General features: G+C 48.3%; 1 protein-coding gene across 1 annotated transcript; it reads right to left on the bottom strand.

Moving 5' to 3' along the window:
• Nucleotides 1-8737: 8737 nt before the first annotated feature.
• LOC142486419 (zinc finger protein 92 homolog) lies at nt 8738-56652 on the bottom strand. Its single transcript, XM_075585007.1, has 7 exons — nt 55593-56652; nt 48895-48958; nt 40917-40980; nt 32979-33042; nt 25469-25532; nt 15580-15706; nt 8738-9393 (listed from the first exon to the last, which is right to left on the bottom strand). Exons 5-7 carry the CDS (start codon nt 25472-25474, stop codon nt 9191-9193), a joined length of 336 nt encoding a protein of 111 aa, XP_075441122.1. The 5' UTR covers nt 25475-25532; nt 32979-33042; nt 40917-40980; nt 48895-48958; nt 55593-56652; the 3' UTR covers nt 8738-9190.
• Nucleotides 56653-125823: the final 69171 nt, after the last annotated feature.

The raw sequence follows: 125823 nt of genomic DNA, 5'->3' as shown, positions 1-125823 counted from the left end.
TTCACAATAGTGGTTATTATTATATTTTGGGTTTGTTTCAGCGCTATTGTCATTGTTTTCATCAAAGTTCCATTTATGACAACCCTCTGTTGTCTGTCCATTAACCAGTTTTCAATCCAGGTGCATATATTATTACTGAGTCCAATTTTCTTTATTTTGTACACCAACCCCTTGTGTGAAACCGTATCAAAAGCCTTTGCAAAATCTAAGTAGACCACATCAACTGCATTACCCTGGTCTAAATTCCTACTTACCTCCTCAAAGAAACAAATACGGTTAGTTTGGCAAGATCTATCCTTCATAAATCCATGCTGACTATTACTAATAATTTTGTTTTCCATTAGGTATTCCTGAATATTATCTCGTATTAAACCTTCAAGTAGTTTCCCTACTATTGAAGTCAGGCTTACAGGTCTGTAATTCCCCGGGTGTGATCTAGCTCCCTTTTTAAATATAGGCACCACATCTGCTTTACGCCAATCTTGTAATACTGAGCCTGTGGAAATGGAGTCCTTGAATATTAAATATATGGGTTTTGCTATTACTGAGCTTAACTCCTTGAGAACTCTTGGATGTATGCCATCGGGGCCAGGTGCCTTATTTACTTTAATTTTTTCAAGTCGCTTATGAACTTCTTCCTTAGTTAACCAATTGGTCATAAATATGGAGGTTGTGGCTTCCTCCTGTGGCGCTACTATTGAACTTGATTCTTCCCTGGTAAACACAGAGGCAAAAAATTTGTTTAATACCTCTGCTTTTTCCTTATCTCCAATATTCTGCCTACCCATCTCACACTGAAAGGGTCCTATATTTTCTTTTCTCATTTTTTTTGTTATTAAGGTACTTAAAGAACTTTTTAGGGTTGACCTTACTTTCTATTGCAATCCTTTTTTCCTTATCCATTTTTGCTAATTTAATTGCCCTTTTGCAATTTTTGTTACATTACTTATAATTCTGATACGATGTCTCTGTCCCTTCTGACTTAAAGAATCTAAACGCCTTCCTCTTCTTGTCCATTTCCTCCCCTACCTGTTTATTTAGCCACATTGGTTTTGACTTATTTCTTTTATACTTTTTACCCATGGGTATACACTGATTAGTGTGCTTTTCTAACAATGTTTTAAAGACTGCCCATTTATCTTCTACATTTTTTCCTGAAAAAACATCATCCCATTGTATTACTACTAGATTAGACCTCAAGTTTATTAAAATCTGCCTTTCTAAAGTTTAACGTCTTTGTTGAACCCAAGTAATCTGTTTTTTGATCATTAATTTCAAATGAGACCATGTTATGATCACTGTTACCCAAATGTTCCAGGACTTGAATATTTGTTATTACTTCTACATTGTTTGATATGACCAAATCCACAACTGCCCCTCTCCTGGTTGGTTCCTCAATAATTTGGGTCATATAATTATCTTTAAGCATCCCCAAAAACCTGTTTCCTTTTGTTGTAACGCTAATCTCATTGCCCCAGTCTATGTCTGGATAATTAAAATCCCCCATTATGCAAACATGACCCAGTTTTGATGCCTTCTCCATTTGCAAAAGTATTTTAGCTTCCTCAATCTCACAGATATTTGGTGGTTTATAGCATATTCCCACAAACATTTTCATTATACTTTTATCTCCACTGCTAATTTCTATCCACAAGGTCTCTACATTTTCATCATTCCCTTCATAGACATCATCCCTTATAATAGGTTTTAGATCTGGTTTAACATATAGACATACTCCCCCTCCCCTTCTATTTGTTCGATCCTTCCGAAAATGAGAATACCCCTTTAAATTAACTGTCCAGTCATGAGTTTCATCCCATCATGTTTCAGTAATGCCTATGATATCATACTGCTCCCTTGTAGCTATTAATTAAAGCTCCCCCATTTTATCTGTCAGGCTTCTTGCATTAGCAAGCATGCATTTAAGTTTTTTTTCAGCCTGTGCTATTATCTTATCTGCTCCTTCCTTTCTGCTCCAACTTGGTTTAGTCTTTAGAAGTTTTCTAGTATTATCTCTATTTACTATGGGTATCTCACTGCTTGTCAAACTTGCACTTACCCCCATTCTACCTCCATACCACCTTGTATCCTCATCTATTCCATTTAGACAATATTATTGTTTTTGAAATGGTAGGTAACATCTCAAAAAAGGGGAGATGGCAGGACAATAGATACTCTAATGGTTGGATTTGAGTACACACAGTCACACCCACGGGTATCCAAGAATAAAAAGTGTACATTCAACAAAGATAAAAACATGATCATAAGTAATAATAATCACATAAATGCAATATAAATAACATAACAAATTGCAACAACATGAAAACAAAAAGGAAAGAGAAAAGAAATAAGAAAGAAAAGATTAAAATGGGGGAATAAAAAATAAAAAATATAAAAAAAAATGAAAAATGTATGATTCACATACAGCACCAGGTATTCCCAGGCAGTCTCCCATCCCAGTACACCCTGCTTAGCTTCCGAGATCAGACAGGATCGGGCACTTTGTCCATCCAACATTCATCTTTAAACCTACTTTTCATCCATATCATTCAAGGGGCAATTTCATTTACATTTTTAACAAATTAGTTGAAAGGGATTTCAATGAACTTGGTCAATCTAAGGTAATGTCAGTGAACCATACAAATAATCTTACTGTTCAAGAAAAACATACTCTGAAGTCATTACAGTTAGATTTGAATACAGTTGTACGGGAGGCAGATAAAGGTAGGGGAATAATTCTTCAAAATAGGGTAGACTACTGTTTGGAGACGACAAGACTATTGTCGGATCATACATCCTATTGTAAATTAATTGAGGATCCAACAATACAATATCAATCAAATTTAACAAGTATGCTCCAAAATGCATACAAGAATAATGTTCTTACTAAACACGAGTTTGATTTTCTGTGTTGTGCGGCTCCCACTATCCCTATTATGTATCACTTACCCAAAATTCACAAATCACTTACTAATCCACCGGACGTCCTATTATTTCGGGGATTAATTCACTTACTGCTAATCTTTCATCTTGCGTTGATTCATTTTTACAACCACTTGTACCTTCTTTACCATCACATTTACTTGATACCATCTCTCTTGTCACTATTCTCACAGATTTTGTTTGGAAGGACACTTATTGTTTAGCCACTCTTGATGTTCAAGCACTTTACACATCCATTCCACATAGTGGGGGTTTAGAGGCTATAGATTACTTCTTAGCACTACATGGCACCTTACCCCTTTCTCAACGTTGTTTTATTCACGATTCAATAGAATTTATATTAAAATACAATTATTTTTTGTTTGAACACGAGTTTTACTTACAACTATGTGGCACGGCTATGGGGACACGATTTGCACCTTCTTTTGCCAATTTGTATATGGGATGGTGGGAGTCGCTATACTGTACATATGGGGTGTCGAGGTATCTCCGCCGCAATTAGTTATGTGGCGGAGATACATCGACAATGTGTTCGTTGTCTGGGATGGCGATAACGATTCTTTTGATCAATTTGTATCACAATTAAATACCAATAATTTTAATCTCACCTTTACTAGTGAAATAAATAAATCCAATATTATATTTTTAGATTTGGAGATTTATGTTGCTGAAAACCAACTTTTGTCCAAAACCCACTTCAAAACTACTAATGTTTATTCATTTTTATACCTCACAAGTGGACATGAAAGGAGAAGTATTAATAATATCCCTTTCAGCCAATTTTTACGTATCTGACGAAATTGTGCAGATGTGGAAGCATTTAAAGAACAATCCCTAATCCTTTTTGACCGCTTTCATCAAAAGGGTTATGATGATATGTTGATTTCTAGTGCCTATAATAAAGCATTGAACATTGATAGGAAAAGAAGAAAATTTAAAACATCTTACCGTAATTTTCTTTTCCTGGAACCATGGCAGTGGGCACCTTTGGGTTAATCCCTCCTCACTCTAGGTAGGACAGGAAATTGACTTTTGCAGGTAGGCCATAAAGGCCCCTCCCTCTACCTGCACCTTAGTCTTTTTCCTGTCCTCACAGCTAGGAGTAGGATTTGTTATTTTCTAAGGGACTCACATAACTGCACCTTGTGCAGCGATCCAGGGATCTCAGCCTCTCTGCCCTGAAGCTCCGATCGACGCGTACTTTTGATGTGGATCCCTTTCTTGCGTGTAATAGGGTCTGGATTGTCTTGTCCGAACAACCTTTCAGCCTCAATGTTTCCCGCTCAATCGCCATGCCGTCAAGGCCCATTGTTTGGCGTTCGGATGACATATTGGCCCCTGTCACATCAGTCCTTTGCGATCTGGCATGTGCCATGGTGTATCCACTGCCATATTTACCAAGTGTGTGAACCAAGGCCTTCTTGGCCAGAATGGTGCCACCAATATCACTTCCGCTTGGTCTTCCCTGATTTTCCTGATTGTTTTCGGAATTAGGGGAATTGGGGGGAACAGGTATGCCAACTTGAAATCCCATTTGAAGCTGAGCGTATCTGTGCTTTTTGCGCTTGGATGAAACCGCCATGCACAGTAGTTCTTTACCTTGCGGTTCTGGTGTGTCGCCATGAGATCTATGTTTGGCTGACCCCATCGCTCTACCAGCTCTTGAAACACCTGTGGGTCTAATTCCCATTCTCCTGGGTGTATAATGTTGCGAAAGTCTGCTGTGACATTTTCGAGTCCTGGGATGTGTACGGCTGTAATTTCTGATAAGTGGCCCTCTGCCCAAGAGAGGATTTCTGCTGTGAGATTCATCAGCTTTTTGCTCCTGGTTTCCCCTTGTTTGGCTACAGTATATACTTTACAACCGACCGGTTGTCTGACTGTATCTTTATATTGCCATCTTTTATTTGGTCTTGGAAAGCTTCCAGGTCCCTTTGTACTGCTTTTAGTTCCAGAAGATTTGATGGAAGATGCTTTTCCTGGTTTGCCAGGTTCCTTGCGGGTATCTTCCCACCACTTTAATTCCTCTTTTGTGTGTGGGTGTAACAAGATTCTTTGTCTTGTATTTTTGTGGTTCCCGTTCCATTGTTGTAAAAAATTGTTTTGTAACGGTCTCATATGGAGCGCTGCCCATTTTATGACGCGAGTGTTCAAGCAAATTTTCCTAGAAGCTTCATGCATTCTTCTGCTGAAGTTCTGGTTGCTTTCCTGAGGTTCCTCGCTTGCAGTGCTATGCCTTGCCTTCTTGTGTCTGGCAACCTCACCTCTCCTTCTGCCGTGTCGAATTCCACCCCCAAAAACTTTAGCAGTTGAGTGGGTATTAGGTGACTCTTGTCTCTGTTTATTAACCAACCGTGTTGTTCCAAGAAGGTTATGACCTTCTCCTGGTCTTGTTCTAGTTTCTCCTGACTTTTTTATTTTACCAAGATGTCGTCCAGGTATGGGTATATTTCTACCCCTCTTTCTCTCATTTCTGCCACTAATGTGGCTAGAACTTTTGTAAATGTCCTTAGAGAGGTCGCCACACCGAATGGCAGTGCTGTGTACTGATAATGATGTTGGTTCACTGTGAACCTTAGGAATCTTTGGTGTCCCCTTGATATGGGCACATGTACACTACCGACACGCTTTATTACTCTGCGGCCAGATCCGCAAGCCGGGAGATTTCCCGGCTTGCTAGTGGCCGCCCCTCGGCGTGCCGCGCGTCATAGACGCGCGGTCACGCGTCTTCGGGAGCGTGCGCCCCCTGCACGCGCGTCCAGGGGCTCCCCGAGGGAGCCCTGGTGTCCCGCGATCGCGGGACAGCGGCAGGGGGTTCCGGGGGACCCGGCGGACCCGGCAGCGGTAGGGAGAGCGCCCCGATCGGAGGGCGCTCTTCCGCTGCTTCGGCGCGCGCCCGTCACTCTCGGGCGCGCGCCAGGCTACTGCTGCGGCCAAGAACGGGCAAATGCTCGAATAAACTTGGCCGCAGCAGTAGATAAGCATCCCTTAAGTCTATCAATACCATCCAGTCTCCTGGTTGTACCTCCTGAATGATCAGGTTCAAAGATACCATCTTGAATTTTCTTATTTTCAAGAAAGAATTTACCTTTCTTAGGTCTAGGATTGCTCTGTAATCTCCTGAAGGCTTTTGTACTATATTCTGGAATAAATTCCACCTCCTCTGTCTTTCCGAGGTACCTTCGTTATTACTTCTGCTTGTAGTAACTTTTTTAAAACTGAATTCATTTGCCTTCTTTTTGCCTTGGACTGTACACTTGTTGTTAGGCATATATTTCTTCTTGGCATTTCTTTGAACTCTATACTGTACCCCCGACGAATGGTTTCCAATACCCATTTGTCCTGTATTGTTTGGGACCATGTTGCAGAAAACTGCGTCAGTCTTCCTCCTACTGGCAACTACTGGGCCTTTGACCTTCATGTGAATTTGTTCTTGGCAAATGATCCTCTTCCTCTGGCGCCTCGAAAAAGCCGGTTCTGACTGCCTCTTCATGCTGTTTGCCTTGAAAACGATCTGCCAGGTCTATATGTTTTTGCCTCCTTGTACTGATTTCTATTAGACTGCTGGAAACCGAATCTTCTGTTCCTGTTTTCCTGGGGCAAAAAACTACTCTTACCTCCTGATGCTTTCGTTATTATCGCATCCAGCTTGTTGCCAAACAGGAATTCTCCTTCAAACGGTAATCCGCATAAGCTATTCTTTGATTCTGCGTCCGCCATCCATTACCTGAGCCATAACGCCCTTCTTGCTGATACAGCTAAGGCCATAGATTTAGCTGCTAATCTGACCGCATCCAAAAAGCCTCCGCTATGTAGTCTGTCGCCCATTTTACTTCAGACAGCGCCTTTAGGACAGAACTTCTTTTTACACCCTTGTCTAGTGCCTCCTCTATGTTGGCAATCCAGACACGCATAGCCCTTGCTGCCGATGTAGTTGCTATGGCTGGCTTACAGGCTGTTCCCGCTGTGACGTATGCCTTTTTTAATACGTAATCCATTTTCCTATCCATAGTGTCCTTCAAGGTTGCAGATTCTTCTATTGGGATCGTGGTCTTTCTTACTACTCTGGATATAGCTGACATCCCAAGATTTGACCTCTTCCTGTGGAAACGGATACATTTTCCCAAATCTTTTAGGTGTAAATACTTTGGTGTCTGGCCGCGCCAGTTCTGATTGAATAAGGTCCTTGATAACCTGATGTATAGGAAAAACTCTACTTTTTTTCTGTCTTGACCCAAACAGTTTATCTTTCCTGTGGGTCAATTGTTCAGTATCTTGCAATTCTAAAGCCTGTCTCGTGGCTTTGATAAGCGGGTCCACCATTTCTACATCAAATTCAGATTCATCCTCCTGAATATCTTGATCTGATTAATCCAATTCACCTTCTGACACCTGAAAACATTCTATGTTTGATTCATCAGATGAAAAACTTTTTCTCTTATCCAAACTGGTTTGAGATCTTGACCTTTTCTGTGCAGGGTTAACTGCCTGTTGAACAGCAGCATCCACACTCTGCTTAACTGCCTCCTTCATTAGTACAAGGAAGGTGCTCATCTGCTCAATAGAATCCCCCGCTGCTGCCTTAAGACAATCTTCACACAGCTTCTTTCCTATCAGAGCTGGATTCTGCAGGGATTCCCCAGTACCCTTTGAAGATTCTGCATCCGGAAGGGTAACCACCGAGCTATTTTAATAAAAACAAAATAAATACTAAATATACACCCTAATGTATATAGATCCTCTCTTTCCCATGTAGTACTAAAACTAAGGACTCACATAGTCTTTGGGAACTGAACCTTTAGGAGTCTCCATCTTAGATTCCATATCCAGCACTTAACTTGTCCCTGCTGAGCGTTCCATGCTGCAGTTTTCTTACACACACACACACACACACACACACACACACACACACACACACACACACACGTGTCCGTCGCTCCTATGATGTCACCACAGTGCTCGTGCACGGCTTGCGTGTCTGTGTACGCACCCGCCGGCCGGAACGTGACACGCGCGCGCCTGTGCGGTCGCGTGCACTGTTCCCTCTACCGCAGCGTTCCAGGCGCTAGTGCGGTCAATCTGAGCCTTTCGGCTCACAGCTGCGGCTGCTCCCCCCCCCCCCTTGTACCGGGGTCCTGGGGTTCTTCTACCGCAGCGTTCCAGGCGCTAGTGCCGTCAGTCTGAGCCTTCACACGGCTCGCAGATGCTCCCCCCCTCCCGCGTGTATGAGGTTCCTGGGGATTCCCCCGACTCCTGGGGGTCTCTGTCGTGCCACCCTCAGGGGCGCGTCGATCGGAGCTTCAGGGCAGAGAGGCTGAGATCCCTGGATCGCTGCACAAGGTGCAGTTATGTGAGTCCCTTAGAAAATAACAAATCCTACTCCTAGCTGTGAGGACAGGAAAAAGACTAAGGTGCAGGTAGAGGGAGGGGCCTTTATGGCCTACCTGCAAAAGTCAATTTCCTGTCCTACCTAGAGTGAGGAGGGATTAACCCAAAGGTGCTCACTGCCAGGGTGACCAGGAAAAATTAATTACACATAAAACCAAAAAACAAAGGAATTCAGTTGCTACTTTGACTAGAAACCCAGATTTATTAAATCAAGTATTAGAGGATGAATCCAGTCCTGCTCATTCACCAACCAATGTTCAAATTACCAGGGATATTCAGAAACAAAATCAGAAAAAAGAAGCACCATATTTTGTTACAAAATTTAATAGTTCTCATAACAAAATAAAATACATTTTAAACAAACATTGGCATATCTTATGTATGGACCCAATATTGTCTAAATTTCTGGCAAGTAAACCCCCTATTGTTTTCACAAAATCAAACAATTTAAAAACTTTATTGGCTCCTAGTCTTCTAAAAGGTACAACATCCAATAAGAAAAAAGATCTAAGAGATGTGTTAGGTATTAAAGGGAATTACAGGTGTAATAAATGTAAAATTGTTCAAAAATGTTGACGCAGAATTGTTTTACAGTAAATCACATATGACAGATCATCAGTATGAGATCAATACCTAGGAAACACAGAAGAATTCTGCTGCCAGTGCTCAAGGGCCAACAAGCGTACAGTAGAATATCTTATTCTTACAGTAGGTCATGATGACACACGTCTGCAGCATATAAATGACACTCTAATCAAGCGTATTAAGCGGACCCAGTGGAGCAGGCTGGGGGAAGGGGTAAGGTGAGGCGACACTAAGAGTCGCCGACCATCCAAAGAACAGCCAGGCTGACGCTAAGTCACCCATCATCCACTCTGCCAATGAAGATACCTGCTGTCACGCTGCTTGATCCGGTGTAACCGATGAGATGAGGGTGAACCACCGTTGAGTGAATGCCTGCAGAGATGTGTGTCCTGGGATCCACGTGCAACCAGCAATAGTAACCGGAACAGCCAAACGAAGAAGCGGTGCACTGAGGTAAGTATGGAACCACACGCAGCTCTAACAAAAAACGACTAATTTATTGAAAAAAAGGGAACAAACATCACGAAGCTAGGAACCTCTGACGCGTTTCATCCCGCAAGGGACTTTGTCAAAGAGTGGTGAACTATCTCATATACCTCTATATACCACCGGCTTGACTGTGATAGGTCAGTAATAAATTGGTTAAGGACGGCAACTCCTATATGCAGCTGCAAGTTAATTAATGAGATTGATGTTCCATCTATACAAGCATAGTGGTGTATAAAAGGGGGAGAGAGGGATAATAACATACAAGTGTATACATAATACATATAACAACAAATATTAATAAACAACTTATTGCAAAACTACTGAAAAATAGTATAAACAGTAGTAGCAAGAGATAATATGAAACCAACATTTAAGCAACATAGATGAAAACAAGGAATAGATTAAATCAAACAGATAAGAGACAGGTTAAAAAATATATAATAGATAATAAAGTCAATAAATAATAATAACTAAATTACAATAAACACTATTAAAAAATATATATTATAATCACTAATTATAGATAGATAATTATAATAATCATAAATATTAACCTGTCTATATCAACATATAGGGACATTTCACAGCACACCACAGAGGAGGCAGAGGTGTAGTTGTAGCTCCCCATCCGGACATGGAAGGCGAGACCCCCTACTACTATACACCACACTGCCCCCCTCCTTGCTTTTACTTCCCCACAGAAGCCTTTGGTTTCTGTTTTTATAGGTTTATTTTCATGTTTTTTATTAAAATTAGTTTTTTATCCTCCAGACCATAGTGTCTTTCATTTGTTGTTTAAACCCATCTTCAGCTTCAGCTACACCAGGAATAGAAGTGCAAAGAAACCGCTAGGAGTGTGTACTCACACTGGCCCGTGTGAGTAGTGTGTTATATATACACTTTGTATCTTTGTCCCCACCCCTCCATCACCATCTGCTACCAATTGGGTAATATCACTTAATGGGCAGAAACAAGATACCAAGATAGGAACACACTAACATTAGCCCGTGTGAGTGCTAGATTATACCATTTTATTTCAGTGGCTTACAAATACCCCATCCACCCCTCATTGAAGTCTCTATATACGTATGACTTAATCCTATCCTCTTTTTTTGTTTATATGAGAGGAAATCCCCCTGGAGCGGAACATTGAACCAACGAAGTAAGCAGAACATACAACAAGAAGAAGAACTCACACCGCGGGGAGAAAAGCATCATCGCAAGATCAACTGGATTCCCAAAGAAACCTTGAAGCGACTGAGCTTACACAAGGCCGTGTAAGTTATATATTATTATTTTTACCCTTCCACCCACACATACACATTTATGTATGTTCACCCCTTAAAATTGGACATCAGCCACCTGAGCCATTACGCTTGCTCAGGGTATAACCGCTACATTTTATTAAGTGTCAATTATTAGATCTATTACACTGCCTGTTTCCCACAACTGTGCTCCCCCATCCTTTTTGTATTCATTGCCTATAAGGGTCCTGGATAGATCCTGCCGGGGTTCCGAGTCACAGGAGGACATCATTTGAAAACCACTCTCAGGCAGTATCATACCCCCCTACTCTTACATTTCCGTATATCCGACAAGCTCCACAGAGATAGCCCCCGGGTATCTCTCCAAACAGGTTTTGATTGGAGGAAGATATTCTCCCACCAATGGAATTGAGCAAAGGTTAGGTATAGGGACCCCTGTCTATAAAGATGCGTGTAACCCTCATTCCCGTGTTGTTGTTGAATCCTGTGAAGATCTAATCCTGAGGAATAAACTGCTACCTGTGTGACCTGGTATTTCGTTCCTGTGATTTTTGTGTGTTTTTATCCCGTGTTATTCGTTTTACTGTGTGTGTTAGTCTAAAAAGAAATAAACTTACAGGTTTATTTTATCGCTGTCTTGCTACAAATCGGTTGCCAGTAACCTATTGACGAGGCGTTGGAAGGTAACTAGAAATTCATATAAGCCACTCGGAGTGATGGAAGCTGACTTGTACCGCGCCTCCTGGGTCAGTGGGATTTGCGAGTACCCCCTGGACAAATCCATGGTAGTCCGATACATTGCCCCCATGAGCTAATCTAGCAGCTCTGTCTGCCCTTCACAAAATCAGTTTGGTGTGGGTGTAATCACCTCAGGGAGAAGATGTTGAAGTCTATCTGCTAGAATTTTGGTTACTATTTTGTAGTCAAGATTGAGGAGGGAAATTGGTTAGTAAGAAGCCAGCTCTTACGAGTCTTTATATTTTTTTGGGATTCATTTGATTACCACTGAACCAAAACCCAGGGGGCTTTTTCCTAGTGACATTATTCAAATTATATACCTGTAACAGACATGCTCACCACAAACTGGGACAGGACCGCGGGTCTGAGGTGGGGATGTGTATACACCGACCTTAGACAACAAAGCCAGTTCTGGATTGCGCAGTTTGTAGTCAATCGTAGCCTGTTCAGGGTTGGAGAAAGCAGGGTAATCCATGGACAAGCCGGGGGAACAGTTGGAGACATCAGAGTAGTTGATATCCAGGCTGGGGTTCGGCAACTGGTAGGCTGGTGTAAAGCGCTTCAGCTTAGCAGCTGAATCGTGGGAATGGCCTCTGCCCGAGGAGCGGCCCATGATTAAGGTCTTTGTAAGGGGTGAATGCAGCAGCTCCCAGGAACAAGGCTAGACTAGCACTGGGGATCCAGCGCTTCAGTACAGGAACTAGGAACAAGACCTCTGCCTGGGGTGAATGCAGCAGGTCTCAGGAAAAAGGCAAGGCAGGAGTGGATGTGGAAACACAGTTACATCCAAGTGAATCTTGGTTTATGCTCAGCAATGAGGGAAAGGGAGAGCCCAGTATAAGAACGGCAGATAGCCAATCCCAATACAGGGGTGTGTGAGAATTTCTCCAATGCCAGAGCAGAGAGACAGAGCTGCAGTGATTGCAAGCACAGGTGATAGTGCTTGCAGATCCAAGGGGAGGGCTGTCTGAGAGCTCACCAACTCTGCAGGAGTGAGCTCCAGCCAAACCCAGGAACGGATTCCTTACAGTACCTCTACCAGGTGTGGTGTTATTTCTATGGTCAGATGTTTAAAATATTTTGACGAGTAACCCTTAGGTCCTGGAGCTTTAAGTGTTTTAAGCCTTGTAATAGCTCTAGAGACTTCCTCTGTGGTGATGGAGATGTTTAGAATATCTTTTGAGTTCTGACAGCTAATGGAGTCTTAGATCTCTCCAGAATTAATCCTGCCGATCTAGGTTAATGTTTAGATGATTATATAGGTCTGCGTAGAATTTATGCAAGATGTCTGCTTTTTTTTGTTACAAGTATGCCTAGTCCCAGTCTGGTCTCAAGGCCGCTATATGACAGGTGGAGCGATTGTGGTACTAAGTTAGCAAGCATCTTCCCGGCTTTATTCCCGTAACGCATAAATCTTGCATTTCAATAATTTTGATTCAGCAGTTCTCTCATGTAATAGTATATCAAGCGCACTTTTTTAACCAAATACACATTTATGTTATGAGGAGTCAGTGATTCTTTGACTTTGGAGTAAGTTTCAGTTAACTTGTAGTTACAATAGAGATATTTTCCATTGTTTTTTTTCTCTGGTAAGAGACGTACAATATTATGTCCCCTCTTTGGACTACTAAGCAGTTTCCCAAAACAATAAAAGGGTCCCCTATATGTTCTGCGTTATTGTCTTTGAATTGTGCCCATTTATTATGAACTGCTGCTCAAAAGCTGCCCTGAGCTTACAATTTGGAGGGGAACGACCATGTTCTCGGGACCATCGTATCAGGGTCCAACTGTATTTGGAGCCCTACTGGGGTGTGGTCTGATATACAGGCTTGTAAATCTTAGCTTTGGATAATTTCTGGAAAAGAGGGTCGAGACCAACAGGTAATCAATGTGTGACATAATTATGCGCACATGAAACAGAGGTATAATCCCTCTGCAATGGGTAGAGAAGTCTCCAGGATCTACAAGATTCAATTATTTTTTTAAGAAATGTAATATCTGAATGGCTTGCGATCTTATATTATGCCAATCTGGCAGTGACACGTTTAAGGGGCCAGTCCCTCCTAGAACCAAGGTGTACTAATAGCAGCGACCGGTTTAAGGTGTCCGTCTCTCCTTGGACCAAAGTGTAATAAGGGCAGTGACCCGTTTAAAGGGTCAGTCCCCTTGATACGATGATAAACATTGTGAATCGAGCCTTGGGAGAGGATACCAGAGGTAAAGCCAACCTGTATCCCCATTCCCTTTATCGGCTCAACAATATGGACAAGGTGGAATAAGGGTACACAAAACACTTGATTGACAAACATGTCCCCCCACTGAGAGGCTTTGAGGAAATTCAATTTGGAATTATTTTACAAAGGAACTGAAGCAGCCAAATATTTTCTTTTAGTTCAATTAGATAGTTTAAGGAAGCAAATTTGTTTTTAAAAGGCTTTACAAAAGAGTGTTTTTTGTCTGGCAGTGCGGGATTGTACACTGAACCTTTAGAGCGCCCGTATGATGGATCAGGTACTCCATGGGCACATATCCTCCATGCCAGCAAATTAATTAAAATATGTCAATCTCTTGGTTTAATGTATTCAGCAAAAAACATCTATTAATATTTTGGTCTTAGATTGGACTGCAGCTCTAGGAATTAAAGCAGCAAAACGTGAAAAATCCTATATATTTTTAAAATTATTATTTGAACTAAAACCAGTTCTGTAGTATTAGATAAACACTGACTACATTTTAAAAAAAACTTGTAATGCCATTTTTAATGATTTTATTGAATGTACTGATCATCCTTTGGTTGCTACAGCAACCATTTATTTTGTCATATCCACTTCCACTTTTGATTCAGGCTCTCACTGTAAGGATCCGCGCTGAGGGTACACCCGCTTCCAGCGCCTCCTTACCTTTGATCTGTGCCGCCCAGGCTCCCCGGCGGTGTCCCTCACTCCTTGCGGCCCCCTCCACGGCTGCCCCCGCACTTACGGTCGCACGCGTCACCCTTACGGGCGCGCGCAGACTCAGGCCTCCATTTGCTGGCGCCGGGCGCCTGACTCCGCCTCCTCTGACGCGGCACGCGCATCACGCGCTTCCCTGCCCTGTCAGGTCCGCCCCCCAGGCCCTTCTCCCCTATCTGATCCTTCCCCGGGCCGCTCCTCCGCTCCTCCCCTTGCTCTGACAGGTCCCAGCTTCCCAGGCACTTCTCCCCTATCAGGTCCTCCCTCGGGACGCTGCCCCGTCCCTCCCCTCACTCTGATAGGGGAGAAGTGTCTTGCAGGCTGGGGCCAATCAGGTCCTCCTTCGGGCTGCTCCTCTGTCCCCCTTTCCTCTGATAGGTCCCAGCCCCCTATTTAGTCTCCCTTCACCATTTCCTCCTTGCTCTGCATAGCTTCTGTACCTTGGTGCTGTCTGCTGTTGCCTGGCCCCTTCTCACTTTCAGTTCCTGTTCCTGTCCCTGGATATTCTGCTGACCTCCCTGGATTTTGACCTTTGGCTTTGGACTTCGTTTACGCTGCTCTCTGGAACCCCTTGGATTTGGCTTTGGACTTTCTACCTTGCAGACTTCTATATCCCCTGGACACGGCTAACGGACAATCTACTACGCTGCTCTCTCCATCCCACGACCATTGGCTTACGGACTTTAACTTCCACCGCTGGAGTTGACAAGTACGGTACCTTATCTATTTTTTTACCTGGACCATCTACGCTACTTCCACACTCCGGCCGTGCCCCGTTTACTGTTAGGTGTGTGGTATTACTCCTTTCCACCTCAGTCCCGGGGTCTCGTCTGGCTTGTGGGCAGGCCGAGCGTTACACTCACCTTTTTGAGCTCTGCCCTTTGGCAATAAAGTATCATAATCAGATATGTTGCTTTGTTCTATAACAGCAAACTGTTTATTACTCTGAAATATCCAACAATAATGTGTTAAACTTCGCAATATGTTACATATCAGCAACAGCATTTCACAGACTGTAGCATAGTTAGAAGGCAGCCATTCAGTTAGGTACGCAATCATGATTTTACCAGATTTATAACAGGAGCACCAGTTTAGGCAAGAGTGCAGAATAATCCATCGTCACATACTTTACATATGAAATAAGAAAAATAAATAATAAAGGGTGTGTGGGGGGGGGGGGGGAAATGTAGTATTGCTGCTGTAAAGAAGTATTTGCTTACCCAGAGAGTTAAGGGTCTGGTAATTCTCCATCATCACGTCCCTATAAAGCAGCTTCTGCCCCTCTCCTAAATACCCCCACTCCGACTCCGAGAAGTACACAGCCACGTCATCAAACTTTATTGGTACCTAAAACACAGACAATTTCATAAATCGGGATACTCTTATTCCGGTTCAGAGATGTGTGTATATAAGACCAGGTCCCCAGTGGCCGCTGTGGTGTGCGCACCACACCACAGCCCTCTATGGAGCAGGCCCCAGTGGCCGTGTGTGTGTGGCATGCAAAGCGCGATGACACGTATGCTGGCAGGGAAGACAAGAATTTTGTTGTGCCGCAACGCGATCACGTGGACGGCAGGCAGGCAGCCAATGGAAGGGCAGATATGCCCCATCATCCCAGCACTCCCTAAAGACCGTGGCTTTTATCTGTGCAAACCCTTCACATATACCCCAACATTTTACTGCCTTCCTTACAGCCATGGTTTACCCCTCCCTATACTCTCACACAGACATCCTGTTGTCCTCCTGCATTGTTATACCCCTCCCTATAAAACCCGACATCCTGCTGCTCTCCTCAATGCATTGAATACCTCTCCCTATACACCCCAACATCCTGCTGTCCTCCTCAATACCATGGTACAATCCTCCTTATACATCCTACTGCTCTCCTCATTGCCTAGTTATACTATTCCCTATGCACCCCAAAATCCTCCTACCCTCTTCACTGCCATGCTAGACCCTACCCTATGCACTCTGACATCCTGCTGTCTCCTTACTGCATTTTTATAATCCTCCCTATACACCCAAAAATCATGCTGCCCTCCTCACTGCCATGCTATACCCCACCTTATACATCCCAGAATCCTGTTTAATGAGGGCTATAGCCTGGTAGTGAGGAGGGCAGCAGGATGTTGGGGTGCCTCACTGCCATGGTATAACCCTGCATAGACACCCCAACATTCTACTGCCCTACTCACTGACATTTTATTCCCATCCCTATACACCCCAACATCATGATCCCCTTTCCTCTGCCTTGTTATATCCCTCCCTATACACCCTGAAATCCTGCTGCCCTCCTCACCCTCCCCACACACTGCAACATCCTGCTGCCCTCCTCAATGCCCCCTCCCTATACATCCCAACATCATGCTGCTCTCCACTGCTTTGTTATACCCCTCCCTATACAACCCAACATCCTGATCCCCGTCCTCACTGCATTTTAAATCCCTCCCTATACAACCCAACCTGCTGATGCTTATTCACTGCATTGTTATTGAGACAGTACGTGGTAACCAGGCTCTCAAATAAAGGTTAAGCCCATTTTTTATAACCCCTGGCCACTATATATAGGGGTAAAAGAGAGTTAACTCTTGGGCCCAGTAACATTGTAACTTTCCAATGCATAACATAAAATATTTTTATTGCATGTGTTTATCTTTCCGGGCATGCCAGTGAGCAGGGATTGCTAGGGCATGAGTTTCAAGGCGGGGTTTGCAGAGGAATTCTTGTCAGAATGTGTCTACAGTGGTGGCCGCCTTTAACCTCCTGCGGCCGCCACCGCGGGATTTTTAAAAACGCGGGCAGATGCTGTGTTTTTTCGCTGTTTTCCGGCACCGCGGGCGCTTTCAATGTTAAGCCGCATTAGCGCTTGTCTGATGATGCGGCCGACGCGCGGAAAAGCCAGACACAAATTGAAAACATCCCCGCATTTTTACGGGTAAGTAGGAGGATAGGAGAGGCAGCAGCAGTAGGTAGTTGGGGTCCGGAATTGTCAGTTCCCCTAAAAATGTACCCGGGAATCATGGCCGATTTTCAGATACATGTAGGCACGATGTCCCAGCAATATCTCCCCTCGAAAACGCTTGCACGACTCACCGCTAGGGTTTCCTGCTTCAGCACAGCCCAGAAAGGTAAATGGGGCAAAGGGATGTAAAGTGTCCCTGTAACTATGAGGGGTCCCTATGTTAAGGGGTATACACAGTTACTGCTGAGGTAGCCCAGAACCTGTATTGGGTTTGTGGGTGCTCCAACCGTAGATAAGGTTGTGAGGGGACTCTCAGAGTCCAGTCATAGGCTGCGGTCCCAGTCAGCACTGTGGCAGGTGTGACCGGCAGGGGGGTTGGAGGGGGCGGCGCGTGCATAGCGCTAACCGCGATCAGCGGTCTTCCAGGGAGAGAGGGAGATTGTGACGGGAGGAGGCATGGTGGGAGTTTTGTGGGGGCGTGGCCATGACCTCACGCGGCTGGTACGCCCTCATTAAGTGAACCGCCGGCAGGGGCGTGGCCACGCCTCCGTCGCAAGTTCTAAACTCAATTTTATTGAGTTTAAAAAACCTTGCAGTACGGCACGGTGCACCTTCAGCGGGAAGGTGCGTACTGTGCCCAGCCCCATTGAGGGGCGGTGCTTATACGCACAGCGCGAGGTGTGCGCTGTAGCAGTTACTGGGACTGCAGCCTAAGGAGTGTGGGGAATAAAGGCTACATAATAAATACATCTTTCTATTCCTCATACCCAGGGGCTTAGGGATGTATTAAGGTATAGTTTATTGATACATTGTAATGTATTTTAATGAGCTGGGACTTTCGGAACTGATGTTCCAACAGACTGTCAGGGCTAACCCATAGGCGCCAGTAAGAATTCAAAGTAGCCAGAGATGCCAAAGGTTTGAAAGCCATTTGGGTAGCAGGGAAGGGCTCAAGTACCAGGTCCGGAGGACAATGGCACTCGTCCGGGCTGCCATTTCTTTTGCCAGACCTACTGTAGTGGAGCATAGGATATGATCGAAGAAGATACAAAAGAATTCTCCAGTAAGTTGCACTCTATGTTAGAATAGTAATGTATGTTTGGGACAACTATGGTCCTAGCAAATAGGATAAATTGCAATGGCCATCTATTGAGTAGGAATCAAAGAACCCAGTTAAAATAAAACAATAACATTTTAGTATTGTATTGTATGTCTTTATTTATATAGCGCCATTAATGTACATAGCGCTTCACAGTAGTAATACATGTGGTAATCAAATAAATAACAGAGCATGGGAATAAGTGCTTTAGACATAAAATTAACATTAAGGAAGAGGAGTCCCTGCCCCGAGGAGCTTACAGTCTAATTGGTAGGTAGGGAGAACGTACAGAGACCGTATGAGGGAGTTCTGGTAAGTGCGTCTGCAGGGGGCCAAACTTTGTGACCCATAGGCAGCGTGCTTGGGCTACTGGGTGAATGATCGTAGTTCCAAAAGTAATGTGGAAGGAGGTAGTAGGGCCAGGTTTGGGAGGAAGTACGAGGAGCTCTGTTTTAGCCATTGTGACATAGTCCAAAGATGTTAGGCAGCTTGCTGCCCCGTTTTAGGTCAGAAAGTGCAGGAATAGTTAAAAATGTTCCATTCCACAGCTTCACATTAACTCAGGCTGCTGGATGGAAAATCCAGACCACAGATTACAATGGGTCTAGTTCTCCCTCACCTGCTCTTCTAATCACTTGCACAGGTATTTAGAGCAGAGAGGTTTGCATTTCAGTCTCTCTCCTTAGAGCCTGAAGGCTGGGGGTGTCGCTGCTCCCCGGAATCCAGTTCGGGGTGGACGGCCCCTCCAAGTATCACAGTACCAGAGGATTTGCCTGGACACTTGGGACAGAGTTCCCACCACGAACAGATAAGACAAACAAATATGTATTGCTGTTTCTAAAAGACTATGCTGTATCTAGTGACCCTAAATGAGAGGGCATTGTTTTAAGCTGGGGAACCAGGTTAGTTGGCCCAGCAGCAGTTAGAGGTTGATTATGCTGTGTAGTTAGATCCCTGAAAGGGATAGGATTTTGTTTATATAATTTAGTTTCTTGTTACTTGAAATAACAGTGTGGGAAATACTATGACACTGATATAAGTGAACCGCTGAATGAAAATGTCTGAGTGCCTCTAACCTACACATGTTAAAGCTGCAGTACCTTACTTGGATGAAAATAAAGCAGGCAGAAGCCTGAGTTAAGCAACGTAATACTTTGCATGTTCCTGTTTGTTGTATAATTAACCCTAGAATACTGTGTTGGGAAGAACCCAGACAGACGTCAGCGCTACAAAAGAGGGGCGTTTGTCACACCATGTTGAGTTTAAAGCGGCGGAGGGCCATCCAGGATGATATAGCAGAGAGACATTCAGAAACTTTGGTTTGTACAGTAGGTGTAAGGTCAGGTGTTGAAAAGTATATTTGTGTGTCGTCAGCATAGAGGTGATAATTAAACCCAAAGATGTTATTAGGTCACCTAGAGAGAATGTGTACAGAGAAAAGAGAAGAGGTCCCAGGACAGAGCCCTGGGGTACCCCCACAGAGAGATCAATAGAGGAAAAGGAGGTGTTAGCAGAAGAGACACTGAAAGTACGATGGGAGAGGTAGGATGAGATCCAGGATAGAGCTTTGTTCCGAATACCAAGAGTATGGAGAATGTGAAGGAGAAGAGGGTGGTCCACGGTGTCAAATGCTGAAGGGAGGTCGAGTAATATGAGCAGAGTGTAATGACCTCTGTCTTTGGCAGCATGGAGGTCGTCAGTTATTTTAGTGAGGGCTGTTTCCGTGGAGTGAGCAGTGCGGAAGCCAGATTGTAGAGGGTCTAGGAGAGAATAGGTGTTGAGAAAATGGAGCAAGCGAGAGAATACACGACGTTCAAGGAGTTTAGAGGCAAAAGGCAGGAGGGAGACAGGTCGATAGTTAGAAAGACAGGTAGGGTCAAGCTTGCTGTTTTTGAATAATAGTATGACTGTTGAATGTTTGAAGGAGGATGGAAAGGTTCCAGAGCAGAGGGAGGAGTTAAAAATGTGTGTGAGCGTAGGGATTATAGTAGGAGCAAGAGGTTTTAGGAGATGGGAGGAAATGGGATCAAGAGGGCAAGTGGTAGAGGGAGAAGAGGCGATCAACAGCGACACATCCTCCTCTGAGACAGTGGAAAAAGAGTCAAGGAAGGAAGGAGGAGAGTTAGGAAGAGGTGTAGGATGGGAGGAAGAGACAGAGGGGATGTTCTGACGTATGGATTCTACCTTTTCCATAAAATAGTCAGCAAAGTCCTGAGCGGAGATGGAGGAAGGAGAGGCAGCTGAGGGTAGTTTGAGTAGAGTATCAAAGACAGAGAACAGTCGGCGTGGGTTAGACTTGTGCATGTTGATTAGTGAATAAAAGTAGGCTTGTTTAGCTTGCGAGAGGGCAGAGTTGAAACAGGATAGCATAAATTTGTAGTGAAGGAAGTCTGCGAGAGTATGAGATTTCCTCCAGAGGCGTTCAGAGGAACGAGTGGAGGAACGCAGCATGCGTGTGTGGGAATTTAGCCAGGGTCTAGGGTTAGAAGGGCGAGGGCGGCAGAGAGAAAGCTGGGCATGTAGATCAAGAAAGGAGGACAAGGCAGAATTGTAGTTCCTGACCAGGTTGTTGGGGTCTGTAGCAGAGCTTAGAGAGAGGAGAGGGAGGAGCATAAAGTGGACTCAAAGTCAGGTAAGTGAATAGAGCGCAGGTTTCTGCAGAACCGGGGGGCAGATGGAGGTGGAGAAGGGGAGAAGCGAGAGAGAGAATGAGGTGATGGTCAGAGAGAGGAAAAGGGGAAATTGAGAAATCGGAGAGAGAGAAGTTTTTAGTGAAAACCAGGTCTAAGTAGTGCCCATTCTTGTGGGTGCTGGCTGCAGTCCACTGTTGAAGGCCAAAAGAAGAGGTTAGAGAAAGAAAGCGGGAAGCCCAAGGGAGAGAGGGGTCATCAGTGTGGCAATTGAAGTCCCCAAGGTGAAGAACAGGGGAGTCTGAGGAGAGAAAGAGAGCCAGGATTCAAAGTGAGAGAGAAAGGCAGAAGGGGGATGAGTAGAGGTAGGTGGGCGATAGATGACCGCCACATGGACAGGGAGAGGAGAGAAGATCTGGACAGTGTGAGCCTCAAAGGAGGGAAAAGCAAGAGATGGAGGAATAAGAAGGGTTTGGTAACGGCAGAGAGAGGAGAGCAGGATCCCCACACCTCCACCCCTGCCATCAGGGCGCGGAGTGTGGGAGAAGGAAAGGCCACCATAGGAGAGGGCAGCTTCCAGAGCAGAGTCAGACTAAGTGAGCCAGGTCTCAGTTATAGCAAAAAGGAGCAGAGAGTGAGAGAGAAAAAAGTAATGTACAGAGAGGAACTTGTTAGAAAGGGAGCGAGCATTCCAAAGGGCACAGGAGAAAGGGAGAGAGGAGGGAGGGTGGCAGGGGATGGGTATGAGGTTGGAGGGATTGACACCAGAAGGAGTAGAGGTTGCAATTGGCAGGCGAGGACGAGCGCATGTAGGAATAAGGTAGGGACCAGGATTGGGAGAGATATCCCCAGAAGCAAGGAGGAGAAGCATGGGTAGAAAGAGAATATGTGAGGATGATATATTGCTGGGGATATAGCTTTGTGGTGTCAGAAGGCACAGGTAAGAAATGAGTTCATGTGAACAGAGAAGTGGTGAAGGAAGGAGAGATGGAGATATATGAATAGAGTTAGAGACATAATGAGGCTGGTAAAAAGAAGTGCATAATTTGAGAAGAAGTGAAGTCACAGCAAATATAAATGGTATAGGCAGCATCACAGCAGTAATGATGCAGTCTGGTATTGATGATATCCTCCTTTCCAGCGTAGTTCAAAAGCAGGAATCAGGACCATTACATCAATTAGTGACTCTGTGAACTTATTTATAGTGTAAATTGTTTAAAATCTCTATAGGAGTCAGACCTAGTGGAGCCTGACCCAGTGGGTGGCAACGAGAAAGCCAAGGACGGAGGTGGCAAACTTGCGCAGGTCCCCTGGCAATTTCATATTTCCCACTGACCCGGCTTTTCAGACTGGCTTGGCTCTGATTGCCTACTGAGAAAGTTCCCACGCGTTGATTGGCTGCCGAGTTTCATGAATGAAACTCAGAATACTATAAGAATCGTCTAAGCCAATGATATTGGAGATTCCCAATACTAAGAGCGCGAGCGGGCTTTTCAATGTTGCTCTTGAGCGAATAGAAGAGCAACCGGCTTCGATTGCAAACCAGGAAAGCCTGCCTGCCAGATTATAAGTCCAGCTTTTTGTGACCAAGTTCTCAAAATTGAACATAGCGGTTAAGGCTGGAATTTGATGCCGATTTAGATTCCAGAGAACTGTGGCAGCTCGCCGTCAAGAAAAGTCCAAGTTCTCAGAAGACAAGGGAGCGGTGGCGTGAGGAACTTCACGACGATTTGGGAACCAGGAGATTTCGGGCTAAGTCTCGGTCAGGGTAAAACTCTTATTTAGAGTTCCCTGCACATAGGAGAGTCTAGTTTTCGATCCCCAGACCCCCAACAAGTGTGTTTTTCGTCTGTATTTTGTGTATCATAGTGTGTAAGCCAATTTGAGCGAATAAATTACAATTTATTTTATTACCTTGTTTTGCTCAATGAAAGATACTGGTAAAAAGGTGTAAACTGCCTGGTCTCCCTTGACAGTTATACACTGACCTATACACCCCAACATCCTGCTGCCTTCTTCACTGCTTTCATATACCTGTCCCTAACCACCCTGACATACTGCTGCTCTGCTCATTGCCATGCTATACCTCTCACTATACACCCCAATCCTACTGCCCTACTCACTACCTTACTGCCCTACTCACTACCCAATACCCTCTTCCTATAAACCCTAACATCCTGCTGTCCTCCAGCTGTTATACCCTCCCTATACACCCCTACATCCTGCTGCCCTCCTTACTGCATTGATATACTTGTTCCAATACACCCAGACAAACTGGTGCTCTGCTCACTGCCATGCTATTCCTCTCACAATACACCCCAATCCTACTTATTGGATACATAAGCTAGATACCATGTCCCCCAAGGGGCACAATGAGGATGTGGATATTTGGGCATTATATTAAAACCTCCAGCCCACGTCCTCATTAGATTTAGTGATAAGGCACTGCTATGTGTTTCCTTCTCCCTGCTGTAGCTTACCTGCTATTTCTAGTTATATATATATATTTTTTTTTATATTGCTTAAGGAATTTATGATGTCTATTTTAATCTTTTAATATACTAATAATGTGTTTCTTTTTATTCCAGCATGGTTTTATGTTCATGTTAGGTTTAGATTATATGCTAGTGTTTTTTTTTTTTTTTATATATATGTGATTGTTCATTTGTTAATAAAGTTGTTGTTTTAAAAGTAAAAATAAATCTTCCCTAATACTTTGACCATAGCTCAGATGATTGGTCTAACTCTATTTGTATGACCAATGAGACATCTCTGAGAGGTATTTAAGACCTCTGGGTAATGGCCAAATTATTCCCTGAATAAGTAGTTAGATCTACGAAACATGTTGGATGTATGAATGCCATAATTTTGCCTATATTCATCCTTTGGATCTGTATCACGATCAGCTTATATTGGCTGCCACCGTGCTAACTGAGCGATTTCTGCGCCGGTAAGAGACTGTAAGGGACTCTCCTTCTTCCTCCCTATTGATTCCTCCATTGCCACGAGAACTGTGACGTCACTCCGCTACACCACGTGACGGAGCGGCATCGTGGCACGCTGTGTAAGCCCCTGCAGCTGCGGAAGTGTTTGCAGAGCAATTCCAACAGCTCTGGACTGCCCTAAGATCATAGCAGCTGGGAAAAGCAGCGAATCTACACAGGAGAGACGGGGGACTGTAGGGGAATTCCCCTGGAGGCAGTATATCGCCGGTTGAGGAGCGGCCCCACTAAGTGTCTGAATCTGCAGTATTACCAGGCTGCTTGAAAGGAATCCCCTTGTGAGCAGCGTCCTGCTGTGTGAGGAGTGCATGAAGGATCCCATGCCCCAGAACCATCATAGAGGCTCCTGCAGAGACAGCTGAGTGCCAGACCGTCCTGTTTTACAGCTACAGAGTGGTAACCAGTGTGATATGCACTAAATGCACATGTTATTTCTATCTGATGTACGCAGATTTATTACCCCTTTAACATTGTAATACATTCTATTACTTCACTATTTGGCGTTGTGCGCTGTTTTCTTTTTGTTTCCATTTCTTAGAGTGTGTGGGGTGCTGAGCCACCCCTAATGTTTATAGCAGCAGACGCCCTTATCAACCACACGGTTATGTTATAATTTAATTATTTAATCACTTATTCACTGTGGTATTGTGGTTTACTTTATTTATATATGGTTTAGTCACTGCACTGTATTCAATTATAAGGAGATAGATAGTAGCGCACAGTTTATTTCTGTTTTACCCCAATCCTACTGCCTTGTTATACCCCCCCTATACACCCCAACATCCTGCTGCTATCCTCACTGCATTTTATACCCCTTCTTATACACCCTACCATCCTGCTGCCCTCCTCACTGCCATGCTATACCCCACCCTATACACCTCTGCATCCTGTTATAGAAGGTATAGCAAGGCAGAGGAGGGTAGCAGGAGGTTGGCGTTTACATGGATTGGTATAACAAAGTAGTGAGGAAGATATCAGGATATTGGGGTGCATCACTGCCATGGTATAACCCTCCGTATACACTCCAACATCCTGCTGATCTCCTGCCATGTTATACTCCTCCCTATACTCCACAACATCCTTCTGCCCTCCTCACAGCCTTCTTAAACCCCTCCCTAAAAACCCGGATGTCCTGCTGCCCTCCTCACTGCCTTAAACCCCCGTAAACACCAAAACCTCCTACTGTCCTCCTTGCTGTCTGATTACTGTATACCCCTCCAATACACCCCAACATCCTGTGGGCCTCCTGCCATGATTTACCTATTCATATACAACCCACCATCCTGCTGTCCTCCAAACTGCCTTGTTATACTCCATCATTTAAACCCCAACATCCCATTTTTAACTTTGTAATAATGCCCAGTTTTCAGGCAATATCATCCCTTTTATAATCACCCTGTGCGATAAATGGTTTACCTGCATCTTGAACTTGAAGTATCTTAAAACAGTTTCAAATCGAACCAGCCTCGAAATCGGACAGCTGGAGAGAAAAGACAATTTGTTTTTTTTCACCAATTTTTTAAATAAAACATATAAAACTGAGAGACTGAGTGACTGAGAGACTGAGAGACTGACTGAGAGACTGAGTGACTGACTGAGAGACTGAGTGACTGACTGAGAGACTGACTGAGAGACTGAGTGACTGACTGAGAGACTGAGTGACTGACAGAGACTGAGTGACTGACTGAGAGACTGAGTGACTGACTGAGAGACTGAGTGACTGACTGAGAGACTGAGTGACTGACTGAGAGACTGAGTGACTGACTGAGAGACTGAGTGACTGACTGAGAGACTGAGTGACTGACTGAGAGACTGAGTGACTGACTGAGTGACTGACTGAGTGACTGACTGAGAGACTGAGTGACTGACTGAGAGACAGAGTGAGAGACAGAGTGAGAGACTGAGTGAGAGACTGAGTGACTGAGTGACTGACTGAGAGACTGAGTGACTGAGTGACTGAGTGACTGAGTGACTGACTGAGAGACTGAGTGACTGAGAGACTGAGTGACTGACTGAGAGACTGAGTGACTGACTGAGAGACTGACTGACTGTGTGACTGAGTGAGAGACTGAGAGACTGACTGAGAGACTGAGTGACTGACTGAGAGACTGAGTGACAGAGACTGACTGAGTGACTGACTGAGTGACTGACTGAGTGAGAGACTGAGTGACTGACTGAGTGACTGACTGACTGTGTGACTGTGTGACTGAGTGACTGACTGAGAGACTGAGAGACTGACTGAGAGACTGAGTGACAGAGACTGACTGAGTGACTGACTGAGTGACTGAAAGACTGAGTGAGAGACTGAATGACTGACTGAGAGACTGAGAGACTGAGAGACTGAGTGACTGACTGAGAGACTGAGAGACTGACTGAGTGACTGACAGAGACTGAGTGACTGACTGAGAGACTGAGTGACTGACTGAGAGACTGAGTGACTGACTGAGAGACTGAGTGACTGACTGAGAGACTGAGTGACTGACTGAGAGACTGAGTGACTGACAGAGACTGAGACTGACTGAGAGACTGAGAGACTGACTGAGAGACTGAGAGACTGACTGAGAGACTGAGAGACTGACTGAGAGACTGAGTGACTGACTGAGAGACTGAATGACTGACTGAGAGACTGAGAGACTGACTGAGAGACTGAGTGACTGACTGAGAGACTGAATGACTGACTGAGAGACTGAGTGACTGAGTGACTGAGAGACTGAGAGACTGAGAGACTGAGAGACTGAGTGACTGAGTGACTGAGAGACTGAGAGACTGAGAGACTGAGTGACTGAGTGACTGAGTGACTGAGTGACTGAGTGACTGAGTGACTGACTGAAAGACTGAGTGAAAGACTGAGTGAAAGACTGACTGACTGAGAGACTGAGTGACTGAGTGACTTACTGAGAGACTGAGTGACTGACTGAGAGACTGAGTGACTGACTGAGAGACTGAATGACTGACTGAGAGACTGAGTGACTGAGTGACTGAGAGACTGAGAGACTGAGAGACTGAGTGACTGAGTGACTGAGAGACTGAGAGACTGAGTGACTGAGTGACTGAGTGACTGAGTGACTGAGTGACTGAGTGACTGACTGAAAGACTGAGTGAAAGACTGAGTGAAAGACTGACTGACTGAGAGACTGAGTGACTGAGTGACTTACTGAGAGACTGAGTGACTGACTGAGAGACTGAGTGACTGACTGAGAGACTGAATGACTGACTGAGAGACTGAGTGACTGAGTGACTGAGAAACTGAGTGACTGAGAGACTGAGTGACTGAGTGACTGAGTGACTGAGTGACTGAGTGACTGAGTGACTGAGTGACTGAGTGACTGACTGAAAGACTGAGTGAAAGACTGAGTGAAAGACTGAGTGAAAGACTGACTGACTGAGAGACTGAGTGACTGAGTGACTGAGTGACTTACTGAGAGACTGAGTGACTGACTGAGAGACTGAGTGACTGACTGAGAGACTGAGTGACTGACTGAGAGACTGAGTGACTGAGTGACAGACAGAGACTGAGTGACTGACTGAGAGACTGAGTGACTGACTGAGAGACTGAGTGACTGACTGAGAGACTGAGTGACTGACTGAGAGACTGAGTGACTGACTGAGAGACTGAGTGACTGACTGAGAGACTGAGTGACTGACTGAGAGACTGAGTGACTGACTGAGAGACTGAGTGACTGACTGAGAGACCGAGTGACTGACTGAGAGACCGAGTGACTGACTGAGAGACCGAGTGACTGATTGAGAGACTGAGTGACTGACTGAGAGACTGAGTGACTGACTGAGAGACTGAGTGACTGACTGAGTGACTGACTGAGTGACTGACTGAGTGACTGACTGAGTGACTGACTGAGTGACTGACTGAGTGACTGACTGAGTGACTGACTGAGTGACTGACTGAGTGACTGACTGAATGACTGAGTGACTGACTGAGTGACTGACTGAAAGACTGAGTGAAAGACTGAGTGAAAGACTGACTCACTGAGAGACTGAGTGACTTACTGAGAGACTGAGTGACTGACTGAGAGACTGAGTGACTGACTGAGAGACTGAGTGACTGACTGAGAGACTGAGTGACTGACTGAGAGACTGAGTGACTGAGAGACTGAGTGACTGACAGAGACTGAGTGACTGACTGAGACTGAGTGACTGACTGAGAGACTGAGTGACTGACTGAGTGACTGACTGAGTGACTGACTGAGTGACTGAGTGACTGACTGAGACTGAGTGACTGACTGAGAGACTGACTGAGTGACTGACTGAGAGACTGAGTGACTGACTGAGAAACTGAGTGACTGACTGAGAGACTGAGTGACTGACTGAGAGACTGAGTGACTGACTGAGAGACTGAGTGACTGACTGAGAGACTGAGTGACAAACTGAGAGACTGACTGAGAGACTGAGTGACAGAGACTGAAAGACTGACTGAGTGACTGACTGAGTGACTGAGAGACTGACTGAGTGACTGACTGAGTGACTGACTGAGTGACTGACTGAGTGACTGACTGAGTGACTGACTGAGTGACTGACTGAGTGACTGAGTGACTGACTGAGTGACTGACTGAGTGACTGACTGAGAGACTGTCTGAGTGACTGACTGAGTGACTGACTGAGTGACTGACTGAGTGACTGACTGAGAGACTGAGTGACTGACTGAGAGACTGAGTGACTGACAGAGACTGAGTGACTGACTGAGAGACTGAGTGACTGACAGAGACTGAGTGACTGACTGAGAGACTGAGTGACTGACAGAGACTGAGTGACTGACAGAGACTGAGTGACTGACAGAGACTGAGTGACTGACAGAGACTGAGTGACTGACAGAGACTGAGTGACTGACAGAGACTGAGTGACTGACTGAGAGACTGAGTGACTGACAGAGACTGAGTGACTGAGAGACTGAGTGACTGACTGAGAGACTGAGTGACTGACTGAGTGACTGAGAGACTGAGTGACTGACTGAGAGACTGAGTGACTGACTGAGTGACTGAGTGACTGAGTGACTGAGTGACTGAGTGACAGACAGAGACTGAGTGACTGACTGAGACTGAGTGACTGACTGAGAGACTGAGTGACTGACTGACTGAGAGACTGAGTGACTGACTGAGAAACTGAGTGACTGACTGAGACTGACTGAGTGACTGAGTGACTGACTGAGACTGAGTGACTGACTGAGAGACTGACTGAGTGACTGACTGAGAGACTGAGTGACTGACTGAGAAACTGAGTGACTGACTGAGAGACTGAGTGACTGACTGAGAGACTGAGTGACTGACTGAGAGACTGAGTGACTGACTGAGAGACTGAGTGACTGACTGAGAGACTGACTGAGAGACTGAGTGACAGAGACTGAAAGACTGACTGAGTGACTGACTGAGTGACTGAGAGACTGACTGAGTGACTGACTGAGTGACTGACTGAGTGACTGACTGAGTGACTGACTGAGTGACTGACTGAGTGACTGACTGAGTGACTGACTGAGTGACTGACTGAGAGACTGACTGAGTGACTGACAGAGACTGAGTGACTGACAGAGACTGAGTGACTGACAGAGACTGAGTGACTGACAGAGACTGAGTGACTGACAGAGACTGAGTGACTGACAGAGACTGAGTGACTGACAGAGACTGAGTGACTGACTGAGAGACTGAGTGACTGACTGAGAGACTGACTGAGAGACTGAGTGACAGAGACTGAAAGACTGACTGAGTGACTGACTGAGTGACTGACTGAGTGACTGACTGAGTGACTGACTGAGTGACTGACTGAGAGACTGAGTGACTGACTGAGAGACTGAGTGACTGACTGAGAGACTGAGTGACTGACTGAGAGACTGAGTGACTGACTGAGAGACTGAGTGACTGACAGAGACTGAGTGACTGACAGAGACTGAGTGACTGACAGAGACTGAGTGACTGACAGAGACTGAGTGACTGACAGAGACTGAGTGACTGACAGAGACTGAGTGACTGACAGAGACTGAGTGACTGACAGAGACTGAGTGACTGACAGAGACTGAGTGACTGACAGAGACTGAGTGACTGACAGAGACTGAGTGACTGACAGAGACTGAGTGACTGACTGAGTGACTGAGAGACTGAGTGACTGACTGAGAGACAGTGACTGACTGAGTGACTGAGAGACTGAGTGACTAACTGAGAGACTGAGAGACTGACTGAGTGACTGACAGAGACTGAGTGACTGACTGAGAGACTGAGTGACTGACTGAGAGACTGAGTGACTGACTGAGAGACTGAGTGACTGACTGACTGACTGACTGAGTGACTGACTGAGAGACTGACTGAGTGACTGAGTGACTGACAGAGACTGAGTGACTGACAGAGACTGAGTGACTGACAGAGACTGAGTGACTGACTGAGTGACTGACAGAGACTGAGTGACTGACAGAGTGACTGAGTGACTGACTGAGAGACTGAGTGACTGAGTGAGTGACTGACTGAGAGACTGAGTGACTGACTGAGAGACTGAGTGACTGACTGAGTGACTAACTGAGTGACTGACTGAGTGACTGACTGAGAGACTGACTGAGAGACTGACTGAGTGACTGACAGAGACTGAGTGACTGACAGAGACTGAGTGACTGACAGAGACTGAGTGACTGACAGAGACTGAGTGACTGACAGAGACTGAGTGACTGACAGAGACTGAGTGACTGACTGAGTGACTGACAGAGACTGAGTGACTGACAGAGTGACTGAGTGACTGACTGAGTGACTGAGTGAGTGACTGACTGAGAGACTGAGTGACTGACTGAGAGACTGACTGAGTGACTGACTGAGAGACTGACTGAGTGACTGACTGAGAGACTGACTGAGTGACTGACTGAGAGACTGAGTGACTGAGAGACTGACTGAGAGACTGAGTGACTGACTGAGAGACTGAGTGACTGACTGAGAGACTGACTGAGAGACTGAGTGACTGACTGAGAGACTGAGTGACTGACTGAGTGACTGACTGAGAGACTGAGTGACTGAGTGACTGAGAGACTGACTGAGTGACTGACTGAGAGACTGACTGAGAGACTGAGTGACTGACTGAGAGACTGAGTGACTGACTGAGAGACTGACTGAGAGACTGAGTGACTGACTGAGAGACTGAGTGACTGACTGAGAGACTGAGTGACTGACTGAGAGACTGACTGAGAGACTGAGTGACTGACTGAGAGACTGAGTGACTGACTGAGAGACTGAGTGACTGACTGAGAGACTGACTGAGAGACTGAGTGACTGACAGAGACTGAGTGACTGACAGAGACTGAGTGACTGACAGAGACTGAGTGACTGACAGAGACTGAGTGACTGACAGAGACTGAGTGACTGACAGAGACTGAGTGACTGACAGAGACTGAGTGACTGACAGAGACTGAGTGACTGACAGAGACTGAGTGACTGACAGACTGAGTGACTGACAGACTGAGTGACTGAGTGACTGACTGAGAGACTGAGTGACAGAGACTGAGTAACTGACTGAGAGACTGAGTGACTGACTGAGAGACTGACTGAGAGACTGACTGAGAGACTGAGTTACTGACAGAGACTGAGAGACTGAGAGACTGAGTGACTGAGAGACTGAGTGACTGACAGAGACTGAGTGACTGACAGAGACTGAGTGACTGACAGAGACTGAGTGACTGACAGAGACTGAGTGACTGACAGAGACTGAGTGACTGACAGAGACTGAGTGACTGACTGAGTGACTGACTGAGAGACAGTGACTGACTGAGTGACTGAGAGACTGAGTGACTGACTGAGAGACTGAGAGACTGACTGAGTGACTGACAGAGACTGAGTGACTGACTGAGAGACTGAGTGACTGACAGAGACTGAGTGACTGACTGAGAGACTGAGTGACTGACAGAGACTGAGTGACTGACAGAGACTGAGTGACTGACAGAGACTGAGTGACTGACAGAGACTGAGTGACTGACAGAGACTGAGTGACTGACAGAGACTGAGTGACTGACAGAGACTGAGTGACTGACAGAGACTGAGTGACTGACAGAGACTGAGTGACTGACAGAGACTGAGTGACTGACTGAGAGACTGAGTGACAGAGACTGAGTGACTGACTGAGAGACTGAGTTACTGACAGAGACTGAGTTACTGACAGAGACTGAGTTACTGACAGAGACTGAGTTACTGACAGAGACTGAGTGACTGAGAGACTGAGAGACTGAGTGACTGACAGAGACTGAGTGACTGACAGAGACTGAGTGACTGACAGAGACTGAGAGACTGAGAGACTGAGTGACTGAGTGACTGACTGAGAGACTGACTGACTGAGAGACTGAGAGACTGAGTGACTGACTGAGAGACTGAGTGACTGACTGAGAGACTGAGTGACTGAGAGACTGAGAGACTGAGTGACTGACTGAGAGACTGACTGAGTGACTGAGTGACTGAGTGACTGACTGACTGACTGAGAGACTGACTGAGCATGAGTGACTGACAGAGACTGAGTGACTGACAGAGACTGAGTGACTGACAGAGACTGAGTGACTGACTGACTGACTGAGAGACTGAGTGACTGACTGAGAGACTGACTGAGAGACTGACTGAGAGACTGAGTGACTGACTGAGTGACTGACTGAGTGACTGAGTGACTGACTGAGTGACTGACTGACTGACTGACTGACTGACTGAGTGACAGAGAGACTGAGTGACTGACCTCCTACTGTCCTCCTTGCTGCCTGATTATACCCCTCCATAACACCCCAACATCCTGTGGGCCTCCTGCCATGATTTACCTATTCATATACAACCCACCATCCTGCTGTCCTCCAAACTGCCTTGTTATACTCCATCATTTAAACCCCAACATCCCATTTTTAACTTTGTAATAATGCCCAGTTTTCAGGCAATATCATCCCTTTTATAATCACCCTGTGCGATAAATGGTTTACCTGCATCTTGAACTTGAAGTATCTTAAAACAGTTTCAAATCGAACCAGCCTCGAAATCGGACAGCTGGAGAGAAAAGACAATTTGTTTTTTTTTACCAATTTTTTAAATAAAACATATAAAACTGAGAGACTGAGTGACTGAGAGACTGAGAGACTGACTGAGAGACTGAGTGACTGACTGAGAGACTGAGTGACTGACTGAGAGACTGACTGAGAGACTGAGTGACTGACTGAGAGACTGAGTGACTGACTGAGAGACTGAGTGACTGACTGAGAGACTGAGTGACTGACTGAGAGACTGAGTGACTGACTGAGTGACTGACTGAGAGACTGAGTGACTGACTGAGAGACTGAGTGACTGACTGAGAGACTGAGTGAGAGACTGAGTGAGAGACTGAGTGAGAGACTGAGTGACTGAGTGACTGACTGAGAGACTGAGTGACTGACTGAGAGACTGAGTGACTGACTGAGAGACTGACTGAGAGACTGAGTGACTGACTGAGAGACTGAGTGACTGACTGAGAGACTGAGTGACTGACTGAGAGACTGAGTGACTGACTGAGAGACTGAGTGACTGACTGAGAGACTGAGTGACTGACTGAGAGACTGAGTGACTGACTGAGAGACTGAGTGACTGACTGAGAGACTGACTGAGTGACTGAGTGACTGACTGAGAGACTGAGTGACTGACTGAGAGACTGAGTGAGAGACTGAGTGAGAGACTGAGTGAGAGACTGAGTGACTGAGTGACTGAGTGACTGACTGAGAGACTGAGTGACTGACTGAGAGACTGAGTGACTGACTGAGAGACTGAGTGACTGAGTGACTGAGAGACTGAGTGACTGACTGAGAGACTGAGTGACTGACTGAGAGACTGAGTGACTGACTGAGAGACTGAGTGACTGACTGAGAGACTGAGTGACTGACTGAGTGACTGACTGACTGACTGAGTGACTGACTGAGTGACTGACTGACTGACTGAGTGACTGACTGAGTGACTGACTGAGTGACTGACTGAGAGACTAACTGAGAGACTAACTGAGAGACTGAGTGACTGACTGAGTGACTGACTGAGAGACTGAATGACTGACTGAGAGACTGAGTGACTGACTGAGAGACTGAGTGACTGACTGAGAGACTGACTGAGAGACTGACTGTGTGACTGAGTGACTGACTGAGAGACTGAGAGACTGACTGAGAGACTGAGTGACAGAGACTGACTGAGTGACTGACTGAGTGACTGAAAGACTGAGTGAGAGACTGAGTGACTGACTGAGAGACTGACAGACTGAGTGACTGACTGAGAGACTGACTGAGTGACTGACAGAGACTGAGTGACTGACTGAGAGACTGAGTGACTGACTGAGAGACTGAGTGACTGACTGAGAGACTGAGTGACTGACTGAGAGACTGAGTGACTGACTGAGAGACTGAGTGACTGACTGAGAGACTGAGTGACTGACTGAGAGACTGAGTGACAGAGTGACTGAGAGACTGACTGACTGAGTGACTGACTGAGTGACTGACTGAGTGACTGACTGAGTGACTGACTGAGTGACTGACTGAGTGACTGACTGAGTGACTGACTGAGAGACTAACTGAGAGACTGAGTGACTGACTGAGTGACTGAGTGAGAGACTAACTGAGAGACTGAGTGACTGACTGAGAGACTGAATGACTGACTGAGAGACTGAGTGACTGACTGAGAGACTGAGTGACTGACTGAGTGACTGACTGAGTGACTGACTGACTGACTGACTGACTGACTGACTGAGTGACTGACTGACTGTGTGACTGAGTGACTGACTGAGAGACTGAGAGACTGACTGAGAGACTGAGTGACAGAGACTGACTGAGTGACTGACTGAGTGACTGAAAGACTGAGTGAGAGACTGAGTGACTGACTGAGAGACTGAGACTGAGTGACTGACTGAGAGACTGAGTGACTGACTGAGAGACTGAGTGACTGACTGAGAGACTGAGTGACTGACTGAGAGACTGAGTGACTGACTGAGAGACTGAGTGACTGACTGAGAGACTGAGTGACAGAGTGACTGAGAGACTGAGTGACTGAGTGACTGAGTGACTGAGTGACTGAGTGACTGAGTGACTGAGTGACTGAGTGACTGAGTGACTGAGTGACTGAGAGACTGAGAGACTGAGAGACTGAGAGACTGACTGAGAGACTGAGTGACTGACTGAGAGACTGAGTGACTGACTGAGAGACTGAGTGACTGACTAAGTGACTGACTGACTGACTGAGTGACTGACTGACTGACTGAGTGACTGACTGAGAGACTGAGTGACTGACTGAGTGACTGACTGACTGACTGAGTGACTGACTGACTGTGTGACTGAGTGACTGACTGAGAGACTGAGAGACTGACTGAGAGACTGAGAGACTGAGAGACTGAGAGACTGAGAGACTGAGAGACTGAGTGACTGACTGAGAGACTGAGAGACTGAGTGACTGACTGAGAGACTGAGTGACTGACTGAGAGACTGAGTGACTGACTGAGTGACTGACTGAGAGACTGAGTGACTGACTGAGAGACTGAGTGACTGACTGAGAGACTGAGTGAGAGACTGAGTGAGAGACTGAGTGAGAGACTGAGTGACTGAGTGACTGACTGAGAGACTGAGTGACTGACTGAGAGACTGAGTGACTGAGTGACTGAGTGACTGACTGAGAGACTGAGTGACTGAGAGACTGAGTGACTGACTGAGAGACTGAGTGACTGACTGAGAGACTGAGTGACTGACTGAGAGACTGAGTGACTGACTGAGTGACTGACTGACTGACTGAGTGACTGACTGACTGACTGAGTGACTGACTGAGAGACTGACTGAGAGACTGAGTGACTGACTGAGTGACTGACTGACTGACTGAGTGACTGACTGACTGTGTGACTGAGTGACTGACTGAGAGACTGAGAGACTGACTGAGAGACTGAGTGACAGAGACTGACTGAGTGACTGACTGAGTGACTGAAAGACTGAGTGACTGACAGAGAGACTGAGTGACTGACTGAGAGACTGAGTGACTGACTGAGAGACTGAGTGACTGACTGAGAGACTGAGTGACTGACTGAGAGACTGAGTGACTGACTGAGAGACTGAGTGACTGACTGAGAGACTGAGTGACTGACTGAGAGACTGACTGAGTGACTGAGTGACTGACTGAGAGACTGAGAGACTGAGTGAGAGACTGAGTGAGAGACTGAGTGAGAGACTGAGTGAGAGACTGAGTGAGAGACTGAGTGACTGAGTGACTGAGTGACTGACTGAGAGACTGAGTGACTGACTGAGAGACTGAGTGACTGAGTGACTGACTGAGAGACTGAGTGACTGAGAGACTGAGTGACTGACTGAGAGACTGAGTGACTGACTGAGAGACTGAGTGACTGACTGAGAGACTGAGTGACTGACTGAGAGACTGAGTGACTGACTGAGTGACTGACTGACTGACTGAGTGACTGACTGAGTGACTGACTGACTGACTGAGTGACTGACTGAGTGACTGACTGAGTGACTGACTGAGAGACTAACTGAGAGACTAACTGAGAGACTGAGTGACTGACTGAGTGACTGACTGAGAGACTGAATGACTGACTGAGAGACTGAGTGACTGACTGAGAGACTGAGTGACTGACTGACTGTGTGACTGAGTGACTGACTGAGAGACTGAGAGACTGACTGAGAGACTGAGTGACAGAGACTGACTGAGTGACTGACTGAGTGACTGAAAGACTGAGTGAGAGACTGAGTGACTGACTGAGAGACTGACAGACTGAGTGACTGACTGAGAGACTGACTGAGTGACTGACAGAGACTGAGTGACTGACTGAGAGACTGAGTGACTGACTGAGAGACTGAGTGACTGACTGAGAGACTGAGTGACTGACTGAGAGACTGAGTGACTGACTGAGAGACTGAGTGACTGACTGAGAGACTGAGTGACTGACTGAGAGACTGAGTGACTGAGAGACTGACTGACTGAGTGACTGACTGAGTGACTGACTGAGTGACTGACTGAGTGACTGACTGAGTGACTGACTGAGAGACTAACTGAGAGACTAACTGAGAGACTGAGTGACTGACTGAGTGACTGAGTGAGAGACTAACTGAGAGACTGAGTGACTGACTGAGAGACTGAATGACTGACTGAGAGACTGAGTGACTGACTGAGAGACTGAGTGACTGACTGAGTGACTGACTGAGTGACTGACTGACTGACTGACTGACTGAGTGACTGACTGACTGTGTGACTGAGTGACTGACTGAGAGACTGAGAGACTGACTGAGAGACTGAGTGACAGAGACTGACTGAGTGACTGACTGAGTGACTGAAAGACTGAGTGAGAGACTGAGTGACTGACTGAGAGACTGACAGACTGAGTGACTGACTGAGAGACTGAGTGACTGACTGAGAGACTGAGTGACTGACTGAGAGACTGAGTGACTGACTGAGAGACTGAGTGACTGACTGAGAGACTGAGTGACTGACTGAGAGACTGAGTGACAGAGTGACTGAGAGACTGAGTGACTGAGTGACTGAGTGACTGAGTGACTGAGTGACTGAGTGACTGAGTGACTGAGTGACTGAGTGACTGAGTGACTGAGAGACTGAGAGACTGAGAGACTGAGAGACTGACTGAGAGACTGAGTGACTGACTGAGAGACTGAGTGACTGACTGAGAGACTGAGTGACTGACTAAGTGACTGACTGACTGACTGAGTGACTGACTGACTGACTGAGTGACTGACTGACTGTGTGACTGAGTGACTGACTGAGAGACTGAGAGACTGACTGAGAGACTGAGAGACTGAGAGACTGAGAGACTGAGAGACTGAGTGACTGACTGAGAGACTGAGAGACTGAGTGACTGACTGAGAGACTGAGTGACTGACTGAGAGACTGAGTGACTGACTGAGAGACTGAGTGACTGACTGAGTGACTGACTGAGAGACTGAGTGACTGAGTGACTGACTGAGAGACTGAGTGAGAGACTGAGTGAGAGACTGAGTGAGAGACTGAGTGACTGAGTGACTGACTGAGAGACTGAGTGACTGACTGAGAGACTGAGTGACTGAGTGACTGAGTGACTGACTGAGAGACTGAGTGACTGAGAGACTGAGTGACTGACTGAGAGACTGAGTGACTGACTGAGAGACTGAGTGACTGACTGAGAGACTGAGTGACTGACTGAGTGACTGACTGACTGACTGAGTGACTGACTGACTGACTGAGTGACTGACTGAGAGACTGACTGAGAGACTGAGTGACTGACTGAGTGACTGACTGAGTGACTGACTGACTGACTGAGTGACTGACTGACTGAGTGACTGACTGACTGTGTGACTGAGTGACTGACTGAGAGACTGAGAGACTGACTGAGAGACTGAGTGACAGAGACTGACTGAGTGACTGACTGAGTGACTGAAAGACTGAGTGAGAGACTGAGTGACTGACTGAGAGACTGACAGACTGAGTGACTGACTGAGAGACTGACAGACTGAGTGACTGACTGAGAGACTGACTGAGTGACTGACAGAGACTGAGTGACTGACTGAGAGACTGAGTGACTGACTGAGACTGAGTGACTGACAGAGACTGAGTGACTGACAGAGACTGAGTGACTGACAGAGACTGAGTGACTGACAGACTGAGTGACTGAGTGACTGACTGAGAGACTGAGTGACAGAGACTGAGTAACTGACTGAGAGACTGAGTGACTGACTGAGAGACTGACTGAGAGACTGAGTTACTGACAGAGACTGAGAGACTGAGAGACTGAGTGACTGAGAGACTGAGAGACTGAGAGACTGAGTGACTGAGAGACTGAGTGACTGACAGAGACTGAGTGACTGACAGAGACTGAGTGACTGACAGAGACTGAGTGACTGACTGAGTGACTGACTGAGAGACAGTGACTGACTGAGTGACTGAGAGACTGAGTGACTGACTGAGAGACTGAGAGACTGACTGAGTGACTGACAGAGACTGAGTGACTGACTGAGTGACTGACTGAGAGACTGACTGAGAGACTGAGTGACTGACAGAGACTGAGTGACTGACAGAGACTGAGTGACTGACAGAGACTGAGTGACTGACAGAGACTGAGTGACTGACAGAGACTGAGTGACTGACAGAGACTGAGTGACTGACAGAGACTGAGTGACTGACAGAGACTGAGTGACTGACAGAGACTGAGTGACTGACAGAGACTGAGTGACTGACAGAGACTGAGTGACTGACAGAGACTGAGTGACTGACAGACTGAGTGACTGAGTGACTGACTGAGAGACTGAGTGACAGAGACTGAGTGACTGACTGAGAGACTGAGTGACAGAGACTGAGTAACTGACTGAGAGACTGAGTGACTGACTGAGAGACTGACTGAGAGACTGAGAGACTGAGAGACTGAGTGACTGAGAGACTGAGTGACTGACAGAGACTGAGTGACTGACAGAGACTGAGTGACTGACAGAGACTGAGTGACTGACAGAGACTGAGTGACTGACAGAGACTGAGTGACTGACAGAGACTGAGTGACTGACTGAGTGACTGACTGAGAGACAGTGACTGACTGAGTGACTGAGAGACTGACAGACTGAGTGACTGACTGAGAGACTGACTGAGTGACTGACAGAGACTGAGTGACTGACTGAGAGACTGAGTGACTGACTGAGAGACTGAGTGACTGACTGAGACTGAGTGACTGACAGAGACTGAGTGACTGACAGAGACTGAGTGACTGACAGAGACTGAGTGACTGACAGACTGAGTGACTGACTGAGAGACTGAGTGACAGAGACTGAGTGACTGACTGAGAGACTGAGTGACTGACAGAGACTGAGTGACTGACAGAGACTGAGTGACTGACAGAGACTGAGTGACTGACAGAGACTGAGTGACTGACAGAGACTGAGTGACTGACAGAGACTGAGTGACTGACAGAGACTGAGTGACTGACAGAGACTGAGTGACTGACAGAGACTGAGTGACTGACAGAGACTGAGTGACTGACAGAGACTGAGTGACTGACAGAGACTGAGTGACTGACAGAGACTGAGTGACTGACTGAGAGACTGAGTGACAGAGACTGAGTGACTGACTGAGAGACTGAGTTACTGACAGAGACTGAGTTACTGACAGAGACTGAGTTACTGACAGAGACTGAGTGACTGAGAGACTGAGAGACTGAGTGACTGACAGAGACTGAGTGACTGACAGAGACTGAGTGACTGACAGAGACTGAGAGACTGAGAGACTGAGTGACTGAGTGACTGACTGAGAGACTGACTGACTGAGAGACTGAGAGACTGAGAGACTGACTGAGAGACTGAGTGACTGACTGAGAGACTGAGTGACTGAGAGACTGAGAGACTGAGTGACTGACTGAGAGACTGACTGAGTGACTGAGTGACTGAGTGACTGACTGACTGACTGAGAGACTGACTGAGCATGAGTGACTGACAGAGACTGAGTGACTGACAGAGACTGAGTGACTGACAGAGACTGAGTGACTGACTGACTGACTGAGAGACTGAGTGACTGACTGAGAGACTGACTGAGAGACTGACTGAGAGACTGAGTGACTGACTGAGTGACTGACTGAGTGACTGAGTGACTGACTGAGTGACTGACTGACTGACTGACTGACTGACTGACTGAGTGACAGAGAGACTGAGTGACTGACCTCCTACTGTCCTCCTTGCTGCCTGATTATACCCCTCCATAACACCCCAACATCCTGTGGGCCTCCTGCCATGATTTACCTATTCATATACAACCCACCATCCTGCTGTCCTCCAAACTGCCTTGTTATACTCCATCATTTAAACCCCAACATCCCATTTTTAACTTTGTAATAATGCCCAGTTTTCAGGCAATATCATCCCTTTTATAATCACCCTGTGCGATAAATGGTTTACCTGCATCTTGAACTTGAAGTATCTTAAAACAGTTTCAAATCGAACCAGCCTCGAAATCGGACAGCTGGAGAGAAAAGACAATTTGTTTTTTTTTACCAATTTTTTAAATAAAACATATAAAACTGAGAGACTGAGTGACTGAGAGACTGAGAGACTGACTGAGAGACTGAGTGACTGACTGAGAGACTGAGTGACTGACTGAGAGACTGAGTGACTGACTGAGAGACTGAGTGACTGACTGAGAGACTGAGTGACTGACTGAGAGACTGAGTGACTGACTGAGAGACTGAGTGACTGACTGAGTGACTGACTGAGAGACTGAGTGACTGACTGAGAGACTGAGTGACTGACTGAGAGACTGAGTGAGAGACTGAGTGAGAGACTGAGTGAGAGACTGAGTGAGAGACTGAGTGACTGAGTGACTGACTGAGAGACTGAGTGACTGACTGAGAGACTGAGTGACTGACTGAGAGACTGACTGAGAGACTGAGTGACTGACTGAGAGACTGCGTGACTGACTGAGAGACTGAGTGACTGACTGAGAGACTGAGTGACTGACTGAGAGACTGAGTGACTGACTGAGAGACTGAGTGACTGACTGAGAGACTGACTGAGTGACTGAGTGACTGACTGAGAGACTGAGTGAGTGACTGACTGAGAGACTGAGTGAGAGACTGAGTGAGAGACTGAGTGAGAGACTGAGTGAGAGACTGAGTGACTGAGTGACTGACTGAGAGACTGAGTGACTGACTGAGAGACTGAGTGACTGAGTGACTGACTGAGAGACTGAGTGACTGAGAGACTGAGTGACTGACTGAGAGACTGAGTGACTGACTGAGAGACTGAGTGACTGACTGAGAGACTGAGTGACTGACTGAGAGACTGAGTGACTGACTGAGTGACTGAGTGACTGACTGAGTGACTGACTGAGTGACTGACTGAGTGACTGACTGAGAGACTAACTGAGAGACTAACTGAGAGACTGAGTGACTGACTGAGTGACTGACTGAGAGACTGAATGACTGACTGAGAGACTGAGTGACTGACTGAGAGACTGAGTGACTGACTGACTGTGTGACTGAGTGACTGACTGAGAGACTGAGAGACTGACTGAGAGACTGAGTGACAGAGACTGACTGAGTGACTGACTGAGTGACTGAAAGACTGAGTGACTGACTGAGAGACTGACAGACTGAGTGACTGACTGAGAGACTGACTGAGTGACTGACAGAGACTGAGTGACTGACTGAGAGACTGACTGAGAGACTGAGTGACTGACTGAGAGACTGAGTGACTGACTGAGAGACTGAGTGACTGACTGAGAGACTGAGTGACTGACTGAGAGACTGAGTGACTGACTGAGAGACTGAGTGACTGACTGAGAGACTGAGTGACAGAGTGACTGAGAGACTGACTGAGTGACTGAAAGACTGAGTGAGAGACTGAGTGACTGACTGAGTGACTGAAAGACTGAGTGAGAGACTGAGTGACTGACTGAGTGACTGAAAGACTGAGTGAGAGACTGAGTGACTGACTGAGTGACTGAAAGACTGAGTGAGAGACTGAGTGACTGACTGAGTGACTGAAAGACTGAGTGAGAGACTGAGTGACTGACTGAGAGACTGACTGAGTGACTGACTGAGAGACTGACTGAGTGACTGACTGAGAGACTGACTGAGTGACTGACTGAGAGACTGAGTGACTGACTGAGAGACTGAGTGACTGACTGAGTGACTGAGTGACTGACTGAGAGACTGACAGACTGAGTGACTGACTGAGAGACTGACTGAGTGACTGACTGAGAGACTGACTGAGAGACTGACAGACTGAGTGACTGACTGAGAGACTGACTGAGTGACTGACTGAGAGACTGACTGAGTGACTGACTGAGAGACTGACTGAGTGACTGACTGAGAGACTGAGTGACTGACTGAGAGACTGAGTGACTGACTGAGTGACTGAGTGACTGACTGAGAGACTGACAGACTGAGTGACTGACTGAGAGACTGACTGAGTGACTGACTGAGAGACTGACTGAGAGACTGACAGACTGAGTGACTGACTGAGAGACTGACTGAGTGACTGACTGAGAGACTGACTGAGTGACTGACTGAGAGACTGACTGAGAGACTGACTGAGAGACTGAGTGACTGACTGAGAGACTGAGTGACTGACTGAGTGACTGAGTGACTGACTGAGAGACTGACAGACTGAGTGACTGACTGAGAGACTGACTGAGTGACTGACTGAGAGACTGAGTGACTGACTGAGAGACTGAGTGACTGACTGAGTGACTGAGTGACTGACTGAGAGACTGACAGACTGAGTGACTGACTGAGAGACTGAGAGACTGAGTGACTGACTGAGTGACTGAGTGACTGACTGAGAGACTGACAGACTGAGTGACTGACTGAGAGACTGACTGAGTGACTGACTGAGAGACTGAGTGACTGACTGAGAGACTGAGTGACTGACTGAGAGACTGAGTGACTGACTGAGTGACTGAGTGACTGACTGAGAGACTGACAGACTGAGTGACTGACTGAGAGACTGAGAGACTGAGTGACTGACTGAGTGACTGAGTGACTGACTGAGAGACTGACAGACTGAGTGACTGACTGAGAGACTGACAGACTGAGTGACTGACTGAGAGACTGACTGAGTGACTGACTGAGAGACTGAGTGACTGACTGAGAGACTGAGTGACTGACTGAGAGACTGACTGAGTGACTGACTGAGAGACTGAGTGACTGACTGAGAGACTGAGTGACTGACAGAGTGACAGAGTGACAGAGTGACAGAGTGACAGAGTGACAGAGTGACAGAGTGACAGAGTGACAGAGTGACAGAGTGACAGAGTGACAGAGTGACAGAGTGACAGAGTGACAGAGTGACAGAGTGACAGAGTGACAGAGTGACAGAGTGACAGAGTGACAGAGTGACAGAGTGACTGAGTGACTGAGTGACTGACTGACTGACTGACTGACTGACTGACTGACTGACTGAGAGACTGAGAGACTGAGAGACTGAGAGACTGAGAGACTGAGAGACTGAGTGACTGACTGAGAGACTGAGTGAGAGACTGAGTGAGAGACTGAGTGAGAGACTGAGAGACTGAGAGACTGAGTGACTGACTGAGAGACTGAGAGACTGAGAGACTGAGTGACTGACTGAGAGACTGAGTGACTGAGAGACTGAGTGACTGATTGAGAGACTGACTGAGTGACTGAGTGACTGACTGACTGAGAGACTGAGTGACTGACTGAGAGACTGACTGAAAGACTGAGTGACTGAGAGACTGAGTGACTGACTGAGAGACTGAGTGACTGACTGAGAGACTGAGTGAGAAACTGAGTGACTGAGTGACTGACTGAGAGACTGAGTGACTGACTGAGAGACTGAGTGACTGAGTGACTGACTGAGAGACTGAGTGACTGAGAGACTGAGTGACTGACTGAGAGACTGAGTGACTGACTGAGAGACTGAGTGACTGACTGAGAGACTGAGTGACTGACTGAGTGACTGACTGAGTGACTGACTGAGAGACTGAGTGACTGACTGAGTGACTGACTGACTGACTGAGTGACTGACTGACTGTGTGACTGAGTGACTGACTGAGAGACTGAGAGACTGACTGAGAGACTGAGTGACAGAGACTGACTGAGTGACTGACTGAGTGACTGAAAGACTGAGTGAGAGACTGAGTGACTGACTGAGAGACTGACAGACTGAGTGACTGAAAGACTGAGTGAGAGACTGAGTGACTGACTGAGTGGCTGACAGAGACTGAGTGACTGACTGAGAGACTGAGTGACTGACTGAGAGACTGAGTGACTGACTGAGAGACTGAGTGACTGACTGAGAGACTGAGTGACTGACTGAGAGACTGAGTGACTGACTGAGAGACTGAGTGACTGACTGAGAGACTGAGTGACTGACTGAGAGACTGAGTGACTGACTGAGAGACTGAGTGACTGAGTGACTGACTGAGAGACTGACAGACTGAGTGACTGACTGAGAGACTGACTGAGTGACTGACTGAGAGACTGACTGAGTGACTGACTGAGAGACTGAGTGACTGACTGAGAGACTGAGTGACTGACTGAGTGACTGAGTGACTGACTGAGAGACTGACAGACTGAGTGACTGACTGAGAGACTGACTGAGTGACTGACTGAGAGACTGACTGAGAGACTGACAGACTGAGTGACTGACTGAGAGACTGACTGAGTGACTGACTGAGAGACTGACTGAGTGACTGACTGAGAGACTGACTGAGTGACTGACTGAGAGACTGAGTGACTGACTGAGAGACTGAGTGACTGACTGAGTGACTGAGTGACTGACTGAGAGACTGACAGACTGAGTGACTGACTGAGAGACTGACTGAGTGACTGACTGAGAGACTGACTGAGAGACTGACAGACTGAGTGACTGACTGAGAGACTGACTGAGTGACTGAGAGACTGAGTGACTGACTGAGAGACTGAGTGACTGACTGAGAGACTGAGTGACTGACTGAGAGACTGAGTGACTGACTAAGTGACTGACTGACTGACTGAGTGACTGACTGACTGACTGAGTGACTGACTGAGAGACTGAGTGACTGACTGAGTGACTGACTGACTGACTGAGTGACTGACTGACTGTGTGACTGAGTGACTGACTGAGAGACTGAGAGACTGACTGAGAGACTGAGAGACTGAGAGACTGAGAGACTGAGAGACTGAGTGACTGACTGAGAGACTGAGAGACTGAGTGACTGACTGAGAGACTGAGTGACTGACTGAGAGACTGAGTGACTGACTGAGAGACTGAGTGACTGACTGAGTGACTGACTGAGAGACTGAGTGACTGACTGAGAGACTGAGTGACTGACTGAGAGACTGAGTGAGAGACTGAGTGAGAGACTGAGTGAGAGACTGAGTGACTGAGTGACTGACTGAGAGACTGAGTGACTGACTGAGAGACTGAGTGACTGAGTGACTGAGTGACTGACTGAGAGACTGAGTGACTGAGAGACTGAGTGACTGACTGAGAGACTGAGTGACTGACTGAGAGACTGAGTGACTGACTGAGAGACTGAGTGACTGACTGAGTGACTGACTGACTGACTGAGTGACTGACTGACTGACTGAGTGACTGACTGAGAGACTGACTGAGAGACTGAGTGACTGACTGAGTGACTGACTGACTGACTGAGTGACTGACTGACTGACTGAGTGACTGACTGACTGTGTGACTGAGTGACTGACTGAGAGACTGAGAGACTGACTGAGAGACTGAGTGACAGAGACTGACTGAGTGACTGACTGAGTGACTGAAAGACTGAGTGAGAGACTGAGTGACTGACTGAGAGACTGACAGACTGAGTGACTGACTGAGAGACTGACAGACTGAGTGACTGACTGAGAGACTGACTGAGTGACTGACAGAGACTGAGTGACTGACTGAGAGACTGAGTGACTGACTGAGACTGAGTGACTGACAGAGACTGAGTGACTGACAGAGACTGAGTGACTGACAGAGACTGAGTGACTGACAGAGACTGAGTGACTGACAGACTGAGTGACTGAGTGACTGACTGAGAGACTGAGTGACAGAGACTGAGTAACTGACTGAGAGACTGAGTGACTGACTGAGAGACTGACTGAGAGACTGAGTTACTGACAGAGACTGAGAGACTGAGAGACTGAGTGACTGAGAGACTGAGAGACTGAGAGACTGAGTGACTGAGAGACTGAGAGACTGAGTGACTGACAGAGACTGAGTGACTGACAGAGACTGAGTGACTGACAGAGACTGAGTGACTGACTGAGTGACTGACTGAGAGACAGTGACTGACTGAGTGACTGAGAGACTGAGTGACTGACTGAGAGACTGAGAGACTGACTGAGTGACTGACAGAGACTGAGTGACTGACTGAGTGACTGACTGAGAGACTGACTGAGAGACTGAGTGACTGACAGAGACTGAGTGACTGACAGAGACTGAGTGACTGACAGAGACTGAGTGACTGACAGAGACTGAGTGACTGACAGAGACTGAGTGACTGACAGAGACTGAGTGACTGACAGAGACTGAGTGACTGACAGAGACTGAGTGACTGACAGAGACTGAGTGACTGACAGAGACTGAGTGACTGACAGAGACTGAGTGACTGACAGAGACTGAGTGACTGACAGACTGAGTGACTGAGTGACTGACTGAGAGACTGAGTGACAGAGACTGAGTGACTGACTGAGAGACTGAGTGACAGAGACTGAGTAACTGACTGAGAGACTGAGTGACTGACTGAGAGACTGACTGAGAGACTGAGAGACTGAGAGACTGAGTGACTGAGAGACTGAGTGACTGACAGAGACTGAGTGACTGACAGAGACTGAGTGACTGACAGAGACTGAGTGACTGACAGAGACTGAGTGACTGACAGAGACTGAGTGACTGACAGAGACTGAGTGACTGACTGAGTGACTGACTGAGAGACAGTGACTGACTGAGTGACTGAGAGACTGACAGACTGAGTGACTGACTGAGAGACTGACTGAGTGACTGACAGAGACTGAGTGACTGACTGAGAGACTGAGTGACTGACTGAGAGACTGAGTGACTGACTGAGACTGAGTGACTGACAGAGACTGAGTGACTGACAGAGACTGAGTGACTGACAGAGACTGAGTGACTGACAGACTGAGTGACTGACTGAGAGACTGAGTGACAGAGACTGAGTGACTGACTGAGAGACTGAGTGACTGACAGAGACTGAGTGACTGACAGAGACTGAGTGACTGACAGAGACTGAGTGACTGACAGAGACTGAGTGACTGACAGAGACTGAGTGACTGACAGAGACTGAGTGACTGACAGAGACTGAGTGACTGACAGAGACTGAGTGACTGACAGAGACTGAGTGACTGACAGAGACTGAGTGACTGACAGAGACTGAGTGACTGACAGAGACTGAGTGACTGACAGAGACTGAGTGACTGACAGAGACTGAGTGACTGACTGAGAGACTGAGTGACAGAGACTGAGTGACTGACTGAGAGACTGAGTTACTGACAGAGACTGAGTTACTGACAGAGACTGAGTTACTGACAGAGACTGAGTGACTGAGAGACTGAGAGACTGAGTGACTGACAGAGACTGAGTGACTGACAGAGACTGAGTGACTGACAGAGACTGAGTGACTGACAGAGACTGAGTGACTGACAGAGACTGAGTGACTGACAGAGACTGAGTGACTGACAGAGACTGAGTGACTGACAGAGACTGAGTGACTGACAGAGACTGAGTGACTGACAGAGACTGAGTGACTGACAGAGACTGAGTGACTGAGTGACTGACTGAGAGACTGACTGACTGAGAGACTGAGAGACTGAGAGACTGACTGAGAGACTGAGTGACTGACTGAGAGACTGAGTGACTGAGAGACTGAGAGACTGAGTGACTGACTGAGAGACTGACTGAGTGACTGAGTGACTGACTGACTGACTGAGAGACTGACTGAGCATGAGTGACTGACAGAGACTGAGTGACTGACAGAGACTGAGTGACTGACAGAGACTGAGTGACTGACTGACTGACTGAGAGACTGAGTGACTGACTGAGAGACTGACTGAGAGACTGACTGAGAGACTGAGTGACTGACTGAGTGACTGACTGAGTGACTGAGTGACTGACTGAGTGACTGACTGACTGACTGACTGACTGACTGAGTGACAGAGAGACTGAGTGACTGACCTCCTACTGTCCTCCTTGCTGCCTGATTATACCCCTCCATAACACCCCAACATCCTGTGGGCCTCCTGCCATGATTTACCTATTCATATACAACCCACCATCCTGCTGTCCTCCAAACTGCCTTGTTATACTCCATCATTTAAACCCCAACATCCCATTTTTAACTTTGTAATAATGCCCAGTTTTCAGGCAATATCATCCCTTTTATAATCACCCTGTGCGATAAATGGTTTACCTGCATCTTGAACTTGAAGTATCTTAAAACAGTTTCAAATCGAACCAGCCTCGAAATCGGACAGCTGGAGAGAAAAGACAATTTGTTTTTTTTTACCAATTTTTTAAATAAAACATATAAAACTGAGAGACTGAGTGACTGAGAGACTGAGAGACTGACTGAGAGACTGAGTGACTGACTGAGAGACTGAGTGACTGACTGAGAGACTGAGTGACTGACTGAGAGACTGAGTGACTGACTGAGAGACTGAGTGACTGACTGAGAGACTGAGTGACTGACTGAGAGACTGAGTGACTGACTGAGTGACTGACTGAGAGACTGAGTGACTGACTGAGAGACTGAGTGACTGACTGAGAGACTGAGTGAGAGACTGAGTGAGAGACTGAGTGAGAGACTGAGTGAGAGACTGAGTGACTGAGTGACTGACTGAGAGACTGAGTGACTGACTGAGAGACTGAGTGACTGACTGAGAGACTGAGTGACTGACTGAGAGACTGACTGAGAGACTGAGTGACTGACTGAGAGACTGAGTGACTGACTGAGAGACTGAGTGACTGACTGAGAGACTGAGTGACTGACTGAGAGACTGAGTGACTGACTGAGAGACTGAGTGACTGACTGAGAGACTGACTGAGTGACTGAGTGACTGACTGAGAGACTGAGTGAGTGACTGACTGAGAGACTGAGTGAGAGACTGAGTGAGAGACTGAGTGAGAGACTGAGTGAGAGACTGAGTGACTGAGTGACTGACTGAGAGACTGAGTGACTGACTGAGAGACTGAGTGACTGAGTGACTGACTGAGAGACTGAGTGACTGAGAGACTGAGTGACTGACTGAGAGACTGAGTGACTGACTGAGAGACTGAGTGACTGACTGAGAGACTGAGTGACTGACTGAGAGACTGAGTGACTGACTGAGTGACTGAGTGACTGACTGAGTGACTGACTGAGTGACTGACTGAGTGACTGACTGAGAGACTAACTGAGAGACTAACTGAGAGACTGAGTGACTGACTGAGTGACTGACTGAGAGACTGAATGACTGACTGAGAGACTGAGTGACTGACTGAGAGACTGAGTGACTGACTGACTGTGTGACTGAGTGACTGACTGAGAGACTGAGAGACTGACTGAGAGACTGAGTGACAGAGACTGACTGAGTGACTGACTGAGTGACTGAAAGACTGAGTGACTGACTGAGAGACTGACAGACTGAGTGACTGACTGAGAGACTGACTGAGTGACTGACAGAGACTGAGTGACTGACTGAGAGACTGACTGAGAGACTGAGTGACTGACTGAGAGACTGAGTGACTGACTGAGAGACTGAGTGACTGACTGAGAGACTGAGTGACTGACTGAGAGACTGAGTGACTGACTGAGAGACTGAGTGACTGACTGAGAGACTGAGTGACAGAGTGACTGAGAGACTGACTGAGTGACTGAAAGACTGAGTGAGAGACTGAGTGACTGACTGAGTGACTGAAAGACTGAGTGAGAGACTGAGTGACTGACTGAGTGACTGAAAGACTGAGTGAGAGACTGAGTGACTGACTGAGTGACTGAAAGACTGAGTGAGAGACTGAGTGACTGACTGAGTGACTGAAAGACTGAGTGAGAGACTGAGTGACTGACTGAGAGACTGACTGAGTGACTGACTGAGAGACTGACAGACTGAGTGACTGACTGAGAGACTGACTGAGTGACTGACTGAGAGACTGACTGAGTGACTGACTGAGAGACTGAGTGACTGACTGAGAGACTGAGTGACTGACTGAGTGACTGAGTGACTGACTGAGAGACTGACAGACTGAGTGACTGACTGAGAGACTGACTGAGTGACTGACTGAGAGACTGACTGAGAGACTGACAGACTGAGTGACTGACTGAGAGACTGACTGAGTGACTGACTGAGAGACTGACTGAGTGACTGACTGAGAGACTGACTGAGTGACTGACTGAGAGACTGAGTGACTGACTGAGAGACTGAGTGACTGACTGAGTGACTGAGTGACTGACTGAGAGACTGACAGACTGAGTGACTGACTGAGAGACTGACTGAGAGACTGACTGAGAGACTGACAGACTGAGTGACTGACTGAGAGACTGACTGAGTGACTGACTGAGAGACTGACTGAGTGACTGACTGAGAGACTGACTGAGAGACTGACTGAGAGACTGAGTGACTGACTGAGAGACTGAGTGACTGACTGAGTGACTGAGTGACTGACTGAGAGACTGACAGACTGAGTGACTGACTGAGAGACTGACTGAGTGACTGACTGAGAGACTGAGTGACTGACTGAGAGACTGAGTGACTGACTGAGTGACTGAGTGACTGACTGAGAGACTGACAGACTGAGTGACTGACTGAGAGACTGAGAGACTGAGTGACTGACTGAGTGACTGAGTGACTGACTGAGAGACTGACAGACTGAGTGACTGACTGAGAGACTGACTGAGTGACTGACTGAGAGACTGAGTGACTGACTGAGAGACTGAGTGACTGACTGAGAGACTGAGTGACTGACTGAGTGACTGAGTGACTGACTGAGAGACTGACAGACTGAGTGACTGACTGAGAGACTGAGAGACTGAGTGACTGACTGAGTGACTGAGTGACTGACTGAGAGACTGACAGACTGAGTGACTGACTGAGAGACTGACAGACTGAGTGACTGACTGAGAGACTGACTGAGTGACTGACTGAGAGACTGAGTGACTGACTGAGAGACTGAGTGACTGACTGAGAGACTGACTGAGTGACTGACTGAGAGACTGACTGAGTGACTGACTGAGAGACTGAGTGACTGACTGAGAGACTGAGTGACTGACAGAGTGACAGAGTGACAGAGTGACAGAGTGACAGAGTGACAGAGTGACAGAGTGACAGAGTGACAGAGTGACAGAGTGACAGAGTGACAGAGTGACAGAGTGACAGAGTGACAGAGTGACAGAGTGACAGAGTGACAGAGTGACAGAGTGACAGAGTGACAGAGTGACTGAGTGACTGAGTGACTGAGTGACTGAGTGACTGACTGACTGACTGACTGAGTGACTGACTGACTGACTGACTGACTGACTGACTGAGAGACTGAGAGACTGAGAGACTGAGAGACTGAGAGACTGAGTGACTGACTGAGAGACTGACTGAGAGACTGAGTGAGAGACTGAGTGAGAGACTGAGAGACTGAGAGACTGAGTGACTGACTGAGAGACTGAGAGACTGAGAGACTGAGTGACTGACTGAGAGACTGAGTGACTGAGAGACTGAGTGACTGATTGAGAGACTGACTGAGTGACTGAGTGACTGACTGACTGAGAGACTGAGTGACTGACTGAGAGACTGACTGAAAGACTGAGTGACTGAGAGACTGAGTGACTGACTGAGAGACTGAGTGACTGACTGAGAGACTGAGTGAGAGACTGAGTGAGAAACTGAGTGACTGAGTGACTGACTGAGAGACTGAGTGACTGACTGAGAGACTGAGTGACTGAGTGACTGACTGAGAGACTGAGTGACTGAGAGACTGAGTGACTGACTGAGAGACTGAGTGACTGACTGAGAGACTGAGTGACTGACTGAGAGACTGAGTGACTGACTGAGTGACTGACTGACTGACTGAGTGACTGACTGAGAGACTGAGTGACTGACTGAGTGACTGACTGACTGACTGAGTGACTGACTGACTGTGTGACTGAGTGACTGACTGAGAGACTGAGAGACTGACTGAGAGACTGAGTGACAGAGACTGACTGAGTGACTGACTGAGTGACTGAAAGACTGAGTGAGAGACTGAGTGACTGACTGAGAGACTGACAGACTGAGTGACTGAAAGACTGAGTGAGAGACTGAGTGACTGACTGAGTGGCTGACAGAGACTGAGTGACTGACTGAGAGACTGAGTGACTGACTGAGAGACTGAGTGACTGACTGAGAGACTGAGTGACTGACTGAGAGACTGAGTGACTGACTGAGAGACTGAGTGACTGACTGAGAGACTGAGTGACTGACTGAGAGACTGAGTGACTGACTGAGAGACTGAGTGACTGACTGAGAGACTGAGTGACTGAGTGACTGACTGAGAGACTGACAGACTGAGTGACTGACTGAGAGACTGACTGAGTGACTGACTGAGAGACTGACTGAGTGACTGACTGAGAGACTGAGTGACTGACTGAGAGACTGAGTGACTGACTGAGTGACTGAGTGACTGACTGAGAGACTGACAGACTGAGTGACTGACTGAGAGACTGACTGAGTGACTGACTGAGAGACTGACTGAGAGACTGACAGACTGAGTGACTGACTGAGAGACTGACTGAGTGACTGACTGAGAGACTGACTGAGTGACTGACTGAGAGACTGACTGAGTGACTGACTGAGAGACTGAGTGACTGACTGAGAGACTGAGTGACTGACTGAGTGACTGAGTGACTGACTGAGAGACTGACAGACTGAGTGACTGACTGAGAGACTGACTGAGTGACTGACTGAGAGACTGACTGAGAGACTGACAGACTGAGTGACTGACTGAGAGACTGACTGAGTGACTGACTGAGAGACTGACTGAGTGACTGACTGAGAGACTGACTGAGAGACTGACTGAGAGACTGAGTGACTGACTGAGAGACTGAGTGACTGACTGAGTGACTGAGTGACTGACTGAGAGACTGACAGACTGAGTGACTGACTGAGAGACTGACTGAGTGACTGACTGAGAGACTGAGTGACTGACTGAGAGACTGAGTGACTGACTGAGTGACTGAGTGACTGACTGAGAGACTGACAGACTGAGTGACTGACTGAGAGACTGAGAGACTGAGTGACTGACTGAGTGACTGAGTGACTGACTGAGAGACTGACAGACTGAGTGACTGACTGAGAGACTGACTGAGTGACTGACTGAGAGACTGAGTGACTGACTGAGAGACTGAGTGACTGACTGAGAGACTGAGTGACTGACTGAGTGACTGAGTGACTGACTGAGAGACTGACAGACTGAGTGACTGACTGAGAGACTGAGAGACTGAGTGACTGACTGAGTGACTGAGTGACTGACTGAGAGACTGACAGACTGAGTGACTGACTGAGAGACTGACAGACTGAGTGACTGACTGAGAGACTGACTGAGTGACTGACTGAGAGACTGAGTGACTGACTGAGAGACTGAGTGACTGACTGAGAGACTGACTGAGTGACTGACTGAGAGACTGAGTGACTGACTGAGAGACTGAGTGACTGACTGAGAGACTGAGTGACTGACAGAGACTGAGTGACTGACTGAGTGACTGACTGAGAGACAGTGACTGACTGAGTGACTGAGAGACTGACAGACTGAGTGACTGACTGAGAGACTGACTGAGTGACTGACAGAGACTGAGTGACTGACTGAGAGACTGAGTGACTGACTGAGAGACTGAGTGACTGACTGAGACTGAGTGACTGACAGAGACTGAGTGACTGACAGAGACTGAGTGACTGACAGAGACTGAGTGACTGACAGACTGAGTGACTGACTGAGAGACTGAGTGACAGAGACTGAGTGACTGACTGAGAGACTGAGTGACTGACAGAGACTGAGTGACTGACAGAGACTGAGTGACTGACAGAGACTGAGTGACTGACAGAGACTGAGTGACTGACAGAGACTGAGTGACTGACAGAGACTGAGTGACTGACAGAGACTGAGTGACTGACAGAGACTGAGTGACTGACAGAGACTGAGTGACTGACAGAGACTGAGTGACTGACAGAGACTGAGTGACTGACAGAGACTGAGTGACTGACAGAGACTGAGTGACTGACAGAGACTGAGTGACTGACAGAGACTGAGTGACTGACTGAGAGACTGAGTGACAGAGACTGAGTGACTGACTGAGAGACTGAGTTACTGACAGAGACTGAGTTACTGACAGAGACTGAGTTACTGACAGAGACTGAGTGACTGAGAGACTGAGAGACTGAGTGACTGACAGAGACTGAGTGACTGACAGAGACTGAGTGACTGACAGAGACTGAGAGACTGAGAGACTGAGTGACTGAGTGACTGACTGAGAGACTGACTGACTGAGAGACTGAGAGACTGAGAGACTGACTGAGAGACTGAGTGACTGACTGAGAGACTGAGTGACTGAGAGACTGAGAGACTGAGTGACTGACTGAGAGACTGACTGAGTGACTGAGTGACTGACTGACTGACTGAGAGACTGACTGAGCATGAGTGACTGACAGAGACTGAGTGACTGACAGAGACTGAGTGACTGACAGAGACTGAGTGACTGACTGACTGACTGAGAGACTGAGTGACTGACTGAGAGACTGACTGAGAGACTGACTGAGAGACTGAGTGACTGACTGAGTGACTGACTGAGTGACTGAGTGACTGAGTGACTGACTGAGTGACTGACTGACTGACTGACTGACTGACTGACTGAGTGACAGAGAGACTGAGTGACTGACCTCCTACTGTCCTCCTTGCTGCCTGATTATACCCCTCCATAACACCCCAACATCCTGTGGGCCTCCTGCCATGATTTACCTATTCATATACAACCCACCATCCTGCTGTCCTCCAAACTGCCTTGTTATACTCCATCATTTAAACCCCAACATCCCATTTTTAACTTTGTAATAATGCCCAGTTTTCAGGCAATATCATCCCTTTTATAATCACCCTGTGCGATAAATGGTTTACCTGCATCTTGAACTTGAAGTATCTTAAAACAGTTTCAAATCGAACCAGCCTCGAAATCGGACAGCTGGAGAGAAAAGACAATTTGTTTTTTTTTACCAATTTTTTAAATAAAACATATAAAACTGAGAGACTGAGTGACTGAGAGACTGAGAGACTGACTGAGAGACTGAGTGACTGACTGAGAGACTGAGTGACTGACTGAGAGACTGAGTGACTGACTGAGAGACTGAGTGACTGACTGAGAGACTGAGTGACTGACTGAGAGACTGAGTGACTGACTGAGAGACTGAGTGACTGACTGAGTGACTGACTGAGAGACTGAGTGACTGACTGAGAGACTGAGTGACTGACTGAGAGACTGAGTGAGAGACTGAGTGAGAGACTGAGTGAGAGACTGAGTGAGAGACTGAGTGACTGAGTGACTGACTGAGAGACTGAGTGACTGACTGAGAGACTGAGTGACTGACTGAGAGACTGACTGAGAGACTGAGTGACTGACTGAGAGACTGCGTGACTGACTGAGAGACTGAGTGACTGACTGAGAGACTGAGTGACTGACTGAGAGACTGAGTGACTGACTGAGAGACTGAGTGACTGACTGAGAGACTGACTGAGTGACTGAGTGACTGACTGAGAGACTGAGTGAGTGACTGACTGAGAGACTGAGTGAGAGACTGAGTGAGAGACTGAGTGAGAGACTGAGTGAGAGACTGAGTGACTGAGTGACTGACTGAGAGACTGAGTGACTGACTGAGAGACTGAGTGACTGAGTGACTGACTGAGAGACTGAGTGACTGAGAGACTGAGTGACTGACTGAGAGACTGAGTGACTGACTGAGAGACTGAGTGACTGACTGAGAGACTGAGTGACTGACTGAGAGACTGAGTGACTGACTGAGTGACTGAGTGACTGACTGAGTGACTGACTGAGTGACTGACTGAGTGACTGACTGAGAGACTAACTGAGAGACTAACTGAGAGACTGAGTGACTGACTGAGTGACTGACTGAGAGACTGAATGACTGACTGAGAGACTGAGTGACTGACTGAGAGACTGAGTGACTGACTGACTGTGTGACTGAGTGACTGACTGAGAGACTGAGAGACTGACTGAGAGACTGAGTGACAGAGACTGACTGAGTGACTGACTGAGTGACTGAAAGACTGAGTGACTGACTGAGAGACTGACAGACTGAGTGACTGACTGAGAGACTGACTGAGTGACTGACAGAGACTGAGTGACTGACTGAGAGACTGACTGAGAGACTGAGTGACTGACTGAGAGACTGAGTGACTGACTGAGAGACTGAGTGACTGACTGAGAGACTGAGTGACTGACTGAGAGACTGAGTGACTGACTGAGAGACTGAGTGACTGACTGAGAGACTGAGTGACAGAGTGACTGAGAGACTGACTGAGTGACTGAAAGACTGAGTGAGAGACTGAGTGACTGACTGAGTGACTGAAAGACTGAGTGAGAGACTGAGTGACTGACTGAGTGACTGAAAGACTGAGTGAGAGACTGAGTGACTGACTGAGTGACTGAAAGACTGAGTGAGAGACTGAGTGACTGACTGAGTGACTGAAAGACTGAGTGAGAGACTGAGTGACTGACTGAGAGACTGACTGAGTGACTGACTGAGAGACTGACAGACTGAGTGACTGACTGAGAGACTGACTGAGTGACTGACTGAGAGACTGACTGAGTGACTGACTGAGAGACTGAGTGACTGACTGAGAGACTGAGTGACTGACTGAGTGACTGAGTGACTGACTGAGAGACTGACAGACTGAGTGACTGACTGAGAGACTGACTGAGTGACTGACTGAGAGACTGACTGAGAGACTGACAGACTGAGTGACTGACTGAGAGACTGACTGAGTGACTGACTGAGAGACTGACTGAGTGACTGACTGAGAGACTGACTGAGTGACTGACTGAGAGACTGAGTGACTGACTGAGAGACTGAGTGACTGACTGAGTGACTGAGTGACTGACTGAGAGACTGACAGACTGAGTGACTGACTGAGAGACTGACTGAGTGACTGACTGAGAGACTGACTGAGAGACTGACAGACTGAGTGACTGACTGAGAGACTGACTGAGTGACTGACTGAGAGACTGACTGAGTGACTGACTGAGAGACTGACTGAGAGACTGACTGAGAGACTGAGTGACTGACTGAGAGACTGAGTGACTGACTGAGTGACTGAGTGACTGACTGAGAGACTGACAGACTGAGTGACTGACTGAGAGACTGACTGAGTGACTGACTGAGAGACTGAGTGACTGACTGAGAGACTGAGTGACTGACTGAGTGACTGAGTGACTGACTGAGAGACTGACAGACTGAGTGACTGACTGAGAGACTGAGAGACTGAGTGACTGACTGAGTGACTGAGTGACTGACTGAGAGACTGACAGACTGAGTGACTGACTGAGAGACTGACTGAGTGACTGACTGAGAGACTGAGTGACTGACTGAGAGACTGAGTGACTGACTGAGAGACTGAGTGACTGACTGAGTGACTGAGTGACTGACTGAGAGACTGACAGACTGAGTGACTGACTGAGAGACTGAGAGACTGAGTGACTGACTGAGTGACTGAGTGACTGACTGAGAGACTGACAGACTGAGTGACTGACTGAGAGACTGACAGACTGAGTGACTGACTGAGAGACTGACTGAGTGACTGACTGAGAGACTGAGTGACTGACTGAGAGACTGAGTGACTGACTGAGAGACTGACTGAGTGACTGACTGAGAGACTGAGTGACTGACTGAGAGACTGAGTGACTGAGTGACTGACTGAGAGACTGACAGACTGAGTGACTGACTGAGAGACTGAGAGACTGAGTGACTGACTGAGTGACTGAGTGACTGACTGAGAGACTGACAGACTGAGTGACTGACTGAGAGACTGACTGAGTGACTGACTGAGAGACTGAGTGACTGACTGAGAGACTGAGTGACTGACTGAGAGACTGAGTGACTGACTGAGTGACTGAGTGACTGACTGAGAGACTGACAGACTGAGTGACTGACTGAGAGACTGAGAGACTGAGTGACTGACTGAGTGACTGAGTGACTGACTGAGAGACTGACAGACTGAGTGACTGACTGAGAGACTGACAGACTGAGTGACTGACTGAGAGACTGACTGAGTGACTGACTGAGAGACTGAGTGACTGACTGAGAGACTGAGTGACTGACTGAGAGACTGACTGAGTGACTGACTGAGAGACTGACTGAGTGACTGACTGAGAGACTGAGTGACTGACTGAGAGACTGAGTGACTGACAGAGTGACAGAGTGACAGAGTGACAGAGTGACAGAGTGACAGAGTGACAGAGTGACAGAGTGACAGAGTGACAGAGTGACAGAGTGACAGAGTGACAGAGTGACAGAGTGACAGAGTGACAGAGTGACTGAGTGACTGAGTGACTGAGTGACTGAGTGACTGAGTGACTGACTGACTGACTGACTGACTGACTGACTGACTGACTGAGAGACTGAGAGACTGAGAGACTGAGAGACTGAGAGACTGAGAGACTGAGTGACTGACTGAGAGACTGACTGAGAGACTGAGTGAGAGACTGAGTGAGAGACTGAGAGACTGAGAGACTGAGTGACTGACTGAGAGACTGAGAGACTGAGAGACTGAGTGACTGACTGAGAGACTGAGTGACTGAGAGACTGAGTGACTGATTGAGAGACTGACTGAGTGACTGAGTGACTGACTGACTGAGAGACTGAGTGACTGACTGAGAGACTGACTGAAAGACTGAGTGACTGAGAGACTGAGTGACTGACTGAGAGACTGAGTGACTGACTGAGAGACTGAGTGAGAGACTGAGTGAGAAACTGAGTGACTGAGTGACTGACTGAGAGACTGAGTGACTGACTGAGAGACTGAGTGACTGAGTGACTGACTGAGAGACTGAGTGACTGAGAGACTGAGTGACTGACTGAGAGACTGAGTGACTGACTGAGAGACTGAGTGACTGACTGAGAGACTGAGTGACTGACTGAGTGACTGACTGACTGACTGAGTGACTGACTGAGAGACTGAGTGACTGACTGAGTGACTGACTGACTGACTGAGTGACTGACTGACTGACTGAGTGACTGACTGACTGTGTGACTGAGTGACTGACTGAGAGACTGAGAGACTGACTGAGAGACTGAGTGACAGAGACTGACTGAGTGACTGACTGAGTGACTGAAAGACTGAGTGAGAGACTGAGTGACTGACTGAGAGACTGACAGACTGAGTGACTGAAAGACTGAGTGAGAGACTGAGTGACTGACTGAGTGGCTGACAGAGACTGAGTGACTGACTGAGAGACTGAGTGACTGACTGAGAGACTGAGTGACTGACTGAGAGACTGAGTGACTGACTGAGAGACTGAGTGACTGACTGAGAGACTGAGTGACTGACTGAGAGACTGAGTGACTGACTGAGAGACTGAGTGACTGACTGAGAGACTGAGTGACTGACTGAGAGACTGAGTGACTGAGTGACTGACTGAGAGACTGACTGAGTGACTGACTGAGAGACTGACTGAGTGACTGACTGAGAGACTGAGTGACTGACTGAGAGACTGAGTGACTGACTGAGTGACTGAGTGACTGACTGAGAGACTGACAGACTGAGTGACTGACTGAGAGACTGACTGAGTGACTGACTGAGAGACTGACTGAGAGACTGACAGACTGAGTGACTGACTGAGAGACTGACTGAGTGACTGACTGAGAGACTGACTGAGTGACTGACTGAGAGACTGACTGAGTGACTGACTGAGAGACTGAGTGACTGACTGAGAGACTGAGTGACTGACTGAGTGACTGAGTGACTGACTGAGAGACTGACAGACTGAGTGACTGACTGAGAGACTGACTGAGTGACTGACTGAGAGACTGACTGAGAGACTGACAGACTGAGTGACTGACTGAGAGACTGACTGAGTGACTGACTGAGAGACTGACTGAGTGACTGACTGAGAGACTGACTGAGAGACTGACTGAGAGACTGAGTGACTGACTGAGAGACTGAGTGACTGACTGAGTGACTGAGTGACTGACTGAGAGACTGACAGACTGAGTGACTGACTGAGAGACTGACTGAGTGACTGACTGAGAGACTGAGTGACTGACTGAGAGACTGAGTGACTGACTGAGTGACTGAGTGACTGACTGAGAGACTGACAGACTGAGTGACTGACTGAGAGACTGAGAGACTGAGTGACTGACTGAGAGACTGAGAGACTGAGTGACTGACTGAGTGACTGAGTGACTGACTGAGAGACTGACAGACTGAGTGACTGACTGAGAGACTGACTGAGTGACTGACTGAGAGACTGAGTGACTGACTGAGAGACTGAGTGACTGACTGAGAGACTGAGTGACTGACTGAGTGACTGAGTGACTGACTGAGAGACTGACAGACTGAGTGACTGACTGAGAGACTGAGAGACTGAGTGACTGACTGAGTGACTGAGTGACTGACTGAGAGACTGACAGACTGAGTGACTGACTGAGAGACTGACAGACTGAGTGACTGACTGAGAGACTGACTGAGTGACTGACTGAGAGACTGAGTGACTGACTGAGAGACTGAGTGACTGACTGAGAGACTGACTGAGTGACTGACTGAGAGACTGAGTGACTGACTGAGAGACTGAGTGACTGACTGAGAGACTGAGTGACTGACAGAGTGACAGAGTGACAGAGTGACAGAGTGACAGAGTGACAGAGTGACAGAGTGACAGAGTGACAGAGTGACAGAGTGACAGAGTGACAGAGTGACAGAGTGACAGAGTGACAGAGTGACAGAGTGACAGAGTGACTGAGTGACTGAGTGACTGAGTGACTGACTGACTGACTGACTGACTGACTGACTGACTGACTGACTGACTGAGAGACTGAGAGACTGAGAGACTGAGAGACTGAGAGACTGAGAGACTGAGTGACTGACTGAGAGACTGAGTGAGAGACTGAGTGAGAGACTGAGTGAGAGACTGAGTGAGAGACTGAGAGACTGAGAGACTGAGTGACTGACTGAGAGACTGAGAGACTGAGAGACTGAGTGACTGACTGAGAGACTGAGTGACTGAGAGACTGAGTGACTGATTGAGAGACTGACTGAGTGACTGAGTGACTGACTGACTGAGAGACTGAGTGACTGACTGAGAGACTGACTGAAAGACTGAGTGACTGAGAGACTGAGTGACTGACTGAGAGACTGAGTGACTGACTGAGAGACTGAGTGAGAAACTGAGTGACTGAGTGACTGACTGAGAGACTGAGTGACTGACTGAGAGACTGAGTGACTGAGTGACTGACTGAGAGACTGAGTGACTGAGAGACTGAGTGACTGACTGAGAGACTGAGTGACTGACTGAGAGACTGAGTGACTGACTGAGAGACTGAGTGACTGACTGAGTGACTGACTGAGTGACTGACTGAGAGACTGAGTGACTGACTGAGTGACTGACTGACTGACTGAGTGACTGACTGACTGTGTGACTGAGTGACTGACTGAGAGACTGAGAGACTGACTGAGAGACTGAGTGACAGAGACTGACTGAGTGACTGACTGACTGTGTGACTGAAAGACTGAGTGAGAGACTGAGTGACTGACTGAGAGACTGACAGACTGAGTGACTGAAAGACTGAGTGAGAGACTGAGTGACTGACTGAGTGGCTGACAGAGACTGAGTGACTGACTGAGAGACTGAGTGACTGACTGAGAGACTGAGTGACTGACTGAGAGACTGAGTGACTGACTGAGAGACTGAGTGACTGACTGAGAGACTGAGTGACTGACTGAGAGACTGAGTGACTGACTGAGAGACTGAGTGACTGACTGAGAGACTGAGTGACTGACTGAGAGACTGAGTGACTGAGTGACTGAGTGACTGACTGAGAGACTGAGTGACTGAGAGACTGAGTGACTGACTGAGAGACTGAGTGACTGACTGAGAGACTGAGTGACAGAGTGACAGAGTGACAGAGTGACTGAGAGACTGAGTGACTGAGTGACTGAGTGACTGAGTGACTGAGTGACTGAGTGACTGAGTGACTGAGTGACTGAGTGACTGAGTGACTGAATGACTGAGTGACTGAGTGACTGAGTGACTGAGTGACTGACTGACTGACTGACTGAGAGACTGAGAGACTGAGAGACTGAGAGACTGAGAGACTGAGAGACTGAGTGACTGAGTGACTGACTGAGAGACTGAGAGACTGAGTGACTGACTGAGAGACTGAGAGACTGAGTGACTGACTGAGAGACTGAGTGACTGAGAGACTGAGTGACTGATTGAGAGACTGACTGAGTGACTGAGTGACTGACTGACTGAGAGACTGAGTGACTGACTGAGAGACTGACTGAAAGACTGAGTGACTGACTGACTGAGAGACTGAGTGACTGACTGAGAGACTGAGTGACTGACTGAGTGACTGACTGACTGAGTGACTGACTGAGTGACTGACTGAGTGACTGAGTGACTGAGTGACTGAGTGACTGAGTGACTGAAAGACTGAGTGACTGAAAGACTGAGTGAAAGACTGAGTGAAAGACTGAGTGAAAGACTGAGTGAAAGACTGAGTGAAAGACTGAGTGAAAGACTGAGTGAAAGACTGAGTGAAAGACTGACTGACTGAAAGACTGACTGAAAGACTGACTGACTGAGAGACTGAGTGACTGAGTGACTGAGTGACTTACTGAGAGACTGAGTGACTGACTGAGAGACTGAGTGACAGAGACTGAAAGACTGACTGAAAGACTGAGTGACTGAGTGACTGATTGAGAGACTGAGTGACTGACTGAGTGACTGACTGAGTGACTGACTGAGTGACTGACTGAGTGACTGACTGAGTGACTGACTGAGTGACTGACTGAGTGACTGACTGAGTGACTGACTGAGTGACTGACTGAGAGACTAACTGAGAGACTGAGTGACTGACTGAGAGACTGAATGACTGACTGAGAGACTGAGTGACTGACTGAGAGACTGAGTGACTGACTGAGTGACTGACTGAGTGACTGACTGAGTGACTGACTGAGAGACTGAGTGACTAACTGAGACTGAGTGACTGACTGAGACTGAGTGACTGACTGAGAGACTGAGTGACTGACTGAGTGACTGAGTGACTGACTGAGTGACTGAGTGACTGACTGAGTGACTGAGTGACTGACTGAGTGACTGAGTGACTGACTGAGTGACTGAGTGACTGACTGAGACTGAGTGACTGACTGAGAGACTGACTGACTGACTGAGTGACTGACTGAGAGACTGAGTGACTGACTGAGTGACTGACCGAGTGACTGACTGAGAGACTGAGTGACTGACTGAGTGACTGAGTGACTGACCGAGTGACTGAGTGACTGAGTGACTGACTGACTGAGAGACTGAGTGACTGACTGAGAGACTGAGTGACTGAGAGACTGAGACTGAGTGACTGACTGAGAGACTGAGTGACTGAGTGACTGACTGACTGAGAGACTGAGTGACTGACTGAGAGACTGAGTGACAGAGACTGAGTGACTGAGTGACTGACTGAGTGACTGACTGAGTTACTGACTGAGTGACTGACTGAGAGACTGAGTGACTGACTGAGACTGAGTGACTGACTGAGAGACTGAGAGACTGAGAGACTGAGAGACTGAGTGACTGACTGAGAGACTGAGAGACTGAGTGACTGACTGAGAGACTGAGAGACTGAGAGACTGAGTGACTGACTGAGAGACTGAGTGACTGAGAGACTGAGTGACTGATTGAGAGACTGACTGAGTGACTGAGTGACTGACTGACTGAGAGACTGAGTGACTGACTGAGAGACTGACTGAAAGACTGAGTGACTGAGAGACTGAGTGACTGACTGAGAGACTGAGTGACTGACTGAGTGACTGACTGACTGAGTGACTGACTGAGTGACTGAGTGACTGAGTGACTGAGTGACTGAGTGACTGAGTGACTGAAAGACTGAGTGACTGAAAGACTGAGTGACTGAAAGACTGAGTGAAAGACTGAGTGAAAGACTGAGTGAAAGACTGAGTGAAAGACTGAGTGAAAGACTGAGTGAAAGACTGACTGACTGAAAGACTGACTGAAAGACTGACTGACTGAGAGACTGAGTGACTGACTGAGAGACTGAGTGACTTACTGAGAGACTGAGTGACTGACTGAGAGACTGAGTGACAGAGACTGAAAGACTGACTGAAAGACTGAGTGACTGAGTGACTGATTGAGAGACTGAGTGACTGACTGAGTGACTGACTGAGTGACTGACTGAGTGACTGACTGAGTGACTGACTGACTGACTGACTGAGTGACTGACTGAGTGACTGACTGAGTGACTGACTGAGTGACTGACTGAGTGACTGACTGAGTGACTGACTGAGAGACTAACTGAGAGAGAGACTGAGTGACTGACTGAGAGACTGAATGACTGACTGAGAGACTGAGTGACTGACTGAGAGACTGAGTGACTGACTGAGTGACTGACTGAGTGACTGACTGAGTGACTGACTGAGAGACTGAGTGACTAACTGAGACTGAGTGACTGACTGAGACTGAGTGACTGACTGAGAGACTGAGTGACTGACTGAGTGACTGAGTGACTGACTGAGTGACTGAGTGACTGACTGAGTGACTGAGTGACTGACTGAGACTGAGTGACTGACTGAGACTGAGTGACTGACTGAGAGACTGACTGACTGACTGAGTGACTGACTGAGAGACTGAGTGACTGACTGAGTGACTGAGTGACTGACCGAGTGACTGAGTGACTGAGTGACTGACCGAGTGACCGAGTGACCGAGTGACTGAGTGACTGACTGACTGAGAGACTGAGAGACTGAGAGACTGAGAGACTGAGTGACTGACTGAGAGACTGAGTGACTGAGAGACTGAGAGACTGAGTGACTGACTGAGAGACTGAGTGACTGAGAGACTGAGAGACTGAGTGACTGACTGAGAGACTGACCGAGTGACTGACTGAGTGATGGAGTGACTGACTGACTGACTGAGAGACTGACTGACTGAGAGACTGAGTGACTGAGTGACTGACTGAGAGACTGAGTGACTGACTGAGAGACTGACTGAGTGACTGAGTGACTGACCGAGTGACTGACTGAGTGATGGAGTGACTGACTGAGTGACTGAGTGACTGACTGACTGAGAGACTGAGAGACTGACTGAGAGACTGAGTGACTGACTGAGAGACTGAGTGACTGAGAGACTGAGAGACTGAGTGACTGACTGAGAGACTGACTGAGTGACTGAGTGACTGACCGAGTGACTGACTGAGTGATGGAGTGACTGACTGAGTGACTGAGTGACTGACTGACTGAGAGACTGACTGAGAGACTGAGAGACTGACTGAGAGACTGAGAGACTGACTGAGAGACTGAGTGACTGACTGAGAGACTGAGTGACTGAGAGACTGAGAGACTGAGTGACTGACTGAGAGACTGACTGAGAGACTGAGTGAGAGACTGAGTGACAGAGACTGAGTGACTGACTGAGAGACTGAGTGACTGATTGAGAGACTGAGTGACTGACTGAGAGACTGAGTGACTGACTGAGAGACTGACTGAAAGACTGAGTGACTGAGAGACTGAGTGACTGAGAGACTGAGTGACTGACTAAGAGACTGACTGAGTGACTGACTGAGTGACTGACTGAAAGACTGAGTGAAAGACTGAGTGAAAGACTGACTGACTGAGAGACTGAGTGACTGAGTGACTGAGTGACTTACTGAGAGACTGAGTGACTGACTGAGAGACTGAGTGACTGACTGAGAGACTGAGTGACTGACTGAGAGACTGAGTGACTGACTGAGAGACTGAGTGACTGAGAGACTGAGTGACTGACTGAGAGACTGAGAGACTGAGTGACTGACTGAGAGACTGAGTGACTGACTGAGAGACTGAGTGACTGACAGAGACTGAATGACTGACTGAGAGACTGAGTGACTGACTGAGAGACTGAGTGACAGAGACTGAAAGACTGACTGAAAGACTGAGTGACTGAGTGACTGATTGAGAGACTGAGTGACTGACTGAGTGACTGACTGAGTGACTGACTGAGTGACTGACTGAGTGACTGACTGAGTGACTGACTGAGTGACTGACTGAGTGACTGACTGACTGACTGACTGAGTGACTGACTGAGTGACTGACTGAGTGACTGACTGACTGACTGAGTGACTGAGTGAGTGACTGAGTGAGTGACTGAGTGACTGAGTGACTGAGTGACTGAGTGAGTGACTGAGTGACTGAGTGAGTGACTGAGTGAGTGACTGAGTGACTGACTGAGAGACTGAGTGACTGAGAGACTGAGAGACTGAGTGACTGACTGAGAGACTGACTGAGAGACTGAGTGACTGACTGACTGAGAGACTGAGTGACTGACTGAGTGACTGAGTGACTGAGAGACTGAGTGACTGACTGAGTGACTGAGTGACTGACCGAGTGACTGAGTGACTGAGTGACTGACTGACTGAGAGACTGAGTGACTGACTGAGAGACTGAGTGACTGAGAGACTGAGACTGAGTGACTGACTGAGAGACTGAGTGACTGAGTGACTGACTGACTGAGAGACTGAGTGACTGACTGAGAGACTGAGTGACAGAGACTGAGTGACTGAGTGACTGAGAGACTGAGTGACTGACTGAGTGACTGACTGAGTGACTGACTGAGTGACTGACTGAGAGACTGAGTAACTGACTGAGACTGAGTGACTGACTGAGAGACTGAGTGACTGACTGAGAGACTGAGTGACTGACTGAGAGACTGACTGACTGACTGAGTGACTGACTGAGAGACTGAGTGACTGACTGAGTGACTGAGTGACTGACCGAGTGACTGACTGAGAGACTGACTGAGTGACTGAGTGACTGAGTGACTGACCGAGTGACTGACTGAGAGACTGACTGAGTGACTGAGAGACTGAGTGACTGACTGAGAGAATGACTGAGTGACTGAGTGACTGACTGAGAGACTGAGAGACTGAGTGACTGACTGAGTGACTGAGTGACAGAGACTGAGTGACCGAGTGACTGAGAGACTGAGAGACTGAGAGACTGACTGAGAGACTGAGTGACAGAGACTGAGTGACTGACTGAGAGACTGAGTGACTGATTGAGAGACTGAGTGACTGACTGAGAGACTGAGTGACTGACTGAGAGACTGAGTGACTGACTGAGTGACTGACTGAGTGACTGACTGACTGAGTGACTGACTGAGTGACTGACTGAGTGACTGAGTGACTGAAAGACTGAGTGAAAGACTGAGTGAAAGACTGAGTGAAAGACTGAGTGAAAGACTGAGTGAAAGACTGAGTGAAAGACTGAGTGAAAGACTGACTGACTGAAAGACTGACTGAAAGACTGACTGACTGAGAGACTGAGTGACTGAGTGACTGAGTGACTTACTGAGAGACTGAGTGACTGACTGAGAGACTGAGTGACAGAGACTGAAAGACTGACTGAAAGACTGAGTGACTGAGTGACTGATTGAGAGACTGAGTGACTGACTGAGTGACTGACTGAGTGACTGACTGAGTGACTGACTGAGTGACTGACTGAGTGACTGACTGAGTGACTGACTGAGTGACTGACTGAGTGACTGACTGACTGAGTGAGTGACTGAGTGACTGACTGAGAGACTAACTGAGAGACTGAGTGACTGACTGAGAGACTGAATGACTGACTGAGAGACTGAGTGACTGACTGAGAGACTGAGTGACTGACTGAGTGACTGACTGAGTGACTGACTGAGTGACTGACTGAGAGACTGAGTGACTAACTGAGACTGAGTGACTGACTGAGACTGAGTGACTGACTGAGAGACTGAGTGACTGACTGAGTGACTGAGTGACTGACTGAGTGACTGAGTGACTGACTGAGTGACTGAGTGACTGACTGAGACTGAGTGACTGACTGAGAGACTGACTGACTGACTGAGTGACTGACTGAGAGACTGAGTGACTGACTGAGTGACTGACCGAGTGACTGACTGAGAGACTGAGTGACTGACTGAGTGACTGAGTGACTGACCGAGTGACTGAGTGACTGAGTGACTGACCGAGTGACCGAGTGACCGAGTGACTGAGTGACTGACTGACTGAGAGACTGAGAGACTGAGAGACTGAGAGACTGAGTGACTGACTGAGAGACTGAGTGACTGAGAGACTGAGAGACTGAGTGACTGACTGAGAGACTGAGTGACTGAGAGACTGAGAGACTGAGAGACTGACTGAGAGACTGACCGAGTGACTGACTGAGTGATGGAGTGACTGACTGACTGACTGAGAGACTGACTGACTGAGAGACTGAGTGACTGAGTGACTGACTGAGAGACTGAGTGACTGACTGAGAGACTGACTGAGTGACTGAGTGACTGACCGAGTGACTGACTGAGTGACTGAGTGACTGACTGACTGAGAGACTGAGAGACTGACTGAGAGACTGAGTGACTGACTGAGAGACTGAGTGACTGAGAGACTGAGAGACTGAGTGACTGACTGAGAGACTGACTGAGAGACTGACCGAGTGACTGACTGAGTGATGGAGTGACTGACTGACTGACTGAGAGACTGACTGACTGAGAGACTGAGTGACTGAGTGACTGACTGAGAGACTGAGTGACTGACTGAGAGACTGACTGAGTGACTGAGTGACTGACCGAGTGACTGACTGAGTGACTGAGTGACTGACTGACTGAGAGACTGAGAGACTGACTGACTGAGAGACTGACTGAGAGACTGAGTGACTGACTGAGAGACTGAGTGACTGAGAGACTGAGAGACTGACTGAGAGACTGAGAGACTGACTGAGAGACTGAGTGACTGACTGAGAGACTGAGTGACTGAGAGACTGAGAGACTGAGTGACTGACTGAGAGACTGAGTGAGAGACTGAGTGAGAGACTGAGTGACAGAGACTGAGTGACTGACTGAGAGACTGAGTGACTGAGTGACTGAGAGACTGACTGAGAGACTGAGAGACTGACTGAGAGACTGAGTGACTGAGAGACTGAGAGACTGAGTGACTGACTGAGAGACTGAGTGAGAGACTGAGTGAGAGACTGAGTGACAGAGACTGAGTGACTGACTGAGAGACTGAGTGACTGACTGAGAGACTGAGTGACTGAGAGACTGAGTGACTGACAGAGACTGAATGACTGACTGAGAGACTGAGTGACTGACTGAGAGACTGAGTGACAGAGACTGAAAGACTGACTGAAAGACTGAGTGACTGAGTGACTGATTGAGAGACTGAGTGACTGACTGAGTGACTGACTGAGTGACTGACTGAGTGACTGACTGAGTGACTGACTGAGTGACTGACTGACTGACTGACTGACTGACTGACTGACTGAGTGACTGACTGAGTGACTGACTGAGTGACTGACTGAGTGACTGACTGAGTGACTGACTGAGTGACTGACTGAGTGACTGACTGAGTGACTGAGTGAGTGACTGAGTGAGTGACTGAGTGAGTGACTGAGTGACTGAGTGACTGAGTGAGTGAGTGACTGAGTGAGTGACTGAGTGAGTGACTGAGTGAGTGACTGAGTGACTGACTGAGAGACTGAGTGACTGAGAGACTGAGAGACTGAGTGACTGACTGAGAGACTGACTGAGAGACTGAGTGACTGACTGACTGAGAGACTGAGTGACTGACTGAGTGACTGAGTGACTGAGAGACTGAGTGACTGACTGAGTGACTGAGTGACTGACCGAGTGACTGAGTGACTGAGTGACTGAGTGACTGACTGACTGAGAGACTGAGTGACTGACTGAGAGACTGAGTGACTGAGAGACTGAGACTGAGTGACTGACTGAGAGACTGAGTGACTGAGTGACTGACTGACTGAGAGACTGAGTGACTGACTGAGAGACTGAGTGACAGAGACTGAGTGACTGAGTGACTGAGAGACTGAGTGACTGACTGAGTGACTGACTGAGTGACTGACTGAGTGACTGACTGAGTGACTGAGAGACTGAGTGACTGACTGAGACTGAGTGACTGACTGAGAGACTGAGTGACTGACTGAGTGACTGACTGAGTGACTGACTGACTGAGTGACTGACTGAGAGACTGAGTGACTGACTGAGAGACTGAGTGACTGACTGAGAGACTGACTGACTGACTGAGTGACTGACTGAGAGACTGAGTGACTGACTGAGTGACTGAGTGACTGACCGAGTGACTGACTGAGAGACTGAGTGACTGACTGAGTGACTGAGTGACTGAGTGACTGACCGAGTGACTGACTGAGAGACTGACTGAGTGACTGAGAGACTGAGTGACTGACTGAGAGAATGACTGAGTGACTGAGTGACTGACTGAGAGACTGAGAGACTGAGTGACTGACTGAGTGACTGAGTGACAGAGACTGAGTGACCGAGTGACTGAGAGACTGAGAGACTGACTGAGAGACTGAGTGACAGAGACTGAGTGACTGACTGAGAGACTGAGTGACTGATTGAGAGACTGAGTGACTGACTGAGAGACTGAGTGACTGACTGAGAGACTGAGTGACTGACTGAGTGACTGAGTGACTGAGTGACTGACCGAGTGACTGACTGAGAGACTGACTGAGTGACTGAGAGACTGAGTGACTGACTGAGAGAATGACTGAGTGACTGAGTGACTGACTGAGAGACTGAGAGACTGAGTGACTGACTGAGTGACTGAGTGACAGAGACTGAGTGACCGAGTGACTGAGAGACTGAGAGACTGACTGAGAGACTGAGTGACAGAGACTGAGTGACTGACTGAGAGACTGAGTGACTGATTGAGAGACTGAGTGACTGACTGAGAGACTGAGTGACTGACTGAGAGACTGAGTGACTGAGTGACTGACTGAGTAACTGAGAGACTGAGTGAGTAACTGAGAGACTGAGTGAGTGACTGACAGAGACTGAGTGACTGACAGAGACTGAGTGACTGACAGAGACTGAGTGACTGACAGAGACTGAGTGACTGACAGAGACTGAGTGACTGACAGAGACTGAGTGACTGACAGAGACTGAGTGACTGACAGAGACTGAGTGACTGACTGAGAGACTGAGTGACTGACTGAGAGACTGAGTGACTGACTGAGAGACTGAGTGACTGACTGAGAGACTGAGTGACTGACTGAGTGACTGAGTGACTGACTGAGTGACTGACTGAGTGACTGACTGAGTGACTGACTGAGTGACTGACTGAGTGACTGACTGAGTGACTGACTGAGTGACTGACTGAGAGACAGTGACTGACTGAGTGACAGAGAGACTGAGTGACTGACCTCCTACTGTCCTCCTTGCTGCCTGATTATACCCCTCCATAACACCCCAACATCCTGTGGGCCTCCTGCCATGATTTACCTATTCATATACAACCCACCATCCTGCTGTCCTCCAAACTGCCTTGTTATACTCCATCATTTAAACCCCAACATCCCATTTTTAACTTTGTAATAATGCCCAGTTTTCAGGCAATATCATCCCTTTTATAATCACCCTGTGCGATAAATGGTTTACCTGCATCTTGAACTTGAAGTATCTTAAAACAGTTTCAAATCGAACCAGCCTCGAAATCGGACAGCTGGAGAGAAAAGACAATTTGTTTTTTTTTACCAATTTTTTAAATAAAACATATAAAACTGAGAGACTGAGTGACTGAGAGACTGAGAGACTGACTGAGAGACTGAGTGACTGACTGAGAGACTGAGTGACTGACTGAGAGACTGAGTGACTGACTGAGAGACTGAGTGACTGACTGAGAGACTGAGTGACTGACTGAGAGACTGAGTGACTGACTGAGAGACTGAGTGACTGACTGAGTGACTGACTGAAAGACTGAGTGAAAGACTGAGTGAAAGACTGACTGACTGAGAGACTGAGTGACTGAGTGACTGAGTGACTTACTGAGAGACTGAGTGACTGACTGAGAGACTGAGTGACTGACTGAGAGACTGAGTGACTGACTGAGAGACTGAGTGACTGACTGAGAGACTGAGTGACTGAGAGACTGAGTGACTGACTGAGAGACTGAGAGACTGAGTGACTGACTGAGAGACTGAGTGACTGACAGAGACTGAATGACTGACTGAGAGACTGAGTGACTGACTGAGAGACTGAGTGACAGAGACTGAAAGACTGACTGAAAGACTGAGTGACTGAGTGACTGATTGAGAGACTGAGTGACTGACTGAGTGACTGACTGAGTGACTGACTGAGTGACTGACTGAGTGACTGACTGAGTGACTGACTGAGTGACTGACTGAGTGACTGACTGAGTGACTGACTGACTGACTGAGTGACTGAGTGAGTGACTGAGTGAGTGACTGAGTGACTGAGTGACTGAGTGACTGAGTGAGTGACTGAGTGACTGAGTGAGTGACTGAGTGAGTGACTGAGTGACTGACTGAGAGACTGAGTGACTGAGAGACTGAGAGACTGAGTGACTGACTGAGAGACTGACTGAGAGACTGAGTGACTGACTGACTGAGAGACTGAGTGACTGACTGAGTGACTGAGTGACTGAGAGACTGAGTGACTGACTGAGTGACTGAGTGACTGACCGAGTGACTGAGTGACTGACTGACTGAGAGACTGAGTGACTGACTGAGAGACTGAGTGACTGAGAGACTGAGACTGAGTGACTGACTGAGAGACTGAGTGACTGAGTGACTGACTGACTGAGAGACTGAGTGACTGACTGAGAGACTGAGTGACAGAGACTGAGTGACTGAGTGACTGAGAGACTGAGTGACTGACTGAGTGACTGACTGAGTGACTGACTGAGTGACTGACTGAGAGACTGAGTAACTGACTGAGACTGAGTGACTGACTGAGAGACTGAGTGACTGACTGAGAGACTGAGTGACTGACTGAGAGACTGACTGACTGACTGAGTGACTGACTGAGAGACTGAGTGACTGAGTGACTGACTGAGAGACTGAGTGACTGAGTGACTGACTGAGAGACTGAGTGACTGAGAGACTGAGTGACTGACTGAGAGACTGAGTGACTGACTGAGAGACTGAGTGACTGACTGAGAGACTGAGTGACTGACTGAGTGACTGACTGACTGACTGAGTGACTGACTGAGAGACTGAGTGACTGACTGAGTGACTGACTGACTGACTGAGTGACTGACTGACTGTGTGACTGAGTGACTGACTGAGAGACTGAGAGACTGACTGAGAGACTGAGTGACAGAGACTGACTGAGTGACTGACTGACTGTGTGACTGAAAGACTGAGTGAGAGACTGAGTGACTGACTGAGAGACTGACAGACTGAGTGACTGAAAGACTGAGTGAGAGACTGAGTGACTGACTGAGTGGCTGACAGAGACTGAGTGACTGACTGAGAGACTGAGTGACTGACTGAGAGACTGAGTGACTGACTGAGAGACTGAGTGACTGACTGAGAGACTGAGTGACTGACTGAGAGACTGAGTGACTGACTGAGAGACTGAGTGACTGACTGAGAGACTGAGTGACTGACTGAGTGACTGACTGAGTGACTGACTGAGTGACTGAGAGACTGAGTGACTGACTGAGACTGAGTGACTGACTGAGAGACTGAGTGACTGACTGAGTGACTGACTGAGTGACTGACTGAGAGACTGAGTGACTGAGTGACTGACTGACTGAGAGACTGAGTGACTGACTGAGAGACTGAGTGACAGAGACTGAGTGACTGAGTGACTGAGAGACTGAGTGACTGACTGAGTGACTGACTGAGTGACTGACTGAGTGACTGACTGAGTGACTGAGAGACTGAGTGACTGACTGAGACTGAGTGACTGACTGAGAGACTGAGTGACTGACTGAGTGACTGACTGAGTGACTGACTGACTGAGTGACTGACTGAGAGACTGAGTGACTGACTGAGAGACTGAGTGACTGACTGAGAGACTGACTGACTGACTGAGTGACTGACTGAGAGACTGAGTGACTGACTGAGTGACTGAGTGACTGACCGAGTGACTGACTGAGAGACTGAGTGACTGACTGAGTGACTGAGTGACTGAGTGACTGACCGAGTGACTGACTGAGAGACTGACTGAGTGACTGAGAGACTGAGTGACTGACTGAGAGAATGACTGAGTGACTGAGTGACTGACTGAGAGACTGAGAGACTGAGTGACTGACTGAGTGACTGAGTGACAGAGACTGAGTGACCGAGTGACTGAGAGACTGAGAGACTGACTGAGAGACTGAGTGACAGAGACTGAGTGACTGACTGAGAGACTGAGTGACTGATTGAGAGACTGAGTGACTGACTGAGAGACTGAGTGACTGACTGAGAGACTGAGTGACTGACTGAGTGACTGAGTGACTGAGTGACTGACCGAGTGACTGACTGAGAGACTGACTGAGTGACTGAGAGACTGAGTGACTGACTGAGAGAATGACTGAGTGACTGAGTGACTGACTGAGAGACTGAGAGACTGAGTGACTGACTGAGTGACTGAGTGACAGAGACTGAGTGACCGAGTGACTGAGAGACTGAGAGACTGACTGAGAGACTGAGTGACAGAGACTGAGTGACTGACTGAGAGACTGAGTGACTGATTGAGAGACTGAGTGACTGACTGAGAGACTGAGTGACTGACTGAGAGACTGAGTGACTGACTGAGTGACTGAGTGACTGACTGAGTAACTGAGAGACTGAGTGAGTAACTGAGAGACTGAGTGAGTGACTGACAGAGACTGAGTGACTGACAGAGACTGAGTGACTGACAGAGACTGAGTGACTGACAGAGACTGAGTGACTGACAGAGACTGAGTGACTGACAGAGACTGAGTGACTGACAGAGACTGAGTGACTGACAGAGACTGAGTGACTGACTGAGAGACTGAGTGACTGACTGAGAGACTGAGTGACTGACTGAGAGACTGAGTGACTGACTGAGAGACTGAGTGACTGACTGAGTGACTGACTGAGTGACTGACTGAGTGACTGACTGAGTGACTGACTGAGTGACTGACTGAGTGACTGACTGAGTGACTGACTGAGTGACTGACTGAGAGACAGTGACTGACTGAGTGACAGAGAGACTGAGTGACTGACCTCCTACTGTCCTCCTTGCTGCCTGATTATACCCCTCCATAACACCCCAACATCCTGTGGGCCTCCTGCCATGATTTACCTATTCATATACAACCCACCATCCTGCTGTCCTCCAAACTGCCTTGTTATACTCCATCATTTAAACCCCAACATCCCATTTTTAACTTTGTAATAATGCCCAGTTTTCAGGCAATATCATCCCTTTTATAATCACCCTGTGCGATAAATGGTTTACCTGCATCTTGAACTTGAAGTATCTTAAAACAGTTTCAAATCGAACCAGCCTCGAAATCGGACAGCTGGAGAGAAAAGACAATTTGTTTTTTTTTACCAATTTTTTAAATAAAACATATAAAACTGAGAGACTGAGTGACTGAGAGACTGAGAGACTGACTGAGAGACTGAGTGACTGACTGAGAGACTGAGTGACTGACTGAGAGACTGAGTGACTGACTGAGAGACTGAGTGACTGACTGAGAGACTGAGTGACTGACTGAGAGACTGAGTGACTGACTGAGAGACTGAGTGACTGACTGAGTGACTGACTGAAAGACTGAGTGAAAGACTGAGTGAAAGACTGACTGACTGAGAGACTGAGTGACTGAGTGACTGAGTGACTTACTGAGAGACTGAGTGACTGACTGAGAGACTGAGTGACTGACTGAGAGACTGAGTGACTGACTGAGAGACTGAGTGACTGACTGAGAGACTGAGTGACTGAGAGACTGAGTGACTGACTGAGAGACTGAGAGACTGAGTGACTGACTGAGAGACTGAGTGACTGACAGAGACTGAATGACTGACTGAGAGACTGAGTGACTGACTGAGAGACTGAGTGACAGAGACTGAAAGACTGACTGAAAGACTGAGTGACTGAGTGACTGATTGAGAGACTGAGTGACTGACTGAGTGACTGACTGAGTGACTGACTGAGTGACTGACTGAGTGACTGACTGAGTGACTGACTGAGTGACTGACTGAGTGACTGACTGAGTGACTGACTGACTGACTGACTGAGTGACTGAGTGAGTGACTGAGTGAGTGACTGAGTGACTGAGTGACTGAGTGACTGAGTGAGTGACTGAGTGACTGAGTGAGTGACTGAGTGAGTGACTGAGTGACTGACTGAGAGACTGAGTGACTGAGAGACTGAGAGACTGAGTGACTGACTGAGAGACTGACTGAGAGACTGAGTGACTGACTGACTGAGAGACTGAGTGACTGACTGAGTGACTGAGTGACTGAGAGACTGAGTGACTGACTGAGTGACTGAGTGACTGACCGAGTGACTGAGTGACTGACTGACTGAGAGACTGAGTGACTGACTGAGAGACTGAGTGACTGAGAGACTGAGACTGAGTGACTGACTGAGAGACTGAGTGACTGAGTGACTGACTGACTGAGAGACTGAGTGACTGACTGAGAGACTGAGTGACAGAGACTGAGTGACTGAGTGACTGAGAGACTGAGTGACTGACTGAGTGACTGACTGAGTGACTGACTGAGAGACTGAGTAACTGACTGAGACTGAGTGACTGACTGAGAGACTGAGTGACTGACTGAGAGACTGAGTGACTGACTGAGAGACTGACTGACTGACTGAGTGACTGACTGAGAGACTGAGTGACTGAGTGACTGACTGAGAGACTGAGTGACTGAGTGACTGACTGAGAGACTGAGTGACTGAGAGACTGAGTGACTGACTGAGAGACTGAGTGACTGACTGAGAGACTGAGTGACTGACTGAGAGACTGAGTGACTGACTGAGTGACTGACTGACTGACTGAGTGACTGACTGAGAGACTGAGTGACTGACTGAGTGACTGACTGACTGACTGAGTGACTGACTGACTGTGTGACTGAGTGACTGACTGAGAGACTGAGAGACTGACTGAGAGACTGAGTGACAGAGACTGACTGAGTGACTGACTGACTGTGTGACTGAAAGACTGAGTGAGAGACTGAGTGACTGACTGAGAGACTGACAGACTGAGTGACTGAAAGACTGAGTGAGAGACTGAGTGACTGACTGAGTGGCTGACAGAGACTGAGTGACTGACTGAGAGACTGAGTGACTGACTGAGAGACTGAGTGACTGACTGAGAGACTGAGTGACTGACTGAGAGACTGAGTGACTGACTGAGAGACTGAGTGACTGACTGAGAGACTGAGTGACTGACTGAGAGACTGAGTGACTGACTGAGTGACTGACTGAGTGACTGACTGAGTGACTGAGAGACTGAGTGACTGACTGAGACTGAGTGACTGACTGAGAGACTGAGTGACTGACTGAGTGACTGACTGAGTGACTGACTGAGAGACTGAGTGACTGAGTGACTGACTGACTGAGAGACTGAGTGACTGACTGAGAGACTGAGTGACTGAGTGACTGAGTGACTGAGTGACTGAGTGACTGAGTGACTGAGTGACTGAATGACTGAGTGACTGAGTGACTGAGTGACTGACTGACTGACTGACTGACTGACTGAGAGACTGAGAGACTGAGAGACTGAGAGACTGAGAGACTGAGAGACTGAGTGACTGAGTGACTGACTGAGAGACTGAGAGACTGAGTGACTGACTGAGAGACTGAGAGACTGAGAGACTGAGTGACTGACTGAGAGACTGAGTGACTGAGAGACTGAGTGACTGATTGAGAGACTGACTGAGTGACTGAGTGACTGACTGACTGAGAGACTGAGTGACTGACTGAGAGACTGACTGAAAGACTGAGTGACTGACTGACTGAGAGACTGAGTGACTGACTGAGAGACTGAGTGACTGACTGAGTGACTGACTGACTGAGTGACTGACTGAGTGACTGACTGAGTGACTGAGTGACTGAGTGACTGAGTGACTGAAAGACTGAGTGACTGAAAGACTGAGTGAAAGACTGAGTGAAAGACTGAGTGAAAGACTGAGTGAAAGACTGAGTGAAAGACTGAGTGAAAGACTGAGTGAAAGACTGACTGACTGAAAGACTGACTGAAAGACTGACTGACTGAGAGACTGAGTGACTGAGTGACTGAGTGACTTACTGAGAGACTGAGTGACTGACTGAGAGACTGAGTGACAGAGACTGAAAGACTGACTGAAAGACTGAGTGACTGAGTGACTGATTGAGAGACTGAGTGACTGACTGAGTGACTGACTGAGTGACTGACTGAGTGACTGACTGAGTGACTGACTGAGTGACTGACTGAGTGACTGACTGAGTGACTGACTGAGTGACTGACTGAGTGACTGACTGAGTGACTGACTGAGAGACTAACTGAGAGACTGAGTGACTGACTGAGAGACTGAATGACTGACTGAGAGACTGAGTGACTGACTGAGAGACTGAGTGACTGACTGAGTGACTGACTGAGTGACTGACTGAGTGACTGACTGAGAGACTGAGTGACTAACTGAGACTGAGTGACTGACTGAGACTGAGTGACTGACTGAGAGACTGAGTGACTGACTGAGTGACTGAGTGACTGACTGAGTGACTGAGTGACTGACTGAGTGACTGAGTGACTGACTGAGTGACTGAGTGACTGACTGAGTGACTGAGTGACTGACTGAGACTGAGTGACTGACTGAGAGACTGACTGACTGACTGAGAGACTGAGTGACTGACTGAGTGACTGACCGAGTGACTGACTGAGAGACTGAGTGACTGACTGAGTGACTGAGTGACTGACCGAGTGACTGAGTGACTGAGTGACTGACTGACTGAGAGACTGAGTGACTGACTGAGAGACTGAGTGACTGAGAGACTGAGACTGAGTGACTGACTGAGAGACTGAGTGACTGAGTGACTGACTGACTGAGAGACTGAGTGACTGACTGAGAGACTGAGTGACAGAGACTGAGTGACTGAGTGACTGAGAGACTGAGTGACTGACTGAGTGACTGACTGAGTGACTGACTGAGTGACTGACTGAGAGACTGAGTGACTGACTGAGACTGAGTGACTGACTGAGAGACTGAGAGACTGAGAGACTGAGAGACTGAGTGACTGACTGAGAGACTGAGAGACTGAGTGACTGACTGAGAGACTGAGAGACTGAGAGACTGAGTGACTGACTGAGAGACTGAGTGACTGAGAGACTGAGTGACTGATTGAGAGACTGACTGAGTGACTGAGTGACTGACTGACTGAGAGACTGAGTGACTGACTGAGAGACTGACTGAAAGACTGAGTGACTGAGAGACTGAGTGACTGACTGAGAGACTGAGTGACTGACTGAGTGACTGACTGACTGAGTGACTGACTGAGTGACTGACTGAGTGACTGAGTGACTGAGTGACTGAGTGACTGAGTGACTGAAAGACTGAGTGACTGAAAGACTGAGTGACTGAAAGACTGAGTGAAAGACTGAGTGAAAGACTGAGTGAAAGACTGAGTGAAAGACTGAGTGAAAGACTGAGTGAAAGACTGACTGACTGAAAGACTGACTGAAAGACTGACTGACTGAGAGACTGAGTGACTGACTGAGAGACTGAGTGACTTACTGAGAGACTGAGTGACTGACTGAGAGACTGAGTGACAGAGACTGAAAGACTGACTGAAAGACTGAGTGACTGAGTGACTGATTGAGAGACTGAGTGACTGACTGAGTGACTGACTGAGTGACTGACTGAGTGACTGACTGAGTGACTGACTGACTGACTGAGTGACTGACTGAGTGACTGACTGAGTGACTGACTGAGTGACTGACTGAGTGACTGACTGAGTGACTGACTGAGAGACTAACTGAGAGAGAGACTGAGTGACTGACTGAGAGACTGAATGACTGACTGAGAGACTGAGTGACTGACTGAGAGACTGAGTGACTGACTGAGTGACTGACTGAGTGACTGACTGAGTGACTGACTGAGAGACTGAGTGACTAACTGAGACTGAGTGACTGACTGAGACTGAGTGACTGACTGAGAGACTGAGTGACTGACTGAGTGACTGAGTGACTGACTGAGTGACTGAGTGACTGACTGAGTGACTGAGTGACTGACTGAGACTGAGTGACTGACTGAGAGACTGACAGACTGACTGAGTGACTGACTGAGAGACTGAGTGACTGACTGAGTGACTGAGTGACTGACCGAGTGACTGAGTGACTGAGTGACTGACCGAGTGACCGAGTGACTGAGTGACTGACTGACTGAGAGACTGAGAGACTGAGAGACTGAGAGACTGAGTGACTGACTGAGAGACTGAGTGACTGAGAGACTGAGAGACTGAGTGACTGACTGAGAGACTGAGTGACTGAGAGACTGAGAGACTGAGTGACTGACTGAGAGACTGACCGAGTGACTGACTGAGTGATGGAGTGACTGACTGACTGACTGAGAGACTGACTGACTGAGAGACTGAGTGACTGAGTGACTGACTGAGAGACTGAGTGACTGACTGAGAGACTGACTGAGAGACTGACTGAGTGACTGAGTGACTGACCGAGTGACTGACTGAGTGATGGAGTGACTGACTGAGTGACTGAGTGACTGACTGACTGAGAGACTGAGAGACTGACTGAGAGACTGAGTGACTGACTGAGAGACTGAGTGACTGAGAGACTGAGAGACTGAGTGACTGACTGAGAGACTGACTGAGTGACTGAGTGACTGACCGAGTGACTGACTGAGTGATGGAGTGACTGACTGAGTGACTGAGTGACTGACTGACTGAGAGACTGACTGAGAGACTGAGAGACTGACTGAGAGACTGAGAGACTGACTGAGAGACTGAGTGACTGACTGAGAGACTGAGTGACTGAGAGACTGAGAGACTGAGTGACTGACTGAGAGACTGACTGAGAGACTGAGTGAGAGACTGAGTGACAGAGACTGAGTGACTGACTGAGAGACTGAGTGACTGATTGAGAGACTGAGTGACTGACTGAGAGACTGAGTGACTGACTGAGAGACTGACTGAAAGACTGAGTGACTGAGAGACTGAGTGACTGAGAGACTGAGTGACTGACTAAGAGACTGACTGAGTGACTGACTGAGTGACTGACTGAAAGACTGAGTGAAAGACTGAGTGAAAGACTGACTGACTGAGAGACTGAGTGACTGAGTGACTGAGTGACTTACTGAGAGACTGAGTGACTGACTGAGAGACTGAGTGACTGACTGAGAGACTGAGTGACTGACTGAGAGACTGAGTGACTGACTGAGAGACTGAGTGACTGAGAGACTGAGTGACTGACTGAGAGACTGAGAGACTGAGTGACTGACTGAGAGACTGAGTGACTGACTGAGAGACTGAGTGACTGACAGAGACTGAATGACTGACTGAGAGACTGAGTGACTGACTGAGAGACTGAGTGACAGAGACTGAAAGACTGACTGAAAGACTGAGTGACTGAGTGACTGATTGAGAGACTGAGTGACTGACTGAGTGACTGACTGAGTGACTGACTGAGTGACTGACTGAGTGACTGACTGAGTGACTGACTGAGTGACTGACTGAGTGACTGACTGAGTGACTGACTGAGTGACTGACTGAGTGACTGACTGAGTGACTGACTGACTGACTGAGTGACTGAGTGAGTGACTGAGTGAGTGACTGAGTGACTGAGTGACTGAGTGACTGAGTGAGTGACTGAGTGACTGAGTGAGTGACTGAGTGAGTGACTGAGTGACTGACTGAGAGACTGAGTGACTGAGAGACTGAGAGACTGAGTGACTGACTGAGAGACTGACTGAGAGACTGAGTGACTGACTGACTGAGAGACTGAGTGACTGACTGAGTGACTGAGAGACTGAGTGACTGACTGAGTGACTGAGTGACTGACCGAGTGACTGAGTGACTGAGTGACTGACTGACTGAGAGACTGAGTGACTGACTGAGAGACTGAGTGACTGAGAGACTGAGACTGAGTGACTGACTGAGAGACTGAGTGACTGAGTGACTGACTGACTGAGAGACTGAGTGACTGACTGAGAGACTGAGTGACAGAGACTGAGTGACTGAGTGACTGAGAGACTGAGTGACTGACTGAGTGACTGACTGAGTGACTGACTGAGTGACTGACTGAGAGACTGAGTAACTGACTGAGACTGAGTGACTGACTGAGAGACTGAGTGACTGACTGAGAGACTGAGTGACTGACTGAGAGACTGACTGACTGACTGAGTGACTGACTGACTGACTGAGTGACTGACTGAGTGACTGAGTGACTGACCGAGTGACTGACTGAGAGACTGACTGAGTGACTGAGTGACTGAGTGACTGACCGAGTGACTGACTGAGAGACTGACTGAGTGACTGAGAGACTGAGTGACTGACTGAGAGAATGACTGAGTGACTGAGTGACTGACTGAGAGACTGAGAGACTGAGTGACTGACTGAGTGACTGAGTGACAGAGACTGAGTGACCGAGTGACTGAGAGACTGAGAGACTGAGAGACTGACTGAGAGACTGAGTGACAGAGACTGAGTGACTGACTGAGAGACTGAGTGACTGATTGAGAGACTGAGTGACTGACTGAGAGACTGAGTGACTGACTGAGAGACTGAGTGACTGACTGAGTGACTGACTGAGTGACTGACTGACTGAGTGACTGACTGAGTGACTGACTGAGTGACTGAGTGACTGAAAGACTGACTGAAAGACTGAGTGAAAGACTGAGTGAAAGACTGAGTGAAAGACTGAGTGAAAGACTGAGTGAAAGACTGAGTGAAAGACTGACTGACTGAAAGACTGACTGAAAGACTGACTGACTGAGAGACTGAGTGACTGAGTGACTGAGTGACTTACTGAGAGACTGAGTGACTGACTGAGAGACTGAGTGACAGAGACTGAAAGACTGACTGAAAGACTGAGTGACTGAGTGACTGATTGAGAGACTGAGTGACTGACTGAGTGACTGACTGAGTGACTGACTGAGTGACTGACTGAGTGACTGACTGAGTGACTGACTGAGTGACTGACTGAGTGACTGACTGAGTGACTGACTGACTGAGTGAGTGACTGAGTGACTGACTGAGAGACTAACTGAGAGACTGAGTGACTGACTGAGAGACTGAATGACTGACTGAGAGACTGAGTGACTGACTGAGAGACTGAGTGACTGACTGAGTGACTGACTGAGTGACTGACTGAGTGACTGACTGAGAGACTGAGTGACTAACTGAGACTGAGTGACTGACTGAGACTGAGTGACTGACTGAGAGACTGAGTGACTGACTGAGTGACTGAGTGACTGACTGAGTGACTGACTGAGACTGAGTGACTGACTGAGAGACTGACTGACTGACTGAGTGACTGAGTGACTGACTGAGTGACTGACCGAGTGACTGACTGAGAGACTGAGTGACTGACTGAGTGACTGAGTGACTGACCGAGTGACTGAGTGACTGAGTGACTGACCGAGTGACCGAGTGACCGAGTGACTGAGTGACTGACTGACTGAGAGACTGAGAGACTGAGAGACTGAGAGACTGAGTGACTGACTGAGAGACTGAGTGACTGAGAGACTGAGAGACTGAGTGACTGACTGAGAGACTGAGTGACTGAGAGACTGAGAGACTGAGAGACTGACTGAGAGACTGACCGAGTGACTGACTGAGTGATGGAGTGACTGACTGACTGACTGAGAGACTGACTGACTGAGAGACTGAGTGACTGAGTGACTGACTGAGAGACTGAGTGACTGACTGAGAGACTGACTGAGTGACTGAGTGACTGACCGAGTGACTGACTGAGTGACTGAGTGACTGACTGACTGAGAGACTGAGAGACTGACTGAGAGACTGAGTGACTGACTGAGAGACTGAGTGACTGAGAGACTGAGAGACTGAGTGACTGACTGAGAGACTGACTGAGAGACTGACCGAGTGACTGACTGAGTGATGGAGTGACTGACTGACTGACTGAGAGACTGACTGACTGAGAGACTGAGTGACTGAGTGACTGACTGAGAGACTGAGTGACTGACTGAGAGACTGACTGAGTGACTGAGTGACTGACCGAGTGACTGACTGAGTGACTGAGTGACTGACTGACTGAGAGACTGAGAGACTGACTGAGAGACTGAGTGACTGACTGAGAGACTGAGTGACTGAGAGACTGAGAGACTGAGTGACTGACTGAGAGACTGACTGAGTGACTGAGTGACTGACCGAGTGACTGACTGAGTGATGGAGTGACTGACTGAGTGACTGAGTGACTGACTGACTGAGAGACTGACTGAGAGACTGAGAGACTGACTGAGAGACTGAGTGACTGACTGAGAGACTGAGTGACTGAGAGACTGAGAGACTGAGTGACTGACTGAGAGACTGACTGAGAGACTGAGTGAGAGACTGAGTGACAGAGACTGAGTGACTGACTGAGAGACTGAGTGACTGAGTGACTGACTGAGAGACTGAGTGACTGACTGAGAGACTGACTGAAAGACTGAGTGACTGAGAGACTGAGTGACTGAGAGACTGAGTGACTGACTAAGAGACTGACTGAGTGACTGACTGAGTGACTGACTGAGAGACTGAGTGACTGACTAAGAGACTGACTGAGTGACTGACTGAGTGACTGACTGAGAGACTGAGTGACTGACTGAGAGACTGAGTGACTGACTGAGAGACTGAGTGACTGACTGAGAGACTGAGTGACTGACTGAGAGACTGAGTGACTGACAGAGACTGAATGACTGACTGAGAGACTGAGTGACTGACTGAGAGACTGAGTGACAGAGACTGAAAGACTGACTGAAAGACTGAGTGACTGAGTGACTGATTGAGAGACTGAGTGACTGACTGAGTGACTGACTGAGTGACTGACTGAGTGACTGACTGAGTGACTGACTGAGTGACTGACTGACTGACTGACTGACTGACTGACTGAGTGACTGACTGAGTGACTGACTGAGTGACTGACTGAGTGACTGACTGAGTGACTGACTGAGTGACTGACTGAGTGACTGACTGAGTGACTGAGTGAGTGACTGAGTGAGTGACTGCGTGAGTGACTGAGTGACTGAGTGACTGAGTGAGTGAGTGACTGAGTGAGTGACTGAGTGAGTGACTGAGTGAGTGACTGAGTGACTGACTGAGAGACTGAGTGACTGAGAGACTGAGAGACTGAGTGACTGACTGAGAGACTGACTGAGAGACTGAGTGACTGACTGACTGAGAGACTGAGTGACTGACTGAGTGACTGAGTGACTGAGAGACTGAGTGACTGACTGAGTGACTGAGTGACTGACCGAGTGACTGAGTGACTGAGTGACTGAGTGACTGACTGACTGAGAGACTGAGTGACTGACTGAGAGACTGAGTGACTGAGAGACTGAGACTGAGTGACTGACTGAGAGACTGAGTGACTGAGTGACTGACTGACTGAGAGACTGAGTGACTGACTGAGAGACTGAGTGACAGAGACTGAGTGACTGAGTGACTGAGAGACTGAGTGACTGACTGAGTGACTGACTGAGTGACTGACTGAGTGACTGACTGAGTGACTGACTGAGTGACTGAGAGACTGAGTGACTGACTGAGACTGAGTGACTGACTGAGAGACTGAGTGACTGACTGAGTGACTGACTGAGTGACTGACTGACTGAGTGACTGACTGAGAGACTGAGTGACTGACTGAGAGACTGAGTGACTGACTGAGAGACTGACTGACTGACTGAGTGACTGACTGAGAGACTGAGTGACTGACTGAGTGACTGAGTGACTGACCGAGTGACTGACTGAGAGACTGAGTGACTGACTGAGTGACTGAGTGACTGAGTGACTGACCGAGTGACTGACTGAGAGACTGACTGAGTGACTGAGAGACTGAGTGACTGACTGAGAGAATGACTGAGTGACTGAGTGACTGACTGAGAGACTGAGAGACTGAGTGACTGACTGAGTGACTGAGTGACAGAGACTGAGTGACCGAGTGACTGAGAGACTGAGAGACTGACTGAGAGACTGAGTGACAGAGACTGAGTGACTGACTGAGAGACTGAGTGACTGATTGAGAGACTGAGTGACTGACTGAGAGACTGAGTGACTGACTGAGAGACTGAGTGACTGACTGAGTGACTGAGTGACTGACTGAGTAACTGAGAGACTGAGTGAGTAACTGAGAGACTGAGTGAGTGACTGACAGAGACTGAGTGACTGACAGAGACTGAGTGACTGACAGAGACTGAGTGACTGACAGAGACTGAGTGACTGACAGAGACTGAGTGACTGACAGAGACTGAGTGACTGACAGAGACTGAGTGACTGACAGAGACTGAGTGACTGACTGAGAGACTGAGTGACTGACTGAGAGACTGAGTGACTGACTGAGAGACTGAGTGACTGACTGAGAGACTGAGTGACTGACTGAGTGACTGAGTGACTGACTGAGTGACTGACTGAGTGACTGACTGAGTGACTGACTGAGTGACTGACTGAGTGACTGACTGAGTGACTGACTGAGTGACTGACTGAGAGACAGTGACTGACTGAGTGACAGAGAGACTGAGTGACTGACCTCCTACTGTCCTCCTTGCTGCCTGATTATACCCCTCCATAACACCCCAACATCCTGTGGGCCTCCTGCCATGATTTACCTATTCATATACAACCCACCATCCTGCTGTCCTCCAAACTGCCTTGTTATACTCCATCATTTAAACCCCAACATCCCATTTTTAACTTTGTAATAATGCCCAGTTTTCAGGCAATATCATCCCTTTTATAATCACCCTGTGCGATAAATGGTTTACCTGCATCTTGAACTTGAAGTATCTTAAAACAGTTTCAAATCGAACCAGCCTCGAAATCGGACAGCTGGAGAGAAAAGACAATTTGTTTTTTTTTACCAATTTTTTAAATAAAACATATAAAACTGAGAGACTGAGTGACTGAGAGACTGAGAGACTGACTGAGAGACTGAGTGACTGACTGAGAGACTGAGTGACTGACTGAGAGACTGAGTGACTGACTGAGAGACTGAGTGACTGACTGAGAGACTGAGTGACTGACTGAGAGACTGAGTGACTGACTGAGAGACTGAGTGACTGACTGAGTGACTGACTGAAAGACTGAGTGAAAGACTGAGTGAAAGACTGACTGACTGAGAGACTGAGTGACTGAGTGACTGAGTGACTTACTGAGAGACTGAGTGACTGACTGAGAGACTGAGTGACTGACTGAGAGACTGAGTGACTGACTGAGAGACTGAGTGACTGACTGAGAGACTGAGTGACTGAGAGACTGAGTGACTGACTGAGAGACTGAGAGACTGAGTGACTGACTGAGAGACTGAGTGACTGACAGAGACTGAATGACTGACTGAGAGACTGAGTGACTGACTGAGAGACTGAGTGACAGAGACTGAAAGACTGACTGAAAGACTGAGTGACTGAGTGACTGATTGAGAGACTGAGTGACTGACTGAGTGACTGACTGAGTGACTGACTGAGTGACTGACTGAGTGACTGACTGAGTGACTGACTGAGTGACTGACTGAGTGACTGACTGACTGACTGAGTGACTGAGTGAGTGACTGAGTGAGTGACTGAGTGACTGAGTGACTGAGTGACTGAGTGACTGAGTGAGTGACTGAGTGAGTGACTGAGTGACTGACTGAGAGACTGAGTGACTGAGAGACTGAGAGACTGAGTGACTGACTGAGAGACTGACTGAGAGACTGAGTGACTGACTGACTGAGAGACTGAGTGACTGACTGAGTGACTGAGTGACTGAGAGACTGAGTGACTGACTGAGTGACTGAGTGACTGACCGAGTGACTGAGTGACTGAGTGACTGACTGACTGAGAGACTGAGTGACTGACTGAGAGACTGAGTGACTGAGAGACTGAGACTGAGTGACTGACTGAGAGACTGAGTGACTGAGTGACTGACTGACTGAGAGACTGAGTGACTGACTGAGAGACTGAGTGACAGAGACTGAGTGACTGAGTGACTGAGAGACTGAGTGACTGACTGAGTGACTGACTGAGTGACTGACTGAGTGACTGACTGAGAGACTGAGTAACTGACTGAGACTGAGTGACTGACTGAGAGACTGAGTGACTGACTGAGAGACTGAGTGACTGACTGAGAGACTGACTGACTGACTGAGTGACTGACTGAGAGACTGAGTGACTGACTGAGTGACTGAGTGACTGACCGAGTGACTGACTGAGAGACTGACTGAGTGACTGAGTGACTGAGTGACTGACCGAGTGACTGACTGAGAGACTGACTGAGTGACTGAGAGACTGAGTGACTGACTGAGAGAATGACTGAGTGACTGAGTGACTGACTGAGAGACTGAGAGACTGAGTGACTGACTGAGTGACTGAGTGACAGAGACTGAGTGACCGAGTGACTGAGAGACTGAGAGACTGAGAGACTGACTGAGAGACTGAGTGACAGAGACTGAGTGACTGACTGAGAGACTGAGTGACTGATTGAGAGACTGAGTGACTGACTGAGAGACTGAGTGACTGACTGAGAGACTGAGTGACTGACTGAGTGACTGACTGAGTGACTGACTGACTGAGTGACTGACTGAGTGACTGACTGAGTGACTGAGTGACTGAAAGACTGACTGAAAGACTGAGTGAAAGACTGAGTGAAAGACTGAGTGAAAGACTGAGTGAAAGACTGAGTGAAAGACTGAGTGAAAGACTGACTGACTGAAAGACTGACTGAAAGACTGACTGACTGAGAGACTGAGTGACTGAGTGACTGAGTGACTTACTGAGAGACTGAGTGACTGACTGAGAGACTGAGTGACAGAGACTGAAAGACTGACTGAAAGACTGAGTGACTGATTGAGAGACTGAGTGACTGACTGAGTGACTGACTGAGTGACTGACTGAGTGACTGACTGAGTGACTGACTGAGTGACTGACTGAGTGACTGACTGAGTGACTGACTGAGTGACTGACTGACTGAGTGAGTGACTGAGTGACTGACTGAGAGACTAACTGAGAGACTGAGTGACTGACTGAGAGACTGAATGACTGACTGAGAGACTGAGTGACTGACTGAGAGACTGAGTGACTGACTGAGTGACTGACTGAGTGACTGACTGAGTGACTGACTGAGAGACTGAGTGACTAACTGAGACTGAGTGACTGACTGAGACTGAGTGACTGACTGAGAGACTGAGTGACTGACTGAGTGACTGAGTGACTGACTGAGTGACTGAGTGACTGACTGAGACTGAGTGACTGACTGAGACTGAGTGACTGACTGAGAGACTGACTGACTGACTGAGAGACTGAGTGACTGACTGAGTGACTGACCGAGTGACTGACTGAGAGACTGAGTGACTGACTGAGTGACTGAGTGACTGACCGAGTGACTGAGTGACTGAGTGACTGAGTGACTGACCGAGTGACCGAGTGACTGAGTGACTGACTGACTGAGAGACTGAGAGACTGAGAGACTGAGAGACTGAGTGACTGACTGAGAGACTGAGTGACTGAGAGACTGAGAGACTGAGTGACTGACTGAGAGACTGAGTGACTGAGAGACTGAGAGACTGAGAGACTGACTGAGAGACTGACCGAGTGACTGACTGAGTGATGGAGTGACTGACTGACTGACTGAGAGACTGACTGACTGAGAGACTGAGTGACTGAGTGACTGACTGAGAGACTGAGTGACTGACTGAGAGACTGACTGAGTGACTGAGTGACTGACCGAGTGACTGACTGAGTGACTGAGTGACTGACTGACTGAGAGACTGAGAGACTGAGAGACTGACTGAGAGACTGAGTGACTGACTGAGAGACTGAGTGACTGAGAGACTGAGAGACTGAGTGACTGACTGAGAGACTGACTGAGAGACTGACCGAGTGACTGACTGAGTGACTGACTGACTGACTGAGAGACTGACTGACTGAGAGACTGAGTGACTGAGTGACTGACTGAGAGACTGAGTGACTGACTGAGAGACTGACTGAGTGACTGAGTGACTGACCGAGTGACTGACTGAGTGACTGAGTGACTGACTGACTGAGAGACTGAGAAACTGACTGAGAGACTGAGTGACTGACTGAGAGACTGAGTGACTGAGAGACTGAGAGACTGAGTGACTGACTGAGAGACTGACTGAGTGACTGAGTGACTGACCGAGTGACTGACTGAGTGATGGAGTGACTGACTGAGTGACTGAGTGACTGACTGACTGAGAGACTGACTGAGAGACTGAGAGACTGACTGAGAGACTGAGTGACTGACTGAGAGACTGAGTGACTGAGAGACTGAGAGACTGAGTGACTGACTGAGAGACTGACTGAGAGACTGAGTGAGAGACTGAGTGACAGAGACTGAGTGACTGACTGAGAGACTGAGTGACTGAGTGACTGACTGAGAGACTGAGTGACTGACTGAGAGACTGACTGAAAGACTGAGTGACTGAGAGACTGAGTGACTGAGAGACTGAGTGACTGACTAAGAGACTGACTGAGTGACTGACTGAGTGACTGACTGAGAGACTGAGTGACTGACTAAGAGACTGACTGAGTGACTGACTGAGTGACTGACTGAGAGACTGAGTGACTGACTGAGAGACTGAGTGACTGACTGAGAGACTGAGTGACTGACTGAGAGACTGAGTGACTGAGAGACTGAGTGACTGACTGAGAGACTGAGTGACTGACAGAGACTGAATGACTGACTGAGAGACTGAGTGACTGACTGAGAGACTGAGTGACAGAGACTGAAAGACTGACTGAAAGACTGAGTGACTGAGTGACTGATTGAGAGACTGAGTGACTGACTGAGTGACTGACTGAGTGACTGACTGAGTGACTGACTGAGTGACTGACTGACTGACTGACTGACTGACTGAGTGACTGACTGAGTGACTGACTGAGTGACTGACTGAGTGACTGACTGAGTGACTGACTGAGTGACTGACTGAGTGACTGACTGAGTGACTGAGTGAGTGACTGAGTGAGTGACTGAGTGAGTGACTGAGTGACTGAGTGACTGAGTGAGTGAGTGACTGAGTGAGTGACTGAGTGAGTGACTGAGTGAGTGACTGAGTGACTGACTGAGAGACTGAGTGACTGAGAGACTGAGAGACTGAGTGACTGACTGAGAGACTGACTGAGAGACTGAGTGACTGACTGACTGAGAGACTGAGTGACTGACTGAGTGACTGAGTGACTGAGAGACTGAGTGACTGACTGAGTGACTGAGTGACTGACCGAGTGACTGAGTGACTGAGTGACTGAGTGACTGACTGACTGAGAGACTGAGTGACTGACTGAGAGACTGAGTGACTGAGAGACTGAGACTGAGTGACTGACTGAGAGACTGAGTGACTGAGTGACTGACTGACTGAGAGACTGAGTGACTGACTGAGAGACTGAGTGACAGAGACTGAGTGACTGAGTGACTGAGAGACTGAGTGACTGACTGAGTGACTGACTGAGTGACTGACTGAGTGACTGAGAGACTGAGTGACTGACTGAGACTGAGTGACTGACTGAGAGACTGAGTGACTGACTGAGTGACTGACTGAGTGACTGACTGACTGAGTGACTGACTGAGAGACTGAGTGACTGACTGAGAGACTGAGTGACTGACTGAGAGACTGACTGACTGACTGAGTGACTGACTGAGAGACTGAGTGACTGACTGAGTGACTGAGTGACTGACCGAGTGACTGACTGAGAGACTGAGTGACTGACTGAGTGACTGAGTGACTGAGTGACTGACCGAGTGACTGACTGAGAGACTGACTGAGTGACTGAGAGACTGAGTGACTGACTGAGAGAATGACTGAGTGACTGAGTGACTGACTGAGAGACTGAGAGACTGAGTGACTGACTGAGTGACTGAGTGACAGAGACTGAGTGACCGAGTGACTGAGAGACTGAGAGACTGACTGAGAGACTGAGTGACAGAGACTGAGTGACTGACTGAGAGACTGAGTGACTGATTGAGAGACTGAGTGACTGACTGAGAGACTGAGTGACTGACTGAGAGACTGAGTGACTGACTGAGTGACTGAGTGACTGAGTGACTGACCGAGTGACTGACTGAGAGACTGACTGAGTGACTGAGAGACTGAGTGACTGACTGAGAGAATGACTGAGTGACTGAGTGACTGACTGAGAGACTGAGAGACTGAGTGACTGACTGAGTGACTGAGTGACAGAGACTGAGTGACCGAGTGACTGAGAGACTGAGAGACTGACTGAGAGACTGAGTGACAGAGACTGAGTGACTGACTGAGAGACTGAGTGACTGATTGAGAGACTGAGTGACTGACTGAGAGACTGAGTGACTGACTGAGAGACTGAGTGACTGACTGAGTGACTGAGTGACTGACTGAGTAACTGAGAGACTGAGTGAGTAACTGAGAGACTGAGTGAGTGACTGACAGAGACTGAGTGACTGACAGAGACTGAGTGACTGACAGAGACTGAGTGACTGACAGAGACTGAGTGACTGACAGAGACTGAGTGACTGACAGAGACTGAGTGACTGACTGAGAGACTGAGTGACTGACTGAGAGACTGAGTGACTGACTGAGAGACTGAGTGACTGACTGAGAGACTGAGTGACTGACTGAGTGACTGAGTGACTGACTGAGTGACTGACTGAGTGACTGACTGAGTGACTGACTGAGTGACTGACTGAGTGACTGACTGAGTGACTGACTGAGAGACAGTGACTGACTGAGTGACAGAGAGACTGAGTGACTGACCTCCTACTGTCCTCCTTGCTGCCTGATTATACCCCTCCATAACACCCCAACATCCTGTGGGCCTCCTGCCATGATTTACCTATTCATATACAACCCACCATCCTGCTGTCCTCCAAACTGCCTTGTTATACTCCATCATTTAAACCCCAACATCCCATTTTTAACTTTGTAATAATGCCCAGTTTTCAGGCAATATCATCCCTTTTATAATCACCCTGTGCGATAAATGGTTTACCTGCATCTTGAACTTGAAGTATCTTAAAACAGTTTCAAATCGAACCAGCCTCGAAATCGGACAGCTGGAGAGAAAAGACAATTTGGTTTTTTTTACCAATTTTTTAAATAAAACATTTAAAACTGAGAGACTGAGTGACTGAGAGACTGAGAGACTGACTGAGAGACTGAGTGACTGACTGAGAGACTGAGTGACTGACTGAGAGACTGACTGAGAGACTGAGTGACTGACTGAGAGACTGAGTGACTGACAGAGACTGAGTGACTGACTGAGAGACTGAGTGACTGACTGAGAGACTGAGTGACTGACTGAGAGACTGAGTGACTGACTGAGAGACTGAGTGACTGACTGAGAGACTGAGTGACTGACTGAGAGACTGAGTGACTGACTGAGAGACTGAGTGACTGACTGAGAGACTGAGTGACTGACTGAGTGACTGACTGAGAGACTGAGTGACTGACTGAGAGACAGAGTGAGAGACTGAGTGAGAGACTGAGTGAGAGACTGAGTGACTGAGTGACTGACTGAGAGACTGAGTGACTGACTGAGAGACTGAGTGACTGAGTGACTGACTGAGAGACTGAGTGACTGAGAGACTGAGTGACTGACTGAGAGACTGAGTGACTGACTGAGAGACTGACTGACTGTGTGACTGAGTGACTGACTGAGAGACTGAGAGACTGACTGAGAGACTGAGTGACTGACTGAGAGACTGAGTGACAAAGACTGACTGAGTGACTGACTGAGTGACTGACTGAGTGAGAGACTGAGTGACTGACTGAGAGACTGAGTGACTGACTGAGTGACTGACTGAGTGACTGACTGAGTGACTGACTGAGTGACTGAGTGACTGAGTGACTGACTGAGACTGAGAGACTGACTGAGACTGAGAGACTGACTGAGTGACTGACAGAGACTGAGTGACTGACTGAGAGACTGAGTGACTGACTGAGAGACTGAGTGACTGACTGAGAGACTGAGTGACTGACTGAGAGACTGAGTGACTGACTGAGAGACTGAGTGACTGACAGAGACTGAGACTGACTGAGAGACTGAGAGACTGACTGAGAGACTGAGTGACTGACTGAGAGACTGAGTGACTGACAGAGACCGAGTGACTGATTGAGAGACTGAGTGACTGACTGAGAGACTGAGTGACTGACTGAGAGACTGAGTGACTGACTAAGAGACTGAGTGACTGACTAAGAGACTGACTGAGTGACTGACTGAGTGACTGACTGAGTGACTGACTGAGTGACTGACTGAGTGACTGACTGAGTGACTGACTGAGTGACTGACTGAGTGACTGACTGAGTGACTGACTGAGTGACTGACTGAGTGACTGAGTGAAAGACTGAGTGAAAGACTGAGTGAAAGACTGAGTGAAAGACTGACTCACTGAGAGACTGAGTGACTGAGTGACTGAGTGACTTACTGAGAGACTGAGTGACTGACTGAGAGACTGAGTGACTGACTGAGAGACTGAGTGACTGACTGAGAGACTGAGTGACTGACTGAGAGACTGAGTGACTGAGAGACTGAGTGACTGACTGAGAGACTGAGTGACTGACTGAGAGACTGAGTGACTGACAGAGACTGAGTGACTGAGAGACTGAGTGACTGACTGAGAGACTGAGTGACTGACTGAGTGACTGAGTGACAGACAGAGACTGAGTGACTGACTGAGTGACTGACTGAGTGACTGACTGAGTGACTGACTGAGAGACTGACTGAGAGACTGACTGAGAGACTGACTGAGAGACTGAGAGACTGACTGAGAGACTGAGTGACTGACTGAGAGACTGAGTGACTGACTGAGTGACTGACTGAGTGACTGACTGAGTGACTGACTGAGTGACTGAGTGACTGAGTGACTGACTGAGACTGAGTGACTGACTGAGAGACTGACTGAGTGACTGACTGAGAGACTGAGTGACTGACTGAGAGACTGAGTGACTGACTGAGAGACTGAGTGACTGACTGAGAGACTGAGTGACTGACTGAGTGACTGACTGAGTGACGGAGTGACTGACTGAGTGACTGACTGAGTGACTGACTGAGTGACTGAGTGACTGACTGAGAGACTGAGAGACTGACTGAGAGACTGAGTGACTGACTGAGAGACTGAGTGACTGACTGAGTGACTGACTGAGAGACTGACTGAGAGACTGACTGAGAGACTGACTGAGAGACTGAGAGACTGAGTGACTGAGTGACTGACTGACTGAGAGACTGAGAGACTGAGTGACTGAGTGACTGACTGAGAGACTGAGTGACTGAGAGACTGAGAGACTGAGTGACTGACTGAGTGACTGACTGAGTGACTGAGTGACTGACTGAGAGACTGACTGAGAGACTGAGTGACTGACTGAGAGACTGAGTGACTGACTGAGAGACTGAGTGACTGACTGAGAGACTGAGTGACTGATTGAGAGACTGAGTGACTGACTGAGAGACTGAGTGACTGACTGAGTGACTGACTGAGAAACTGACTGAAAGACTGAGTGACTGAGAGACTGAGTGACTGACTAAGAGACTGACTGAGTGACTGACTGAGTGACTGACTGAGTGACTGACTGAGTGACTGACTGAGTGACTGACTGAGTGACTGACTGAGTGACTGAGTGAGTGACTGAGTGACTGACTGAGAGACTGAGTGACTGACTGAGAGACTGACTGAAAGACTGAGTGACTGAGAGACTGAGTGACTGACTAAGAGACTGACTGAGTGACTGACTGAGTGACTGACTGAGTGACTGACTGAGTGACTGACTGAGTGACTGAGTGACTGACTGAGTGACTGACTGAGTGACTGACTGAGTGACTGACTGAGTGACTGACTGAGTGACTGACTGGGTGACTGACTGAGTGACTGACTGAGAGACTGACTGAGAGACTGACTGAGAGACTGAGTGACTGACTGAGTGACTGAGTGACTGAGTGACTGACTGAGAGACTGACTGAGTGACTGACTGAGAGACTGAGTGACTGACTGAGAGACTGACTGAGAGACTGACTGAGTGACTGACTGAGAGACTGAGTGACTGACTGAGAGACTGAGTGACTGACTGAGAGACTGAGTGACTGACTGAGTGACTGACTGAGTGACGGAGTGACTGACTGAGTGACTGACTGAGTGACTGACTGAGTGACTGAGTGACTGACTGAGAGACTGAGAGACTGACTGAGAGACTGAGTGACTGACTGAGAGACTGAGTGACTGACTGAGTGACTGACTGAGAGACTGAGAGACTGAGAGACTGAGTGACTGACTGAGAGACTGACTGAGAGACTGAGAGACTGACTGAGAGACTGACTGAGAGACTGAGAGACTGAGTGACTGAGTGACTGAGTGACTGAGTGACTGAGTGACTGAGTGAGAGACTGAGAGACTGAGTGACTGACTGAGAGACTGAGTGACTGAGAGACTGAGAGACTGACTGAGTGACTGACTGAGTGACTGAGTGACTGACTGAGAGACTGACTGAGAGACTGAGTGACTGACTGAGAGACTGAGTGACTGACTGAGAGACTGAGTGACTGACTGAGAGACTGAGTGACTGATTGAGAGACTGAGTGACTGACTGAGAGACTGAGTGACTGACTGAGTGACTGACTGAGAAACTGACTGAAAGACTGAGTGACTGAGAGACTGAGTGACTGACTAAGAGACTGACTGAGTGACTGACTGAGTGACTGACTGAGTGACTGACTGAGTGACTGAGTGACTGACTGAGAGACTGAGTGACTGACTGAGAGACTGACTGAAAGACTGAGTGACTGAGAGACTGAGTGACTGACTAAGAGACTGACTGAGTGACTGACTGAGTGACTGACTGAGTGACTGACTGAGTGACTGAGTGACTGACTGAGAGACTGAGTGACTGACTGAGAGACTGACTGAAAGACTGAGTGACTGAGAGACTGAGTGACTGACTAAGAGACTGACTGAGTGACTGACTGAGTGACTGACTGAGTGACTGACTGAGTGACTGACTGAGTGACTGAGTGACTGACTGAGACTGAGTGACTGATTGAGAGACTGAGTGACTGACTGAGAGACTGAGTGACTGACTGAGAGACTGAGTGACTGACTGAGAGACTGACTGAGAGACTGACTGAGAGACTGAGTGACTGACTGAGTGACTGACTGAGTGACTGACTGAGTGACTGACTGACTGACTGAGTGACTGACTGAGTGACTGACTGAGTGACTGACTGAGTGACTGACTGAGTGACTGACTGAGTGACTGACTGAGTGACTGACTGAGTGACTGACTGAGTGACTGACTGAGTGACTGACTGAGTGACTGACTGAAAGACTGAGTGAAAGACTGACTGAGAGACTGAGTGACTGAGTGACTGAGTGACTTACTGAGAGACTGAGTGACTGACTGAGAGACTGAGTGACTGACTGAGAGACTGAGTGACTGACTGAGAGACTGAGTGACTGACTGAGAGACTGAGTGACTGACTGAGAGACTGAGTGACTGACTGAGTGACTGACTGAGTGACTGACTGAGTGACTGACTGAGTGACTGACTGAGTGACTGACTGAGTGACTGACTGAGTGACTGACTGAGTGACTGACTGAGTGACTGAAAGACTGAGTGAAAGACTGACTGAGTGACTGACTGACTGAGTGACTGACTGAGTGACTGACTGAGTGACTGACTGAGTGACTGACTGAGTGACTGACTGAGTGACTGAGTGACTGACTGAGTGACTGACTGAGAGACTGAGTGAATGACTGAGAGACTGAGTGACTGACTGAGTGACTGACAGAGACTGAGTGACTGACAGAGACTGAGTGACTGACAGAGACTGAGTGACTGACAGAGACTGAGTGACTGACAGAGACTGAGTGACTGACAGAGACTGAGTGACTGACTGAGAGACAGTGACTGACTGAGTGACTGAGTGACTGACTGAGTGACTGAGTGACTGACAGAGACTGAGTGACTGACTGAGTGACTGAGTGAGTGACTGAGTGACTGAGAGACTGAGTGACTGACTGAGAGACAGTGACTGAGAGACTGAGAGACTGAGTGACTGACTGAGTGACTGAGAGACTGAGTGACTGACTGAGAGACAGTGACTGAGAGACTGAGAGACTGAGTGACTGACTGAGTGACTGAGAGACTGAGTGACTGACTGAGAGACAGTGACTGAGAGACTGAGAGACTGAGTGACTGACTGAGAGACTGACTGAGAGACTGACTGAGAGACAGTGACTGACTGAGTGACTGAGAGACTGAGTGACTGACTGAGAGACAGTGACTGAGAGACTGAGAGACTGAGTGACTGACTGAGTGACTGAGAGACTGAGTGACTGAGTGACTGACTGAGTGACTGAGAGACTGACTGAGTGACTGAGAGACTGACTGAGTGACTGAGAGACTGAGTGACTGACAGAGACTGAGTGACTGACAGAGACTGAGTGACTGACAGAGACTGAGTGACTGACAGAGACTGAGTGACTGACAGAGACTGAGTGACTGACAGAAACTGAGTGACTGACAGAGACTGAGTGACTGACAGAGACTGAGTGACTGACAGAGACTGAGTGACTGACAGAGACTGAGTGACTGACAGAGACTGAGTGACTGACAGAGACTGAGTGACTGACTGAGAGACAGTGACTGACTGAGTGACTGACTGAGTGACTGACAGAGACTGAGTGACTGACTGAGAGACAGTGACTGACTGAGTGACTGACTGAGAGACAGTGACTGACTGAGTGACTGACTGAGTGACTGACTGAGTGACTGACTGAGTGACTGAGTGACTGACTGAGACTGAGTGACTGATTGAGAGACTGAGTGACTGACTGAGAGACTGAGTGACTGACTGAGAGACTGACTGAGAGACTGACTGAGAGACTGAGTGACTGACTGAGAGACTGAGTGACTGACTGAGAGACTGAGTGACTGACTGAGAGACTGAGTGACTGACTGAGTGACTGACTGAGTGACTGACTGAGTGACTGACTGAGTGACTGACTGAGTGACTGACTGAGTGACTGAAAGACTGAGTGAAAGACTGACTGAGTGACTGACTGACTGAGTGACTGACTGAGTGACTGACTGAGTGACTGAGTGACTGACTGAGTGACTGACTGAGTGACTGACTGAGAGACTGAGTGAATGACTGAGAGACTGAGTGACTGACAGAGACTGAGTGACTGACAGAGACTGAGTGACTGACAGAGACTGAGTGACTGACAGAGACTGAGTGACTGACTGAGAGACAGTGACTGACTGAGTGACTGACTGAGTGACTGACAGAGACTGAGTGACTGACTGAGTGACTGACAGAGACTGAGTGACTGACAGAGACTGAGTGACTGACAGAGACTGAGTGACTGACAGAGACTGAGTGACTGACAGAGACTGAGTGACTGACAGAGACTGAGTGACTGACTGAGAGACAGTGACTGACTGAGTGACTGAGTGACTGACTGAGTGACTGAGTGACTGACAGAGACTGAGTGACTGAGTGAGTGACTGAGTGAGTGACTGAGTGAGTGACTGAGTGACTGAGAGACTGAGTGACTGACTGAGAGACAGTGACTGAGAGACTGAGAGACTGAGTGACTGACTGAGTGACTGAGAGACTGAGTGACTGACTGAGAGACAGTGACTGAGAGACTGAGAGACTGAGTGACTGACTGAGTGACTGAGAGACTGAGTGACTGACTGAGAGACTGACTGAGAGACTGACTGAGAGACTGACTGAGAGACAGTGACTGACTGAGTGACTGAGAGACTGAGTGACTGACTGAGAGACAGTGACTGAGAGACTGAGAGACTGAGTGACTGACTGAGTGACTGAGAGACTGAGTGACTGACTGAGAGACAGTGACTGACTGAGAGACAGTGACTGACTGAGTGACTGACTGAGAGACAGTGACTGACTGAGTGACTGACTGAGAGACAGTGACTGACTGAGTGACTGACTGAGAGACAGTGACTGACTGAGTGACTGAGTGACTGACTGAGTGACTGAGAGACTGACTGAGTGACTGAGAGACTGACTGAGTGACTGAGAGACTGACTGAGAGACTGAGTGACTGACAGAGACTGAGTGACTGACAGAGACTGAGTGACTGACAGAGACTGAGTGACTGACAGAGACTGAGTGACTGACAGAGACTGAGTGACTGACAGAGACTGAGTGACTGACAGAGACTGAGTGACTGACAGAGACTGAGTGACTGACAGAGACTGAGTGACTGACAGAGACTGAGTGACTGACAGAGACTGAGTGACTGACTGAGAGACAGTGACTGACTGAGTGACTGACTGAGTGACTGACAGAGACTGAGTGACTGACTGAGAGACAGTGACTGACTGAGTGACTGACTGAGTGACTGACTGAGTGACTGACTGAGTGACTGAGTGACTGACTGAGACTGAGTGACTGATTGAGAGACTGAGTGACTGACTGAGAGACTGAGTGACTGACTGAGAGACTGAGTGACTGACTGAGAGACTGACTGAGAGACTGACTGAGAGACTGAGTGACTGACTGAGTGACTGACTGAGTGACTGACTGAGTGACTGACTGAGTGACTGACTGAAAGACTGAGTGAAAGACTGACTGACTGAGAGACTGAGTGACTGAGTGACTGAGTGACTTACTGAGAGACTGAGTGACTGACTGAGACTGAGTGACTGACAGAGACTGAGTGACTGACTGAGTGACTGACAGAGACTGAGTGACTGACAGAGACTGAGTGACTGACAGAGACTGAGTGACTGACAGAGACTGAGTGACTGACAGAGACTGAGTGACTGACAGAGACTGAGTGACTGACAGAGACTGAGTGACTGACAGAGACTGAGTGACTGACTGAGAGACAGTGACTGACTGAGTGACTGACTGAGTGACTGACAGAGACTGAGTGACTGACTGAGAGACAGTGACTGACTGAGTGACTGACTGAGAGACAGTGACTGACTGAGTGACTGACTGAGAGACAGTGACTGACTGAGTGACTGAGTGACTGACTGAGTGACTGAGAGACTGACTGAGTGACTGAGAGACTGACTGAGTGACTGAGAGACTGAGTGACTGACTGAGAGACTGAGTGACTGACAGAGACTGAGTGACTGACAGAGACTGAGTGACTGACAGAGACTGAGTGACTGACAGAGACTGAGTGACTGACAGAGACTGAGTGACTGACAGAGACTGAGTGACTGACAGAGACTGAGTGACTGACAGAGACTGAGTGACTGACAGAGACTGAGTGACTGACAGAGACTGAGTGACTGACAGAGACTGAGTGACTGACAGAGACTGAGTGACTGACAGAGACTGAGTGACTGACAGAGACTGAGTGACTGACTGAGAGACAGTGACTGACTGAGTGACTGAGTGACTGACAGAGACTGAGTGACTGACTGAGAGACAGTGACTGACTGAGTGACTGAGAGACTGACTGAGAGACTGACTGAGAGACTGACTGAGAGACTGACTGAGAGACTGACTGAGTGACTGACTGAGACTGAGTGACTGACTGAGAGACTGAGTGAGAGACTGAGTGACTGACTGAGAGACTGACTGAGAGACTGAGTGACTGATTGAGAGACTGAGTGACTGACTGAGAGACTGAGTGACTGACTGAGAGACTGAGAGACTGACTTAGAGACTGATTGAGTGACTGACTGAGTGACTGACTGAGTGACTGAGTGACTGACTGAGACTGAGTGACTGATTGAGAGACTGAGTGACTGACTGAGAGACTGAGTGACTGACTGAGAGACTGAGTGACTGACTGAGAGACTGAGTGACAGACTGAGAGACTGAGTGACTGACTGAGTGACTGAGTGACTGAGAGACTGAGTGACTGAGTGACTGACTGAGTGACTGACTGAGTGACTGAGTGACTGAGAGACTGAGTGACTGAGTGACTGACTGAGTGACTGACTGAGTGACTGAGTGACTGAGTGACTGACTGAGTGACCGAGTGACTGACTGAGAGACCGAGTGACTGACTGAGAGACTGAGTGACAGAGACTGAGAGACTGAGTGACAGAGACTGAGAGACTGAGTGACAGAGACTGAGTGACTGACTGAGTGACTGACTGAGTGACTGACTGAGTGACTGACTGAGTGACTGACTGAGTGACTGACTGAGTGACTGAGTGACTGACTGAGTGACCGAGTGACTGACTGAGAGACCGAGTGACTGACTGAGAGACCGAGTGACTGACTGAGAGACCGAGTGACTGACAGAGACTGAGTGACTGACAGAGACTGAGTGACTGACAGAGACTGAGTGACTGACAGAGACTGAGTGACTGACAGAGACTGAGTGACTGACAGAGACTGAGTGACTGACAGAGACTGAGTGACTGACAGAGACTGAGTGACTGACAGAGACTGAGTGACTGACTGAGTGACTGAGAGACTGACTGAGAGACAGTGACTGACTGAGTGACTGAGAGACTGAGTGACTGACTGAGAGACTGAGTGACTGACAGAGACTGAGAGACTGAGTGACTGAGAGACTGACTGAGTGACTGGCTGAGAGACTGAGTGACTGACTGAGTGACTGACAGAGACTGAGTGACTGACTGAGAGACTGAGTGACTGAGTGAGTGACTAAGAGACTGAGTGACTGACTGACTGAGTGACTGACTGAGAGACTGAGTGACTGACTGAGTGAGTGACTGACTGAGTGACTGAGTGACTGACTGACTGAGTGACTGACTGAGAGACTGACTGAGAAACTGACTGAGTGACTGACTGAGTGACTGAGTGACTGACTGACTGAGTGACTGACTGAGAGACTGACTGAGAGACTGACTGAGTGACTGACTGAGTGACTGAGTGACTGACTGAGACTGAGTGACTGACTGAGAGACTGAGTGACTGACTGAGTGACTGACTGAGAGACTGAGTGACTGATTGAGAGACTGAGTGACTGACTGAGAGACTGAGTGACTGACTGAGAGACTGAGTGACTGACTGAGAGACTGAGTGACTGACTGAGAGACTGAGTGACAGAGACTGAGAGACTGAGTGACAGAGACTGAGTGACTGACTGAGTGACTGACTGAGTGACTGACTGAGTGACTGACTGAGAGACTGAGAGACTGAGAGACTGACTTAGAGACTGATTGAGTGACTGAGTGAGTGACTGACTGAGTGACTGACTGAGAGACTGACTGAGAGACTGACTGAGAGACTGACTGAGAGACTGACTGAGTGACTGACTGAGTGACTGACTGAGTGACTGAGTGACTGACTGAGACTGAGTGACTGACTGATAGACTGAGTGACTGACTGAGAGACTGACTGAGAGACTGAGTGACTGATTGAGAGACTGAGTGACTGACTGAGAGACTGAGTGACTGACTGAGAGACTGAGTGACTGACTGAGAGACTGAGAGACTGACTTAGAGACTGATTGAGTGCCTGAGTGAGTGACTGAGTGACTGAGTGACTGACTGAGACTGAGTGACTGACTGAGAGACTGAGTGACTGACTGAGAGACTGACTGAGAGACTGAGTGACAGACTGAGAGACTGAGTGACAGACTGAGAGACTGAGTGACTGACTGAGTGACTGAGTGACTGACTGAGTGACTGGGTGACTGACTGAGTGACTGACTGAGTGACTGAGTGACTGAGTGACTGATTGAGAGACTGAGTGACTGACTGAGAGACTGAGTGACTGACTGAGAGACTGAGTGACAGAGACTGAGAGACTGAGTGACTGACTGAGTGACTGACTGAGTGACTGACTGAGTGACTGACTGAGTGACTGACTGAGTGACTGACTGAGTGACTGACTGACTGAGAGACCGAGTGACTGAGAGACCGAGTGACTGACTGAGAGACTGAGTGACTGAGTGACAGACAGAGACTGAGTGACTGACTGAGAGACTGAGTGACTGACTGAGAGACTGACTGAGAGACTGACTGAGTGACTGACTGAGTGACTGAGTGACTGACTGAGACTGAGTGACTGACTGAGACTGAGTGACTGACTGAGAGACTGAGTGACTGACTGAGAGACTGACTGAGAGACTGACTGAGAGACTGAGTGACTGATTGAGAGACTGAGTGACTGACTGAGAGACTGAGTGACTGACTGAGAGACTGAATGACTGACTGAGAGACTGAGTGACTGACTGAGAGACTGAGTGACAGAGACTGAAAGACTGAGTGACTGAGAGACTGAGTGACTGACTGAGTGACTGAGTGACTGAGTAACTGAGTGACTGAGTGACTGAGTGACTGAGTGACTGAGTGAGTGACTGAGTGACTGACTGAGTGACTGACTGAGTGACTGACTGAGTGACTGACTGAGAGACTGAGTGACTGAGAGAGTGACTGAGTGAGTGACTGAGTGAGTGACTGAGTGAGTGACTGAGTGACTGAGTGACTGAGTGAGTGAGTGAGTGACTGAGTGAGTGACTGAGTGACTGACTGAGTGACTGACTGAGTGACTGACTGAGTGACTGACTGAGAGACTGAGTGACTGAGAGAGTGACTGAGTGAGTGACTGAGTGAGTGACTGAGTGAGTGACTGAGTGACTGAGTGAGTGACTGAGTGAGTGACTGAGTGAGTGACTGAGTGACTGAGTGACTGAGTGAGTGAGTGAGTGACTGAGTGAGTGACTGAGTGACTGAGTGACTGAGTGACTGAGTGACTGAGTGACTGAGTGACTGACTGACTGACTGACTGAGTGACTGAGTGACTGAGTGACTGACTGACTGACTGACTGACTGACTGACTGACTGACTGAGTGACTGAGTGACTGAGTGACTGAGTGACTGACTGAGTGATTGACTGAGTGATTGACTGAGTGATTGACTGAGAGACTGACTGAGAGACTGACTGAGAGACTGACTGAGAGACTGAGACTGAGTGACTGACTGAGAGACTGAGTGACTGACTGAGTGACTGACTGAGAGACTGAGTGACTGACTGAGTGACTGACTGAGAGACTGAGTGACTGACTGAGTGACTGACTGAGAGACTGAGTGACTGACTGAGAGACTGAGTGACTGACTGAGAGACAGTGACTGACTGAGTGACTGACTGAGAGACAGTGACTGACTGAGTGACTGACTGAGAGACAGTGACTGACAGAGACTGAGTGACTGACAGAGACTGAGTGACTGACAGAGACTGAGTGACTGACAGAGACTGAGTGACTGACAGAGACTGAGTGACTGACAGAGACTGAGTGACTGACAGAGACTGAGTGACTGACAGAGACTGAGTGACTGACAGAGACTGAGTGACTGACAGAGACTGAGTGACTGATTGAGAGACAGTGACTGACTGAGTGACTGAGAGACTGACTGAGAGACAGTGACTGACTGAGTGACTGAGAGACTGAGTGACTGACTGAGAGACTGAGTGACTGACAGAGACTGAGAGACTGAGTGACTGAGAGACTGACTGAGTGACTGGCTGAGAGACTGAGTGACTGACTGAGTGACTGACAGAGACTGAGTAACTGACTGAGAGACTGAGTGACTGAGAGACTGAGTGACTGAGTGAGAGACTGAGTGACTGAGTGAGTGACTGAGAGACTGAGTGACTGACTGACTGAGTGACTGACTGAGAGACTGAGTGACTGACTGAGTGACTGAGTGACTGACTGACTGAGTGACTGACTGAGAGACTGACTGAGTGACTGACTGAGTGACTGACTGACTGAGTGACTGACTGAGAGACTGACTGAGAGACTGACTGAGTGACTGACTGAGTGACTGACTGAGTGACTGACTGAGACTGAGTGACTGACTGAGAGACTGAGTGACTGACTGAGTGACTGACTGAGAGACTGAGTGACTGATTGAGAGACTGAGTGACTGACTGAGAGACTGAGTGACTGACTGAGAGACTGAGTGACTGACTGAGAGACTGAGTGACTGACTGAGAGACTGAGTGACTGACTGAGAGACTGAGTGACAGAGACTGAGAGACTGAGTGACAGAGACTGAGTGACTGACTGAGTGACTGACTGAGTGACTGACTGAGTGACTGAGAGACTGAGTGACTGAGAGACTGAGAGACTGACTTAGAGACTGATTGAGTGACTGAGTGAGTGACTGAGTGACCGAGTGACTGACTGAGAGACCGAGTGACTGACTGAGAGACCGAGTGACTGACAGAGACTGAGTGACTGACAGAGACTGAGTGACTGACAGAGACTGAGTGACTGACAGAGACTGAGTGACTGACAGAGACTGAGTGACTGACAGAGACTGAGTGACTGACAGAGACTGAGTGACTGACAGAGACTGAGTGACTGACAGAGACTGAGTGACTGACTGAGTGACTGAGAGACTGACTGAGAGACAGTGACTGACTGAGTGACTGAGAGACTGAGTGACTGACTGAGAGACTGAGTGACTGACAGAGACTGAGAGACTGAGTGACTGAGAGACTGACTGAGTGACTGGCTGAGAGACTGAGTGACTGACTGAGTGACTGACAGAGACTGAGTGACTGACTGAGAGACTGAGTGACTGAGTGAGTGACTAAGAGACTGAGTGACTGACTGACTGAGTGACTGACTGAGAGACTGAGTGACTGACTGAGTGAGTGACTGACTGAGTGACTGAGTGACTGACTGACTGAGTGACTGACTGAGAGACTGACTGAGAAACTGACTGAGTGACTGACTGAGTGACTGAGTGACTGACTGACTGAGTGACTGACTGAGAGACTGACTGAGAGACTGACTGAGTGACTGACTGAGTGACTGAGTGACTGACTGAGACTGAGTGACTGACTGAGAGACTGAGTGACTGACTGAGTGACTGACTGAGAGACTGAGTGACTGATTGAGAGACTGAGTGACTGACTGAGAGACTGAGTGACTGACTGAGAGACTGAGTGACTGACTGAGAGACTGAGTGACTGACTGAGAGACTGAGTGACAGAGACTGAGAGACTGAGTGACAGAGACTGAGTGACTGACTGAGTGACTGACTGAGTGACTGACTGAGTGACTGACTGAGAGACTGAGAGACTGAGAGACTGACTTAGAGACTGATTGAGTGACTGAGTGAGTGACTGACTGAGTGACTGACTGAGAGACTGACTGAGAGACTGACTGAGAGACTGACTGAGAGACTGACTGAGAGACTGACTGAGTGACTGACTGAGTGACTGACTGAGTGACTGAGTGACTGACTGAGACTGAGTGACTGACTGATAGACTGAGTGACTGACTGAGAGACTGACTGAGAGACTGAGTGACTGATTGAGAGACTGAGTGACTGACTGAGAGACTGAGTGACTGACTGAGAGACTGAGTGACTGACTGAGAGACTGAGAGACTGACTTAGAGACTGATTGAGTGCCTGAGTGAGTGACTGAGTGACTGAGTGACTGACTGAGACTGAGTGACTGACTGAGAGACTGAGTGACTGACTGAGAGACTGAGTGACAGACTGAGAGACTGAGTGACAGACTGAGAGACTGAGTGACTGACTGAGTGACTGAGTGACTGACTGAGTGACTGGGTGACTGACTGAGTGACTGACTGAGTGACTGAGTGACTGAGTGACTGATTGAGAGACTGAGTGACTGACTGAGAGACTGAGTGACTGACTGAGAGACTGAGTGACAGAGACTGAGAGACTGAGTGACTGACTGAGTGACTGACTGAGTGACTGACTGAGTGACTGACTGAGTGACTGACTGAGTGACTGACTGAGTGACTGACTGAGTGACTGACTGACTGAGAGACCGAGTGACTGAGAGACCGAGTGACTGACTGAGAGACTGAGTGACTGAGTGACAGACAGAGACTGAGTGACTGACTGAGAGACTGAGTGACTGACTGAGAGACTGACTGAGAGACTGACTGAGTGACTGACTGAGTGACTGAGTGACTGACTGAGACTGAGTGACTGACTGAGACTGAGTGACTGACTGAGAGACTGAGTGACTGACTGAGAGACTGACTGAGAGACTGACTGAGAGACTGAGTGACTGATTGAGAGACTGAGTGACTGACTGAGAGACTGAGTGACTGACTGAGAGACTGAATGACTGACTGAGAGACTGAGTGACTGACTGAGAGACTGAGTGACAGAGACTGAAAGACTGAGTGACTGAGAGACTGAGTGACTGACTGAGTGACTGAGTGACTGAGTAACTGAGTGACTGAGTGACTGAGTGACTGAGTGACTGAGTGAGTGACTGAGTGACTGACTGAGTGACTGACTGAGTGACTGACTGAGTGACTGACTGAGAGACTGAGTGACTGAGAGAGTGACTGAGTGAGTGACTGAGTGAGTGACTGAGTGAGTGACTGAGTGACTGAGTGACTGAGTGAGTGAGTGACTGAGTGAGTGACTGAGTGACTGACTGAGTGACTGACTGAGTGACTGACTGAGAGACTGAGTGACTGAGAGAGTGACTGAGTGAGTGACTGAGTGAGTGACTGAGTGAGTGACTGAGTGACTGAGTGAGTGACTGAGTGAGTGACTGAGTGAGTGACTGAGTGAGTGACTGAGTGACTGAGTGAGTGAGTGAGTGACTGAGTGAGTGACTGAGTGACTGAGTGACTGAGTGACTGAGTGACTGACTGACTGACTGACTGACTGACTGACTGACTGACTGAGTGACTGACTGACTGACTGACTGACTGACTGACTGACTGACTGAGTGACTGAGTGACTGAGTGACTGAGTGACTGAGTGACTGAGTGACTGAGTGACTGAGTGACTGAGTGACTGACTGAGTGATTGACTGAGTGATTGACTGAGAGACTGACTGAGAGACTGACTGAGAGACTGACTGAGAGACTGACTGAGAGACTGAGACTGAGTGACTGACTGAGAGACTGAGTGACTGACTGAGTGACTGACTGAGAGACTGAGTGACTGACTGAGTGACTGACTGAGAGACTGAGTGACTGACTGAGTGACTGACTGAGAGACTGAGTGACTGACTGAGTGACTGACTGAGAGACTGAGTGACTGACTGAGAGACAGTGACTGACTGAGTGACTGACTGAGAGACAGTGACTGACTGAGTGACTGACTGAGAGACAGTGACTGACAGAGACTGAGTGACTGACAGAGACTGAGTGACTGACAGAGACTGAGTGACTGACAGAGACTGAGTGACTGACAGAGACTGAGTGACTGACAGAGACTGAGTGACTGACAGAGACTGAGTGACTGACAGAGACTGAGTGACTGACAGAGACTGAGTGACTGACAGAGACTGAGTGACTGAGTGACTGAGAGACTGACTGAGAGACAGTGACTGACTGAGTGACTGAGAGACTGAGTGACTGACTGAGAGACTGAGTGACTGACAGAGACTGAGAGACTGAGTGACTGAGAGACTGACTGAGTGACTGGCTGAGAGACTGAGTGACTGACTGAGTGACTGACAGAGACTGAGTAACTGACTGAGAGACTGAGTGACTGAGAGACTGAGTGACTGAGTGAGAGACTGAGTGACTGAGTGAGTGACTGAGAGACTGAGTGACTGACTGACTGAGTGACTGACTGAGAGACTGAGTGACTGACTGAGTGACTGAGTGACTGACTGACTGAGTGACTGACTGAGAGACTGACTGAGAAACTGACTGAGTGACTGACTGAGTGACTGACTGACTGAGTGACTGACTGAGAGACTGACTGAGAGACTGACTGAGTGACTGACTGAGTGACTGACTGAGTGACTGACTGAGTGACTGACTGAGACTGAGTGACTGACTGAGAGACTGAGTGACTGACTGAGTGACTGACTGAGAGACTGAGTGACTGATTGAGAGACTGAGTGACTGACTGAGAGACTGAGTGACTGACTGAGAGACTGAGTGACTGACTGAGAGACTGAGTGACTGACTGAGAGACTGAGTGACTGACTGAGAGACTGAGTGACAGAGACTGAGAGACTGAGTGACAGAGACTGAGTGACTGACTGAGTGACTGACTGAGTGACTGACTGAGTGACTGAGAGACTGAGTGACTGAGAGACTGAGAGACTGAGAGACTGACTTAGAGACTGATTGAGTGACTGAGTGAGTGACTGAGTGACTGACTGAGAGACTGACTGAGAGACTGACTGAGAGACTGACTGAGAGACTGACTGAGAGACTGACTGAGAGACTGACTGAGAGACTGACTGAGTGACTGACTGAGTGACTGACTGAGTGACTGACTGAGTGACTGAGTGACTGACTGAGACTGAGTGACTGACTGAGAGACTGAGTGACTGACTGAGAGACTGACTGAGAGACTGAGTGACTGATTGAGAGACTGAGTGACTGACTGAGAGACTGAGTGACTGACTGAGAGACTGAGTGACTGACTGAGAGACTGAGAGACTGACTTAGAGACTGATTGAGTGACTGAGTGAGTGACTGAGAGACTGAGTGACTGAGTGACTGATTGAGAGACTGAGTGACTGACTGAGAGACTGAGTGACTGACTGAGAGACTGAGTGACAGAGACTGAGAGACTGAGTGACTGACTGAGTGACTGACTGAGTGACTGACTGAGTGACTGACTGAGTGACTGACTGAGTGACTGACTGAGTGACTGACTGAGTGACTGAGTGACTGACTGAGTGAGTGACCGAGTGACTGACTGAGAGACCGAGTGACTGACTGAGAGACCGAGTGACTGACTGAGAGACTGAGTGACTGAGTGACAGACAGAGACTGAGTGACTGACTGAGAGACTGAGTGACTGACTGAGAGACTGGCTGAGAGACTGAGTGACTGATTGAGAGACTGAGTGACTGACTGAGAGACTGACTGAGAGACTGACTGAGAGACTGAGTGACTGATTGAGAGACTGAGTGACTGACTGAGAGACTGAGTGACTGACTGAGAGACTGAGTGACAGAGACTGAGAGACTGAGTGACAGAGACTGAGTGACAGAAACTGAGTGACTGACTGAGTGACTGACCGAGTGACTGACTGAGTGACTGACCGAGTGACTGACTGAGAGACTGACTGAGAGACTGAGTGACAGACAGAGACTGAGTGACTGACTGAGAGACTGAGTGACTGACTGAGAGACTGAGAGACTGACTGAGAGACTGAGAGACTGAGTGACTGACTGAGAGACTGAATGACTGACTGAGAGACTGAGTGACTGACTGAGAGACTGAGTGACAGAGACTGAAAGACTGAGTGACTGAGAGACTGAGTGACTGACTGAGAGACTGAGTGACTGACTGAGTAACTGAGTGACTGAGTGACTGACTGAGTGACTGACTGAGTGACTGACTGAGAGACTGAGAGACTGAGAGAGTGACTGAGTGAGTGACTGAGTGAGTGACTGAGTGAGTGACTGAGTGAGTGACTGAGTGAGTGACTGAGTGAGTGACTGAGTGAGTGACTGAGTGAGTGACTGAGTGAGTGACTGAGTGAGTGACTGAGTGAGTGACTGAGTGACTGAGTGAGTGACTGAGTGAGTGACTGAGTGACTGACTGAGTGACTGACTGAGAGACTGAGTGACTGAGAGAGTGACTGAGTGAGTGACTGAGTGAGTGACTGAGTGACTGAGTGACTGAGTGAGTGAGTGACTGAGTGACTGAGTGACTGAGTGACTGAGTGACTGACTGAGTGATTGACTGAGTGATTGACTGAGTGACTGACTGAGTGACTGACTGAGAGACTGAGTGACTGACTGAGAGACTGAGTGACAGAGACTGAGTGACTGACTGACTGAGAGACTGAGTGACTGACTGAGTGACTGAGTGACTGACTGAGTGACTGACTGAGAGACTGAGAGACTGAGAGACTGACTGAGAGACTGAGTGACTGACTGAGAGACTGAGTGACTGACTGAGAGACTGAGTGAGTGACTGAGTGACTGAGTGACTGAGTGACTGAGTGACTGACTGACTGAGTGACTGAGTGACTGACTGAGTGACTGAGTGACTGAGTGACTGACTGAGTGACTGACTGAGTGACTGACTGAGAGACTGACTGAGAGACTGACTGAGAGACTGACTGAGAGACTGACTGAGAGACTGACTGAGAGACTGACTGAGAGACTGACTGAGAGACTGAGTGACTGACTGAGTGACTGACTGAGAGACTGAGTGACTGACTGAGTGACTGACTGAGAGACTGAGTGACTGACTGAGAGACTGAGTGACTGACTGAGAGACTGACTGAGTGACTGAGTGACTGAGTGACTGAGTGACTGAGTGACTGAGTGACTGAGTGACTGACTGACTGACTGACTGACTGAGTGAGTGACTGAGTGAGTGACTGACTGAGTGACTGACTGAGAGACTGACTGAGTGACTGACTGAGAGACTGACTGAGAGACTGACTGAGAGACTGACTGAGAGACTGACTGAGAGACTGACTGAGAGACTGAGACTGAGTGACTGACTGAGAGACTGAGTGACTGACTGAGTGACTGACTGAGAGACTGAGTGACTGACTGAGTGACTGACTGAGAGACTGAGTGACTGACTGAGTGACTGAGTGACTGACTGAGTGACTGAGTGACTGACTGAGTGACTGAGTGACTGACTGAGTGACTGAGTGACTGACTGAGTGAGTGACTGACTGACTGACTGAGTGACTGACTGAGTGACTGACTGAGAGACTGACTGAGTGACTGACTGAGAGACTGACTGAGAGACTGACTGAGAGACTGACTGAGAGACTGACTGAGAGACTGACTGAGAGACTGACTGAGAGACTGAGACTGAGTGACTGACTGAGAGACTGAGTGACTGACTGAGTGACTGACTGAGTGACTGACTGAGAGACTGAGTGACTGACTGAGAGACTGACTGAGAGACTGACTGAGTGACTGACTGAGTGACTGACTGAGAGACTGACTGAGTGACTGACTGAGAGACTGACTGAGTGACTGACTGAGAGACTGACTGAGAGACTGAGTGACTGAGTGACTGACTGAGAGACTGACTGAGTGACTGACTGAGTGACTGACTGAGTGACTGACTGAGTGACTGACTGAGTGACTGACTGAGTGACTGACTGAGTGACTGACTGAGTGACTGACTGAGTGACTGAGTGACTGACTGAGAGACTGACTGAGAGACTGAGTGACTGAGAGACTGAGTGACTGACTGACTGAGTGACTGAGTGACTGAGTGACTGAGTGACTGAGTGACTGAGTGACTGACTGAGTGACTGACTGAGTGAGTGACTGAGTGAGTGACTGAGTGAGTGACTGAGTGAGTGACTGAGTGAGTGACTGAGTGACTGAGTGAGTGACTGAGTGAGTGACTGAGTGACTGACTGAGTGACTGACTGAGAGACTGAGTGACTGAGAGAGTGACTGAGTGAGTGACTGAGTGAGTGACTGAGTGACTGAGTGACTGAGTGAGTGAGTGACTGAGTGACTGAGTGACTGAGTGACTGAGTGACTGACTGAGTGATTGACTGAGTGATTGACTGAGTGACTGACTGAGTGACTGACTGAGAGACTGAGTGACTGACTGAGAGACTGAGTGACAGAGACTGAGTGACTGACTGACTGAGAGACTGAGTGACTGACTGAGTGACTGAGTGACTGACTGAGTGACTGACTGAGAGACTGAGAGACTGAGAGACTGACTGAGAGACTGAGTGACTGACTGAGAGACTGAGTGACTGACTGAGAGACTGAGTGACTGACTGAGAGACTGACTGAGTGACTGAGTGACTGAGTGACTGAGTGACTGAGTGACTGACTGACTGAGTGACTGAGTGACTGACTGACTGACTGAGTGACTGACTGAGTGACTGACTGAGAGACTGACTGAGAGACTGACTGAGAGACTGACTGAGAGACTGACTGAGAGACTGACTGAGAGACTGACTGAGAGACTGACTGAGAGACTGACTGAGAGACTGAGTGACTGACTGAGTGACTGACTGAGAGACTGAGTGACTGACTGAGTGACTGACTGAGAGACTGAGTGACTGACTGAGAGACTGAGTGACTGACTGAGAGACTGACTGAGTGACTGAGTGACTGAGTGACTGAGTGACTGAGTGACTGAGTGACTGAGTGACTGACTGACTGACTGACTGACTGAGTGAGTGACTGAGTGAGTGACTGACTGAGTGACTGACTGAGAGACTGACTGAGTGACTGACTGAGAGACTGACTGAGAGACTGACTGAGAGACTGACTGAGAGACTGACTGAGAGACTGACTGAGAGACTGAGACTGAGTGACTGACTGAGAGACTGAGTGACTGACTGAGTGACTGACTGAGAGACTGAGTGACTGACTGAGTGACTGACTGAGAGACTGAGTGACTGACTGAGTGACTGAGTGACTGACTGAGTGACTGAGTGACTGACTGAGTGACTGAGTGACTGACTGAGTGACTGAGTGACTGACTGAGTGAGTGACTGACTGACTGACTGAGTGACTGACTGAGTGACTGACTGAGAGACTGACTGAGTGACTGACTGAGAGACTGACTGAGAGACTGACTGAGAGACTGACTGAGAGACTGACTGAGAGACTGACTGAGAGACTGACTGAGAGACTGAGACTGAGTGACTGACTGAGAGACTGAGTGACTGACTGAGTGACTGACTGAGTGACTGACTGAGAGACTGAGTGACTGACTGAGAGACTGACTGAGAGACTGACTGAGTGACTGACTGAGTGACTGACTGAGAGACTGACTGAGTGACTGACTGAGAGACTGACTGAGTGACTGACTGAGAGACTGACTGAGAGACTGAGTGACTGAGTGACTGACTGAGAGACTGACTGAGTGACTGACTGAGTGACTGACTGAGTGACTGACTGAGTGACTGACTGAGTGACTGACTGAGTGACTGACTGAGTGACTGACTGAGTGACTGACTGAGTGACTGACTGAGTGACTGAGTGACTGACTGAGAGACTGACTGAGAGACTGAGTGACTGAGAGACTGAGTGACTGACTGACTGAGTGACTGAGTGACTGAGTGACTGAGTGACTGAGTGACTGAGTGACTGAGTGACTGACTGAGTGACTGACTGAGTGACTGACTGAGAGACTGAGTGACTGAGTGACTGAGTGAGTGACTGAGTGAGTGACTGAGTGAGTGACTGAGTGACTGAGTGACTGAGTGACTGAGTGACTGAGTGACTGACTGAGTGACTGAGTGACTGAGTGACTGACTGAGTGACTGACTGAGTGACTGACTGAGTGACTGACTGAGTGATTGACTGAGTGATTGAATGAGTGATTGAATGAGTGACTGACTGAGTGACTGACTGAGAGACTGAGTGACTGACTGAGAGACTGAGTGACAGAGACTGAGTGAGTGACTGACTGACTGAGAGACTGAGTGACTGACTGAGTGACTGACTGAGTGACTGACTGAGAGACTGAGTGACTGACTGAGTGACTGAGTGACTGACTGAGTGACTGAGTGACTGACTGAGTGACTGAGTGAGTGACTGACTGAGAGACTGACTGAGTGACTGACTGAGTGACTGACTGAGAGACTGACTGAGTGACTGACTGAGTGACTGACTGAGAGACTGAGTGACTGACTGAGTGACCGAGTGACTGACCGAGTGACTGACTGAGTGACTGAGTGACTGACTGAGAGACTGAGTGACTGACTGAGAGACTGAGTGAATGAGAGACTGAGAGACTGAGAGAGTGACTGAGTGACTGAGTGACTGAGTGACTGAGAGACTGAGAGACTGAGAGACTGAGAGACTGAGTGACTGACTGAGAGACTGCCTGAGTGACTGAGTGACTGAGTGACTGAGTGACTGAGAGACTGAGAGACTGAGAGACTGAGAGACTGAGTGACTGACTGAGAGACTGCCTGAGTGACTGAGTGACTGAGTGACTGAGTGACTGAGTGACTGAGTGACTGAGTGACTGAGTGACTGAGTGACTGAGTGACTGAGTGACTGACTGAGTGACTGACTGAGAGACTGAGTGACTGACTGAGAGACTGACTGAGTGACTGACTGAGTGACTGACTGAGAGACTGACTGAGTGACTGACTGAGTGACTGACTGAGAGACTGACTGAGTGACTGACTGAGAGACTGAGTGACTGACTGAGTGACTGAGTGACTGACTGAGAGACTGACTGAGTGACTGACTGAGTGACTGACTGAGTGACTGACTGAGTGACTGACTGAGTGACTGACTGAGAGACTGACTGAGAGACTGAGTGACTGAGAGACTGAGTGACTGACTGAGTGACTGACTGAGTGACTGAGTGACTGAGTGACTGAGTGACTGACTGAGTGACTGACTGAGAGACTGAGTGACTGAGTGACTGAGTGAGTGACTGAGTGAGTGACTGAGTGACTGAGTGACTGAGTGACTGAGTGACTGACTGAGTGACTGACTGAGTGACTGACTGAGTGACTGACTGAGTGACTGACTGAGTGACTGACTGAGTGACTGACTGAGTGACTGACTGAGTGATTGACTGAGTGATTGAATGAGTGATTGAATGAGTGACTGACTGAGTGACTGACTGAGAGACTGAGTGACTGACTGAGAGACTGAGTGACAGAGACTGAGTGAGTGACTGACTGACTGAGAGACTGAGTGACTGACTGAGTGACTGACTGAGTGACTGACTGAGAGACTGAGTGACTGAGTGACTGACTGAGTGACTGACTGAGTGACTGACTGAGTGACTGACTGAGTGACTGACTGAGTGACTGACTGAGTGACTGACTGAGTGACCGAGTGACTGACTGAGAGACCGAGTGACTGACTGAGAGACCGAGTGACTGACTGAGAGACTGAGTGACTGAGTGACAGACAGAGACTGAGTGACTGACTGAGAGACTGAGTGACTGACTGAGAGACTGGCTGAGAGACTGAGTGACTGATTGAGAGACTGAGTGACTGACTGAGAGACTGACTGAGAGACTGAGTGACTGACTGAGAGACTGAGTGACAGAGACTGAGTGACTGACTGACTGAGAGACTGAGTGACTGACTGAGTGACTGAGTGACTGACTGAGTGACTGACTGAGAGACTGAGAGACTGAGAGACTGACTGAGAGACTGAGTGACTGACTGAGAGACTGAGTGACTGACTGAGAGACTGAGTGACTGACTGAGAGACTGACTGAGTGACTGAGTGACTGAGTGACTGAGTGACTGAGTGACTGACTGACTGAGTGACTGAGTGACTGACTGACTGACTGAGTGACTGACTGAGTGACTGACTGAGAGACTGACTGAGAGACTGACTGAGAGACTGACTGAGAGACTGACTGAGAGACTGACTGAGAGACTGACTGAGAGACTGACTGAGAGACTGACTGAGAGACTGAGTGACTGACTGAGTGACTGACTGAGAGACTGAGTGACTGACTGAGTGACTGACTGAGAGACTGAGTGACTGACTGAGAGACTGAGTGACTGACTGAGAGACTGACTGAGTGACTGAGTGACTGAGTGACTGAGTGACTGAGTGACTGAGTGACTGAGTGACTGACTGACTGACTGACTGACTGAGTGAGTGACTGAGTGAGTGACTGACTGAGTGACTGACTGAGAGACTGACTGAGTGACTGACTGAGAGACTGACTGAGAGACTGACTGAGAGACTGACTGAGAGACTGACTGAGAGACTGACTGAGAGACTGAGACTGAGTGACTGACTGAGAGACTGAGTGACTGACTGAGTGACTGACTGAGAGACTGAGTGACTGACTGAGTGACTGACTGAGAGACTGAGTGACTGACTGAGTGACTGAGTGACTGACTGAGTGACTGAGTGACTGACTGAGTGACTGAGTGACTGACTGAGTGACTGAGTGACTGACTGAGTGAGTGACTGACTGACTGACTGAGTGACTGACTGAGTGACTGACTGAGAGACTGACTGAGTGACTGACTGAGAGACTGACTGAGAGACTGACTGAGAGACTGACTGAGAGACTGACTGAGAGACTGACTGAGAGACTGACTGAGAGACTGAGACTGAGTGACTGACTGAGAGACTGAGTGACTGACTGAGTGACTGACTGAGTGACTGACTGAGAGACTGAGTGACTGACTGAGAGACTGACTGAGAGACTGACTGAGTGACTGACTGAGTGACTGACTGAGAGACTGACTGAGTGACTGACTGAGAGACTGACTGAGTGACTGACTGAGAGACTGACTGAGAGACTGAGTGACTGAGTGACTGACTGAGAGACTGACTGAGTGACTGACTGAGTGACTGACTGAGTGACTGACTGAGTGACTGACTGAGTGACTGACTGAGTGACTGACTGAGTGACTGACTGAGTGACTGACTGAGTGACTGACTGAGTGACTGAGTGACTGACTGAGAGACTGACTGAGAGACTGAGTGACTGAGAGACTGAGTGACTGACTGACTGAGTGACTGAGTGACTGAGTGACTGAGTGACTGAGTGACTGAGTGACTGACTGAGTGACTGACTGAGTGACTGACTGAGAGACTGAGTGACTGAGTGACTGAGTGAGTGACTGAGTGAGTGACTGAGTGAGTGACTGAGTGACTGAGTGACTGAGTGACTGAGTGACTGAGTGACTGACTGAGTGACTGAGTGACTGAGTGACTGACTGAGTGACTGACTGAGTGACTGACTGAGTGACTGACTGAGTGATTGACTGAGTGATTGAATGAGTGATTGAATGAGTGACTGACTGAGTGACTGACTGAGAGACTGAGTGACTGACTGAGAGACTGAGTGACAGAGACTGAGTGAGTGACTGACTGACTGAGAGACTGAGTGACTGACTGAGTGACTGACTGAGTGACTGACTGAGAGACTGAGTGACTGACTGAGTGACTGAGTGACTGACTGAGTGACTGAGTGACTGACTGAGTGACTGAGTGAGTGACTGACTGAGAGACTGACTGAGTGACTGACTGAGTGACTGACTGAGAGACTGACTGAGTGACTGACTGAGTGACTGACTGAGAGACTGAGTGACTGACTGAGTGACCGAGTGACTGACCGAGTGACTGACTGAGTGACTGAGTGACTGACTGAGAGACTGAGTGACTGACTGAGAGACTGAGTGACTGAGAGACTGAGAGACTGAGAGAGTGACTGAGTGACTGAGTGACTGAGTGACTGAGAGACTGAGAGACTGAGAGACTGAGAGACTGAGTGACTGACTGAGAGACTGCCTGAGTGACTGAGTGACTGAGTGACTGAGTGACTGAGAGACTGAGAGACTGAGAGACTGAGAGACTGAGTGACTGACTGAGAGACTGCCTGAGTGACTGAGTGACTGAGTGACTGAGTGACTGAGTGACTGAGTGACTGAGTGACTGAGTGACTGAGTGACTGAGTGACTGACTGAGTGACTGACTGAGAGACTGAGTGACTGACTGAGAGACTGACTGAGTGACTGACTGAGTGACTGACTGAGAGACTGACTGAGTGACTGACTGAGTGACTGACTGAGAGACTGACTGAGTGACTGACTGAGAGACTGAGTGACTGACTGAGTGACTGAGTGACTGACTGAGAGACTGACTGAGTGACTGACTGAGTGACTGACTGAGTGACTGACTGAGTGACTGACTGAGTGACTGACTGAGAGACTGACTGAGAGACTGAGTGACTGAGAGACTGAGTGACTGACTGAGTGACTGACTGAGTGACTGAGTGACTGAGTGACTGAGTGACTGACTGAGTGACTGACTGAGAGACTGAGTGACTGAGTGACTGAGTGAGTGACTGAGTGAGTGACTGAGTGACTGAGTGACTGAGTGACTGACTGAGTGACTGACTGAGTGACTGACTGAGTGACTGACTGAGTGACTGACTGAGTGACTGACTGAGTGACTGACTGAGTGACTGACTGAGTGATTGACTGAGTGATTGAATGAGTGATTGAATGAGTGACTGACTGAGTGACTGACTGAGAGACTGAGTGACTGACTGAGAGACTGAGTGACAGAGACTGAGTGAGTGACTGACTGACTGAGAGACTGAGTGACTGACTGAGTGACTGACTGAGTGACTGACTGAGAGACTGAGTGACTGAGTGACTGACTGAGTGACTGACTGAGTGACTGACTGAGTGACTGACTGAGTGACTGACTGAGTGACTGACTGAGTGACTGACTGAGTGACCGAGTGACTGACTGAGAGACCGAGTGACTGACTGAGAGACCGAGTGACTGACTGAGAGACTGAGTGACTGAGTGACAGACAGAGACTGAGTGACTGACTGAGAGACTGAGTGACTGACTGAGAGACTGGCTGAGAGACTGAGTGACTGATTGAGAGACTGAGTGACTGACTGAGAGACTGACTGAGAGACTGACTGAGAGACTGAGTGACTGATTGAGAGACTGAGTGACTGACTGAGAGACTGAGTGACTGACTGAGAGACTGAGTGACAGAGACTGAGAGACTGAGTGACAGAGACTGAGTGACAGAAACTGAGTGACTGACTGAGTGACTGACCGAGTGACTGACTGAGTGACTGACCGAGTGACTGACTGAGAGACTGACTGAGAGACTGAGTGACAGACAGAGACTGAGTGACTGACTGAGAGACTGAGTGACTGACTGAGAGACTGACTGAGAGACTGAGAGACTGACTGAGAGACTGAGTGACTGACTGAGAGACTGAATGACTGACTGAGAGACTGAGTGACTGACTGAGAGACTGAGTGACAGAGACTGAAAGACTGAGTGACTGAGAGACTGAGTGACTGACTGAGAGACTGAGTGACTGACTGAGTAACTGAGTGACTGACTGAGTGACTGACTGAGTGACTGACTGAGTGACTGACTGAGAGACTGAGAGACTGAGAGCCTGAGAGAGTGACTGAGTGAGTGACTGAGTGAGTGACTGAGTGAGTGACTGAGTGAGTGACTGAGTGAGTGACTGAGTGAGTGACTGAGTGACTGAGTGAGTGACTGAGTGAGTGACTGAGTGAGTGACTGAGTGACTGAGTGAGTGACTGAGTGAGTGACTGAGTGAGAGACTGAGTGACTGAGAGAGTGACTGAGTGAGTGACTGAGTGACTGAGTGAGTGACTGAGTGACTGACTGAGTGACTGACTGAGAGACTGACTGAGAGACTGAGTGACTGAGAGAGTGACTGAGTGAGTGACTGAGTGACTGAGTGAGTGACTGAGTGACTGAGTGAGTGACTGAGTGACTGAGTGACTGAGTGACTGAGTGACTGAGTGACTGAGAGACTGAGAGACTGAGTGACTGACTGAGAGACTGAGTGACTGACTGAGAGACTGAGTGACTGACTGAGAGACTGAGTGACTGACTGAGAGACTGAGAGACTGACTGAGTGACTGAGTGACTGAGTGACTGAGTGACTGACTGACTGAGTGACTGACTGACTGACTGAGTGAGTGACTGAGTGAGTGACTGACTGAGAGACTGACTGAGAGACTGACTGAGAGACTGACTGAGAGACTGACTGAGAGACTGACTGAGAGACTGACTGAGAGACTGACTGAGAGACTGACTGAGAGACTGAGACTGAGTGACTGACTGAGAGACTGAGTGACTGACTGAGTGACTGACTGAGAGACTGAGTGACTGACTGAGTGACTGACTGAGTGACTGAGTGACTGACTGAGTGACTGACTGAGAGACTGAGTGACTGACTGAGTGACTGACTGAGAGACTGAGAGACTGAGTGACTGACTGAGAGACTGAGAGACTGAGTGACTGACTGAGAGACTGAGTGACTGACTGAGAGACTGAGTGACTGACTGAGAGACTGAGTGACTGACTGAGAGACTGAGTGACTGACTGAGTGACTGAGTGACTGAGTGACTGAGTGACTGAGTGACTGAGTGACTGAGTGACTGAGTGACTGAGTGACTGACTGACTGAGTGAGTGACTGAGTGACTGAGTGAGTGACTGACTGAGTGACTGACTGAGAGACTGACTGAGTGACTGACTGAGAGACTGACTGAGAGACTGACTGAGAGACTGAGAGACTGACTGAGAGACTGACTGAGAGACTGAGACTGAGTGACTGACTGAGAGACTGAGTGACTGACTGAGTGACTGACTGAGAGACTGAGTGACTGACTGAGTGACTGACTGAGAGACTGAGTGACTGACTGAGTGACTGAGTGACTGACTGAGTGACTGACTGAGTGACTGAGTGACTGAGTGACTGAGTGACTGACTGAGTGAGTGACTGACTGACTGACTGAGTGAGTGACTGACTGAGAGACTGACTGAGAGACTGACTGAGTGACTGACTGAGAGACTGACTGAGAGACTGACTGAGAGACTGACTGAGAGACTGACTGAGAGACTGACTGAGAGACTGACTGAGAGACTGACTGAGAGACTGACTGAGAGACTGACTGAGAGACTGACTGAGAGACTGACTGAGAGACTGAGACTGAGTGACTGAGTGACTGACTGAGTGACTGACTGAGAGACTGAGTGACTGACTGAGTGACTGACTGAGAGACTGAGTGACTGACTGAGTGACTGACTGAGTGACTGACTGAGAGACTGAGTGACTGACTGAGAGACTGACTGAGTGACTGACTGAGAGACTGACTGAGTGACTGACTGAGTGACTGACTGAGTGACTGACTGAGTGACTGACTGAGAGACTGACTGAGTGACTGACTGAGTGACTGAGTGACTGACTGAGAGACTGACTGAGTGACTGACTGAGTGACTGACTGAGTGACTGACTGAGTGACTGACTGAGTGACTGACTGAGTGACTGACTGAGTGACTGACTGAGTGACTGAGTGACTGACTGAGAGACTGACTGAGAGACTGACTGAGAGACTGAGTGACTGAGAGACTGAGTGACTGACTGAGTGACTGACTGAGTGACTGAGTGACTGAGTGACTGACTGAGTGACTGACTGAGTGACTGACTGAGTGACTGACTGAGAGACTGAGTGACTGAGTGACTGAGTGAGTGACTGAGTGACTGAGTGAGTGAGTGACTGAGTGAGTGACTGAGTGAGTGACTGAGTGACTGAGTGACTGAGTGACTGAGTGACTGACTGAGTGACTGAGTGACTGACTGAGTGACTGAGTGACTGACTGAGTGACTGACTGAGTGACTGACTGAGTGATTGACTGAGTGATTGAATGAGTGACTGACTGAGTGACTGACTGAGAGACTGAGTGACTGACTGAGAGACTGAGTGACAGAGACTGAGTGAGTGACTGACTGACTGAGAGACTGAGTGACTGACTGAGTGACTGACTGAGTGAGTGACTGACTGAGAGACTGAGTGACTGACTGAGTGACTGAGTGACTGACTGAGTGACTGAGTGACTGACTGAGTGACTGAGTGAGTGACTGACTGAGAGACTGACTGAGTGACTGACTGAGAGACTGACTGAGTGACTGACTGAGAGACTGACTGAGTGACTGACTGAGTGACTGACTGAGAGACTGAGTGACTGACTGAGTGACTGAGTGACTGAGTGACTGACTGAGTGACTGACTGAGTGACTGACTGAGAGACTGAGTGACTGAGTGAGTGACTGAGTGACTGAGTGACTGAGTGACTGAGTGACTGAGTGACTGAGTGACTGAGTGACTGAGTGACTGAGTGACTGACTGAGTGACTGAGTGACTGACTGAGTGACTGACTGAGTGACTGACTGAGTGACTGACTGAGTGACTGACTGAGTGACTGACTGAGTGACTGACTGAGTGACTGACTGAGTGACTGACTGAGAGACTGAGTGACTGACTGAGTGACTGAGTGACTGAGTGAGTGACTGACTGAGTGACTGAGTGACTGAGTGACTGAGAGACTGAGTGAGTGACTGACTGAGTGACTGAGTGACTGAGTGACTGAGTGACTGAGTGACTGACTGAGTGACTGAGTGAGTGACTGACTGAGAGACTGACTGAGTGACTGACTGAGAGACTGACTGAGTGACTGACTGAGAGACTGACTGAGTGACTGACTGAGTGACTGACTGAGAGACTGAGTGACTGACTGAGTGACTGAGTGACTGAGTGAGTGACTGACTGAGTGACTGAGTGACTGAGTGACTGAGAGACTGAGTGAGTGACTGACTGAGTGACTGAGTGACTGAGTGACTGAGTGACTGAGTGACTGACTGAGTGACTGACTGAGTGACTGACTGAGAGACTGAGTGACTGAGTGACTGAGTGAGTGACTGAGTGAGTGACTGAGTGACTGAGTGACTGAGTGACTGAGTGACTGAGTGACTGAGTGACTGACTGAGTGACTGAGTGACTGACTGAGTGACTGACTGAGTGACTGACTGAGTGACTGACTGAGTGACTGACTGAGTGACTGACTGAGTGACTGACTGAGTGACTGACTGAGTGATTGACTGAGTGATTGAATGAGTGATTGAATGAGTGACTGACTGAGTGACTGACTGAGAGACTGAGTGACTGACTGAGAGACTGAGTGACAGAGACTGAGTGAGTGACTGACTGACTGAGAGACTGAGTGACTGACTGAGTGACTGACTGAGAGACTGAGTGACTGACTGAGTGACTGAGTGACTGACTGAGAGACTGAGTGACTGACTGAGAGACTGAGTGACTGAGAGACTGAGAGACTGAGAGACTGAGAAACTGACTGAGAGACTGCCTGAGTGACTGAGTGACTGACTGAGTGACTGACTGAGTGACTGACTGAGTGACTGACTGAGTGACTGACTGAGTGACTGACTGAGTGACTGAGTGACTGACTGAGAGACTGACTGAGAGACTGAGTGACTGAGAGACTGAGTGAGTGACTGACTGAGTGACTGAGTGACTGAGTGACTGAGTGACTGAGTGACTGACTGAGTGACTGACTGAGTGACTGACTGAGAGACTGAGTGACTGAGTGACTGAGTGAGTGACTGAGTGACTGAGTGAGTGACTGAGTGACTGAGTGACTGAGTGACTGAGTGACTGAGTGACTGACTGAGTGACTGAGTGACTGACTGAGTGACTGACTGAGTGACTGACTGAGTGACTGACTGAGTGACTGACTGAGTGACTGACTGAGTGACTGACTGAGTGATTGACTGAGTGATTGAATGAGTGATTGAATGAGTGACTGACTGAGTGACTGACTGAGTGACTGACTGAGAGACTGAGTGACTGACTGAGAGACTGAGTGACAGAGACTGAGTGAGTGACTGACTGACTGAGAGACTGAGTGACTGACTGAGTGACTGACTGAGTGACTGACTGAGAGACTGAGTGACTGACTGAGTGACTGAGTGACTGACTGAGTGACTGACTGAGTGACTGAGTGAGTGACTGACTGAGAGACTGACTGAGTGACTGACTGAGTGACTGACTGAGAGACTGACTGAGTGACTGAC

This window comes from Ascaphus truei, unplaced genomic scaffold (assembly GCF_040206685.1).
Source record: "Ascaphus truei isolate aAscTru1 unplaced genomic scaffold, aAscTru1.hap1 HAP1_SCAFFOLD_855, whole genome shotgun sequence".
In the NCBI taxonomy this organism is placed as follows: domain Eukaryota; kingdom Metazoa; phylum Chordata; class Amphibia; order Anura; family Ascaphidae; genus Ascaphus; species Ascaphus truei.
This window is presented reverse-complemented; position numbering and strand designations above follow the sequence as displayed.

Excerpts from the sequence above, each read along its gene's own strand:
- LOC142486419 (XM_075585007.1), bottom strand. Across the intron at positions 9,394-15,579 it reads CCAGACCCTTAACTCTCTGG|AGCTGCGTGTGGTTCCATAC; the intron begins GTAAGCAAATAC and ends GTTTTTTGTTAG.